This window comes from Pyrus communis, chromosome 14, assembly GCF_041283825.1.
Source record: "Pyrus communis isolate YQ-2024b chromosome 14, ASM4128382v1, whole genome shotgun sequence".
NCBI classification, from domain to species: Eukaryota; Viridiplantae; Streptophyta; class Magnoliopsida; order Rosales; family Rosaceae; genus Pyrus; species Pyrus communis.
In genome coordinates this window covers 9,733,545-9,877,723 of record NC_142578.1, presented here as the reverse complement: position 1 = coordinate 9,877,723, position 144,179 = coordinate 9,733,545, and the positions used below count along the sequence as shown (strand labels likewise).

General features: G+C 37.5%; 9 protein-coding genes and 2 pseudogenes across 23 annotated transcripts; 8 read left to right on the top strand and 3 right to left on the bottom strand.

Annotated features, from left to right (window-relative positions):
* Nucleotides 1–10,756: 10,756 nt before the first annotated feature.
* LOC137713297 (BTB/POZ domain-containing protein POB1) lies at nucleotides 10,757–16,152 on the bottom strand. Its single transcript, XM_088684745.1, is given in 6 exon segments — nucleotides 10,757–11,569; nucleotides 11,571–11,762; nucleotides 12,098–12,353; nucleotides 12,491–12,554; nucleotides 12,682–12,752; nucleotides 15,363–16,152. Coding segments are annotated over 6 exon segments (1,356 nt in total). The 5' UTR covers nucleotides 15,517–16,152; the 3' UTR covers nucleotides 10,757–10,950.
* Nucleotides 16,153–19,957: 3,805 nt separating this feature from the next.
* On the top strand, nucleotides 19,958–21,055 carry LOC137712257 (uncharacterized). Its single transcript, XM_068451364.2, has one exon. It carries the CDS (start codon nucleotides 20,054–20,056, stop codon nucleotides 20,948–20,950), a length of 897 nt encoding a protein of 298 aa, XP_068307465.2. The 5' UTR covers nucleotides 19,958–20,053; the 3' UTR covers nucleotides 20,951–21,055.
* A 13,331-nt stretch (nucleotides 21,056–34,386) lies between these two features.
* LOC137712615 (6-phosphogluconate dehydrogenase, decarboxylating 3, chloroplastic) lies at nucleotides 34,387–36,257 on the bottom strand. Its single transcript, XM_068451721.2, has one exon. The coding sequence runs from the start codon at nucleotides 36,036–36,038 to the stop codon at nucleotides 34,551–34,553; it is 1,488 nt and encodes a 495-aa protein (XP_068307822.2). The 5' UTR covers nucleotides 36,039–36,257; the 3' UTR covers nucleotides 34,387–34,550.
* Nucleotides 36,258–50,198: 13,941 nt separating this feature from the next.
* On the bottom strand, nucleotides 50,199–52,721 carry LOC137712530 (V-type proton ATPase subunit E). Its single transcript, XM_068451606.2, has 6 exons — nucleotides 52,452–52,721; nucleotides 52,196–52,296; nucleotides 51,421–51,577; nucleotides 50,938–51,134; nucleotides 50,647–50,746; nucleotides 50,199–50,501 (listed from the first exon to the last, which is right to left on the bottom strand). Exons 1-6 carry the CDS (start codon nucleotides 52,551–52,553, stop codon nucleotides 50,466–50,468), a joined length of 693 nt encoding a protein of 230 aa, XP_068307707.1. The 5' UTR covers nucleotides 52,554–52,721; the 3' UTR covers nucleotides 50,199–50,465.
* Nucleotides 52,722–56,463: 3,742 nt separating this feature from the next.
* On the top strand, nucleotides 56,464–57,127 carry LOC148691202 (uncharacterized; annotated as a pseudogene).
* Nucleotides 57,128–59,534: 2,407 nt separating this feature from the next.
* Nucleotides 59,535–63,936, top strand: LOC137713664 (hydroxyproline O-galactosyltransferase HPGT1-like). Its single transcript, XM_068452993.2, has 12 exons — nucleotides 59,535–59,813; nucleotides 59,938–60,001; nucleotides 60,179–60,228; nucleotides 60,317–60,510; nucleotides 60,697–60,760; nucleotides 60,838–60,910; nucleotides 61,367–61,490; nucleotides 61,976–62,063; nucleotides 62,168–62,218; nucleotides 62,822–62,893; nucleotides 63,002–63,114; nucleotides 63,494–63,936. Exons 1-12 carry the CDS (start codon nucleotides 59,701–59,703, stop codon nucleotides 63,514–63,516), a joined length of 1,029 nt encoding a protein of 342 aa, XP_068309094.2. The 5' UTR covers nucleotides 59,535–59,700; the 3' UTR covers nucleotides 63,517–63,936.
* Nucleotides 63,937–64,273: 337 nt separating this feature from the next.
* LOC137713247 (common plant regulatory factor 1) lies at nucleotides 64,274–68,221 on the top strand. 8 transcript variants are annotated; one of them, XM_068452536.2, is made up of 7 exons: nucleotides 64,274–64,706; nucleotides 65,383–65,525; nucleotides 65,650–65,701; nucleotides 65,834–65,885; nucleotides 66,174–66,379; nucleotides 66,785–66,988; nucleotides 67,649–68,221. In XM_068452536.2, the coding sequence occupies exons 2-7, from the start codon at nucleotides 65,410–65,412 to the stop codon at nucleotides 67,874–67,876; spliced, it is 858 nt and encodes a 285-aa protein (XP_068308637.2). In that variant the 5' UTR covers nucleotides 64,274–64,706; nucleotides 65,383–65,409; the 3' UTR covers nucleotides 67,877–68,221. The 8 variants fall into 8 exon arrangements, with proteins under 8 accessions (XP_068308637.2, XP_068308634.2, XP_068308635.2 ...); XM_068452533.2 differs by having other exon boundaries at nucleotides 64,285–64,706; nucleotides 65,340–65,525; nucleotides 67,649–68,016; XM_068452534.2 differs by having other exon boundaries at nucleotides 64,558–64,786; nucleotides 65,368–65,525.
* A 3,354-nt stretch (nucleotides 68,222–71,575) lies between these two features.
* Nucleotides 71,576–74,171, top strand: LOC137713972 (putative glucose-6-phosphate 1-epimerase). The gene is made up of 7 exons (XM_068453332.2): nucleotides 71,576–71,774; nucleotides 72,610–72,684; nucleotides 72,780–72,997; nucleotides 73,097–73,231; nucleotides 73,315–73,417; nucleotides 73,505–73,604; nucleotides 73,699–74,171. The coding sequence occupies exons 1-7, from the start codon at nucleotides 71,682–71,684 to the stop codon at nucleotides 73,866–73,868; spliced, it is 894 nt and encodes a 297-aa protein (XP_068309433.2). The 5' UTR covers nucleotides 71,576–71,681; the 3' UTR covers nucleotides 73,869–74,171.
* A 6,245-nt stretch (nucleotides 74,172–80,416) lies between these two features.
* Nucleotides 80,417–84,561, top strand: LOC137713399 (putative inactive receptor kinase At4g23740). Of its 7 annotated transcripts, none has more exons than XM_068452691.2 (4): nucleotides 80,498–80,769; nucleotides 80,884–80,975; nucleotides 81,419–82,710; nucleotides 83,652–84,561. In XM_068452691.2, the coding sequence occupies exons 2-4, from the start codon at nucleotides 80,959–80,961 to the stop codon at nucleotides 84,305–84,307; spliced, it is 1,965 nt and encodes a 654-aa protein (XP_068308792.2). In that variant the 5' UTR covers nucleotides 80,498–80,769; nucleotides 80,884–80,958; the 3' UTR covers nucleotides 84,308–84,561. The 7 variants fall into 7 exon arrangements, with proteins under 7 accessions (XP_088540362.1, XP_068308792.2, XP_068308793.2 ...); XM_068452690.2 differs by having other exon boundaries at nucleotides 80,541–80,769; nucleotides 81,392–82,710; XM_088684235.1 differs by having other exon boundaries at nucleotides 80,542–80,769; nucleotides 81,425–82,710.
* A 4,006-nt stretch (nucleotides 84,562–88,567) lies between these two features.
* LOC137712460 (ubiquitin-conjugating enzyme E2 10) lies at nucleotides 88,568–92,361 on the top strand. Its single transcript, XM_068451529.2, has 5 exons — nucleotides 88,568–88,706; nucleotides 88,819–88,891; nucleotides 90,538–90,665; nucleotides 91,361–91,465; nucleotides 92,016–92,361. Exons 2-5 carry the CDS (start codon nucleotides 88,822–88,824, stop codon nucleotides 92,157–92,159), a joined length of 447 nt encoding a protein of 148 aa, XP_068307630.1. The 5' UTR covers nucleotides 88,568–88,706; nucleotides 88,819–88,821; the 3' UTR covers nucleotides 92,160–92,361.
* Nucleotides 92,362–127,056: 34,695 nt separating this feature from the next.
* LOC137713708 (ethylene-responsive transcription factor CRF2 pseudogene) lies at nucleotides 127,057–128,951 on the top strand (annotated as a pseudogene). Its single transcript, XR_015955482.1, has one exon. The product of XR_015955482.1 is annotated as an ethylene-responsive transcription factor CRF2 pseudogene (transcript).
* Nucleotides 128,952–144,179: the final 15,228 nt, after the last annotated feature.

The following is a 144,179-nucleotide window of genomic DNA, read 5'->3' as shown; positions in this document are numbered from 1 at the left end:
CTTAGTCCAAAAGGATTCAAACCTGAATAGACATTTTCCTTTGACAACCCAAGGTTCATTGTTGATAAGAATTGGGCAGTGATCATAACCAAAGTTGAATCATGTGTGATAGTGATGTTCAGCCAACATTCTTGCCACAAAACATTGATCATGCCACTATTAAGTCGCTCCTCCACTAGTTGGCCATTCCTCATTCCCCTCCAAGTAAACTTGGAACCATTAAACCCCAAATCCATCAACCCAGTCCCATTTATAAATTTCTATAGGAAGCGGTGCCGGTTTAGCATCACTTCTCCTCCCCCGAATTTTTCTTGATTCCAAAAGAACTCGTTAAAATCCCCACTACAGGAGCAGGGCATGCAACATGTTCCAAGAGTACTCTCCATCCATTTCCAGAAGTCTTCCTTTCAATTGATAGAGGGTGTTGTAAGCCTATGTTGCTATAAACCATCATTGGGATCCTTGTTCACATACGTGAGAATTAATAATGGACTTTGAAGAAAAAAAGAACTTCCAAAGAGCTATTCCATTGGAGACTAAGTCCCCCTGCAGTTCCCACTAAGGGTACATCAAAACTTTCACTATAACCCATCTTCCGATGAACTCCCTTGGTTATATGATTTTTCATTTTAGTTTCAGAAAGAAAAATCATAGAGGGCCTATGTTTCTTATGAGCCCATGTAGGGCTCGAACCACCGTGTCCGACCCAAGACCACATCAATTCCAAAAAGGTGAATTTTCACAATTTGGTAGCTGTTTGAGGCCAGACATCACTGCCTAGAGATGAACATCCAATTTCCTTGCTTGCATTTCCTTTCGCTCTGCATTTGCTATTTCATCAGGATAATCCCAAAGTTCGTGTTGGGTGATAGAGACCTTCTGCTGGTTCTCCTCAGAGAATATAATATGTTCACCTTCCAGGCATCTTTCCCTTAAGCTTTGCCTTTGGAATCTCTTATTTTCCCCACGGCGTCGTGTTGAGTTACCTTATCCCTTTTTTTTTTTTTTTTGAGAAGATTGAGACACACGTTCATCCTTGATGTTCGATCCCCTTTTCAACTTTATCTCTTCACCAATATCCTGAGGAAAATAAGATGGATTACTCCCCGGATTCTATTGCACCTCTTTGTTAACCATTATGACAATGGGCATAAGGCTTAGATTTGTGGAACTCCCTTTTATTTCACTTTCAGGCATCATTTCATCAGAATTGTTTGAAAATGACTTGTTATAACCCTTCATCGATTTGAACTCTTTCCCATCGCAAGTCTTAGGTATGACCACATCCTAGGCATTTACTACTTCATCTGTTTCTTCTATCATTGCTGAGCCCGTTTAGGCTTTATTTTGTTGAAGCCCAATGAGATGCACATATTGGCCTTCCACAAGCCCATTACCTACAAACACATGATGGGTTAAGTGGGTGCTAGTCTCACCCAAAATCCATTGAAGAGCGTCACCATCATGATTCCTCTTTCTGTTCACAGCAAGGAACCTTCTTATTGCATTGCTCCTTGTAATGTGAACTTGATTGGACTGTTAAGTCCCACTGAATGCACACCCAGACTTCCACCTTTCCCCAAGCGTCTACTCCTCTAGCCTTTGCGAACCAGCCCTTCTGACCTTCTTATTAGCCTTGCAGGTATTCCCTTCCTCGGGGGAGCATAACCGGCCTGGGAGTGTTATACACATCACAAACTGCTACAATTCTTGTCCATTCCCCATATCCAGTTGCACCTCCTCTTTTGGGCCAAATAAGCAATCTTAGTTCACATATACAATCATACCACAACAGTAGCAAAAATCTTGCAACCTCTCGTAACGAAACTCGATCCAAGATTCTTTGTTGTCCGACCTTGGGGAAGGGTGAGAGGGTGGGGGAGCACATCTGCAGGGAGGGTGAAAAAGACAGGGTAGATGGAACGGATATACACTATTGTTTTAGGAAATATTATAATTTTTTTTTAGAAATACTAGAAGTTTGTAGGAAATATTAATTAAAATTTTTTATACATAGGAAAGATTAGAAATTTTTAGGAAATTAAATTTTTTTTTGATATATTAGAAGTTTTTAGGAAATATAAGAATTTTTCATATATTATAAATTTGTACAAAATATTAGAAATTTTTAATAAATATTGAAATTTTTAGAAATTGATTGCAATTTTTTCCATATATCCCAAGATTGTGAAGTATCCCCATAAGGGGAGAAGGAAGAATGAAGTAGGGGTGGGCATAAAAACCGCCAAACCGCAAAACCGCATCGAACCGTAAGAAAAAAAACCGAAAAAAACCGTGTTGACCGGAAAAGTCAACTTTGAATGAAAAACCGAACCGAACCGTTCAAACTGGTTCCGATTCCGGTTTCGAATGACCAAGAACCGGCCGAACCGAACCGAACAGTTTTATTAATAATAAATAAATAAATTATATATACACACACATGTCATGGTATAATAGGTTGAAAAATAGGTTGAAAAATTGTGTACAGGAGCTGCTGCTTCTTGCTTGCTCTCTGAAGTCTGAAAACTTGCAATTTGTTTCATTATTTTTTTGTTTGTTGACTGATTGACTAGTGCATATATATTTTAGTTGTCTCTTTTTGTTGACTTGGTGCCACTACCAAAGACATTTGCATTAAAAAAGATGTGTTGTATGCAACTCTATGTAATCAGTTTTAGAAGATGTATTTGAATGCATAATGATTTGGTGTTCAAATAATTTATTATTAGGAACCGTAAACCGGCAAGAACCGAAGCGGAACCGGTGTAGACCGAACCGTAATGTTCTAGTCATAAATTTAAGTGGAACCGCACCGAATCGAACCGCTAATATATTTCGGTTCCGGTTCCAATTTAAGGGTGGAACCGCACCGACCCGCACCATGCCCACCCCTAGAATGAAGGTTGAATACAATCCAGAACATATGTGCGCACATCCTAAAGTCCATATGCAGTTGTATCACATAATGTGAGCCGTCATTCGCACTAGGTGTCCCATGACAACCTCTAAATGGAAGAGTATCTCCACCGAGGTAAAGGAGGCAATAAAGGCAGCGCTTATGGTAAATGTGTTTTGTTTTTAAAATTTTATTATTTTTAATAATTTTACTTATTCAAGTTAATTACTTATTTAATTAGTGTACTTTTATAATAAATGAAATTTGTATTTTGTCTATTTCTAAATGACTTTGAGAACGATCTAGAAGTGTTGGATATGTCTGACAACAAAACTCGGCTGTGGAATCAGTGTTTCAAGGAGTGGAAGTACAAGTTGCGCATGCACTACAGGACTTTAGAAACTCATGAAGAAGCTCTGAACAATTCACCCCATGGTTTTGAGCATAGGATGAACGAGTAGCTAGCTCTGCAGTTATTTTTAGAATTTATAATTTTTAGAGATGGATGCCTTCCAGAGTCCTGAGATTAAATTTTTTTTTTTTTTTCATTTTAATATAATTGTACAAACATTTTAGTTTTAATAATAAAATGAAATTTTTTTGTATTGTGATATCTTATGGGATTAATATAATAAAAATTAGTTAATTAAAATTAAACATAATTTAATATAATTTATAGTATTTTTGTATTTAAAAAGGTTTGCGATGAAGTATGTCGTCAGGAAAGCCTTTTACATTTTTAAATTTATTTTTGTTTATACATCTTACCTGACGAAATTTTAGTTGGGTTAAATATATTATATTTATTATTTTTTTGGTAACTTAAAACTTTGCTAGATGAAATATTTTAGTCAGGCATGTAAGGTTCGTCAAGCAAAGTAGGACAATGCAATTTTGCTTGACGAAAGGATTGTCGAAACATCTGTTGGGCAAAGTACTATTGGCTAACGGCTTCTATTTTGTCGGCAAAATTTCGTGCAATGAACATTGCTCGACGAATTTTTGTTGAACAAAACCTAAGGCAACGAAATGTCAGTTTGCACAACTAAATTTATTTGCCTAAAAACTGTCTTAGTGTATGTACCTGTAGCTCCAATATAGACTTCGTTGATCAAGGACGGAGCCAAGAATTACTATTAGTGGGGTGACTTCAAGCTATAAAATCAAGCTAAAACAATCAACAAAACAAGCTCCACCGCTGCCCATCGAATCAGGGACTGTGCCGCCCGCCAATGCGGTCACCTTCTCTAAAGCTGGGCGGTCCAAGTAGCCCCACCGGATCCCTCTTTTTTGATTCCGCCAGAGGAAGTGTCCCAAGACGCTCTTTGGGGCGCACTTGAGGATACGGCGCGAAGCCTAATGTAATCGTGCGCCTACCGGGCGATGGATCGCGCCTTGCAGCGCTTTTATTATGAGCAAAACGAGCTCGCTACGCTTCTCGCGGGCATGCTTCCTTAACAGGGCATTGTCGCGAATGCGGAAGACGTCTGGCGCGCTGTCTCTGCTCTCACCTATGATATATACGAGAATTTTGAGGGGCGCCAAAAAAGAATGAGGGCGCTAAAAAACTCATTGATTAATCGTCCGGAAGGCAACGCGTGGCGAGACTTTATTCAGCATCTTCGGGAGCTCGGCGTCTCCGTAAATGCCGACGATGGCCCGAGGTAGAGCACTCAATAGGCTAGGGTGAGCTGAGGGGGGACAATGTAAGTTAGCGAAGCGTTGTAGTAGCGCCGAAGCCCTATGTTCTATAATGCTGAGCCAAGGACGCTCCGCCTTATCTATAGAAGCAGTCAACTGAGTTCTGAACGAATTAGCTCCTTGGTAATGGCTTAATCTATAGATAGAAAGCCCTATGATGGGAAACTACCACGTTAGGTTTGGAGAGAGATGGGACCGATTATATAATAGGGGGAGCAGATGCAAGCTTTTTCTTTCAATAGCTGGCCAAATGACTACAGGATCATCGGTCTACTCTACCTCAATTCACCATTTTGAACCTTATACAGAAGGTTTTTCCATACCAGCTTCTTCTACCTATACCTATATCTAGAATATTTGTTCAATTATTTACCAAACAATACATTTACAATTGTATTGAGGCATTTTCATGTTGTATATGGTGATGCAATGAACCCATATCCTAACTCCTAAGCATTATCCATATTAGATATATTAAATGGTAGAAACACTACATATATGATAGTTAAGACATGTTAAATTTTTTCATAAACTTGAGTTCGTTCTAATTGTATAGAAAGTTGTAAATTATAAGAGTTAAAGAGCAATTATATTAGAATTGATCGAAAATTGACCTTTCAAGATTTTCTTCAAAGTGCATTCATTAAGGACGGATGCCTCAAGTAGGGCTTGCATGGTTCCATCCATTGTTGATTGTGCATCATCATGTATGGTTGTCGTTGTCATCATTATGTAAGTCAAGCACACTACTATCTTCACGCGCTCATATTTTCATCATCGTTATAGTCGTCATCATGATGTAAGTCAAGCACATCATTTTTATCATTTTCGTTGTCTACATCATGATTTAAGTCGAACGCGTTACTCTAATCATCATCATCATCGTCGTCATCATCATCATGATGTAAGTTAAGCACATCATTTTTATCAATTTCGTTGTCTACATCATGATTTAAGTCGAATGCGCTACTATAATCATCATCATCATCGTCGTCATCATCATCATGATGTAAGTCAAGGTTCTAATAAAATGTAGCGAACCAAATCTTTTTAGATAGTAGACAATATTGATGTCTTTCTACAAATGTTGCCGGCGAGGCTTCAATTCATGAAAATGTCACATCATAGGCTCATTATCATTAAAAGCAAAACCATACCTCTAAATGTAAACAACCAAGCTATCACTCAATCATTAATCTCACATTTTGTTATGCAGTGGTGTTTTGACAATATTCATAGCAGAAAACGCTTATTTACTGAAGTGGTTGCAACCCGTGACACAAAAACCAATATAAGAAAATTATACACTAACTTGTAGTTTTCACACCTCCCGGTCTTCACCAATTCCTTTGAAAGATCACTAATTCCTTCAATGATGGAAACTCACTATGCATCTTTATATCATGAATATAATTGTTAAGTTGAATTGGAAGATTCATGAGGTCCACACGATCAAAATCTTGAAGATAAAATTGGCCGAAATGAATTATTTTTTGTTCCGCAAAAAAATCAAAATTATTCACAGGACTTAAACATGCCATATAAAGAAGCAACTCAATGCTTACCTCATTGAAGTGATCGTTCATTTTTTTTAGTTGCATATCAAAGACTTGAAAATAAAAGTCCATAGGACAGTAATGGAAGTTTGTGAGTCTTGAAGCTTTACGCTTTGATATTCCGATAAGAAATGTAAATCCTCCCTGTGAGGAACAATATTTTCCTCACAACACTTTTGTGCATAATGAAACAAGTTCTCAAAGTCATCATTTTTCGAAAATTGTAGTATTTGCTTGCATACTTCCACTAACATCACCGTATTCAAAATATCTTGATTTCTCTTTAGTAATGCTTATGATAACTCATTTGTAATTTCTAATATAAGTCTCATAAAAAAAAGGTGAAACGCAAAATCAAAACTTTGTATTTTTTTTAATAACTTATTTGTTTCACTTAGATTATCTTGGTTGCAATCACCTTTAATCCACCTGCACTACAGGTTAAAACATAACAATAATGCTAATTACAGTACCATAATGTGAGTTCCAACGTATACCACAATGACGTATAAGACTATTATCTTAATCGTTTCCCTGTTTCAAGAGCACCAATATCAAGAGTCTTCTTAATTTTTTTGTTGTTTCTCTCTAAATGCATCACGGTGCTTACACGAGAATTCAATAATATTAACCAAATTGCTTGCAGTTATGAAGAAAGTGGCAGCATCCTCATTTCCCATTGCTACGGCTATAAAAGCTAGTTGAAGTTCGTGTGCAAAACAATGAACATAAAATGTTTAAGGATATTTGCTCAAAATATTTGTTTTAAGACCATTTAGCTCACCTCTCATAGTACTAATTCCATCATAGCCTTGTCCTCGTAACTTGGACATACTCAAATTTATTGTAGCAAACAATCTCTCAATGACCTCTTCAAGTTTGATATTAGTTGTATATGAGACACATTAAAGACCCAAAAACCTTTCAATTACTTCTCTTTTGTTCATATAACGAATACCAATGTTGTTCTTGAGTTGAAACAACACGTGATTCATCAACCAAAACAGAAAAAACCGTATCGTCCATACCTTTAATGATTGTATCAATAGTTCCAAAAGGCATAAGCTTGTACAAGATTTTTTGAAATTGGAAGAAATACACTTGAGATATTTAGGAGCATTCGCAAGCGCAACATTCATAACTTTCTCATCATGATTGACAAGAAATTGCATAAGCTCCATTTAATTACCCTTATTGCTTGATTTCAATGACTCATCATGGGCACAAATAGGAAGACATTGTGGCAACAATTATCTAGTGCAATCAAGTGCGTCACTAAAAAAAATGTGATTAATGAAAGCTTCATTGGTTTGCTTGATCACAAAGGTTTCAATATGTTGCTTTTGTGTCACCAAATCTCTACCTTGTTGTGAAGATTTACTATGAAGACTTCTAACACCTTCCTCATGAAGATTTACTATGAAGACTTCAACCATCTCAGTGATGACATCCTTACCAGCATTTCCCACTTTATCAAAATCACATTTGAAAAGATAGCAATAAACGCAAAATGCAGCATCATTTGTTATACTTTATTTCAACCACCCAAAATTATCAAACCAACGGGTGATAAATCATCGATTGTCCTTCCCTATAATTTTTCTTGGCATTTTTTATGGGTTTTACGTTGACAATGATCCTTTTGTAGATAGTATCTGTGAATTTTTTTCGCAATAATTAGTCTCATAATCAATCATTTGAGGTCTAAGTCTAGGATTTGCATGAAGATTAACCAATATTTCATCTAATTCAGTTACATCACTTTGTTGTTCAATACCCGGAATATTTGAAGGAGGACTACCGGGAATATTCTGAGAAGGAATACCCGAAATATTTGAAGGAGGATTTAAGCACTGTTTCTTAGAGTATCGTTCCATTATGTAACTGTATAATGAAAAAAGGTCTTAAGACTTTTAATCCTAGAGACTACTATGACTAATAACTAAGTAAAACAACAATTCAATTGATCAATAATAAAAATCATATAAAAAAAATTAAGGAAAACTAATAAAAAGGGCTTGAAAACATTGAGTTTTAATGATAAGGACAAAATAAAAAGTAAAATGAATAGTACCATGACTTTTTAGTGTAAAAATGTAGTTTTTCGTTAAAGTGAACAGTACCGGGAGCTTTTCGTTAAAGTTCCCTATAAATTATTCAATAATCACCAATTCAATTAAATCAACAATCAACAATTCAATTCATTAATAATCAATAACCTTATTACACTGTAAGTCTATATAATTAAACAAAATTTCATATTACATTATCATAGTGGTTTAATTTAAAAAATTAGGATTTACCTCAAAATTGGTTGTGCCCAGTGGTGGGTGGTCAGGTGAAGATTTCTCTGGAGAAGGATCCTCGGACCTCAACACAGCTTCCCAAGGGATTGGCACTTTAGAGGTGTAGTCGGGCTCTTGCTTGTTGATGTGCTACAAGAAGAGGACAAAGTTAGTTATGAAAGGTGCCTTTGTGGGGCCTTAAGTGTAGGCCTTAAGACTTGCAATCAAAACTAACTTAGTGCTAGGCGTGCCATTGCTATCTCATTTAGCAAATGTAGAACAAAAGTGTGCTTAGTCAATTACTTGCACCCCAAATTACTCGGACTTCTTATTATCAAAGGATTGTCATGGATGGGTTAAGTCTACATTAAGTTCTTTTTCTTGCCTTGCAAACAAGGAATTTTAGTTCATAGTCTTGTATGTTCAAAAGAAGGGAGTCTAGATCCCCTTAAGTCATTTACTTGGTTCTCGATTGATTTTAATGATAACGTATCCATTAAATGAACCAGATTTAGATGCAAATGAGACTCTTAAAGTAGGAAACCTAATGGAAATAACTTGAATACATGTTGGAGAATGCATCAAGTAATAGATCTACAAATCCAGAAAACAAACAAAGAGTTTCAGGCAAGATTTCACCTTGTCTGTCAAGGTTGAACTTCTTGCAGTCACTTCTCTTTGTGTTAACAAGGGTTATATGCTAAAAAGGGATGGATGGTAAACACGTTTACACAAGGGAATCAAAACTACGATGGTTGAAGGTAGCAGAGCTTTAAACTAGAGAAATATGGGCTTTCTAAGGAAATCTAGACAAGAGATAGCTTGTCGCTAAAAAGATTTGAGATTTGGGCTGATTACAGCTTTTGGATGCAAATCTAGCTTGAGAGCAGAGTTTGTATGTTTGTTTGTTTGATTGGTCGAGTGTCCTTGTCTCTGGGGCCTCTTCCTCCTTTTATAGGCAAATTAGCACGACTGCTGTGACTTTGCTCTTGCCCAAAAGCATCTGAAGGGTAGTGAGTCATCAGCTTTTTACTTGTAATGCCACTAGAAAGTGTTCTTTGGCTAGTAGTAAGTTAGTCTCCATCACTTGTCACTTTAATGGTAAGCACGTGGTTTGCTTTTTGGCTGAGAAGGCTTCAATTTGCTTCTGGGCTTGGTGCTGGGCTTCGGGGAAATCTCCTTTAATTAGGTATTATTGGGCTTCTCTTCCTCTACGTTCAATGTTCAAATATTAACCCAAACTGTGGGGATTGGCGGCTGACGGCGGCGTGGAAGGCGATGACTCGTGGAGGAGGGTGAAGGTTGCTGGCTGCTGCTTGGATAGAGCTTGGACCAATGGCAGAAGGTTCTACCTTCTTTTTGTCTGGAGTCTGTCTCCAATTCGATCGTGGTTATAAGAAACGAGTGGTCCCTCTTATGCTATATATATACATGTATATATAAATGAAATGACGTCGTATCAACTTTCTTTCTTTTTTTTTTTTTTTTTTTTTTTTTTTTTTTGTTTTGGTCCGAGTCTTTGAAAAAAAAAAAAAAAAAAAAAAAAAACAAGAAACCCATCATAGCGTAGGATGCGCATCAGGGTCAGTTGTTGCAGGTTTTCCAAAGGATCAGAGGGGCAGCTAATCGCTCATAGTATTGATTTCCTATGACAAGAGATGCGGCCGCACCTCCTTACGTCTATGTAGCTTATCTGGTCCACTATTGTCTATTGTCTTTTCCTTCGTGGTCGCCATCATCATCATCATCATCTTCATCATGATGGTGTCATTTGCTTTCGTGTTTATCGTAATGGTTGATTTCATTATGGGCACAACAACTATGCCGCTTCTTATTCTTCTTTTTAGCCATCCTATCATCCCACTTTTTTCTACCTCTAATTTTTCCGTTACCACCTCGTTTATTATTCCCATAACGATCAACCTCATCATCGTCGTCATGCAAGTCAAGAGCATTGGCATCACTTACACCGACTTCCTCCTCTTTCGGCAGATCGAACGCCACAATTTTTTCGGTGGTCGTTGCCACTTTTGCTACTCTTACCAAGAACCATGTTACTGGACCTTTTACTAAGATTTGGAGCTCCCAAATGGAGGCGTTCACTTTCTTGAACTTGTTAATCTCCGAGATTTGTGGGTTGGACCGACGCAGTGTTCCGCCACCGCATCCAATTCTTTATGACCTTTGGAGAGTGAACTAAAAAATTGACGGTTCAGATCATTGTATACATTCTAGGATGAGAAGGGCTAGTTTCTGTTTTCCAAATGACATAACTAATCAAATGAAAAGAGCAGATAATAATAACAGAAACTATATTTCCCGAACCATACATATTTTTCATTTCTTTGGGATAAACAGTTCAAACACATGAGGCAACTCGACCGGGGATCGATTAAACGAGTATCCAGTCACTGGTGCCGAAATGTACCTAACGCCTTCCAGACATCTAAACTACTGTTAGACAAGCATTTACTTAAAAGCTTCTTCCAAAACCATTCCTACAAAGGACTCATTGCCTGATGGTGAGCTCAGCATTGAGATGGAGTACGGAATTGATGAAAAAGATGCTGTCATCGGCCATGAATGCCGTCCAGGGTACGCCAAGCAAGTTTCGATACCCAACAGCCTTGCCTCCGGTGAAAGTGTAATTTCCTTTGAATTTAGACAAAAACTCCTCTCCGGGCTTTGATCTTGCTGAGAACTCATAGTCAACTGTAAAACTAGCCGATCCCTTCTCTTGCATCCCCAAAAACAGCCCAAAGCAACGAAATAAGCTTTTTTGGTCCATGTTACAATGGGCTGACAAGAAAAATCCCTGCCCACCAAGGAAAAAAGCGTGTGAGTACACCCGGCCTGCTGGGAACAAACGTCCACGCTCTTCGCGCTTTAGGTCCAGGAACACACTACACTGTAGACGGGGTTCTACAAATTCCACCGGCTTGGCTGGCCGGTACTTGTAAGACCGATCCACAAAGCAACGAAGGGCAGCATTGGCATCCGCTGCAGCTAGGGTGCGCTGCCTGTGCGGTGTCTCAGACTTAAAAAACAAAGCCTCCAGCACTATCTTTGTTGCAAGTCCAGGATCAAAGTCACTGCAGGTTAGGACCTTCTTAAGCTTTCGGCAAGACGTGTGGAAAACGAATGAGCCGACCAAGGTGTTGGCCAAGGACTTTGCGTCGTTCTTCTCGTTTTGGGTAATGGGTCCGAGACCATTTTAGCACAAAATCATAAATACTATCCTCTGACGCCACCTGGAGATCATTACTAGACAGTACAGCCTCAGTACCGGCCAGGGGCAAGCTCAACACCTCATCCTGGAACCTGGTCATATATTTGACAATTCAAGAATTATACTCTAGAATATGCAATTTACATTATAAAGATAACATACATAAATCACTTAACATTGACTGATTAAATCAAGCGAAACGGAAGGAAAATGCTTTCCAAGAATTCAGACCATCTAAGTAAATATCAATATTGGAAAACAGGGAAGAAAAGGTGGTTACAAGTTGAGGAAATAAAAAGCTCCACCAACTTATTTAAAGAAACATTACACAAACAAGAGAGCCTTCACAAACAGGTGGAAACTGACGAGGATCATAAGACTTTAAAACTTCAGTAAAAGAAACTAGTGTTTTATAAAAGAATCTCACTTGGTTATCTCTTTATAGTGTCCAGCAAGAAACTGCTTTGCTGCATCTGCCATCAAAATACCAGATGGAAGATCCAAATATAGCAAAGCAGACTCGTGGGTCATTGGCAACTTGAGTAATGACCTACTGCAATATCTCATGCAAGATGCCACCTCAAATTTGTCGGCAACCTTGAACACGTCCAACAAAGCAGGTGTCATCGCAGATAAGGTGTTACAATATATGAAATTAAGAACTTCCATAAGGGGCGCTTCTTCTGCAGTTGTATTAAAGAAAGAAAGCGTATTTACTATTAGAGAAGGCTAAGATGTAGCATAATTACAGTTCCCAATTTCCTTATAAGGATGGTCCAATATTTTCAACTAGCTGATAATATAATACAGGAGAAAATACCAGATTCATGAATTCTTAGAGATACTTGGCGTTGCTCTGACTCTCTCATCCCATTTGAAAACAACTAGCGAAGCAAAATTAGAACAAGTGAGCAAGTGTAGACAGCCACCGAGCAAAAGCGGCAATCACCACGACAGGATCCCCACCTTATAGAAAAATGGACTCTTTGCTGCCAAGATTGGAGAACTGACCTGTAAGGTTCTAACCTTAACAACCGTATGACAGTCCAGGTTCCACGAAAAGTCGTCTGCTACAAAATTTTCTAGTAAATTGTCAAAATCCTACCATAATCAGTTAACAAATGTGACGGCGACCAAGAAATAACACAAGCCACATACGTAATCCAAATGCAATAATTGCGTGCTATTTGACATTGAATAAAGTAGAATTGCATGTCTTCTAAAAAAGGTAGATTTGCATGTAAAATCACTACAGCAGTCTAGGAAGCAAATGATACGAGAATTATACGCACACAAATTAAACCCTATTTATGACAATTGTAGTAATGATGTAAGTAGGGATCGTTCTAACCGGGGATTAACTAGGGGTGCTAAACACTTGACTCAAATAAATAAAACTAACTTTTAAAACACTTAACTCACTTAACAAAAACTCAAAACAAGTCCACAAGATTCCAAATACTTAAAAACACAAAATAAGATAGATTGTAATAAATAAGACTAAACAAAATATGGGGGGGAAATGAGGTTTTGACGAAATTAAACTAAAATGCACAGATTGCAATTAAGGGCAGAATGTAGATATGAACGTGATGAAAATATGGATGAATGCTAGCTAGAAGGTTCTTCTTCACACATGTCACACTTGCATACAAGATGATTTTCGGTTGGTCTTTCAATAAATTATGAAACTCAACACCCCGGGTTAATTAGGTCCGCTTAAATTAACCGTCAAGTTCTCCTTAAGTTAATGAATTGGATGGGTTTGCGCAACGCAATTTACAACATTCTCCAAAAGTCCTTTACGTGAAAAGCACAATAAAGATACAATCAAAGATCATTAAGCATCATGAAAACTATAAGTGTTGACGAGGCCTTCGTTACTATGATGAGCATGAAACTAGTGCCAAGAATTCACTTAACGTAATTATTTATAAGCAACCTCCACTACTTGTGAATATAAGTTCATAACTATTAGGTGAAACTCACTTATATTCTAGCGTCATATTCATGCATGAAAATTAAGCGTGCACTCTCAATAAACATACATAAATAAGTTATCAATCAAACGGTTAAACAAATTGAATCCACAACTTATGAAATTCCAACCAAAGGTAATCAATTCATATTGCAAGCATAAACATGGTTTCGAATCACCCCCTAGCTAAAGGGGGTTTAGTTCCTCGTACGTACAAGACAAAGAGAATTGAAATTAAACATTGAAATCAAATGAAAAGAAACACCTAAACATTCCAACAACTCAAACTTGAATTGTATGAACGTTTAGGCCCTCTTCTCTTCCTCTTTGTTGCGGTACAACGTCTAAGGATAGGTTTTGGGGTGGTATTTGAATGGATGGAATGGATGTGTGATGGTATGAAATGTATATGAATGGATGGAATGGTTGAATTTCTGGAATGGTGGATGGGGAGTAAGGCACGGCACAAAGTGATTGGAATGGTGTCTCTCTTGCTTGTGGCTGAATGAATGGATTTTATAGGGAGAGAATGGATGGAAGAGCATGTGAATGACAGCTAGGAGGTTGGTGGAAAGCTGGAAATGGGATGGGAGTGCACGGCATAGTGGTAGGAATGGGTGAATGTGCATGTGGCTGATTTATTTGAAGATGCATGTGGATTAAAGGGGGAATGCATGTGGAATGGCTGGAATGAACATGAAATGCACGGCTAGGTTGGTTGAGTGATTTCTCGGTGAGGGGATGCACGGGTTGATGAATGGGAAAAGTTGCTGAATGATGAAAGGGGAAATATGACAGCTAGGTTGGTTGATGGCTGCCATGGAGGTGTGGAATGATGATGGGAGAGCATGTGAATGAATTGTGTGGCTGCAATGATGAAGTGGACAACCTGGAAATGCAAGGTGAATGTGCACGGCAAAGGGAGTGAATGATTGAGTGTGCATGTGGCTGATTTAAGAAGAGTGAATGCATGTATGGTTGATATGTGTGTGAAAGTGGCTGAATGAATATGTAAATGAAAAATGAAACAATGAAAAGGCCCTTGGGTTAGAAAATAGGTGCGGCTGAGATGGTTTCATAGATCAATGGGAGGCTACGGATTAAAGGGATTTTTGTGGCTGAGATGGTTTGATGAATGAGTGGATGGGGAATGGGAGTGAGGAATGGTGGAGAGGCTGCGAGGTTGTAGTTTAGGGTTTATGAGTGATTGGCTTATTAGAATCTAGGGTGAATGGTGTGTACGGTTTTTGGGAGAGAATGTGTGTTGGATGCACGACAAGGTGTTAGAATGGGCTAGGCCATTTGTTTTATGTCCTAAAGTGCATACAAGGCCTTCAATTTCGTCCAACACTTTGGCTCCAAGCATAAGCTATCCATCCTTAGCCCAAAAGTGCTCCAAAAGGCTCCAAAATGCACTTCTTTGCTCCTTTAGCCCTTAGAACCTGAAAACATACGAAAATAACTTAAAAGACTTAAAGAACTAAGAAATAACAACGTAAATGCACAAGAACAAGCCAACTAAGTTGCCTAAATATGCTCCTATCAGCAAACAAACTTTATGCTCTGTATATCTTAGGAGTGTTTGCTTAGTTTTGAACTTTTTATTAAAGAAAAAAAGGTTCATACAATTATTCCAGTTCTGGCAGATTGGAGAGTACATACTAACAACAGAGACCAAAAGAATGTATTACTCCCACGGTGGAAGGAAACTCACTCACTGCCCCAGCTTCGTCGTCCTGATTTTCAAATACCACATTATCCTCTGCATCTGGCATGTCACAATTTAAGACCTGCCCCACACGGTGCACAGGAATGTCCTCAACTAAGAGCAAAAGAGCAATTACACTCCAAATCAGTAACATGCACATTCACATTGAATCTAAGGACTAAACTATGCTTTTTTGCAATAACTTAAAAACTCAAATAATCACGATAGGTGTCCTGATGCACGCATACGATTAGAAAATCAGAAATTTAAAGGCATACAACAGGGGTAAAAAGGAAAGAAGAAACCTAGAAATAAAAAAGGAATACTTGTTAAACAGAGGCAACTGTAGAAAGCCATTACACCACCAACTTATCATTATGTATTAACAAATACGTTACTGCCAAACCCCTATAATTAGGTAGCACCAATTCCATAACTGGTTTTAGGCATTCAAACTATTACTCCTTTCTTCAGCAAGATCATCCTCTTAACAAAAATTAGGGTAAAGGACAAAATACTACCTCAATTATTGGTGTCACGACACTTTCATACCTCATATTTTAAAATTGACAATGTCATACCTCATCTTATGAATTTGTGCCAATATCAGACCTCCGTCAGTTTTTCTGTTAAATGCTGACGTGGCCAGAAACGGGACCCATTTTTTATTTAAAAAAAATTAAATATTTAAAAAAAAATTAAATATTAAAAAATTATAAATAAAAAAAAAACAATAAACAATAAACCAAAAAAAACCATCAACCCGTGTCCCCCTTCCCAAAAACCCAAATCCCCTTCTTTGAGTTCTCCATCACCCAACCCTCTCTCTCGCCTCTCTCTCTCTCTTCTCTCTCCCTACAACTTGCATCCCTAAAATCGCAAAACCCAGAAACTATTCCCACCAGAGTCATCACTGCCGGCGAGCTCTCAATCCTCTGAGCCGACGATTGCTGATTAACCCCAGACCTTTCCCCGCCACTCCCGCTGGCGTTGGAGCTCTCATTCTGGCACCACAGGTGCTTCTGGTTCCCCCACTTCAAATACCACGGCAAGTTGAAATTGTGCAGAGGCTTCGCCCTCTCATAACCCATCGCCATGGACTTCACCTCCACTCTCTCCTCCTCATCCGACCCGCCTATATACACCATTTATTGGAAACTCTGACCAAAGAGAGCCACTCTTAGATCACAGCTCTCTCTATGTTTTTCGCGCCTTCTCTGATTTTCTCGGAAAATCTCGAAATTTTCTGGGAAAAACGGAGAGTTTTTCTATTGGGATTGTTGTTGTTGTTATTGGATTTTTTTTTTTTTTTTTCCTCTCGCAAATCGCCGGAGGGGCAGACTCCGGGGTCGAGGAGGATAAGGGAATGTTGTTGTGGAGGTTGTGGCTAGAGTTAGGGTTTGGGGGCGATTGGGGGTCGTGGCTGTCATCGCTGGAATCAACGATAGAGGTAGGGTTGTCGTCGGTGCGATCGGAGAGGAAGGTTGGGGGGGCCGGGTGAGAAGGATTTCTGGGTTTTGGGATTTTAGGGATGCAGGTTGCAGGGAGAGAGAAGAGATAGAGGCGAGAGAGAGAGAGTGAGGAGAGAGAGGGTTGGGTGGGAGAGAACTCAGATAAGGGGATTTGGGTTTTTGGGGAGAGGGACATGGGTTGATGGATTTTTTTTTTTTTGTTTTTTTTTTTTTTTAATTTTTAATATTTAATTAATTTTTTAATAAAAAAATGGGTCCCGTCTCTGGCCACGTCAACATTTAACAGAAAAAAGTAACTGAAAATTTGACAGAGGTCTAACATTGGCACAAATTCGTAAGATAAGGTATGACATTATCAATTTTAAAAAAAATGAAGTATGAAAGTGTCGTGACATCAATAGTTGTGGTAGTTTTTTGCACTTTACCCCAAATATTAACTTGTTAACAATCATGAATCCAACAAAAAACAATCACGAAAAAACAAAGCGGTATAATGTAACAATCTTTAACCAATAAAGCATTGCAAAACTCATGCTATTAGACACGAGTCACATCACCCATCCTAAGACCATCTTCAATGGTTGGGTTAAAAGTCAAATTTTTTTAGCCCGAAAAATTTAGCTTTTAGCCCAAAAACAGCTTTTCTACTCCAACCATTCTACCTTAAAATTTTAACCTGGGATTATTAAGGAATGAATTTGGGCTATTTTTTTGTTAAATTAATTTTTTTTTAAATAAATATGTAGACTATCGTAAATTAATTTTATGAACATTTTAATCTAAAAAAATTTAAATTCCAATAAATATTGGGTAGAATCCACCTCGATTTCTGAGCCAAATTTCCCGGAGAGGGAAATTTGCATTGGCACACACTACCCATCAACTAGACTCGAAATTTTTTCGGAAAGAAAACGCTAAAGACCAAATGTCTCCTTCAATTTCCAATTTTCTTCACAGATACCAAACAAACCTAACTCCATCCAAACCACCATCAACCAAGCACCGAAAAAATTCAAAATTTGAAGGGCAAAATTAAACACATACCATTGTCTCTCTTAATCTCCGCCCTCTGTCGCTTTCTGTTACGCGCCCAACAGGAGATGGCAGAGCATTCGACGACTTCCAATTTGCCCTCCGACGAATAGGTTACGATTCGATCAACATAACCTGATTGGAAAAATTTATATCGTTAAATGCGAAGGCGAAGTCTTGGACCTTGTTGTCGGAGCCGACCGACTCGCCGGCGAGCCCACTCGGTGATGCGTCCGAGTTCGTAACAATCCGAGGACGGGAGAGATTGACGTTCGCTTTCCTCATGTTGCACTGCAAAACCCTTCCCCCAATGTGTAAACAAGTTGTAATTTTTTTGAAAACAATATTGATGAATAGATAAGTAGAAGATCATACTTAAAACTCTTTTTTGTGTTTTAATGTAAAAAATAAATTAAAACTTGGGTTGTTTAATTAATTTATTATAATTAATGCATAGACGGTTTATAATGCTTTTATTAATACGGTTCATTTGTTTTCAAGCAATTTGATGACTAAACAATCTTATTTTTAATTGATTTTTTTGTAGAATCGATCTTTATAAGATAATTTATAATTTGAACGTTCTAAATATAAACATGGAGTTCTATAAATTGACAACGAACAATTTTGAGAAATTTTAAGTATGAGTTTTTACTCATCTTAAAATAACTAAACGTTGTTCTTTTTTTAAATTAAACTAATGTCCAACAAACATAAATAAATAAATTTGAAAAGCAAAATACAAAAAAGCACTTCAAAATTCTAAATATGCACTTACAAAATAAAATTTACTACTACGATCTAGTGTTTAGTAAGCTTTCAAGGTGACTCGATCAGATTAGATAGGTGCGGTTGGGTTTAGAAAAATCACTCAAATGTGTGGTGGCACATACTTACATTTTATTTCTAAAATCAACAATAGTTATGATATCAGGCTAGCGCCTTTTAAAACTATGTTCACCCTATAGACTTGAACATGTTTGTCTTCTACTCAACCCTATAGACTTATGCCTCTCTTCACTCCTTTTTATCTTCCTCCTTGTTCTTTCTCCTTTACTAATCTATCAAATCCTTAACCTCCATTCCCTTCGATTTTCTTAGACCTTATATCACCCAGTCTAATTTCTCAAGAGAATTGCTTTATATACTCTTTTTTCACCTCCTGTTCATTTCTGTTCTTTTAGTCACTAGATTAAATAAATCAAGAAGACCAAGGTCCAAAATTAAGAAGAGATGTATAAAAAGTAAAAAAAAAATTGCACATAAATTATTTTCTTTCTCAAATGTTTCAAGTAAGGCACTTGTCATATTGTTATATGTTTTACCGTTCTATTTTTGGTTAGGTTGCATGTTATTTGGATTTTGCTTATAAAAATGTTATTTGAGCTTTGTCTTTTTGGGTTTGGTTCTACCTATTTTGTTGGCCCAATCTTTTTTTGTGTTGTGTTTTGTAGGCCCAATGAGGAGGGCTTGTGGATTTGGGTTTGGTACTTCTGTCCATTTCTAACAAATTTTATCATTTATAGTCACGATACAGTTTCTTATTTTTTCGTGTATTTATTTATCGTGTTTTAATTCTAAACCATATAGTCTAAGAAGAAAAAAAAAGAGGTTAGGATGCCAAATAAAGTCTTGTGTAATCAAATGCATTACAAAATTAGTACAAAGTCAAACTATGAACATAACAATCAAGTATGAGGTCCAATCCATCATTCCATAGCTTTTATTGTTTGCCTAAATCATTACCCCCTAGCAGAAATCAGCCTAAATCACCACCATTTTAGCATAGGAGAGCAATCAACGCATGTCGTTTATGCTTAATAAGTGCTCCTCCCACCAGCATTCAATTGACCTAGATTTTCTTTCTTCTTTCCAAATAATCCACATTCAATTAGTTCTCAAAAGCACTTAACTTGGATTGGATTCTCCTCTGTGAACTGCCACGGTATCTTTGTTGTTCAATCTGACAAAAGTCAAAGAGAAACGTTTGGTGAAAGATGTTGAAAAAAGCCCTTCCCCTCTGGGACCACTTAAGCATGCTGACTCTTTTGCAGAAAACACATAATCATACACTCACAAAAGCACTTTCTCCAAAAGCCAAATTCTAATTAAGAATCCCTTCAAGTAGCACAACTCCTGATAGAAAGAAGGCTAAAACATATTTTCAGCTGCATTGTTTAGAGAATCCGAAAAATGAGCACAAATTCAATTTGCTTTTGCTTCTTCACATTTTTACTTTTTTCATGTGTGCGCTGCTTGAGCAACTCTACTACTGAGTCTTTGGATGTGTTTAGTAGAGATTTGGCCTTCAAGGCACTTGCAGAGCGCAGGGCTCGCACCGGCGTTCTGTACAAGGCTGTCCTCCCCGCTAACCTATCCGGCATGGAAGTCTCCGTAGTGAGGCTCCTAACCCGGCGGTTGTGGAATAGAGGTGCTACTAATTTCAGCTGCTTCAAAATTCCATCAAGGACCGTGCCAATGCCTCATGTGAAGAGACTGGCTTTTGTGCATCAAAATTTGGGCAACTGGTCATCTCACTACTACCCTCTCCCAGGTTACTCACTAGTCTCTTCTGTTGTTGGTTTTGCGGTTTATGATGCTTCGAATACAAGCTCGAAAAGCACCACAAAGCTCGGCCTCAACACGATGGGGAAACCTATACTGGTTCAGTTTCCGAATCTCACATTGGACAGAAGAACAAGCGCAGCGGCAAAATGTGCATCATTTTCTGACAATGGGACGGTTTCCCTCAGCGAAATGAGATCACCTGGTGTGTGTTACACCACAGAGCAAGGTCATTTTTTGATCGTTGTTCCGTCCAAGAGAAAAGGAAGTATGGAGCATTTGTGGGTTATAGGGTTCGTGCTTGGATTTCCTCTGATAGTTGTGGCGGGTTATGTTGGGATTGTATTGTTGAAGCGTCTAAGGACAAAGAAGATTGAAACAATGGAGAAACAAGCTGAAGAGGATTTGGTTCTCGAAAACAGATGGGTTTACGGTAGTAAAATGCCTTCTGCTGCATTTACAAGAACAATGCCAGCTCTTGAGAATGGTTATCCATGCCGCGGTTCATCGGATCACTTCGTCTGAAGGTAAATCAGAAGGTACTTGTTTGAACAAAGGCAATAAGTATTGAATGGAATTGTAAATTTGGATGATTGGCATGAAAAAATAAGCATTAAGATTTGATCTCCATTATCTCTGCTTGACATATTCCAGAAAGTGTAGTTTCACCTTCACATCTTTCTCGTCCAGTTTACGAATGATTGCACTTATTTCCGAATATTAGTGAGATACCTAATGCGGCGTGTTGAGTGGCGTGCACCGTCCAATAATATGACGTGTGTTACAGAATCTGAATCATAAATAAACTTGCAAGGCGTCCATACGTGGGAGGGGCACTCCTTTCCCAAGTTTTTCTCGAAGCGTTACAGTATACGCAATAACACATTCATCCCTCTCCTCTTCTCCCTCTGCATCAACCCTTCCATTTCAGTTTCCACCTCACTCTCCATCTCCATGCACAATAACATGTCCATCCCCCTCCCTTTCTTCGTCTCAATCAGCCCTTCCAACTCAATATCCAACATCGTCTCCCTCTCCAGCTCCCACTTTCTTTTCATCTCCCTCTTTCTCACCGTCTCCCTCTCCCTCTCCTTGAGCAAATACATCTCCATATCATATAGAGTGGTCTCCGTTCTCCTCCTCTCCCATCTCGTTCTCCCACTCCATCTCCTTTTCCCACTCTTTCCTTGTCCTGCCATTCTCCTCCAACCGAACGGAAAGGGATGCCCTCCGAGGAAGAGAAATAATCCGAGTATCATTATCATCTTCAGCATCTCCATGATCATGACTGACTTCTGGAATAAGTTGAATCAAATTTGTCGTTGGAAAATGTTTACTAGAGGCCCAACATTTGATTATATCACTTGCCGGTTTGCAATTGGTTTTGAAATCATCACATATCAACTTTAGTGAGTTAGAACGATCTGTCCGGCTACCCTCGAATTGACTCAAAAACTCTGCTTCTGGTGCAACCTCAATTGCAACAGATGAAGGGCATTCCAGAAACAGTGCACGATTTTTGAACATCTTTCTGAATCTTTTTACCTCAACAATTTCTTGTTTGAATCATCATATCATACTCGAAAGCATACCACTCATCACGATAACCTTCAGCTACCAAATAGACCTTCCCATAGGAAGCTTCAACCAAGTAAAAATTGCACAGTTCATAGTTCGTCCGGTTAGTTGGGATGGTAGAGCAATCCAAGACTTGGAGTTCAACATTAAAGGAACTCAGTAAGCAGGTGCATGAACTTCTCGAAGGGAGTATACAAAAAAAAAAAAAAAAAAAAAAAAAAAGGCGCTCAGGACATGAACATGATTAGATCTTTTGGAAAAGACAAACAACACAATCACCATCAGAAGTAGTTGGAGCAGCCGTGAATGTGGCTACATGTTCTACGATTCTGTTGTTCAGCTCCAATTCTCCGAAGGAGAAGATGGTTGGATAATCTTGTTCCGGAAAGGTTTATAGAAAATGAATGTTGTCGAACTGCCATACTTTACTTTTACCTTTTTTTGAGAGAAGCAACCAACCATATTTTGAAGCGCGAACTTTTGTTTCCACGAATAACTCTCTTACTTCTTCTCTGATGATGTTCCCAACCGAGTAAGTGCGTTTATCCACAAGATAAGAGAGCGCCAATATGCTGAACATTTCTCTCTTGTGCTTGAAGCAACCATGGTTCATTACCCATGGCATATGGTTTTCAAGACGACCTTGAACTACCCCATCAAGAAAATCTTGCTCCCACGTCTTGCATACCACACCATCCTCGTACTTATATACCCAATCAAAGTATTCAAATATTTATTATATACCCAATCCATAATTATATCACACCCTGGTGTGCAATTGGTTTTGAAATCATCTAGTAGAAAAGCATCAAATCTTCTACGTAGAAAGCGAGATGTAATTACCCGGCTCTCTGCAAATTGACGCCCAAACTCTACTTCTTGTGGGACCTCTGGTGCAACAGATGAAGCGCGCTCCAGAAATACTGCTCCATTTTTTAACATCTCTTTGAAGCTTTCGATCTGAACCCATTTCTTGTTTGAACCGTTATACTCAAAAGCATGCCAACTATCATGTGTTTCTTCAGTTATCAAATAGACTTTTCCATAGAAAACTTCAACCAAGTAAAACTCGCATGATCTGTTGCTCATATTGTTGATGGCGATGGTGGAGCAATCCATCATGTCCCAGACTTGGAGTGCAACATTGATTGAAAGCACCTATTAGGGAGCTCCAATGGAAAATACAAAACAAAGTTCCATCAATATAGGCCAACTCCCTTGCTTCCTCGTCAATAGGATCACTTGTATGAATCTCATTCGATGTTCTATCCCTGGTGTTATCGGAGCTTAGGATATGAACATCAATGAGTCTTCTGACCAGGACAAAAATAACACATTCGCCATTGTAGTAGTTGGAGCAGCGGTGAATGTGGCTACATGTCTGGGTTTTGTACCTCAGTTCCAAAGGAGAAGACTGATAATCTTGTTCCGAAAAGGATTATTGAACCAGAATATATATATGAACTACCATATTGATCTACATCTACTTTCACCTTTCTTGAGAGACGCAACCAACCATATTTCAAGGCCCAAACTTTCGCGTTCATGAACAACTTTCTTGCATCTCCTCTGATGTTGTTTCCGACTGAGTACATTCGTGTATTCAAAAGATCAGAGGGCTCCATTACGCTGAAAAGTTCTCCCTTGTGCTTGAAGCAACCATGGTTCATTAGCCATGGCGCATGGCTCTCTGGTCGACCCTGAACTAATTCATCAAGAAAAGCTTGCTGCCAAGTCTTGCATACTGCACCAAACTGAAAGATCAGACCATGAATTGTTTTCCATGTTTTGTGATCATGTCAGTTGTGGAGCGATTTATATATTAATTGAAGGAAGATTTGTGAAAAACAAGTTCATTTGAGCAACATCAACAACATGCAATTAACAATTAAAAGGCGGAATCATGTTTATATGCACTCAAAAACAAAACTTAACCCATGAACTTCAAAGCCTAGTAGATAGGTGAACCAAGACTCAACTCAAAACAAAGTGAGTTGAGAAATCAATACCTTTGTAGATTCCTCTTTGCATAAGCAAAGGCTAATCACTCAAAGAGAGGGCCTTCATTCCTTGCATCTTCGATCCATGGATTTGGATGGATGAAAAAGGTTTCTCCAAGTTCCCAAAATTGAGAACCTTTAAGTCTCCACACCAAGGCATATTGTAGAAGAAATGAGTGACCTAGAGGAAGTAAGATTGCTAGCTTTTCCCCTCTAGATTGGCCGGCCTCTTTGAGAGCAAAGGGAGGTTTGTGTTCTCATCTTTACTCCTAAGAAAACCCTAAGGATGAAATGGCTATAAAGATGTCTTTATACCACCTCACAATGGAGTGGCAAACTTGCAATTAAGCCAAGTTCACTACCCTCCTCTAAATGGCCGGCCTAAGGGGATTTATTGAGCTATTTGGGCCTTTGTGAATCATTATTCATTAAGTTGTCATACAACTTAAGTCAATGGACTTGACGTTCGAAGCCCATTGGGCCTTAAGGTCCAAAACTATCCCGAGGTCTTTAACGAACTTATTCATTTGATTAATTAACATATTAGTTAATCCTTGCCATAAATAATTAAACCATTTAATTATTCTTACTCATCTCCGTTGAATCTTCAATCTCTACCTTACATGGTGTACGATCCATTAGGTTCCTTTTAGCGAGGCAGTGGGCGATTCAAACTCTTTCAAATCGATTGTGAATTGAAACTTATTTTCAATTCTCCCGTTAGTGATAATACACTTTTAGGGCTTCCACAAACCATGGTTGACGCCTAGCAGCATGTCATGGTTACCCAAGCTAATCAGAAGAGGTAGAGAACCTATTCAGTTTTAGGATTACAAATGCAATACGGTCTTTCTCTAATACAATACTCTTAACCACATTGTTTGGTTTGATAGTTTATTCATGTCTACTATCCAATGTGAGTCTTGTGCTTATATGATTACCTTGAATGTGATTTGGAACACATTCCTAAATCTCATTCATACTTTGGCCAAAGATTCTTAATCCTATCATAGAGTATTCTCCCTCAAACAGTTTGAAGGTTAGAGATCCCTTGTTGCGCATTCACTTGCCTCCATGGCTAAGTGGCTTAACCCCAACGATGCCGTGGACACCCTCCTGATGGAGTGACTTTGACATAATCAAAGATTAAGGACCTAACCACAAGACAACTGTGATGCCTCAGGTCAAAAGACTAATTTGCATTATCCCAACCATGAGTTCTCATGTGACATGAATATGAGAACTCTTCGTTGATCGTGTTCAGTGAACTCATTCTCTATTGAGCACCTACGTACTTGTTTTGATGTCACACACACCAATGACTCGAGACTAGTCACTCTCCCTGAGAGAAGACATAGCACGTACTGATCTTAACGGACTGTCAATGCCCAATTGACAATCCTATGATCAGGAACGTTTAGGATGTGTCAACGAAAGAATGGTCTCATGAATCTAACTTCTTTAGATCGCATTCTTCCAATCACATATTCCTTGGACTTATCGTTTAAGCATACAACATTTATATGAGACGGCTCAAACAATAATCTTTGCCCTTTACATTTAAACTACATTAGTTTAACTTTGTGAAATGTCCGTAAAGTATCATCATATGATTGGTTTTAGGGCACATTTCCAACAATCTCCCACTTGCACTAGAGCCAATCAGCTTGGTTATCAGTGATGATACCTCTTCTGTAATTCATTTCATAAATGGCTGAGTAGTAGGCCTAAACAAGATGGATATCTATATGTTATCCATAGAAGCAACCTTGATAATAACGACGTCACCATTATTCATGATTCCTAATCATGTGGTTCAGTCTCTCATTTGAGTTCGGACCTTGATGAGACCTTGATTCCCTGGCTTGAGCTATCGCCCCATTAGTGTCATACACTTTCTGGTTGGAACCGAATAGAGAGTTCATAAATGAACTTTCCCATCCAAACAACATTGTTGTAAACTTCTATATGGCAATATATTTTGCATTCATAATGGAACACACTAAAGTCATTACTTTAATGTTTCCATCCAAATATCCTTTTAGTCATAATAAAGAGATATCTGTTTATCTCTTCATTCATAATGAAGAAATATCCAATGATGGATTAGATTCATAATCTAATACATTTACGCTTCCATTACGTTACTCTAATTCTTTCTCAATTATTGAGTAATATATCCTTTAGTATTTCTCAAATACTTAAGGACTCACTTGACAGTTGCCATGGTTCTGATCCTGGGCTTGCACTGATATTGTCTTGTACCTTTCTAGGTACATCTTATATCAATGTTTTTCATACAATATGAAATACATAAATCACCTTTCTGCTTATGCATAAAGGATTCTATTTACGCATTATTTCTTTGGGAGTCAAAGGGTACATTCCCTTTGAGAAGAATAACTTCCTAGTCTCACTAGAATTGTCATTCTAATTGAAATTTATCATCAAATGAGAAACTTCCTAGCATCTCTTGTCTATTTTAGGGATTGATATAATCCAATTATATCTTGAAATATATCATTATAGATTTCCATTCCATTATATAGACTATATCTCTCATATACATTCTATCGTTATAGAATAACCTTAACGAAGAAGTACTCTTTTCATTTCCAAAAATTAATATATCATATATTTATTTAAATTTAGGAATACGATTAACTCCCACTAATCTTTTGTAAACCTAGTAAACAAAAGATTCATTTACATCTTTATGAGAAATCAAACAATTGATCTTTTCTCATAAGACGCTTATAGCTCCCACTAGCTTGCTAAGATCCATGATGGATGGATCTCTACAACTAACCTGTCTTGTGATTTATAGTTTTAGACATATATTATCAAGACTATCTTAATAATGGTTTCGGAAACCCATATTATGTCCAAACATTAAATCACCATTTAGTTTAGCTAGCAATCTTCGAATTAATTGAAACCAAGACTACGTCAAAGATGGTTTCTTCAAAGTCAACCATTCTCTTTGAGTGTAGTCACCTTAAGCTACCAATTAGCTGTGAAGGTTTCATTATTTCGGGTCAAATGGTACTTTACCATTTCCTTGAGTATATATCGTATATACACTCAATGTAGTCATAAGGATTTTTATTCTTATTTTCTTTCGAATTAAGAGGTGCAACTCTATGACATAGTCATAAAGTTCAAACCATTCAACTGAGACGGTTTATAAATCTTTCTGGACTTCCTTGGAGCTTGTGGTATAGGAACTAGGTTGTCTTAGAAGTATATATCACATATATATGGGGTAATTGATAATGTCCAACGAATTAAATCTTATTCATGTTCATTCTTCTCCTAATGGAGAAATTCATTATCTTACGATGCTACTTTCCTTGATATTTTTCAAGGAAATTAATCTAAAGTGTTACTTTTTCATTGGATTAAATCTAAGGAGGCTCATCTACTTACATTTATTGAATTCTTTGAAACCTTTTGCAAAGTATTCGGACTTGTGTTTATTCAAAATAAACTATAGTCCAACCGAGAGTGATCTTCGGTGAATGTCATACAACATGAGTAGTATTATGTTGTGGACAAGTGCCACTAACATCTAAGTGAATTAACCTCAACAACTTTGTGATTCTTTCTTCTTTCCAAAAGAATAAAGATTCGAACATTTCGCCTCTATACAATTTTAACAAGAAGGTACTGGATCCGGATCTAACGATCCAAAGGATCCATCTATGACCAACTCGTAACTTATGTTTTAGAGGTATCACAACTCAGTTGGGATTAGTCACTACCTTGCAACCTTTTGGGTTTTAAGCATCATCGTATTCTAAACAGTTAAACTACCACATCATCTCTACTATAGAGACAACCAATTAAATTACAATAATCTAATTATTGATTAATAAAGAACAATGTTTTGTCAAACAAAACATTTATCCATCTCTACTATAGTGACGGATTTAAGTTCCTTAAAATTGGAATGTAAAGACAATCTTTAGTATTTTCCAATTTCTTTGGTAGTTCATATGAGGAAGTAAGTACAATCCGCTTTCGCAGAGATCTATATTTTATTCATTTTCCGAATGTGAAGTACTTTCTCTTCTCTCATTAATCTTCTACTTTTTATTAGCACACTTTTACAACAATTGTAAAACATAGTTACTAATACGGAATCAAGCATTCAAGTAGAAGAACCAACTGTTTTGAACTATTTCAAGAACATATTACAACACCTTCGAAAGGTGTGTTCTTGACACTTGCAAGACATTTCTTGCAAATACCCCTTCCAATGTCCATCCTTTCATAAAGAAAGTTTGTTCCCTTGGAGTTATTTTGCCTTCTTCATTTGACTTCTCCTTTGACTACAATAGTCATGGTCCCTAAACTCCCACTATCTCTCTTGAAACTTATTTCAATTGTGTTATACAAATCAAACAATTTGAAGAGTGTGTGGTTATTGTTCACTATATAGTTTACAATAAACTTAGTGAACCATTAGGATAGGGACACAAAGGTGAAGTCCTTGCCTAATTTCCGTCTCGTTAAGTGGTTTAACACTTCAACACTCAATGATTCAAAATCATCATAAGTCCATGTTGATGGACTATGTTTTGTCAACCAACTATTATGTTCTAAACATAATTACAAACTTTCAAGAGTTGTTCAAGGCAACTATCATTTCTTCATACAACAATTTGTAAGTGAAGAATCATGGCACATAAAGCGTCCATGCCCTTGTGCTTACTTCAAAAGTTCCTTGTTTATGTAACAAAGAAACAAGCACTAAAGTTTGTATTGATTAAGGGTTGTTCAAAGCAACTCTTATTTCTTCATACAACAATTTGTATTTGAAGAATTATGACATTAAAAGTGTTGTCCTTCTCATGTTAGACTTATCTAACATATTCTTCCAATGATACATTATCAATAGGAAGATTGTGAGGATGAGACTACTTAGTTACATCTACAAGCCATTAAAGACAATCTATGGGATTGTAGAACTAAGTCCGGAAATTAAAGCATTCGGCTTTTCTTTGTCAAGTTTTGGATAGCGTTTGCAAATATATTGGTAAACAAATACATAACGAATATAAATTGATTGATTTTAAGCCATTTGATTCGGGTCTTTAAATCAAATAGCACCACCCACTATTTTTGGCAAATTCCATATCCCTCATCGGAATTCGAGAGTTTTGTTGAACTCTTAGCGGGGTATGGGAGACTCACCATTACCAAGCCCACCTCAGAATTATATCATGTTGGTTAGCAAAAATAATGATAAGAGAATAACACTTTAGTCATTTACAACTATTGTAATTACCCATCTAGTTTGGCCTCTAGAGAATGAATGCCTCAGAATTATATCATGTTGGCACCATTGCACTTAGTTAAGTTATTCACCATGCTTAGTTTATGTAGAGGTTCAAGCATAACCTCAGAATTATATCATGTTGGTCATACTCGTTGTCTACACTCACCTCATCATATGTTTATGGACTCCTCCTGGATATAAGCACATACTTTGAACTTCCCCATTATAGGGTGAAGCCGGTGTACAAGTCACAAACGATTGGAGCCCACCATGGTGGAAGGCCTACGAAGAAATGTTCAAAGCAACTCTCGCTTATCAACTTAATAATGGTTTGGTTGAGGGTTTTAGGTCTCATCACATAAATATACATTTTAATCCAATTAAAACATTTTGGTCCTATTACAACTATTGGTCCATATGATTGATTTAGTAGTATATAATACTCCCACTATGCTTTTAAAACGGTTTTTAAAGCAAGACTATATGGTACTACTAACATAAGATTTGCATTCATTGATGGACTATATAGTTGCCTTAGGGCCTTAGGATGACTATGAACCTTTGATTCGATTCAACACGAGCCTAGTGTTGAATCTCGGTTTAGGGATGGTGATTGATTTTAGTTACGCGTTTAATCACATTAAGGCGTGTTGTCTTATTGGGCGTTGGACCCAACTACTCCAATTTCATGCATATCGAATAAAACAAGAAAGGAGTACTTCAAAGTAAATAAGAGCTTACGCTCTTATACAACAATTGATCAAATCAAATTACTTTAAAGTAAAGAAGAGCTTATGCTCTTTTACAACAATTGATCATATCAAATTACAACCAAAATTTAATCTACACATTCCCATGGTTCAAACAAATTTGAAACGGCCTTTCACATAGCTCAATTATAGTAGGCTTAGGTTCATAATCACCCTTTCTTTAATTAATTAACGCTTTAACTAATTAAACTTGAATGCAACATTTTCATTTAGTTTTTGTATCCATAGAATTGATTTAAATGGAGCTAAATGAAATGAAAATCCAATTCTCATTTAAAGAGACAAAACAATTTTGTTCTCTACCTAATTTGGGCCAAAATGCTATGACCTCAACTTGTTTGGGCCATAGTGCAATTAACCTCAACTTTTGGGCTATTTTGCAAAAACTTAAACTTTTGGGGTCACTTTGTAAAAACACAAAAGTCCACTACTTCATGTAATTACAACTAGAACCCAAAAGATTCCACAAAAGCTAAAACTTCATTAAAGGAGCAAAACAATTTGTCCTTTTAGTGATTTTGGAACTTTACGTAAAAACGTAAACTTTTGGGTCAAAGTACAAATACACAAAAATATCAAAACTTTATGTAATTGCATAAAAGCCCCACAAGGACCCTAATTGAGTAGGGTGGCCGGTTTTGAAGCAAAGTAATAAAAAAAATTTCAAAGTTTTTGTAAGTGGGATGTGTGAAATGGAATAAATCATTACACACCTACCCACTAAAATTTCTTTAATTTTTCAAAATAAATATCTAATATATTTAAACATAAGAAATATTTCAAAACAAAAACTTTATGAAATAAATCAAAACTTTGAATCAAAACACCAAACCTTTTGTTCTTGGCAAGAACATATCAACAACAATGAAGAACATTCATGAAAAACCCATAAGAGCTCCATGAACATTCTTCACCCAAAAACATCCCAAAACCACTCAAACTTAAGGGAAATAACATACAACCATACTAGGGTATATAGGGGTTCCAAAAGTCACTTTAAAACACTTTTAACAAGTCAAACAAGAACCCAAAAATCCACCCTTTGGATTTGGCCGAATTTCCCCAAAACCATGGCACCAAAATTTAGCTCCAAAATTCATGCTCATATGAACTACATCTACAACATTTGAGATGACAAATTTTCTAACAAAATTTACATTCAAAGAAGCAAGAATAAAGCTTGTAACAATTACAACATTCAAATCACAAACTATGAACAACAAAACCTAAAAGGATTCACCAACTACTAGACTTAGGCTCTTGATACCACTTGAAGGAAGATTTGTGAAAAACAAGTTCATTTGAGCAACATCAACAACATGCAATTAACAATTAAAAGGCGGAATCATGTTTATATGCACTTAAAAACAAAACTTAACCCATGAACTCCAAAGCCTAGTAGATAGGTGAACCAAGACTCAACTCAAAACAAAGTGAGTTGAGAAATCAATACCTTTGTAGATTTCTCTTTGCATAAGCAAAGACTAATCACCCAAAGAGAGGGCCTTCATTCCTTGCATCTTAGATCCATGGATTTGGATGGATGAAAAAGGTTTCTCCAAGTTCCCAAAATTGAGAACCTCTAAGTCTCCACACCAAGGCATATTGTAGAAGAAATGAGTGACCTAGAGGAAGTAAGATTGCTAGCTTTTCCCCTCTAGATTGGCCGGCCTCTTTGAGAGCAAAGGGAGGTTTGTGTTCTCATCTTTACTCCTAAGAAAACCCTAAGGATGAAATGGCTATAAAGATGTCTTTATACCACCTCACAATGGAGTGGCAAACTTGCAATTAAGCCAAGTTCACTACCCTCCTCTAAATGGCCGGCCTAAGGGGATTTATTGGGCTATTTGGGCCTTTGTGAATCATTATTCATTAAGTTGTCATACAACTTAAGTCAATGGACTTGACATTCGAAGCCCATTGGGCCTTAAGGTCCAAAACTATCCCGAGGTCTTTAACGAACTTATTCGTTTGATTAATTAACATATTAATTAATCCTTGCCATAAATAATTAAACCATTTAATTATTCTTACTCATCTCCGTTGAATCTTCAATCTCTACCTTACACGGTGTACGATCCATTAGGTTCCTTTTAGCGAGGCAGTGGGCGATTCAAACTCTTTCAAATCGATTGTGAATTGAAACTTATTTTCAATTCTCCCGTTAGTGATAATACACTTTTAGGGCTTCCACAAACCATGGTTGACGCCTAGCAGCATGTCATGGTTACCCAAGCTAATCAGAAGAGGTGGAAAACCTATTCAGTTTTAGGATTACAAATGCAATACGGTCTTTCTCTAATACAATACTCTTGACCACATTGTTTGGTTTGATAGTTTATTCATGTCTACTATCCAATGTGAGTCTTGTGCTTATATGATTACCTTGAATGTGATTTGGAACACATTCCTAAATCTCATTCATACTTTGGCCAAAGATTCTTAATCCTATTATAGAGTATTCTCCCTCAAACAGTTTGAAGGTTAGAGATCCCTTGTTGCGCATTCATTTGCCTCCATGGCTAAGTGGCTTAACCCCAACGATGTCGTGGACACCCTCTTGATGGAGTGACTTTGACATAATCAAAGATTAAGGACCTAACCACAAGACAACTGTGATGCCTCAGGTCAAAAGACTAATTTGCATTATCCCAACCATGAGTTCTCATGTGACATGAATATGAGAACTCTTCGTTGATCGTGTTCGGTGAACTCATTCTCTATTGAGCACCTACGTACTTGTCTTGATGTCACACACACCAATGACTCGAGACTAGTCACTCTCCCTGAGAGAAGACATAGCACGTACTGATCTTAACGGACTGTCAATGCCCAATTGACAATCCTATGATCAGGAACGTTTAGGATGTGTCAACGAAAGAATGGTCTCATGAATCTAACTTCTTTAGATCGCATTCTTCCAATCACATATTCCTTGGACTTATCGTTTAAGCATATAACATTTATATGAGACGGCTCAAACAATAATCTTTGCCCTTTACATTTAAACTACATTAGTTTAACTTTGTGAAATGTCCGTAAAGTATCATCATATGATTGGTTTTAGGGCACATTTCCAACATTAATTCCCTTCGCCTTTGATTTAGGCCTTCGATTTAGGGGTAGAGTCGGCGGCTTCTTATCTGTTCAGAACTCTCCGTGATACCCGGTTTCGTTTTCTGCCCAAAGAGAAAATCCACAGCGCAAAATCTTTTAGCTGTTTTACTCGTCCGTAGTCGGATTTAAGAATTGGATTGGGAAGGAATCATCTGAACTCCCATTCAAGTTGTTTACTAAAATTTTCTAGAAGCGGAACAAGAGCCAATGATATTGACTGTATAAAGTTCTTTACTAATTCAACTGAATCAGAATTTCAAATCAGTATGATTACCAGAAGATTAAATTGTAGCAATAGTCCCTTAATTTTAACTCAATTGGAGCAATGGTTCCTCAACTAAAAATCCATTATTATTGGTCCCTTAACTCATCAAAATGTGTAGCTATGGTCTCTTAACTAAAAATCAATTACCATTGGTTCCTAAACTAAAAACCAATTACCATTGGTCCCTCAACTTTAATCCAACCGATGAAATAGTCCCTCAACTTTAACTCAATTGAAGTAATGATCTCTCAAACTTTAACTCAATTGTAGCAATGGTCTTTCCAACATAACTCATTTTGACAAAATTTTGATGAAGTTGACGAAAATGACCATGGCTACACGTTTTGATGAGTTGAGGAACCCTAATTGTAGCAATGATCCTTCCAATGTAACTTATTTTGATAAAATTCTGATGAAGTTAACGAAAATGACCATAGCTATACATTTTAATGAGTTAAGGGACCAATGGTAATGAATTTTAGCTGAGGAACCATTACTCTAATTTGATTAAAGTTGAGGAACCATTGCTACAATTTACTCTTACTAGAATACCCTTGTTCTGCAAGATTCAATATCTGACTACAATCATGGAGGGCACTATAACAAGAGGAGTCCAGCACTCCTTTGAATAAATAGAGGGTCAAGAAGAAGAGGAGTTGAAAAAGTATAAAAAGAGAGTGTCAAAATCACTAAGCATGTCGTGGGTAAGTTGGAAATTTTGAGGTGCCATTTTTTTTACTAACGTAAGCCTTCGACTAGGTCAATACTTAACTATCATCTGACTAGAGAAATAGTTAGCTCTAATCTACCAGTTGCAAGTTCAAGCAGCATGATTGCCATATACATAAGAAAGTGAAAGCTTCTTATCTTATAAACCTAAAAGTGCTCTCCATTTATCGAATAAAAACACGACAATACGTGAACAATGGAGGCAAATCATAAACTCATTGAACTCAAAAAAGGCATATGCAGCAGTTCTTATTAATCAAGGGTAAAGCAATGATCGCTATGCCTAAGCAAAGAAGCCTCCAACCCTAAGAGACATACACCATTCAAATTTGATTATCAAAACAACCACCATCTAATCCAAATCAAACTAGCAAACAACACCTCAATTGAGTGCGCCGACGCCAGAACCGCTCTTCTGAGCTAGCTTCGTCCACTCGGTGTGAAAGGCCCCGGGGCGATCCACCCTCTCATAGGTATGAGCCCCAAACAAGTCCCTCTGAGCCTGAACAAGGTTGGCCGGAAGCCTACCCCGCCGATAAGTGTCAAAATATGACAAACTGGCACACATTCCGGGAGTGCTAATCCCGGCTGCCACTGCCAACCCAACAACCCTCCTCCACGCAGCCTGCCTCTGGACCATTTCTTTAGCAAAATCGGGATCAACAATCAAGTTTGGCAAACTCTGATTTCTCTGGTAAGCATTCTTGATCCGATCCAAGAACACCGCTCTGATAATACAACCGCCTTTCCAAATACGAGCCAACTCCCCCAAATTCAAATTCCAACCCTTCTCCACACTCTTGGCCCTCAACAAGTTCATCCCTTGAGCATAACTGCATATCTTCGAAGCGTACAATGCCTGCCTCACATCATCAATCAACCGCTTCTTATCAATGCCGCTCGTCACGCTGCCAATCTCCTCCTTAAACCCTGCCAGCTTCAGAGCCTCCTCGGCCTTCTCTCTCTCCTCCTTCAACCCACTTAAGTACCTGCAGTCCAAGGAAGCAGCAATGGTGGGCGCAGCTACTGACAGCTCCGCCGCCTGCTGGACCGTCCATTTCCCGGTCCCCTTCATCCCCGTCTTGTCGAGCAGCTTATCCACCAAAAACCCATCCGCCAAATCATCCTTAACCCTAAAAATGTCGGCCGTAATCTCAATCAGGAAGCTCTCCAGCTCTCCCCTGTTCCACTCTGAAAAAATCTCCCCTAACTCCTCATTCGTCAGCCCTCCGACGTTCTTCAGAACGTCGTACGCCTCCGAAATCAGCTGCATGTCGCCGTATTCGATTCCGTTGTGGACCATCTTGACGAAATTACCAGAACCCCCTTCGCCGATGTAGGTGACGCAGGGACCATCCTCCACTTGGGCGGCGACCTTGCGGAGGATGTCCTGGACGTTCGTGTATGCCTGGTGGGACCCGCCGGGCATGAGGCTGGGCCCGTGGCGCGCCCCCTCCTCACCGCCGGAGACTCCCATCCCGAGGTACAGAAGCCCCCTACCGTTGGCCTCGGCGATTCGGCGCTCGGTATTCTCGTACCACTCGTTGCCGCCGTCGATGATGGCGTCGCCGGGCTCCATATGGGCGGAGAGGGCGGCTATGGTCTGGTCAACCGGAGCTCCAGCTTTGACGAGGATAATAACAGATCTGGGCCGTTCGATGGAGAGCACAAAATCACGAGGGTTGTACTGCCCAAACAAAGGGAGGTTCCCCTCGTTGTGGGCCCGGTCTACGGTCTCGTCGACCTTGGAGGTGGTGCGGTTGTAGACGGAGATCGGAAACCCTTTCTCGGCGATGTTGAGGGCGAGGTTTTGCCCCATGACGGCGAGGCCTGCCAGGCCTATGCGCGACAGAGCTGGTGAAGCTTCCATGGCTGTTCTAGAGAGGGAATGGAATGAGAGAGAGAGAGAGAGAGAGAGAGAGAGAGGGTTGGTGAATGGGGGGGAGAGAGATATAATAAGGGGATAATTGGGTTGGGGTTATTTTGGCGACGGACTCGTCGAGGGAGTGAAGGGACACCAGCGAGAGGGGGTGCCGTAAGACGTTGATGACTACGAGGTTGGTGTACGAAACGCAACGTTTGTGTTTGCTCAACAAACATGAGAAGTCGTCTACTTGTTTTTGCTGATTTTTTTTTTTTTTATTTTTTTAATCTTAGTAATTTAACCCTTGCAGTGAGAGTGAGAATTCAAATTCCCCTCTCTTTTTACTTTTTTATTTTTTTTATTTTTTTTATTTTTTTTATGGAGAAGAAATTTATTAACATTTCTAATACAACTATTTCTCATACAATCAAAATCAAAAGCCTCTATAGCTGAATCAGAAGACAATAACCCCAACAATGAGGGTTGGCAACAATAAAACCCATATAAGCTAATGTGTCCGCCACGAAATTAGTCTTCCTATGAATATGCTTCCAACTAATATGGTGAAACCCAGAAGCCAACCATTAGATATTCTTTATGATAGGTTTAAGATGTCAAGGGGCATCCAAACATCTTGCAACACCTGGATGACTAGCTTAGAATCACCTTCCATCGTCAGCTTCTTCACACCTTTGCGCCTGGCAAACAAAAGTCCTTCCTTTAAAGCAACGACCTCTGCAACTGAAATGGTGGCGCCATCAAGGTTCAACGCCCCATCACCCATAAGTTGCCCTTCCTCATTTCTAAGAACAAAAGCAATTGCATAACGATCCAAACTAGCTGACCCATCAAAATTTCATTCCTCATAACTATGAGGAGGAGGATGCCAGTAAATGGGGTGTTGGTGGCAAGGGTCACCTTGAGATATCTTCTTACAATTAACATTAAAAAAGGATAAGCCTATACTTGCTTAGGGCAATGGAGATACTCCTAGCTAAACTAGGAATCATACTTCTAAAAACTTTATTATTTCTATCATTCTACATTTGCCAACAATTCAAAAGAACTTTACTAAGATCACTCAAATCATTGCACTTAGCATTGTCAATTAATTCTATCCAATCTAACACATTATTAAACTGAGTCAAATTATTCTTCCAAGGACTTACTAGAGAAAGGTTCCATATTTCTTTAGCATGCTCGCAATTAAGAAAATGTGATTTTGAGTCTCATCCTCATTGCCACACATGGGGCACAGTTGGTTAATATTTTGAATGAATTACTCAATCTCATCCTAATATGAAGTTTTTTCATGAGTAAGAAGTCAAGCAAAGATATTTACCTTAGGAGGTATCATTAACTTCCATATCTTCTAAAGGAGCTTCTGCCTTTTAACTTCTTGGTTATTGTTACTCTCAATCCAAGTCGCGACTTAATTGAGAACTCACCAGTAGAGGAGTGTTCCCACATGAAATTATCACTTTTGATTTTGAAGGGAAATAGACACCATACAAAATTTTCTCACATCATCCATGTCCAATGACACGCCTCAATCTCGATGTTTGAGGGATAGTGGGATGGCCACGTGCTGGCTGACACTCGAGGGTGATGTAAGCCATTTAATGAATGCATATGCTGAAAACATGTGAAACGTGCATATAAATTTCACGCATAACTACGTAATGTAATATTGAAATATAACCTTAACAAAATAATATAATAATATTCAGCTGTCAATAAAATGATAGTGATAATGCATGACATGTTTAGAGCATACATCTAATTTAGAATACAAGCGGAAGGTGTACAGAAAGTGCTATTACAAGTGATGTCAAAAGCAGAGAAAAGGGAATGCCTCATAGTTTGGATCATATGCCTCGTTCCTATGTCCTAAGGGGGCACAAAACAAACATGAGTGAACCAAGTTGATATATAAGTAGTACAAACATAGTTATTCGACAACGTACTAACCCCCAAAGTTCATGAAAACTCATCTAGCATAATATGTAATAGGTTTTCCGAAAACCCTAGCATGCCATAAAACTTCATAAAACATATATTATATGCAGTGTGCTTAGTGGTGGTATCAAAATCGCCCGAAGGCTCTCCTTCACGTGCCCATAGGCAGGACATACGCCCGTATGCAGAACATATGTTTGTAGGCAAAACATGCGCCTCTAGGCAGAACATACGCCCGTAAGCAGAACAGTGACCACTAGATAAGTACAAAAACATTATTTATAATCTTTCCAACATAAGTACATATATCCCAACAGAGCTCAGTAGCTCAAACATCATATCTCAAAACATCTTTATAGTATGTAGTCATCCATCATATATACTAAAAAGAACATGTAATCGATAAAGCATGGTATTCCAAAATATTCTCAGTAAATCATGATATCTCATAAAAAGTAAAATCTATTTTACTCATAAAACGTTTCATAAAACGTAACCATTAAATCATGCTTTTCATGTATGCATTTCTAATAGAAAAATTATGCATTTTGGAAGGGGTCCACTCACAGATACTCCGTCATCAAAGAGTCGTGCGAAATAGGAAAGACGGAAACGCTGCTAACAAACACACCTAAGCACATAAAGGGTCTAATTAATAAAACTCTGCCATAACGATTGAATTTTGGAAAATGGACGTCAAAAACAGATTAAGGATGTCAAAAAATATAAGGGGGGACCTTGGGTACCCCCACGCGCTGCCGCAAGGTGGTGGCCCCGATAGCCACATGTCGAGATGGGTCGTTGTAAAGTTTGCCGGTGCTACCGTGATCGTTGTTGTGGATGAAGGCGAAGGCGCATGTGCTCCATGTGCTGGCACATGCAGCCCCTCATGCGCGCCCACGATCAGGCCCACGTGCCATTCACGAGTGGCCTGGGTTCTAGGGTCCGATTGGGTCTGAACCGAATCCAGGTCGAGTTTGGGCTTGGTTCCTAGGCTTGGGTTCAACTAGTTGAAGGCCCAAGTTTGCACAGCCCAAAGGCCTAGGTTCAAAGAGTATGGGCCTAGAGTTTGGCCTTAAAGGTTTTGGGCTTGTAACCCGGCCCAAGGGATTGGATTTGAGTTGGGCTCAGTGGGCCGAAGGCCTTGGGTTTTGGGTTAAAGGGTTTGGGCCTGGTAGCTCGGCCCAAGACTTTGGGTTTGGGTTGGGTTTCGATCCGGGTCTTAGGATTTTGGGTCAGGTCTGACCCAGTTTCGACAAACGAGAAGACCAGAGCTTCCCGAGCTCCGATCGACTCCATTACTTAACCCTAAGGTGCGATCTAACTACTAAATTGAAGTTTATGATGAAAGGAAGAGATTCATACCTAAGACACGTCGTGTGGTGGCCGGAGCTGGCCGGAGTTTGGCTCAAAAGCCAAGGGACTTGTCGAAGAAGCTTCATGGGTTCTTTGTGCTTCACAGAGGAGAAGAAATAGAGAGTAAACTCAACACGGTGGGCATGATGTGCTGTTGTTTGTCTCGATTTGGGTGTGTGGGTGTGTCTGCAGATCGGGGAAAGGGGATTGGGGCGAGAGAAATAGAGTGAGTTGAGAGAGAGCTCAGGTAGAGGGAAGAGATATAGAGAAAAAGGGAAAGTGATAAGAGAGAGAAAATGTTATAATAATGCAAAAGAATACAAAATATCCCAAAAAGGGAAATGGGGGAATCTGGGTAGGGTGAGGGGATAAGAGGGTAAAATGGTAATTTCATAAAACCCTTAATATGAAAATACACAAAATTTGGGACGGGGTTTCACATCCAACACTTGGGAGAGACGAACTTTATCCTAACTCTTATTATCAATAAAATCACTCACTTTAGCCTCACAATTTGTGCTTTTCCGTTGATTTTCAGGAATTACCTGAAAACAATGGATAAGGAAAAACCAAATGACAAGTCCAAAATATCCCAAAATCCCTTTATAGGTCAAAGAGTGATTCTGCTTGACTTCGCAACTAAAAAAATCATCACTGGTTAAGTACTTTTAACAATCTACACCCACCAATTGTTTTCCCCCTTTAAAACTTTCCATCCTAACTTAGGCAAACATGGATTATTGAAATGATCCATTCTTCTGACGTCTTGCCCCTCTGATCCTTAGAAGTACACACCTTTTTCGAAGCCATAGGTCTTAACTTCCTATCTCTGCCCCAGAAGAAGTCCATACACTTCTTGTTTACGTTCTTAGTTACTCAAGTAGGACATTTAAAGCAAGACATGATATGGTTCGACATACCAGTTAAGTTGGACGTAATGAGGGTTAGTTTTTTTGCCTTAGAGGGAGTATTAGCCTTCCACCCAACAAGCTTTTGCTTAACTCTTTTGATTAATTCACATTCATTCACTGGGTCTTTCCGAAATACGATATTATGAATGCTTAGATATTTACCGATGGTTGTTTATGTTGAATATGTAAAACATTCACGATAGCACTGCTAGTTTGAGCATTAGTATTTTTTGAAAAATAAAGTGAGGATTTGTGGAATATTACTTGTTGACCCGAAGCTTTGACAAACATATTAAGAACTTGTAGAACATTCCTAGCACCTTTTGTAGTTGCCCTTGAAAATAACAAACAATCATCTGTAAACACTTGATTTGATATTCTAAATCCACCACGAGATGACAGAAACCAACATGTGATTCATGGGTAGTGGCCATTTCATTGAAATGTCTAATCAACGGTTCCATGCAAAGTATGAAAATACAAGGCAATGAGGGATCCCCTTGCCTAATTCCCTTCTTAAGGTAAAAGTAACCATGAGTAGAACCACTTATCAAAACTGAGAAGGAAGTTGAAATAATGCATTCCATAATTAAGTTCACCCATCTTTCTGTAAAACAAATCTAAGAAGCACATACATGATATACTCCCAATTACGATAATCATATACTTTTTCTAAATCTAGCTTGATTCCCATTGCTCCAGTCTTTGTGAGCAATCAAAATATTATCATGAATAGAACACCATGGAGCAAATGCCCCTTGATTTCTAGATATGTAGTGGTCGAGAAAGGGCTTTAACCTTTTAATAATGATTTTTGTGATTATTTTATAGCTCACTTTGCAAAGACTAATTGGTCTATACTTGCTTACCACCTCAGGATTTTCTACTTTTTCGGATAAGGGCAATGTTGGTATGATTAATAAGCCTCAAGCCAATACTATTTTTAAAGAAGTCCTTAACCATTGCACTCACCGAATCTTTGATTTTATCCCAATACTCATGATAAAAACTTACACCAATTGCATTCGAACCTGGTGCTTTTAGTGCACCAATGCTTTTAACTACATCCCATATTTCAATATCCTTAACAGGCTTGAGTAAAAGTTCATTGTGATGGTTGTCAATACAAGGATTAATAATATGTGCAATATAAGAGATATCCGCGAGAGCTAGGGTGCTATCACAACAAAAACCGCAGTTTAAAGTCCTACACAAAAACATGTTCCAAACCCTTAGCCTCATTCCACCAAAATCCAAACTATCCTTAATCTTTTAATTTCATTTCTCTTATTCTTTTTTTTTTTTTTTTTGAACAGTTGCCACCGTGTGGAAATACCTTGTGTTCTTATCACCTAATTGCAACCAATTTACTCTAGCTTTCTGTGTCCACATGATTTCTTCTTGTCTTAGAATTGAATTAAGTTCCTCACTAAGCTTTATTTCTAACTCTATCTCTGAATCAACATGTTGATTATTCATGATGGTTTCTTGCACCTCAGCAAGGTCCCCAAGAATTTTTTCCTTAAACTCTTTTAAATTACAAAAAGTTTTATTCCAACCCTTAACCAGGTACTTGTGACCAAAATAAATAAATAAATTTTAAAAATCAAGTACTTCAAAGTCCCAACACATGTCATAAAAGTGTCAATAAGACCAAAGACTCAATTGCATCGCCAGAATTCTTAACAAAATCCTTAAAATTAGGATGAAGAAGCCACATAGCTTCAAATCTAAAGGGATTATTATTTTTATAACAATTTTTTAAGGTGTAAGTTAAGAGAAGAGGTCTATGGTCCGACCCATAAATTGGGTAGTTAATAGTTATGCAGGTTATATTCTAGGTTCTCATTTAACCAATACGAATTAGCTATAGCCCTATCAAATCTCTTAAATATTCTATTGTTATCAGCTTGGTCGTTGCACTAAGTAAAAGGGACACCATAAACATTTAGAGATTTCCTTTGTTTAAAAAATTGATGAACGTTGTCATATACGACGTCGTAGATTGGCAACCACCTTTCTTCTCAATTATGTCCACTATATTATTGGAAGCACTCATTAAGCATCACGGTTTATCTTTTGGACCTAGTATAAGGATATCCTCCAATAATTCCAACTGTAATTGTTTTTAAAGAAAAGCATGCACAAATGTAAAAAACTAATCCAGTTGTTAATTTCTAAACAAGGAAACAGAAAATCAAATCCAGGGAATTAGAATTGTTAGCATAGGCACCCTTTTCTTGTAACCTGGTTTCGCTAAAATATGTTCTATGACCGTCAATTTAACACGGTATCAGAGCAGGTGTAGTGAGTAGTTTTAAAATAAGTCGCATTTAAGCACAAGGGCACCATCTATACATTATTACACTGCCAAAAATATACTTAAAACTGGTAAATGTAAACTAGAGTTGGGCGCGGTGCAGTTAACCAAACAGTACTGGCCAGAACCAGAAACGGAACCGCTCCTCTCGGGGGAGAAGGCTCAAACAACGACGCCTAACCACTCAGAAGTTGAGCCGATCATGGTCGGTTTAATTCTGGTTCGGTTTGGTTTTTGAACCGTAATTGATAACCTTGAAGCTAAAGCCAAAACTAGTTGTCTTGAAAAAGAAAATTTTTGCTCACTTAACCACTTGAACTAGGGGAAATCCAATGTGTGCGCCTTACATTCACACAAAAATGCATACATTGGATGCTATATATGCATTGTTTGCCCATTCCTAGCAGCTTAAGCTTTTGGAATGCAGCGATGGTCTCGTCAATATGGTACAGTAGACATTTTTCCGTCAAAGGAGGCCCTCAGTTCAAAATCTGCAATCCCCAATCCCCAATTTTTTGGGTTTGCAAGGTGTTATGGGACGAGGAAAATGTCTAGCATTCGAAACCCTCGATGCTAAAACAGTAAAGCCTTGAATACTTTGTTTTGAGTTTCAGGATTTGAACTTTTGAGTTATGAAGTTTTTGTTGCTCCTAATCCGAGGATTTATTTTGTCATTGGTTAATAGGAGTGACATTGGGCTTAAAAGACAATTTTCAGGATAAAAAATAAATGCTCTTGGGCATGTTCTCTAAATGCTGCAAGCAGATACTTCTGCAATCTCAGCTCCTTGATCATACAAACTTATAACAAAGTCACATATTAAGAATTTAAAGTCGAATTCCAATGGTGCAAACAAGGCGATACTTTCTTCGGAAATAATACCTTTCCTTATTAGTCGTCTGAGTGGATGCCGGCAATGGCAGTGCGAGACCAGTATTCTTTGACTAGCTGCCCAAACAATGAGCCCTCATTCTTCATCAGCTTCATTGGCTCATCATACTCTACTATTCTCCCTGTGAACGTAAATTTTGCTAATTAACGACTAAATCAACATAAATAAGTGTTTTGTAACTTAATGCAATGCTTACCATCACTAATAGCAAGCACTTTAGTGCAGTCCATCACGGTTGGTATCCTATGAGCCACGGTTATTACAGTGCAGTTAACAAATTCTGTTCTTATAGTTTTCTGCAGAATAGAGTCTGCTGCATTGTCCATTGACGCAGTAGCTTCATCAAGGACTAGTATCCGGCTCCTCTTCAACAAAGCGCATCCCAAACAAAATAGTTGTCGCTGTCCCATGCTCCTGTTTGTTCCATCTTGTACAACTGCAATCCAGGTCGTTAGTTTTTCACATCAGGTCCCTTGGTCTTGCTCCTTCCTTTGAGCTCAAAAATACTTAGCACCTCAGCTTCCCCGGCAACCTTGGTTTCATAAGTTCCAGGGGCTTTGTCTACTATAAAATTGCCAATGTCTTCCAGGAGGTGATATATAACACTATGCAGCATTATCTAAGCCATCGAAAACAGAATAAATCAATCTTTCAAGCTTTACATGCTAACGAAAATAAAAGTTCAACTCCAATTGCGCACGCCCAAAATTCGAGTGTCGTATCCTAATCCTATAGACTGTTTGAAAAAGTGCATCTCTTCCAATGATTTAAAAAAAGCGAGAGTAACATACTTACAAAATGGCGATAATCATAAAAGGAGAGGCTAGTACCCTTATATTGGCTCGAGTTGCAGCCAAACTGAGGGAAGTGGGTGGAGTCTTTATATTAAATCCAATAATGCATGCACCACAGGCTTGTGCTATGTCCAAATCAGAGAGATAAAGGCCCAACACCAACATGCACTACATTCACAAAGACCTGGCGAATAATTGAAGAAATATCAAGAACAACGAGTAGCAAGATTAGTTAGGACACAGAGAATCATAGAAAACAATACAAAAACATCTTTAAATGCATCATTTGGTTAAGGTTTCGCCATCCAAAGAGCAGTTTAGAGAGTGAAATATTTCAGCAAGAAAAATGATATTTTTTTTTTTTAAATAACAGTATCAAAAGATGATTACTGCACATAGCATTGCATGGAAAACCTACAAAACATCTTTAATCAAATCAACAATCAATTGTTAAGAAAAATGACCATTATGCTCTAGTGGCACACCTGAGGACTATTTAAATTCGCTAATGCATCTGTAACAGCTTGGACGGTGCCCTGCACATCTGCTTTTACTATTATTGGCAACTCCACCCGCTTGGGTTCCTCCTTTTTTGGCTCATCTCCAGACACTTCTGCGTTTTTTACTTTTAACATTTCTTCCCCATTCCTCAAATCCATCTCAGCTTTAATCTTCCTAAGTCTATCTCTCTCAAATTTCTTTTTCCTCCCTGCAGTAAGCATTCTAGATCGCTCCTCAGATTCCACAACAATGATATCATCTCCCGCCCTTGGAAGTCCTTTCAACCCTTCAATCTCAACTGGCATTGCAGGTCTTGCCTTCTACGCCAACTTCCCCGCCGTGTCCCTAATAGCCCTTATTCTGCCCCATTCTGATCCCACAACTACATACTGCCCGGATTCTAAAGTCCCTGCTTTCATTATTGCTGTAACTGCTGGACCCTTTCCTTTATCAAGCCTTGCCTCCACCACATAAGCTTGAGCAGGCCCATCAACTCGAGATTTGAGATCCATAATCTCAGCTTGGAGAAGCAAAGCCTCCTCCAAGTTATCTAATCCAGTCTTCTTTAACACTGAAACCTGCACAACCTGAACATCTCCACCCATCTCCTCCAGCAGCAAACCCTCAGAAGCAAGCTGGAGTTTTATTCTTTCCGGGTTAGCAGCCGGTTTATCACATTTATTAATTGCAACCACAATCGGTACATTAGCTGCCTTTGCATGAGCCATGGCTTCAAGAGTTTGAGGCATCACCCCATCATCAGCAGCTACAACTAGCACAACTATATCTGTGACAGCAGCCCCTCTTGCCCGCATCGCACTAAATGCTGCACGACCAGGGGTGTCAAGAAATGTAATTGATGCTCCTGATGTCATGCCAACAACGAAAGCACCTAGATGTTGAGTAATTCCTCCAGCTTCCTTGGCAGCCACAGATGTTTGACGTAGAGCATCTAGAAGCGAGGTTTTCCCATGGTCAACGTGACCCATGACAGTTACAACTGGTGGCCGAGGTACAATTTCTGTACCCTCATTGGAGTGCAGCCTCCTAACGTTGATCCCAACTTCTTACAAATTAATCCACAACTCATTCAAGTTTTTAAAGTGGCCAATATGCAGAATATCATAATAATTATACATGTCATTCAAGGAAAACAATGCTAAAGAGCAGCAAGTAGAAAGTTCTGAGTTACTATATGAAATATAGTGCCCAACTATGGGTATTGTGATTGGTGTTCCGAACTGTAAGAGCGGATTGCATCCTTCCCAATAATGATTTTTAGTAAAACATATAACAAACCATCCCTTCAAATAACATGCCCTCCCTCCCCAAACTTCCAAGAAGTGAAAATGGCTTTGGAAGCAAATTTTCTCATTTAAGCATATTTCAGACTTCGAGATTTTCCAAAACACACATTTTATATGTTGACTTCGATTCTAAGCACGTATACATTTTCTTATGGTGAGAATCGAAAACTAAAATTTGTTAACAATAAAATTGGATACTAATCAAGAATAATATTTCATTTCAGTGGCAATAAGGGAAGTACCATTGCAATCAGCTCCGAAACGTCAATGCTGAGAGGATCAAACTCTGTGTCAACCTTTTCCCCGAACTTTGTAAGAATACTTTGCAGAGTCGGTATTGACTCACCAGTACGCTTTGCAAGTTTAACAACTGTCATGCCTTAAAAAATCTCAATCTTATCTGGCATAGATTTGGTAGTTCTCTGTGGTTTAGGAGGCACATATGGAGCTTCAACAGGAGGGTGTGCCTTATGGCCCCTCTTTTTGAACTTCCCTTTCTTTGGAGTTTTTAAACGAAATGAGTCTTCATTTCCTTTTCTAGCAAACGGTTCTGGGCTTGCATGATAGCATCTAACCGCAAAATTTTCCACCACAAAGGTTGAAATTAGAAAATGTACATCAAGGGCTCAAACTGAAATGTGAAAAAAGAATTCTAACTAACACTTCAACATTGGATATGCCCAACCCTTAGGACTCAATGAACAAGCAACCAAAAAGAAACAGAAAGATCAACTTACCGTATTAGGGAATCTTTTGTCAAGCCTTCACAACAATCAAGCTTCGTTGACATAAATCTAAATGAGGGATCTGCAATTAAGAAATGAGCAATGATGAAATATAATGTAAGTATCTAAACGAGATAAAAAAATAAATACTTCTTTCTGGTAGTTTCTTTGATTCAATTCAAAACATGCAACTACGATCTGGTAAAATTATGTTTAGTTAAAAATAATAGAAACAACAAGCAATCAAAAGCGGCAGTAATTACAAAACTGAGTTGTATTCGGTATCAGAAATTTATTAGGTATACTGAATTCCAAGGGTAAATACGAAAACAAACTGGATAAAGATTAAGGCTCTTTTGAGATATGAAGTCCAAATTATCACACAAAAAGTTTTTCCTCGTGAAGTATCGGATTACCTGGTACGCATCTGCTAGCAGCAGACACTGATTTTATTACATCCTCAACAGTAGACACAGATGTAAATCCCACTGCATGTCTTCGTAGTCTTGCAGTTAAATCCGTAGTTAGACTGGCACATAACCCCTGCAACAAGAAATTCAGACAAAACGTTTTAAATGCCAATGGTATAGATGATACATATATACAATACAAAAATATAATACCAAGTTTTATAATGCTTAACCAAGAATGAGTGAAAGGATTATAAGACAACCGAAGGCAGGGGTGAACCAAAATATAAAGGGCGCAGGGGCAGTTAGAAGATCACCTTATAGGAACTACAAATCATATTAGACAAATAAAACTGATTCGGCCAAAAGATAATGGGCTCGTTTGGAAGTTCTTTTAAAATGACTGAAAACACTTTTGGTGAAAATATTTTGAAACCAACACTTAGTAAAAATCCAAGTGAATCCTGAAAAACACATATATGGTGGTGCTTATTCCAAAAAGCACTTAAAGTGCTTTTGGAACCGAAAATTAATTTCACCAAAAGCACTTTCAGTCATTTTAAAAGCACTTCCAAATGAGCCTATAATAAAGGTACTTGTGCACTTCTGTGTCTGTTCCAGGATAAATGAACACTTACCCTTTTGCCAAGCTCTCTCCACGCCATTCATAAGTGTTTCGGTCAAAAACAAAAAAAAAGTATTCCGAAGCTTCAAACTCTGCACAGTTGGACAAAGACAACCACAGGAAACAGTGATTAGCTAGAGTGATGCTCTGTTTGGTTGCTTAGAAAGTAGAAGAAAATAACCAAAATTTAATGTAATTAAGAACTACCAAGTACACAAATATGCATTAATTGGCTAAAAAATAGAAACCCAGATTGCCCATCCACCAAAGTCACCTCAGAATTCACAACAAAATATCAAGAGTTAAAAAAAAATTCCATAAAATTTCAATTTTTTTTTTTTTCTGAAGAACAACCGACGAACTAAAAAAAGAAATGGGTTTTTTCGAAATCTAAATCAATCCCAACAAATAAACACGAATGGCAGAGGAAAAATCATTGAATTCCTTTCACATCGAGGGGTGGAAGATGAATATCTATGAGTGCACAGAATGAATAGAGTCGAATAAGAAGCAAAACAATGTTGGTGTTTGGAAAGCTTGTGCTTACGGTTCTTCCGGACAACCTGCAGGTTCAGTTTCTCGGCGTCGAGCTGTTGAAGGCGGTGAACCTTCTTCGTTCGCGCCGGTTGCTCCTTTCAGCTAGAGATCAGAGGCACTGAGGACTAGAGAGAGAGAGAGAGAGAGAGAGAGAGAGAGAGAGGATTTGTGAATAGCATGGAGGTTCCATTTTTTCAGCCCGAAATGTTTTGGATAAAGCCTCTATGAGTTGGATTGGGCTAAATTTCAGTGGAGAATTAGGACCCATCTAATCAGGGCTGATGTTGGGCTTGGAGGGTTGCTAGTCGCTGTACCGTTTTCTTGGTACGTCGTGCCTTTCTTAAAAACGTATGCGGTGAGTGAACTCCACTTCTGTTTAGTCTTTTAACTTTTGAAGGGCGCGGTTTATTTTGGTTTAATTTTAGTCTCAAGTTACATAGTGAACGAATGTAACATCATAGTTCAAATTGATTCGGTTTAGGTCTCAAACCAGAAGCAAAATTGAACCAAATGGGAGAGATTGAGTTTCAAGAAATAGTGAATGGTCTTATTAATACACAAATGTATAACTCCTCAGGAATTTCAATTGAGTTTATATTCATCACTGTAGGAATTGGGTTCAAGCTTTTCCCAGCCCCTTCTTATTAATGGATTCTTGACGTATACACATGAGTGCAGTTCGTTTGATAAATTCCTACCTCTCTCTCTCTAAGATGTTTGGATTTTTCAAAACTCCATGGACATGCAGAAGAGAAATGCCATCCTCACTTGAACCAAGACATAACTATTACTTGTTCACATAAGGGAACAACAAATCTTTTTATGATAAAGAGATTCATTTTACAAGTTCGTTATTACGTTCCTACAAAGGATTCAGTGTTGATATTTCCCCTTGTTTAGGCATATAACTTTTTAAGCAGAATATACACCCGCAATTGACGAGCCTACTATAGCACGTCTTTTACTCCAACGAAATTCCATGTAGACAGTTACTAGACCAAACCAATCCTACGAACACACATTGACCAAAAGGACCCTGCGAGACCATTAGTTGCTCGCCCCCATGACCGAGCCAAGTGAGCCATTGGGTATCCCACAAGTTGGCAATGATCAAGCTTCGACCCAAAAATTCAGCTATTTTTCATATTTTTAATTTAAAAGTTAAGATTCTACTGTAAAACTAATTGACAATAAAAAAAAAATTCAATTCATAATAAGCATATACAAAAGTTTATAACTTGCTAATATGAAACATTTCTTATCCTCACAAAAAACGAACAATTTGTAACCAAACCAAATCAAACCAAAATGATTGATTTGGTCTAACTGGGTTGAACCGTTGGAGCACTTTTCAACCAAACCCCCAAGAAAAGACACGAGTAAAATTTCCAGCAATGATGTAAATTGAGTGGTGCATTCGTGGAGCTAATAAACCTCAACAAAAGGGAAGCTCCGGTGATAGGGGACTAAATTTTCTTCACCTGAATTTGATGTGGACATCTTTATCGTTATTATCGTATCTAATATGTGTCAAACAATAATTAAAATTATAGAAAAAGTACACTTATTTTAAATGTAGAAGATTGATCTCCCGTAACAGTAATACAAGTGAGGGGAACATGATGAGCTTAGAAATCAAATCCACATTGATTTATGATAATATCGACAAAATAGTATAACAAGGCAACATTCTTGTCGTTTTACAGGTAATTACCCAAAAAGACATACGACAACTAATGCAGAACAGATATGGTTCACGTGACAGCTCACGTGATCTCCCATTCATCTTCACCAGACTAATTAGACAATTTAAAGTTTAAACCCCAATATAATAGTCTAATAAGCTGCAAACTTTTATTAATACCATCCCACTACTAGCATGAATGAGTAGATCTGCAAATATGTCCCAGACGATATGAACACCAAATCAAATAACAGCTAAAGATATCTTTACCCACATATAAAGAACTAGAAAATCAGACATACGCAAACGATTAATCGGACAACGGATCCGTTGGTCGATGACCGGTATTTTAATCTCAAGGCCACATAGCTTGGGGTACAAAATAAAAACACAATACAATTCATCATCCCATTTATGCAGCAACCTGACCGAAGAGCTTTCTGCGGATCTGCGATAACAAGAATTAGAAGCTGAGTTAATAGCGGCCTCAGCCGAATATCACAGTATGATTATAAGGTGGCTTAAATACATAAACCGGCATGAATGGTGTGACATTGCATAAAAACAAAACCGATACTTTGCAAGGAAAATACCTCTGGAAGTTTTTTACGGAATACAACGTCCAATCGTGCATCAAGCGTGTTCTCACAAACAATCTTCCCATCTCGAGAAGCCAGTACTACACCTCCAGAACTGAACAACCAATAAACTATTATCAGCAAGTTCGACCATTCACTTTCTCTAAATAAAGAAGAGAACTGTTTGATAAGCTAAACATTAGCAAGGCTGACTAAATCCGGCAGCTAGAAAGCCATGGAGTACAAAACTCATGGATTTCCAAACTGGATGATGTTAGGTTTAATTATAAGACTACGGGAACATACCAGGAAGAAACATGGGGATTATGATGGGTAGGAGCAGGTGGAAGAAAGACAGTAGTGTCCACTATAATCTCTGGTGAATGAACTTTTGCTTTGCCTGCATATTCCTCTCCCGCTGATTCCCGTACAGCCTCCACCAGATGTAGGTCATCTTTCCGACAACGCAACAAAACAGCAGGCTCTTTGAGCCTGAGCAAACTCTGCAACACAAAATCATTATTTTCAGTAAGCCAATGGTAATAATTAATTTATCCATGAAAGTATGGATAAAGTTCAAGTCAACTAGAAAGTAGAGACCATTCAGGAGCTCAGTAATTGAATTCACTAATTTGTTATAGCAATCTGTTCTTGATGAAGGATATGAAATCATGACCCTGAATAATACATTAAATTCAAGCCATTTCCACTAGAAGATAGTTATGTAGGTTCACATAAAAACCCGGGAGGCAGGTGAACCTTGTCAACTACATAAGAAGTATAACAAACCTGAACGATGAGATCTTTCAGAAGCTTTTTGTACGCATGGTGATCTTGGCTCACATTCAGAAGATCCTTGGATGCTGCCTCCTTCATGGAGTTAACCACGTCATCTTGAGCCTGAAGTACTTTAATACGAGAAGCATTGAGTTGCATCGAGTATTCACTGCAACAACCCATGAAACACACAGTTACTTACCCACATATGTGGCATTTGTGCAGAGCCAAGGGACACAAAAACAAAAGGAAAGCCTTCCCAAAAACCCAAATTGAACCCCGCAAAAACAGAACTCATTTTGTTTACAATAAGATTTGAACCTCGTTCTACCCCCATCCCCCACCTAGTTCAATACCCTTTGAGCTAAAGCTATGACTTCAAAAGTCTGGTTTTTCGAAATCCTAATACAACATGGACACAATTTTCAGGATCATCAAAATTCAGCAATCATTTCATATACATCCAACTCCTCCTGACAATAAGATCTCTCAGAATAATCAACTCATTTTCAAGTTTCAACCTAATTTCTAACCAAATCCCTCGATTTTCATCGAAATCCATAAAATCGACGAAAGCAACTATCTTCGCCACTTCCCAACTATCGAATTCACTACCGCATTCCACATGTTAACTACTTCCAAAGCCGAATTCAACCTAACAGTGACTAACATTCATAACCAAACAGCAGAAAGCGCATTCGTTTCATCAATAAAAACATTAAACAATGAGATAAATTTACCAATTGAGATAATATACACAGAATTAGAAAGATTCAAGAAATCATACATCTTCTTTCGGACGTCGACTTGCTTCTCCTTCTTCTCATACTCTTGCCTGATCTTCTTCTTCTCCGCCTCGACGAGTTGCAACTTCTCAATGTTGAATTCCTACAGAACCCCCCAAATAAACAATCGAATTACGCATATACACACAGAAATTGACTGCCAATGAATTGGATCGAGATTAAGATCGATTTCAGGGTTGCAGAAAGGTAAGAAATTGGGGGAAAATGCGGAAATTGAAGGATGATTGGGAGACGTACTTCCTCAGCAGATACGGAGATCTCGTTGGCCTTCTCCTCAGCTTCTTGGCGGATGAACCTCACCATCTGCTGGATCTGCTTGGAGACATCTGCGTCGTTCATCTTCGCTGATCGGTGAATCGGATCGGAGAAGATCGACGGCTCTCTTCGCGCGCAGAGCCAAGTTACAGTGAGGGTTTTCGCGGTCGTAAATCGGAGATGAGAGAAACTGCAAGGCTGAGAGAGTAACCGGTTTTATACACGCATCATCAATCAATCAGAGTATACTGTGTGGATTTCTTTCTTTATTATTATTTTAATTTTGGTTTTTCTACATTGTTTTATCCTTTTATTTTTACTTTTTAGCATTTTTTTTTATTTTAAATCTAATGAAAGTGGTTTGAAAACTTTAAATTTTAACGATAAATACAAAATAAAGGGTAAAATAAATAGTATCAAGATTAATTTTTTAAGGTAAAAATGTGATTTTACGTTAAATAAACAGTATCTTTTCATTAAAATTCCTTTTTTTCTTCTTATTTTTACTTTTTACTTCTGCATTTGAAATCTAGGTTTGATTTTATACCCTCTGTATGAAAAGGAAAAAAAATGTCATTGAGGACATTGTTAAATGGGAGGAAAAGTATTTTCTACAAAAATAATTTCAAACATGTCGTAATTTCACAAGAAGGAGAAAATAACGATATCATAATTCATCAAAATAAGTTAAAGAAACTGAAGAATTGCAGTACGTCGTGAACTTGATCTAATGAGCATTAACACCATATTGTTGGAGAGCAAATTGCATGAAGGACCAATACAACATTGATACTATCTCTTCATTTGCATTTTACTACTCATACAACCATAAAAAGTCTTAGTATCAGTATGGAGGAATCATTAATTATATATTACATTTTGTTGTGGCCTATTTTCTCTTATATGTATGGCAAAGATGAGAGAGAATTGAGGAATTTATGGGATGCATATTTCCCTTTGTCTGTGATTTATAGTAAATCATAAGGTGAGAGAAACTTGCTCTACAAGTAATACAAATTCTACCATGGGTCTATAGGGAGAGAAAAGTGAGAACTTGCATCAAGTCAAAACTAAACATCATAAGACGCAAGTAGGACACACAAAGGTATGACCAGCCCATGATGGGTACCTCGTTAAAACCTAGTCAGGTAGTAAAACTCTAAAGGGAAATATGCTCCTAATCGCAGAAAAAAAAAAAAGAAAAAAAAAAGTACATTAGGATTAAGTGAGTATACTTATAGATACTCCCCTGAATTTGACAAACTTTCAAATGAGAGCTACAACATTGCAAATTAGATAATACGCATGCTAATTCCTTGAACAATCTTCTAGAAGGTAGACTTCAGCAATGACTTCGTTAAGAGGTTAACCAGGTTGTCTGGGGAACAGATTTGCTTAACTTCAATCTTCTAATGCTTTGCTGATGTGATGTAAACGCAATATGCTTGGTGTTGACTTTGTTTATTTATCATGTCTTGGTATGGTGGCATTATCTTCATAGATTGTCGTTGGGACTCAACGATGGATGAAAAACCACAAATACTTCGAATATCCACAACAAGAGCTCTCAACCATGTTTCTCATGTGTAGCGTAGTGAGGTGCAGTGAGTCTTGGAACGATTCAAAGATTTCGCAACTAAGATCTATTTTGTGGATCTCCAAGATATTGCAGTATCCCTAATGGTAAAGATATAACTATTTAGGGACATGCCTTTGTGTGGGTTTGATACGTAACCTACTCAGCATAACAAATAAGGTAAGCATTATTTTGAGGATTAGGGGTTGAATCCCCTAGTGTGTCAACCTCCGTGCTTCGTGGCAAAGCAGACTTGCAAAAATGCCTAACCTTTCCTCACATCCGAGAAAGCACTCCCAACAACATTGCCTGCTCAAAAATCGAAGAGGCACCGTTCTCTGAATCTCGAGAACCAGATCCCCAACAAGATTGCTTGCTCAAAAATCGAAGAGGCACCGCTATTCGAATCTCGAGAACCAGATCCCCAACAGGATTGTTTGTTTCGAAAATCAATAAAGCACCGTTATCCGAACCTTGAGAGCCGAATTTTAATGGATAAAAATTTTCGACGCTTTTCACACGTAACATCAGCTTTCCAGGTAACGTGGACCACTTTGTCAAAGATCTCTGACAAAGTTAAGACACGTGAACCTTGCAGCTCCCACTACATTGCTATGACCGAGAAAGGTAAAGGAACATTATTACTAATTACTGTTGGAAGAATTCCTATATATGTCCACCTTCATCCTCAACAGACAGGCAAACCTGCAAAAATGCTCAACCATTCCTCACATCCAAAACGGCATTCCCAATATAGCCTTTCGAAATACTCTGTTTTCTTCGCCCTCAATAATACATCTGCCAACCTGCCACATCAAAGCAAGAATATCTCATATCATCAGGATTGAAAGTAAGAGTACCCCATATCATGCTTTTTTCCTGTCTTTTCCTTTGCCTTTGCTTTTACTTGCAGAACAAAGAGAAAGAATGCAATCAGTCGGAACCTGAAATCAAACTTTCGATCTGGAACTGATTGCCCGAAACCTTTGACTAGCTGCTTACATAGCATTGCTCTTGAGTACTCATCCTCAACTGTTGTCAAGGTCACGAATTCCTTCGGCAAGTGCCGCAGAACAGTCGATATGATGGCAGCCTTTTACACTAGAGCTGCCAAGCATGGATGAGTTGTTAAGAAGTGATGCAGTTAAGACCATTCAAATGCAAAGGTTGTGCACCACTTCTGCTATGCAAAAGATTGAAGCAGAAAGTTTAATGATGAGCTAGAACAAATCACTACAGCATGACGCCCTTCCTTTAGAACCGCACAATCTAGACGGATAAGTCTAAGTCAAATCCAAGCTTGGCATCATTGCTCTAATTGAAAAGATTGAGAAGCTTCAATAGCCTTTTGCTAGCACCGTCGCCGAAGAACAAAGCCTCGCCATACCACATCCACTACTTTGTCAACAACAGAAGTATCATATATAATCAGGATCGAATGTACCCTAGATTTGACGGACTTATTTTGACCTGCAAATTCTTGAGTCGACTCGCTCGTTTGGAAGAAACCGGAAAACCCTACAGCCCAGTTCAAGAATAAGCCTGTGGAAAGTCAACAAGTACAACAACACGTGCCAATTCATCCGTTACTTTTTCAAAAGCAAAAATATCTCATATCATCTTTTCTCCATGTCTTTTTCTTTGTGCGGTTTACAAAACAAGGAGAAGGAGAACAATTAGCCAAAACCCGAAATAAAACTTCTGATCTAAAACTGATTGCTAGGAACTTTGATTGCTTACCTTGTCTGTTACCTCTTTCGGCAGATCTTATTGCTCAAAGACTTGGGGGACTCGCACTTGACCTAGCCCAAAACTACAAGTAAGCTTCAAATGAAAATGATACATTACCTTGTGCGTTAACATCAGCTAAAGATACCATTCCTGGATGGAGGAAAAGTACTTCCAGAGAAGAAGCCGCATCTACTTATGAGGCGGAGGCAAGTGAAAATTATATCACGCTTTGGTACTTAGAAGTTTCGTGATTACTCAATGGCTTGGATCTTGCAAGTCCCCAACCGAGGAGCTTTCCTCACTCGAAAACTTAGGGGAACACTGTTTGTACCATACTTGACCAATCCCGAAACTATTAAGCACTGGTCAACTATATACTGTCAAGGACCCACAAGAGTTTCCCTCTAACCAGGAGGCCAATCACAACGCAACGTGTGTCGATATTAGAGGCCAATCACAACACAACACGTGTCAAAGTCAGAGGCCAATCACAGCACGACACGTGTCAATGTCAGAACAAAGCTAGAAACTCTCTTCTATAAAAGGGGATGATTCTCCCACAATAATCCCTAATGTCATTTGTACTAAATCAGTCACTAGATCCCACTAAAGGAGAGCTTGAACCTATGTATTTGTGTAAACCCTTCACAATAATGAGAACTCCTCTACTCCGTGAACGTAGCCATTATGGGTGAACCACGTACGTCTTATGTTTGCTTCCCTATCTCTGTCCATTTACCTACGTATCTACACTCGTGACCAGAGCAATCTGGTGAAGGTCACAAACTTGACACTTTCTATTGTACCAAAGTCCTCACTGATTTTGTGCATCAACAAGATTATGCAAAAGATCGTGTTGTGTGTTCAAATGCTAGTAATGCTAATGACAATGAAGAAGAAGTTAGACTTGAAGATGTTAATGTCAATGTCAATCAAAATGAGGGCGAGGATGAAAGTGGAGATGATGTTGATACTTTTTTCTCAATACTGAAAACCCAACAACAAAGGAATGTAGAAGTAATACATCCAACAGTGGTGGCAAGAGGGCAAGAGTTAGGATGAAATGGCTAAGCAATTTTCTGTTATGGCTAAAGCTATAGGTGATGTGGGACCTAAGCTTAATGGTCTAGTCCATGCACTTTCAACCGACATAAATTTGACTGAAATGCAACAAAAACTTTATGGTAGGTTGAGCAAAATGAAGTTTTTAGCTCCCAATGAATTGTTTCAAGTCACCAACTTCTTGGCTAAAGAACATGACCTTCTAAGGGTCTTTTTCAACATGCCCGACAAAAGGAAGAGTGTATAGGGCACTACTCTATTGCAGACTTAGATGCATAATGGCATCTAAGTGATAGTCCAAAGATTTGTGAATGCTAGTTTTTTTTCTATGACATGCTTGCTACCATGATGGCATATTTGGAAAGATTGTGAATGTTTTATAAATCTAATGACTGATTAGATGATACCATGATGATTAGGAATAACTACTTTTGTTGATAATATGATGTTTAGGCAGGTTAAGAATATTTTGTTGTTAATATGATGTTTAGGCAGGTTATGAATATTTTGTTGATAATATGATGTTTTGACATGGTATGACTATTTTTTTTAGGTTACTTAAGATGGTTAGGCAAATGTACTTTGATGTAAAATATGACTTTAATGAAATTATTGGTAGTTTCCTACTCTTTAGTGTGTCTATGAAATAAAAGAGCAATTTTAGTTTTTTTTTTTTTTTTTTTTTTTTACTATTATACATTATATCAAAATTATTAAAAAAGCATATAAAATAATTGACTTGAGACGAGCATTTTAGTAATCATACTAGTTTAAAGAATACAAGTTGGACATATGATGTGGAATAGTGTATTGGGTGTGTTGTGCGGTTGTCGTATATCACTAAAGTTCAAGGGAAACTTTTATAGGACGGCAATAAAGTTGGCAATGTTTTATGGTAGAGAATGATGGGCTGTGAAGTATCAACACACACACACACACAAAATGAGTGCTGCAAAGATGATAATGCTTCGTTTGATGTGTGGGAAAAATGACAAGATTAAGAATGAGGATATTCGAGACAAATTAAGAGTAGTTGAAATTGAAAGTAAGATGAGAGAGAATAGATTAAGGTGGTTTGGACATGTGAAACGAAGACCTACATATGCTCCAGTTATAAGATGCGAGTATGAGACAGATGTCCAGGACCAAAAGGGTAGAGGAAGATATAGGAAGACTTGGAAAAAGGCTCCAAGAAAATATTTGGACTACTTGGATCTAACAGAAGACACAGCACAAAACCGAGCGCAATGACATTCTAGGATTCATATAGTCGACCTCACGTAATGGGATAGGGCTTTGTTATTGTTGTATACTAGCTTATATTCCGATTCTGTCGAATTAGTAAACAGCTTTATAGAATTGGTGTCATTTCTATTCCAATTTTAGAACATTTAAGTAAACAATTTCAACAGAAATCCGATTCTGACTTCTCCTCATTTCAACTCATTCTCAATTCAATTTCTCCTCAATCAAATTCCTCATGTGATTACAAGTATGAGCGGTAAGGTTCACCTTTCCTACAGAGGCGGATATAACAAGAATATTTCATATTTGATAACTAGTAAAAAAGAAAAAAAAATTAAATCTCATTTTATTTAAGGGAAATTTTATGAAAAGGGTTTGGGCTAAGTTTATTTTAACAAAAAAACTATGCTATAACTTTATTTAATAAAAAAGAATTAAATATTAATGAAAACCTCTTAAATTTTAATAAAAATGACAGAAAAACTTAAATTTTAATATCAAAAAGAAAAGAAAAAAAAATCTGACGCGTGGGACCCGTGCGTCCATTACAAACACTTGTTTATGAAATTGAACACTATTTATGAAACTGAATGGTACTGCACTATTTAGTGGTCCTGTTTCATAATAGTGTCTAGTTCTTGGTCCACTTTCATAAATAGTGTCTAATTCTTGGTCATTTTCATAAATAGTTGCTAGTTATTGCGTCCAGTTTCATAAATAGTGTATAGTAATTGATTCAGTTTCATAAATAGCGTCTATTTCTAGGTCCAGTTTCATAAATAGTGCCTAGTTATTGGTCCACCTTCGTAAGTTTTGAAACTTAGACATTTTTGGTCCTGTAAAAGCATCCATTGCACCAAAAACGATGAACCCATAAGTGATCTTTTAGATCAAAATCTTGAGAAGATTATGTTCTCAGTAATTATATTTAAAATGTTGTTTTCAATTACCAAATTAAAAGGCAAGCTCTGTGAGCTTAGAGTTTTATCGCTGCCTTTCAATGAACTTGGTGGCGAAATTCCGAAGGAAATTTGTGTGTTGGAGAAGCTTGAAGTGCTTGATCTTGAGGGGAATTTGTGGAACGGAAATTTGCCAAGCCGGTTTTCGGGCTTGAGGACGTTGAGAGTTTTGAATCGTGGGTTTAATAGAATTGGTGGGGACATTCTTTTTTAGCTTTCCAAATGTGTGGATTTGGAGGTGGTGAACTTGGTAGGTAATGATGTTGGTAGTTTTGCAAAGTTGCAGGGGCTTTATTTGGCTCAAAATAGGTTAAACGGTGAGTTTTTTTTTTTTTTTTTTTTTTTAATTTTAATTTTTATCATTAAATAAAATTAGTAAATAATTTTTAATTAAAATATAAAAATTTGAAGTTTTTTTTTATTTAATCGCCCTCGCAAACACGTGGGGACAGTTTATTTAATTAATTGCAACAATCCCGTTACTTCGGAGAGCACAATCGGTTACGTCGATGTCTCCTTCTTCTTTCTTCAGTTGAGAGGATCAGTTTGTTTCAGACTTGATCGAGCTCCGAAACCCCTACTCAGATCTGGCTCCCCACCGCTCACCGGAATTCACTCGAGCTCCGCGTCTCTCCTGTTTTTGCCGCACAAGAAAAATATGCATTGCCGGCCGTCTCACAGCCGGCTATCTGGCTCGGCTTTTCACTCTCGGATTTCAGCTCTCTTGCTCACCATGGTCTCCACCATGGCCGCCATCTACGTCGCCGGCCGGTGAGTTTTCAAATTTCCAATTTTGTTATTTGAATTTCGAGCTGTTCATATTTTCCATTTTTATGGAAAAGTTTTTATCTTTTTGAATATGATGAATGTTTGATGAGTTGTGGTGTGTTGATAGACTGTGGCAGGATGCTGCCGATAGGGTTTATTTGATTCGGGAGATTGATAGAAGAAATGGTCGGGTAATTTTTTACCTTTTCGTTTTTTTTTTTTTATTTTTAAAATTTTGTTTTTGTCTAAGTTTTACCTTCCAATTTCAGTTCAAATGCGTAACTCAACAGTAATGTGCATTAAATTCTGTATATATGTATCGAAGAGATTACGAATTAGGCAGATAATCGTCAACTTTTTACTTTCAGGGTCAATCTGCTGTATCCGTAGACGATACACTTAAAATTATAGCTTGCAGGTGATTGATCAAAGCTATTCTTTAAAAGGTGTCATTTTCGAATTTTATGTTATTGTCTTTGCTGTTATGAATGATGGTTGTTTTCTAGGGAGCAAAAGAAGCAGTTGTCCGCCCTTGAGATGCAACTGACTACGGCAAGACAGGAAGGTTTCGTCTCAAAGAGCTTGTCAAAAAATGAGGGGTCTCAATCTAAGAAGAAGCTTTTAGCTGTTATAGGAATTATTACAACATTTGACCGCAAGAAAAATAGGGAGGCAATTCGTAAGGCGTGGATGCCTAGAGGTACTTTGTGCAAATTTCGTCGTTCTTTTCTTTTATCCTCAATGCAATTTTATGCAAATAAATGATCCATGTTAGTGGTACAGTCTTTTGCACTCCTATCAATTTTCTAGTCATAAATGTTTTGGTTTGCGATGGTGGACCAAACTTCTTCTAGCAGTTATAGCAATTTTATGTATATATGTGCAGGTGAAGCTCTAAAAAGATTGGCAGATGAAAAGGGCATCGTTGTGCGATTTGTGATTGGAAGAAGGTCTGTATATCAATGACTTAGAATGATGACAAGGAATTGTCTACAGTTCTGTTCAGTTAAGTATGTGTATCTTGCAGCCCAAATCGTGGAGACAGTTTGGACAAGCAAATAGACAAAGAAAATGAGCGGACCAACGACTTCATTATTCTTGTATGTTAACCATTTGAACAAATCTGTTTTACATATATTTGGTGGGATCTTTTAGTTGGGTGAAATTTCGTATTGTCAAGAACTTTTTTTCATTACTAGTACGCACATGTGATTCTATTTGGATTCCTTAAGAAGTCCTGTGAAAAATTCAAGGTGCTGTTCGAGGCTTTGAGCTAGTTGGTATGTAGAATAGAGACTAAGTGATGGCTAGTTAGAGTATGACTAACTGATGGCTGGTTTGTAGGTATGAACTAGCCAATGTAACGTTGAATTTAGTTTGAGGAAAGCTCCCTGTGCATTCCGTATTTTTATTTCTTTTATCATGCTCATGGACCTTAACAAAAATTTGTGGACATCCCTCATGGTTGATTCATGTCATCATATGTGGGATAGCTGAAATTGCTACGGGCAGATACGTTTATGACACATTGTTTAAATTGTTCTTTTACTTTACAGGATGATCAAGTGGAGGCATCTGAGGAGCGGCCAAAAAAGACAAAATCATTCTATATTCATGCAGTAGAGAACTGGGATGCTGAGTTTTATGTTAAGGTCAATGATGATGTTTATGTTAATATTGGTAGGTAGTTGTAATATAATTCTTTCTAGTAAACAAGAAGATAGTTAATCCTCGTGATACTTTCTGTTATACCTGCGTTAAATTAAATTCTGGTAATTAATTTGGATAAAAATAGTTACTAGTTAAAAACCTGTGCTTATGATCGAAGAAAACCAAAGAAACTGCCAGATGAGAGCATAGTTATATGGTTATTTAGTCATGATCTCAAGTGAAGTGTTCATTTGTATCTCGGAAATCAAAGCTGCATTACATATAATTACAATTTAGGAATTTGATTCTTTTTGCCATTGTTTTACCAATAGAACCTTTGTGAAAAATGCTGAAATTGTTTGTCTAACTTCAGAGTAGCTTAGATTTGGACACCACAGGGTATAATTGAAAAATAAGGATAGTAATGGTTGGCTGTTAACCGTGTCAGAAAAGTTTATGCCCCTAAACAACTTATTTGAAGTGCATACTAATATTTGGCCTTTATTATGACTCAGATGTCCTGGGAGCAACTCTAACTGCTTATTTAGATAAGCCTCGTGTCTATATTGGGTGCATGAAATCAGGCGAAGTCTTCTCTGAACCGTGAGTGCAGAAAACATGCTTTATATGATGGAAACTTTGAAACTATGAGTTATTTTAGATTCGATATAACTATTTTATTGGTTTGTGTTGTCTCAATTACACAGAACACGCAAGTGGTTTGAGCCAGACTGGTGGAAATTTGGCGATGCAAAATCGTAAGCACGAATTTTTTTTCTTTTCTTCTACCTTTAAGATAGATTTCTTAATCCATGTTGTTGCTCTCTCTCTCTCTCTCTCTCGCCATGGTGGAAATTTAGGCAAATTTATGGCGGGAGGTTGATCATTAGTTCTTTATATGGAAAAAGTATCTTTGAAAATGTTCATTTAGTGAGATAAGTAAAAGGCTCTTTTCGACTGAAGTGACCTGTTAGAGCAGCCCAACGAAATGTTATCCTAAAAAAACAAAAATGTGAGAAACGATGATAACTGATTTTTTCTACAGTGCCTTGGTAATTTCTCCATATAGACTGTTCTACGTGATATTGGATTGCCTAATGATGCTGGGAGGGTGGTCGTTAGTTCTTTGTAGGGAACAACGTGTGTCTGAAAATGTTTGTTAGTTAGGTAAGTAGAAGGAAAAGGTGTAAAGTTGATTATTTAGTTTTCTCTGTATGTCCTTTATATAAAGGATTCTCATCTGAACGATCATGGTAGGCGTTAGGCTGTTCAAGTATTGAAGCAATTCATAATAGCATTTGAATTTGCTGCTTAAATTCCCAGGTTCTACTATGTAATATTTCACTTGGCTTCTGATGCAGGTACTTTAGACATGCTTCTGGTGAATTGTACGCCATTTCTAGAGCCTTGGCTCAATTTATATCAATAAACAGGTACTTCCGCCGCCTCTTTATCTTTTCTTCTTTCATGTTTCAATAGTATCGTGTAGCATGCTGACAACTTTGGGAGGATTTAATTTATAGCTTTCTGTCGGTTTGCAGGTCTATTCTTCGTGCTTATGCTCATGATGATGTTAGTGCTGGGTCATGGTTTATTGGGCTTGATGTGAAGCACATTGATGAACGGAAATTTTGCTGCTCCTCTTGGATGCCAGGTCTGTCGATCTTTTCTGTCGAGTACATATACAAATCACTATGAACATAATGAAACTTTTCCCAATAATATCTGGATTTCTCTTGAAAAGACTGCTGAAGTATAACTACTGTCTTAATATCAAGGCAAGAAATCATCTTGCTGCGGTTTACTTGCTTCTCAACCATTTTTTCTTCGAAAATGCTTGTTGAAAAGGGGAAACAAAATTTTTAATAATTAGAAAAACACAACCAAGGACAAATAGAGGAAGAGTGACAGGGTCTTTAGATGCTGAAAGCCATTCAATATGATTCTCCGTCTCCACTGCGGTAATTTTCACAGAAGGATATATTTGAATCTGATGATTCTCGTTACTAATCCATGTGCATCTTTCATTTCAGGAGGAATGTGTACAGCCGTGTAATCTAAAGTACCGCACACCTATTGATACAACCAATACATTATGAAAGGGAAGTCCCTTCATTTTCAGCAGTACACAATCATTTATTCTGCCCAAATTGATTCGAGCAGCCTTGAGCTAGGAGGTTAGATTAGATTCAGTTCTATATGCTGCTGGTCGAGGTTCTCTGGGAGGCTCCGGATCCTGTTAGTTTTCGCCCTCGCAGTTACTGAAAGTCCGGTGTCACTCTAAGTAGTCTTTTTCGTCATACCTGTATCAGTACCGTACGAGTTCATCCTTGAATTTCTCTAATCTTACTTCTGTACCTAGGAACCATTGATGGAGAAATACAATTTTCTTTTGGTTGTTGATTATATACAAATTGGAACTCATGGTGTAGCATTGGTTCCATACTTTCAGTGATTATTTCTTCAATTACTGCCAGTTAGGGTTTGATACCTAAGACGAAATTAACTGGTTAAGGTTGGACGTTAACTTCATAAGAACCCGCAAATTAACCGGTTATAATTTCTCGACATAATATTTGCATTAACACGTCATTCTGGCCACCTTATCTACCTCAGATCAACCTTATTTATTTTTTTATTAAAAACTTACGAGCCTTCGACTTATTAAATCTCAAGTTGTAGGCAATCTTTTTTACCATTTAAAAAAAAGAATTTGACAAAAAAAAAATAAAAATCAATTAAAATCTGAAAACAAAAATTAATCAAAAAAATGGTGCAATCAAAAGGACTATGATTTATGGCGGGGCACACAGACTAATGCAGCATTGAACAGAAAAAGCCATCCTTGCCGGATTCTCTATATGAGGATCTAAGAATCCTCTAATCACATTCGTCGTGATTCGAAGGATCTTGATCCTCGCAAAGAGAATCCGACTAGCATCAACTCTCCAGCAAAAGTGGCATGAAGTTTGACTTAGACGTTGCTCTGGCAATCAGTTCTTAACACGTGTACGGCTCAGAACAATAGTGCCACATCCATCATCTGGGCCAATCCTATTAACCCAGTTCACGACAAGACCGGCCGGTGTTCGCTACCATAGAAGGCAAAAATTCCCCATCTAAAATTTCCAGCGAGGAAAGTAAAACGCGGGAAAATTGAGCAGCTAGGGTTCGGGTTTTTTGGGGCTCCTTCAACATTACTACTTTGATTTCAGTTCCCCCTTCTGTAGATTTCGGAAGATTCAGGTCTATTGCAATTTCCTCTTATGTTTTGGGGTGTGTGTGTATGTTGAAGCTTTCTGGATCCTTGAATTTTACAGATGCAGGTAAGGGGAAAATTTTAAATTTCAAAATTAATTGGAGAAGATGACAATTTTTAATAGTTTTAATTAACAAAGGGGGAATTAGTTGGTGTGCAAGTGATCCGATTTTATCATTTAGAAATTGTGTGACAATCTTGGGAACGGTAAAAGTAGAAACTAATGGGCATATGGATGATGAATTACTGAGATAGAAAGGTATAATTTTGTGTGTGTTGCATGTGCTGATTGAAATGTTGATGATGAAGCTTCTTTTTTTTGGGTGAAAATTATAAAGCTTCCTTTTTTGGTGGAAATGATAATGCTTTCGTTTTTTTTTTTTTTTTTTTTCTTGTGCGTTAGATTTTGAAATTTTTCGTTCGGTAATTCAAAATCTGATTGGTTCGGCTGAAGTGTGCGAAATTTTTGAATTGTTGATATAGTAATTCGAAATCTGGATTTTTCCTTGTCCCAGTTGTAAAAGAAAGAAATAGGATGGTCATTAAATTTAATCTAACAATATATTTTGTTTTGTTGTACATTCTTAACGTGAGATAGTCGCCGGTGTTTTGATATGCAGCCGTGAATAGTAACCTGACCTGTGACAGCTTCTTCAAGCACAGGGAAGGCCTTCTAAAACATTGGACAACATGGACCAAGATGTAACAAAGAAGTTAAAGGGATCGGATGGAACTGCAGTGCCAGTTGGATATGACAATCCCAAGGAGGGTGATAACGGGAACCTAGTCCTTGAGGCATCAAAGAGGTAATTTCTTTCCTTATTCTTTTATCTTTCACATTACGAACCAGGCAGCAGCGTCAAGTTATTAACTCTCTGATGTTGTCACTGGCTTTAACCAAACTAAATTTGATCTTATGACTACGTGCAGTTTGGAACAAAATATTGATGGTTTGACTGATGGAAATGATGGTGGCACTAACGTAAGTGTTTTTTTTTTTTTTTTTGTTATGTCTGCCCGTATCTGAGATGGGTTTCCTCTTTTTATTTGATGATTAGATGATATTTATGCATGAAGATAAATTTTTAAAGTAATCTTGGACTTCATCTATCAGGCAAACCACCTCACTCAGAGGAAAAATGGGTCCGACAGCATGCAATCTGCTGGTAAGAGTGAGCACTCCTCTTTATTGTTTACTTTCATAGTAATGCGAGACTTTTTTCAATCAGGATTTCTGAGTTTAATTTTGTGGGAGGAACATTTTGGTGGCCTGTTTTTGCTGTCCATCCCTCTTCTGTTGATTTTGTATAGAAAAAGGGGATGGTTTAATATGGCCTGGATTTACGTTAATGAAGGAGAAATGCTGTGATGGTCCTAAATTTGGACATGCTACCTTAACCAGTTGCTTCATACTATTACTGACCGATTTCTTTTCCTAACTATCTGAACGACAGAAAATGATGTGAAAGTCCATGCTCAGGTCAGTCCGACAACTGAAGAGGAAGCGAAAGAGATTTCTACAAATGTTTCTGGTTATGCACCTCCTGCTGCTGGTTTTGTGGGAGTATCTCTTGGTTCACCATATGAGAAAATAGGAGTTAGCACAGCCTTTGTCGCTCCGTCTGCTGGTGCTCAGTTGCCTTTTCGTACTTCAGTTCTGGTATGGAAATGTTTACCTTATTGATTTTGGTACTAATTATTTGCTTGCAAGCTTATCCTTTCCATTTCAGTTTGAATTGAAGTTAGATAACTGTTAAAAGAATGCGGACTTTGATACTTCTCTGTTTCTTTGTTTTGAACAACACTCAGTTACTGGTTTGATTGAAATCATGGGATTGATGAAAGATTACGGATTTGGATTTTCCTCAAATTTTGTGAGCCAGAGTTTGCTGTGAAACAAAGCCATCTTAAGACTCTGCAGGGTGGTTATTTACTGAAACATTGTTCTATTCATGACTTTTGAGGAATATTGAGTTCAGACTCATCTTGGTTGAAACGAATTCTAAGATAACTCTTAGATGTAGTCTGCTATTCACACTATTGATTCACATGTTGGTTTCCTCAGGATGAAAGGCAGATGAAACGAGAGAAAAGGAAACAAGCTAACAGAGAATCTGCAAGGAGATCTAGGTTAAGGAAGCAGGCTGAATATGAGGAACTGGTGAAGACATGTGAATCCTTAAACGAAGAGAAAGTTGCTCTTCAATCCAAAATGGAAGAATTGAAAGGGGATTCAGAGACACTGAGGCTTGAAAATGCCGCATTAAGGGTACTACTCAATGTTCTCATAGAATTTATTGAGCTGTGGGCCTGTTCTCGGTTATTTTTTACGTGTACCAAGTTGTCTCTTTCTTTTTTCTCTTTGGTCTTTTTTAATAACCGGATTCTCAAAGATCAACCATACTAATAGTACATCGAAGGATTAAGTTTCTAGGTTGTTTTCCTGCAAAAGTTTGGAGGTTGACTCATGAGTCAGTAGCATGTCCGAGCCCAAGGCTGGGTTCATGGTGCTGGGCTTTGAGTTAGTTGGAGATTTTGCATATTCATGTGCACCGCAAATAGTTACCCAACTAGTGGAACTCTAAGCATATTTTACCCAAAAAACCATAGGCATTTGAACAACTATGTCCGTATTGTTTTGATTTCTTATATCCACCATATACTTAGAGTAAACAAGCCATCCCCACATTGAATTATCATGCGTTGTTGCTTTTGGTTGCCAAAAATTGACCAAGTGTAGGAATTTACCAATTGAGTGAGGGGTGTGGTGTCGGAATGGGTTTTGATCAGATATGTTGTAGCATGTGCTACTGAGTTAAGTTGAACCTGAAAAATTGAGGAAAACTGATTTGATCATCCTAGTTTGTTTCAACCTAAGATATATTTACATTTACTTGCAGCTCGATCTCAAATGAGTTTTGTCTTGTAGGAGAAGCTGAAAAATGCTCAGGCGGTGATGCAAGGAGGGATTGTTTCAGTTAAGATTGAAGTAGACTTGGACCTGCCAAATGATGCCAGAAATATACTGAGCAATTTGGGTTCTGTAAGCAGGAATGATGAGCTGGATCGCGAGAAACATGAAAGTTCCATGTCTGAAACCAAGTTCCATCAGCTGATGGAATCAAACGCTAGGACTGATGCTGTTGCTGCTAGATGATAAGGAAGCTGGTGTTGTCTGCAGCCTCACATCACACTTGGTGGACTGATAGACCTCATTAACTTAACTTTCGGTTTACAACCAGCAGGTGGAATACAGGAAATTCCGAGTGGAAGAGGGTCAGAAAAAGAACTTGCTAATTTATGGTTCCTTTAGCATTCAACTCTCCTTTGTGCTATGATGTATTAGATTCGAGATTGCCGTGGCGATTTTGGGAGTAATTTAGGGTAGGCTAAAAGTGTGTTTCCATATGAACATGAACATTCCAAAGGATAGGTCTCTGAAAGTGACTTGTAATTGTTACTGCAGAATTCTTGTTAGATTGACAGATTCTTCTCTTTAAAATTGGTTTATTACTTTGATCCTTCTACTAGAAATTCGACCATGTCCATGAGATTCAAATTGTTTCGACCTTCGAGTGAAAATGTTAAATCTAGGGATTGATTATCGGCGTAAAAAAAAAAAAAAAAAAAAAAAAAAAAGGAAAAAAGGTCATTATGAACTCCTCGCTCTTATTTGTCACTGGGTAGGAGTGCATTATGATTATTTTTGGAATGTTAATAACATTTCCCTTAATCGACTTATACCTTGTATAGGAATTCACAAGTAGGCTTTTTAAAATTTTTAAAGCCTTATCACATGATTACATTATATAGCGGTATCCATTATCCGCACTTTATCAGGGAAAATTCTGAGTTCAAATATCATGTAAAGTGTCATTTTAAGTTCTAAAGTTAAACGCGCCACTTAGTACTACGGTTTAGTAGTATTCCTCTTCACTGGTAAGTGAAAGGTCTTAGGTTCGATTCTCGTCAAATGTGCATTTGAACCTTATTGCTAGTCTATTGTGGGGTTCAGCCACCCCACTCTCCTTAGTGTAGATAATATCATTTGTTTAAAAAATTATAAGTTAAACGCTGCAAATACAATCCTTTTGTTTGTTCTTCAAAGATAAAGATTATAATTGGTCGTTGAAAAAGTGCAAATCAAAAGGGGTTTTCAAGGGGAATTTTCATAATTTTTAGTGTTGGGACATTGCACCTAGAGCGTATCCATGATGTTGAATTTCAACCCCAAATCACCGTCCTTCCTTCCCAGTGCCCTTCAATTCAAAGCTCAATAGTGAATCAAAGTTCTGGAAAAGAAGGAAAATTATGGGTCATTTGGTAAAGAGTTTGGACTACGTCCACTTCTGCAACTTTCTATGGATTTATGAATTCGACCTGTTTTTGGGCCTCCCCTTTGTGGGGTTCAGTTTGAAGTTTCTATCGAGTATGTTTCCTGTCATGATCCCTCATGAAAGAGTCAAACTTACACAACATTTGATGTACATATGGTTATGTGCTTAGGTGATGTGTTTCCAGACACAAATTTATACAGGCCCAATTGGATTAATGTTCTATGTGATAATAGGGTAGTCGGAAAATTACTACTATGGTAGAAGAAAGAGTAGAATTTAATAACCTTTATAGTGAAATCTGTTAGAATTTAGCACGTGATCTGCACATATGAGCCTAAATTTTTCTTTCTATTTGTTTTTACCCATTATTCAGATAAAAAAAAAAAGTAAAAAGATAAAATAAAGCCCCTTCATCGTTCCCTCTCAATTTGAAACAATGAAATGCGATGTGGGCGTTCATCGTTTGAAATCCAATTGGAAACTGAAATCGTCGATTAAAATCAAAGAAATTTGGTTCGTGTTTCAATAGCCACACCCACATCAATGATTAGGAGAAGAGTGGAAGGGGACGTCGCCCCATAATTCTAAGATATTGATGCAAATCTTGAGATCTTTAGGGCCTGTATTAATTGTTGTTGTGTCAAAATGTAAAATAAATAAAATTAGATATGATGAGTTATGAATCAAGGAAAATGTAATTTATGTAATCTATCATTATACACGAATTACAAATCATGTCTTACATATCTCGGACAAACTAATCCTACCCTTCAAGCTTAATTCCATCCAAACCACAAAATGGGCCCTTAATTAGGTAACGTTTTCTATGACTTTTACAGGTATAGTCTTAAAAAAAATATAATAATAATAATTTCCTTTTCTCCAGTTGGTTTTCTCCTCAATTGGTTCTGCTTGAAAAGAACCCCTTCCACGGCAGGGAAGGCGTGTAAATACCTTAGGGATACTGAATGGATTTTTTTTCCTTCTTCGTGTTGGCCGTTAGGTATAGAGACTGGAATTAGAATGATTAAGTATTAAAAATAAATTTAACCTTACATGTGAGCCTCACGTGCTAATAATTAATAAAAAGTTGACAAAAATTTAATTTTGAGCCTAAAACCTAACACAATTCACCATAGGAGTTTAAATTCTAATATTTTTTTTACCAAATAAGTTATCTTCCGACTCCTCTATCACCACATAAACTGTTAATTCAATTAAGCTATTTATATATTATCATTTATTAGTACTAAATCACAAAATATGTGTTTCAAGCACAAATATGTTTACAATCCGTGTCGTGACAGAATCTCTCCTCAAATATATTCGTAATAAGTACGTACTACTTATCCATCAAAATTATTCTGTATCATATTTTGGTTTGTGTTGTGGCTTTACACAATAAACTGTTTGAATTTGCATTGTTGGCAAGATGAGACGCTAATCCATCTCAAGGATAACATTCTTTATTCACTTTTCAAGATTTGAAGAAAAAAGTTGCTTCAATCATATCTTTTCATCATCAATTTTCCTAGGCAACGTCCAATGCAGACAATCTGCCTGGTTCACCTCAAATTACGCAGAGTTTATTGCATAAATTATTAAATTTTGGCAATAAAATATAAAGCATGTATTCCATTAAAATTTGACATAATGCATCATATCATCAGATTAATACATATGTTATCTTTTAACTAAATGTTCCGTCATTTAATATTATCACATAAAAGGAACAGTTGCATGCAAGTTTTTCTCGACAATCAGGCAATTGACAAAGTCAAAAACTTCATACCTCCCACTTTGTTCTCTATTTTACTTTTAAAAATGGGTTAGTTAATTCAGTTAAAATGGTTGGCATGTTCATACTTGTCCATATCACGTGTAGAAACCAGCAAAGACTAAATCATGGTTGGCTGGTTGCCAAATTTCCCATGTCGTACACGCACATGTAAATACACATGAACACCAATATTTTAGAAAAGTAAGTAAAATATAATTGTCAATTTTTAAAAGTCTGCATGCAAGCGGTACTAATTTATTCTTAATCGCGATCAGTAACCCTCCAAGGACATACCCAAGGACTTTGATCTCTTGTATACGATCTGACGTTTTAATATTTCCTCATCAGGAGCGCCCAAACGTTAATCTAGCTATTCTGTTGTGTTGTATAGATAAATTCATATTTCCGTCCATATAAAGGTGTTTTGACCTCATTTCTTCTTATGTCATAGCTTCCAGTTTTTCTTCCTACTTGTCAGACAATTGTTCCTATCATGAATGCTTTTTGTTTTTGGTTTGAAACCGGGATTGTGAGGGAATTTTAAGACAGTTTGGTCTCATTTTTTGGGTAATTAGTTATCCAGTTTTTCTTCACAAAATTTGGACCCGTTCAAAAAGTGAGAGTTGGGTTGGTAGCTGGGAATTTGGTTTGAGTTCACAAGAAAATATAGGTTTTGTCACAAGAAAGGTTCATGTGAAAGTTGAGTTTCTCAACTGCTTGATTGAATGAGCAGCTGACTATTTCTTTTCGTACAGATTTGAAGCTGTTTTCTAGAGAGAGAGAGAGAGAGAGAGAGTCATCTGTGGTCTTGTTTATTCAATTGGTGTTCTTGCTGTGTTCTTGAAATGAATGATTCTGGATCAGCAGTTGAAGTTTCGAAAGACAAGAATGGAATCGATCAAGTTCATCTTCAGAACCCGCGAGGAGCCTCAGTTCAGGTTAGATTTCTTTTACCAACATCGATATTGTCCTCAACTTAACCATTGGTTTAGTCTATTAGTAGCAAAACCATTATATATATGTGTGTGTGTGTGTATAACTTCATTTTAATCCTTGGCAAAAATGACTTTTAGATTAAATCCATGAGTAAGATCAAAATCTAATTTTAGTCCCTTGATACATTAATAACCTTATTGATTAATTATATTTTTATTTTTTAATTATTTCTCTTTTTCTTTCAAATTTTTAATGTATTAATTTTATTTCATTATAATTTTCATTTTCATTTCATTTATCGTAATATATTTTGTTGTAAACATTTAGATAAACAAATTTTTGTTATACAATATATTTTGATGCACATTGTCTTCTTCATTTAGGTACATTAAATTCATTATAATACATTTCAGTGCATACATCTAGTTACACACATTTTGGTACCTACATTTCGATACAAACATTTAGTTACATTAATTCAATATAATACATTTCGGTACTAACATTTCGGTGCATACATATGGTAAAAAAAAAAAAAAAATGTATGTTAATAAATTTAAATATTTAATGGGAGACATTAAATAAAATGCACATTAATTATTTTGAATCAATGACACATCAAGGGATTATAATCAATATGTAATCTAACACCAGGTTTATTTTAAATATCAATCTTCTTGAAGGATTAAAGTTAAAAAAATCCATATATATAAATAAAATAAGTTGTATTTTATTTAGTCAAGTTTCCGACGTAGGACTTGGTATACTTCAACAGGCCTAAAATTGCTGATTTATAGTTTACATGCATTCTGATGTTGTTGTGCAAACACAATCCAGGTGAGCTTGCACGGAGGCCAGGTTCTGTCATGGAAAACCGAACGCAACGAAGAATTGTTATTCATTAGTAGCAAGGTGAAGAAGTTATTCATTTGTTATTCATGAACAATCGGGAAAATGTACACTGATTTCCTATGTTAGCTAATATATTTTCTGTTTCGTCTATGAAGGCGATTTTTAAGCCGCCAAAAGCAGTCCGAGGAGGAATTCCAATCTGTTTTCCGCAGGTTGGGACCGGATCGTTGGACCATAACGGGTTTGCCAGGAATAGGATTTGGGCCATTGACAATGATCCTCCACCTCTACGTCCGAATGATTCGAATGGAAAAGCCTACGTCGACTTGCTGCTCAAACCATCCGACGATGACATGAAGATTTGGCCACATAGGTAGCACATATAGCAGCATGAATTCTGAAAAAGTAGCATACTAATGCTTTGTGTACAAATATTAGTTTCTAACATGATGATTTGCAACATGTTTTTCAGTTTCGAGTTTCGCCTTAGGGTGTCACTGGCAGCAGAAGGGCATCTAACGCTTATATCGCGCATCAGGAACATCAACTACAAGCCTTTTAGCTTTGCGTTTGCTTATCATACGTACTTCTCCATTTCGGATATCAGGTACATAATGTTTAATTAAGCATAATCTAACTAAAGACTAATTGAAGTTCCGAGATTTAAATGAATATAATTTGGACTGACAGTGAAGTGAGGATTGAGGGATTGGAGACTCTAGACTATCTAGACAACCTGTGTCAAAAGGAGCGGTTTACAGAACAAGGCGATGCCTTAACATTCGAATCTGAGGTAATTGTGTTTTCCCAAAACCTTCTCAACTTGTCAGTGGATCCAAAACGCTCTTTCTAATGAAGTGAAGTTCATTTTTTGTGGCAGGTAGACCGCGCTTATCTCAAGTCTTCGGATGTGATAGCAGTTTTCGATCATGAAAAGAAGAAGACATTCACCGTGCGAAAGGAGGGACTTCCAGATGTTGGTGAGAATCATGTTCTATTTGGATTAGTGTAAACTTTGACATTTTACTTGGTGACAAATTAAAATCTTGTGTTCTTGAACTTTACATGTGCTAGTTGTATGGAATCCATGGGAGAAGAAGTCCAAAGCGATGGTGGATCTTGGAGACGAAGAATACAAACAAATGTTGTGTGTTAACGGAGCATCAATCGAGAAGCCGATCACCTTGAAGCCTGGCGAGGAATGGACCGGTCGATTGGAGCTCTCTCTTGTCCCTTCCAGTTAAATAAAGAGGCTGGCAGTGACTTGCAGGCGAAGAAATAAACCTAGTACCAATATTAATTAGGGTCGAAAAATTCGACAATGTTTGCAATAAACTATCATTAAGAACATGATCATTAGCTTTAATTTTGGTTTATGTTTCTTAATCGATTTCGTTCGACGGAGGCGGAGATTTCTTTTTGCTTCACCCCATTGTAGTTGTAACCTTAAGAATGTATATGGTTCATCTCAATTTAGTCGTGAAAATTTGTAATTTATACACTGCATATTACAATTTGTAGAGGGAAAAATAAGAGAGAGTTAATCATGTTTTTTGGTGGAATATAATCTTTAAGTTTCTAAATTATTTTTTCATTATGACAGAAACACGAGTGGTACATACGAGTGGTACACCACGTGTTTTTATATAAATGGTGAGAAATTTTATTTTTTGAGTTAGTAAATTTTTTACACACATATCCTATTATCTATATAATGACTTGTAGTGTTCACACAAAATTTATTGATGCAAGACCACAAAGAAGAAAAAAAGATGCAACAAGTATGAAAAAAGAGCGCACATTTATATCAGAGCCTAGTTTCGATCTAGGGACCTGTGGGTTATGGGCCCACCACGCTTCCGCTGCGCCACTCTGATTTGTTGTTAATATTTTAATATTAAATATATAAGAACGACACGTAGAAGCGTATATAATTTCACTCATCAATCATCACTGTGACGACGCCTTATGGCCCACATATTCTAAAGTAATACATTACTAAATCCTTAAACCAAAATTCCGATCTTTGTTTCTATTTGTTTTACAGTTTGCTCAATTTTATTAGAAGCTCATAAGCTATAGAGATTTGGTTTGAACTCACTGTCTACGAGAGTTGAATTTAATACCTGTTCTCATTTACAAATAAAAAAAACCATTAAGTGACATTAACCAAGCTTAATTTTGAAATTAAGAACAAATTTTTTTCTTTTCTTGCTGAATTTATTAGTTATATTATGAACACGTTTATATAATTTGAAATATAAAAAAAATATTATGAATACGTTTTTCACCAAGAGGGATTAAATGATTTTTTATTTTATTTTATTTATTTTTGCGTGAATAAACTTTCAAAAGTCAAGATGATGAATCCGTCCACCGTCGTTGAGCTTGACTGACCAAAGACAATTGCAGCTTTGGTCTAAATAAAGCAGCCGTGCATGCTTGCTGACACCACAGCCCATATTCTTCGATCCAGGGACTTGAGTGATGGCCCACCACACTTTCACACGTGGATAGCCATTCACATTAGTAAAGTCGTATGCACACGAGTTTGAATTTTTTTATTTTTAACATTGTACAAACGAGTTTGAATTTGTTTTTTTTTTTTTTTTCTAGTTTAAAGTAGAATATTCTTGTATGAAAAAAAAAATCAATTTTTTTGTTAGAAAGTTCACCCTGACATATTATATCGTACATAGCTTTAAAAGGATCGTCATATAGAAAGAAGACGACACTTATGCAAATAAAGCATAAGTAAAAGTTCTTCCTTGCAGCGATTACAAATATTAAATAACCAAAAACAAAACCTCCACAGGAAAAAAAACCTCTTCTATGACATTAATATGCATATATTCATCCTTTGATTCAAAGTTTCATACCCATTTATCTCTCACTAATGTAAAAAGAGAGACATACATAAAGGGATATGAAACAAAGGATGTGTAAGTTTTTCCTTTTGGATAAGGGAGAAAAGAAGCGAAATTTCATAGTATAATTACTCCTACTACACGTCAATATATAGTATATATTAGTTTTTAAGTGGGTCAAATATGATTCACTCGTTAAATTCTCTTGTATTCTTCAACCTATCCGGCTGTCAAAATTTAACAATGCATGTCATACATTGATGTACTGTAAAATTTTACTGCACATCAGTTCATAGTATATATTGTATTTTAAGTGACTTAGATTCATTCATTAAATTATCTAGTATTCTTGAGCCCATCTAACTGTTAAATTTGACGATGTATATAATGCATTGATGCACTGAAGAATTTTTGTGTACAATAGCATGTCGTATGAACACCAATTGGGTTGCACTACTATGTTTGAAGGGAAATAGTGAGTTACTCAATGGGACCATGTGCAGAAACATGTTCAATATTTCCATGAATTATAACGACCATGATGTGTTAGTTCAAGGTTTAGGAGGAACAATGAAAGCGATTTTGTTCACCCAACAACTTATTGGGCTACTCACAAAACAATGAAAAAACAAGTTGGCATTGGCCCTCAATGAAGATAGAATCATCAAATCCTTCAAGGAAGATAAACGAGTTTGCTGCACCCGTTGCATGAAACATGTGTCTCACGTTTATTATATTTTGTTCAGGCAACGAGTGCAAGGCGTAAATTGGGGCGTTTATAAATTAAGTTTAGTTTGGCTTAGTAAGAAAATTGTGGAGCTCAAGGGTCTCAATTAAATGAGGGCTATTGTATTATTCCTTATCTTTTTTTTTTTTTCCCTTTCTTTTTTCACAAGGGGGACAACATGTGGCAAACCATGGTTATCCACATTTTTCAGACCTGAAGAGGCTATGGGGAATTCCACCCTATCGCTGGCCACAATCAAGCAGACTCACCAATTCAAAATATCGAACATGGGACCGGCCAATGTATATGAAGCCAGATTAAGCAAATCAAAATGATAAACATGTATTAGACAGCTCCACATGATCTGTATTTGCATGCTCCCCTCCCATGCACAAATTCCCTTTCACCTCTAATTCACATGCAATTTCAACTCTGCAAAAAGTATGCAATCTAAATAAAAGCACATATATGCAGGGGCAGATACTAACTGCCTAATTTATTCTACAAACTTCCAATTGCAACATGCCTTCAATTTGGATTTAATTATTGGATACTTTCTAGAAAACGTGTAACTTTTTAATGTATTCGATACTCTGTATGTCACATGATGTTAATTATTTATTTAAATTATAACACGTTAATAATATACTCTTGATGTGAGGCATATCAATTTTATTATTTATTCTTATTAATAACACATATAATTGTAGTCACTATGCATGTGTTCTCAATAAAAAATTAAATTCTTAAAATACGACTTGTAGAAAAGATTGAGAGAAGTTGTAAGGTTCTAAAATAACACATATAATTGTAGTACTATGCATGTGTTCTCAATGAAAAATTAAATTCTTAAAATACGACTTGTAGAAAAGATTGAGAGAAGTTGTTGACATGTGTCACTAAAGTTCTAAAGGACGTTAAGCGCTAGTTGGGCGGCAGATTGAGACCTAGCGCATAGGTGGCAAGGCGGGGCTGTAACATCCCACATCGCCCAGGGGAGTGGATTCTATAAGCCTTATATGTATATTCTCATCTTTACCTAGCACGAGGCATTTTGGGAGCTCACTGGCTTCGGAGTTCATCATTGTAACATCCCACATCGTCCAGGGGAGCGGATCATGTAAGCCTTTTATGTATATTCCCATTTCTACCTAGCACAAGGTCATGGGAGCTCACTGGCTTCGAAGTTCATCGGAACTCTGAAGTTAAGCTAGTTCGCACTAGAGCAATCCCAGGATGGGTGACCCATTGGGGAAGTTCTCGTGTGAATTCCCAGAAACAAAATCGTGAGGGCATGGTCGGGGCCCAAAGCGGACAATATTGTGTTACGGTGGAGTCGAGCCCGGAATGTGGTGAGGGCCTGGGCCGGGATGTGACAGGGGCCTAGACAGATTTAAGTAATATATGTATAAATAAGCTTATACTTAAAAAATACATAATTTCATGAAAATATGAGGAACAAACATATATTGCGTGTTCATTTAAGTATTCAACAAGTCTCTTACAATTTATTGAAAAAAATAAAATGCAAAATGAAAATGACCTATTATCTATCTACGAAGCTCATAGTCAGGCACGGGATGAGATGATCCACATGTGGTCTGCTATTGTGAGAGTCAGGATTTAGGTGGGTCTAGATGGGTTTGGTGGGTGCTTAGGCGGGTTTGAATGAGCTCGATGGGCACCTAGGTGGTCTAGGTGGGCCCTAAGCATCTACACGCTATTTCTTAATTTTCAAATATCTAATGATTAGCTGCCTATCGTCTAGATGGTGCTAGGCATAAATTTTTAGAACAGTGAGAATCACAATCCGAATAATTCATCTACTGATGACCCCACATCAAAGCTTTCTTTACCAACCAGCAGCAAGGACAACAATGGCCAAATAATGATGTTAAGAATTTGTGATGAAAAATAAAAGGTGGTCCAGAATTTGGTTGAAGTCTAGAAGATAATAAAGACCTAGACATGCATTAAGACAAAAGTGGGTGTGTTCTTATAATGAAACAAAAGAATAAGACAGATTAGGGGCAAAAATAATAAAATTATAAAAACAGAGAGGGAAAAAATAAAAAATCAAAGTGGATATATATATCCAATATTAGAAACATTGGCAAAAGTACTATTAATTTGCCTCTTTTTATATAGTTTAAATCAGTTTTACTAAGCTCCGTTCTCTTGATAACTTAATAATAAAAATTAATAAAAAATTATTGTTAAATTGATATCAAGAGTAGAGATTAAAACACTAAAATCACATTAATTAATTCTCCACCTTTGATAACCAAACCAAAACCGGATAACCATGTATTTTTCAATCATCGGGTAACTTCGGAGAACATTTTTATAGTTTTACTTCTTCCAAAGAATATGGACAAGGAAACTGCTATCCACACACCCATTTGTAGGTCTCATACACCGTTGTTAATTTTTTGCTATTAATATCTTTTTTCAATTCATTTGATCCAACTATCGAAAACTGAGAGAGATGTGTAAAAAGTAACAACGGATGGGTGTATAGCATCACCTTAGACCATCTCTAACCGAATGAGGGCCAGAGGGCTCTCTTTGGCCCTATAGCCCTCCAAAAATTAATATTTTAATGAACAGTGTCAGACCATTTTTCTTACCATCTCCAACCAAGGGGTCAGAGGGCCATAGGCCAAACATAGCCTTGTAACAAAAAACCATCTCCAACCGAGGGGGCTAAGGGGCATCAGCAACTAGCCGTTGGATTCAAATTGCTAAACTAGTCCGGGGCTAGCTGGCTGGGTTGGGCTAGCCGATTGGTCATTTTCTCCTTTTTTGGCCCAGTGGGGCCCATGAACCTTTTGGCCTTGTTTTCGGTTGGAGACAATTTTCGTGCCATTTTAGACTATTTTCGGCCATGTGCCCCTCGGACCGGATCTGTTGTAGATGACAATGATGGTTTGGTGACCTAGGTGTAAAAAGTTCAATAATAATAACAATGATCATCATGAAAGGGGCTTACAGTAGCAGGTGATGGAAGCTAGCTGGTTGAAAATGAACATAGTGATTGCATTGACTTTAAACAGCCAATGTTTAAAGCTGAAAATTGTGATAATTGCTGCATAAAATGCTAATTTTAAAAAAATTGTCTTCATAATTATTTGGTATGGGTTCTGCTGCTTTACAGTTCCTAAAGGTTATTATCGCTGAAAGGGATCCGGAGAGGATCATTTTCCATCAAATCCATCAAATTCGGGATCTGTGTCTTTGAAATTTGATCAAACAGCTACAATTATTATAACTTTTAAAGGAGCTTCCTATTTGTAGCCGTTGAATCAAATTGCAATGATCTGGATCACGAACTTGATGGATTTGGTGGAAAGAGATCCGGAGACAATCCCTTTCCATTATCCCCTACTTTGCTCTTTCTTGCTACTTGTGATGTTTAGAATTTTCATAAAAACGTTTATAGAATATAGTTGTCATGATGATAAGTTGTTTGACAAAAATCTCACAATACGGTTAAAATAAATGAATAAGAGATTAAAAAAAAGGTGAACCGAAACAGGACCACAGAACAAGAAAAAAAAAATTATAAATCCGCCACGAAATAGAGCAAATCTAGTAATTCTACAAGCCATTAGACTTGGTTCCCAAATACGTATTATTGGAAAGAAAGATATATTGGTATATATAGTCTTTACTAAAACAAATAGTTTCCAGATAAATGAACAAACAAAAAAACATAGTTACGACTAGAATCTCTAATGCTAGTTTTTAAGAGTCAACACATATCTATGTATATGTATGCTAGTTTTTGGAAAGAGTCAACATATATCCATGTATGCTAGTTTTTATTTTATTTTTATTTTTAAACAAACATTAGTATCTGCATTAAAAAAATGAGAGAATGGGTTATGACTTACAATAGGCTTGGACAATATTGTAATTCAACTTTTGTTTTAAAAAGAATCGAACTTAACACATATTGATTATAAATACCGATAAATAGCACTAGACCGTTGTATTGTGTTGAATCGTGAGTTTGGTATCTGGTGGACGGAAACGCCGTTATTGTGGGCCGGACCGGTTTGGCTCGGATGGTGACGTGTTGACGTCAGGTTCTGACATGTTAACGTGCTCTTTTCGTCCTTGAGCTGTCGTTTGTTAACGATGGGTGGAGAGGGGAAGTTTATGGTTAATCCTGGCCGCTGAGTTTTGTGTCGCTGTGTTAGAGCCCGTAGGATTATGTGACGGCGTTTGGTTAACTTTTTTGACCACGTACACTTACGATCCACTCGCTCCCACCACCGGTCACGTTATAATAACTCCCCACACTCCTCAGCTGCAGCAGCAGCCCCCACTCCCTTCTTCTTCATCGAGAGCTTCTTCAGAGAAACGGGTATTTCCCCAGAGCCCTCCAAAGCCTCGTGAATTCAAATAGCGGCCCCATTCTTCTTAATTTTTTTACTTTTTAACCCCAAAAAATTGAAGAAAGGTAAAATCTTTTACCTCTCTGGCCTTCTCACATGGGATGCTGATTTAGCTTCCGGCACCATCAGTTTGGAGTCATCATCACATGTACGTTTCCACTCCTCTCTCTCTCTCTCACACATTCCTCACAGTAATTTTCTCTCTCCACATTTTTGTTTCTTATTCTAAAGAGTAATTTTACTCTGGATTATTTGGGTTCAGAGGCAGATTTGAACTGGTTTTTCACTTGGGTTCACTCAATAAGCAGAGAACTTTGATGGGTCAGATCTGAAATCAATGGTGTTTATGTGTAGGTACGTTTTGAGCTTCTGGGCGCTTTTGTTTTCCTTCTTTTTTTTTTTTTTTTACACAGTTTCTGGAAACAATGCCCATGTAAATTTTTTTGGGTTTCTGCAATTTTTTCGAAATTTGAACTTTGCAAAGCTCAAAGCAAACAAAGAACAAAGAACAAAAAGAAGCTCGATTTCTGGTAGTACTTGTGCATACTTTGCTTCTTTTTGCACAATAAAATAACTCCCTTTTTTATTATAAAAACACGATATTCAAAGCCTGCAAAAGTTCGTTTCTTTATATCAGAAATTTCTGAGAGTCACCTCTGCTTTTTCTCGACAATGTTCTTGGAATCCGATTTAATTTTCTTTTTGTTCCTTTCGCTTTACATTCTGTCTTTTGTATTTTTAGCTTGTTAATTCCCTCTATATTTTGTCAGAAGCTTGAAAAGATTGAGACTTTGCAGGAACAGCTCGTTTTCTGCTTCAAGGGTTTGGGATTTTGGTGTGAGGGTAGTGAGGGAAATGGCGGGTCATGGCATTTTGTTTTGGATTTTGCTTTTGGGTTTGATTTTCTTGCAAGGAAATGCAAACCCAGTTGAAGATAAGCAGGCGTTGCTCGATTTCGTGAACAATTTCCCTCACTCTCGCCCTCTGAATTGGAACCAGAGCAGTTCTGTGTGTGACCACTGGACTGGAGTGACTTGTAGTGAGGATCAGTCTTATGTCATAGCTGTCCGATTGCCCGGCATTGGATTTACCGGCCAGATACCGGCCAACACGCTTAGCCGCCTCTCGAGGCTGCAGACTTTGAGTCTTAGATCCAATGTGATTAGTGGGGAGTTCCCTTCTGATTTTTCCAATCTGAAGAATTTGTCTTTTCTGTATCTTCAGTTCAACAACTTCTCTGGGCCACTGCCCTTGGACTTCTCGGTTTGGAAGAACCTCACCATTGTTAATTTGTCTAACAATCACTTCAATGGGAGCATTCCTTTTTCGCTCTCCAACTTGACTCAGCTTTCGGGATTGAATCTAGCAAACAACTCGCTTTCGGGTGAAATCCCTGATCTTGGACTACATAAATTGCAGCAGCTTAACTTATGTAACAACAAGCTGAATGGTAGTGTCCCTGAGTCTCTTCAGAGGTTTCCAAGGTCGGTGTTTGTTGGTAACAACGTTTCTTTTGCAAGTTTTCCACCTGAGCTTCCCCCAGTTCTTCCGCCCACCCCTAAACCATATCTGAAATCTAAGAATGGTGGGAAGCTTGGTGAGACAGCACTGTTGGGAATTATAGTTGCTGGTGCTGTTTTAGGCATTGTAGCATTTGCATTTCTGATACTTGTTTTCTGCTCAAGAAGAAAGAAAGAAGATAGGCTTTCTGGAAAATTGTCCAAGGGGGAAATGTCACCGGAAAAGGTGATCTCACGGAGTCAAGATGCAAATAATAAACTGGTATTCTTTGAGGGCTGCCACTACGCATTTGATCTGGAGGACTTATTGAGGGCTTCAGCTGAGGTGCTTGGGAAGGGGACATTTGGTACAGCATATAAGGCTATACTAGAAGATGCAACCAGTGTGGTGGTGAAGAGGTTGAAGGATGTAAATGTTGGAAAGCGGGACTTTGAGCAACATATGGAGGTTGTCGGCAATATGAGGCATGAAAATGTGGTTGAATTGAAGGCGTATTATTATTCCAAAGATGAGAAGCTGATGGTATATGATTACTACAATCAAGGGAGCATCTCTGCGTTGTTGCACGGTACGTTACTGTCTTCCATATATTATAGTTGATACATGTTAGCCTGGTCACGCTGATAATCTTTCTGTTGAAAAGAGTTGAATGTAAATGGCTGATTGTTTACCTCTTTCTTTCGAAGTTAATACCCTTGATATCCCGTACGTTATAAGCATTATCCTTCTATTAGTACTCTGCTGTATCTAAAATTGGTGGAACAACTTGTATTGTATTTGATCATTATAATCTGTTGGACCTGTACTACTAGGTATGTGAAGGATGCCATTTGGAACAAGCCCGAAACATACAGGAATACTATGAGTCTTAGCTTCAATTCACTGTTTTAAAATGGTTTTAGGTCGTCAAATATTTGAACGTGCCATGGTTAACTCCTTTGCTGTGTAAGGCTTCTACGATTACTGTGGCTTACAATTTTTTAACGCTTGAATTTTGAGGGTTAGGAGCTAATCTTGTTTTAATCAATAAAACAATAAAGACCAGTGATAATTGGTGCATCAAAATACTACATGGTAGGTACCAACCGTGTGTCAAGAGAAAGTAGCTTCATAAGAGTCTGTGAGTGGGTTCACTGATGTTATAAACCTTTGTAAGGCTTCAACATTTCTTTGAACAAGGAATGTAAGTTTTCAAACTAGGATAATCCATGGTTACTCAATATGAAGTGATATTTTGGACAATGGGGAGTAAATATCTGTCTGAATAGCTTGTTTGTGTAAAAGGTCCTCTGGTTCTTACATTCAAGACTTCTTTGTTTGTAATCCATGTGGTGCGCTGGAAGTGTTCATTCCCTCAAGGCAGAGACATGCAAATATTGTATTTTACACATCATGCTTGACAATATTTGGTTGGTGGCATGCTTGGCATTCTTACTCCGTTGTCTATGCTGCACGCTTCATCCCTTGTAGTGGCTAATATATATCATGCAATATTCTTTCCATTTTCAGGTAGAAGAGGAGAGGACAGAAATCCTTTAGATTGGGACACCCGACTGAGAATAGCAATTGGAGCCGCAAGGGGAATTGCTCATATTCATACAGCGAATGGTGGGAAGCTTGTCCATGGAAACGTCAAAGCCTCAAACATCTTTGTAAACACGCAACAGTATGGTTGTGTTTCTGATGTTGGTCTGGCAACTATAATGAGCTCACTGGCTCCACCAATCTCCCGTGCTGCTGGTTACCGAGCTCCAGAAGTGACGGACACCAGGAAGTCAGGACAACCTGCTGATGTCTACAGCTTTGGGGTTGTCTTACTGGAACTCCTCACTGGAAAATCCCCAATCCATACAACTGCTGGTGATGAGATTGTCCATTTGGTCAGGTGGGTTCATTCAGTTGTCCGAGAGGAGTGGACAGCGGAAGTGTTTGACATAGAGCTGATGAGGTATCTAAATATAGAGGAGGAAATGGTGGAGATGTTGCAGATAGCCATGTCTTGTGTTGTAAGGATGCCTGATCAACGACCTAAGATGCTGGATGTAGTGAAGATGATAGAAAGTGTCCGTCAGGCAGATAATGACAATCGACCATCTTCTGGAAACAGATCCGAGAGCTCAACACCACCTCCGGTGGTTGGAGCAGAAAATCCAACTTCGCAATGAACGAGCGCCACTTGCCATTTTCCCCATCCGGTGTATTTTTATTTCATCTCAAAATGTTGTTTTGGTCCGGTTAGTGAACAAATTTGTGGTTACTTTTTTTATTTTATTTGTCAAGTTGATCCAATTTAGATAGAAATCTAGGTCATTGTCAATGTATTAGTGGCTGGCTGTTGATTCTCACAATGGCATTTCAAATGTGCTTTGTTTAGTTTGGACATTTATTTGGTCAATCTGCACAAAGTTTTCACTTTTCAGAGCTGCAAGTTAAGTTTGATGCTAATTGCTGCATGGCCAAAGTTCATCAGAATGTGAAAAATATTGGAGGGAAAACTCAAAATTTCAAAGTAAGTTGTACGAAAATTCTAAAGTGGTGGTGGGGAAAAGCACTGTCTCTCTGTTCTCAAACCAGAAAATGGGAAACATTATATTGACCAAAAAACAAAAACAGAGGAAAATGGAAGGGTACTCTTCAAGAGTCAACAGTCCATGTTATGGAAGAAGGAATACATTTCGAAAAAGTACACAACTGTGTACCAAGTTTAGTCCAAGACTCCATTAGAGCATCTTCACTAGTTGGTCAACTTTTCACCGCAGAACCCACTTGTTTGATGTTGACGTCACCCATTTCTAGCGGGGGCTCAAGGTCGGGCATATGTTGTTCGAGCTTTTGGACGGGCTTCATATGGCCCACCACTTGCCCTCTTCTTCTTAGACTACTAGAGGTGGTCATGGAATTGAAGGGCATGTTTTGTGCCCTTACCCTTGCCTTCCACCAACTGGTGGATATGCTCTTAGTTATGAGAATGTTTACCTTTCTTTTTGGTGTGCCTTGACCTCAGTGGAGGATGACTTCCATGATCCTAAACATTACTCAGCATGTAATCATACTATGGAAGTTGCTCTCACTTTAACGGTTAAATGCACATTAACAAGAAATCAAAATGTGTTATGTTATTCAATAATACCTTTGCATTAATGCTTTCCCAAGTGAGAAGATCAGAGAATTAACAACAGGGAGCCAATAGCCAAGGTGACACACTCCGATCCGGCATGTTCACTTGGACTCTGAATTGAGTTATGTTGGCTAACACCAGGAAGGTGATGAAGCCATAAAATGTGGTGATTTATGTTGCAGAGAAGAAGAGAGATACGGAGAGAGAGAGAGAGAGAGAGTGTGTGTGTGTGTGTGAGAAATCCTTTGATTGGCCGAGAGAGAAGGAAGGAAAGTGATCGGATGGTAAGTATGGTCTATCTTAAAGGAACTGGATTTAAAGGGGTGTGTGTGTGTGTGTGTGTGTGTGAAATCCTTTGATTGGCCGAGAGAGAAGGAAGGAAAGTGATCGGATGGTAAGTATGGTCTACCTTAAAGGAACTAGATTTAAAGGGGATATGTCCACAATTGGACAATTCTAGAAGTTAAAATAAATCTACCTCACCTGTTCTAAAAATAGTGTCTACCGACACTAGGTAACACACACTTGTACATTTTTACTAGTTGTTAACGAACTTTAAATGAGCATAGTTTCTTCGTTACAAATCTGATTCAGGCCTAATTCACGCTCATGCGTACATAATATCAAGTACTAATTATTTACGATAATAGGAAAAACAAACTAAATGTGAAGCATCAAACGTCCACGTTGGATTCTACTTTTGCCAAAAGGGCATATTCATCATTTTACAAACTCGCGAAGGAAATTACATAGAAAATTAGAGACGGGTTGTCACAACCTACCCCCTTAAGAAAATTTCGTCTCCGAAATTTCTACATTACTGAGGATTATAATCAAAGAACAAACATGGATAAAGAGCTCGCATGCGTTCCTCCATCTCCCAGGTAGCTTCCTCAACTGAGTGGCTTCTCCACAAGACTTTCACCAGTCGAACGGTTTTGTTTATGAGAACTTTTTCTTTCCAATCAAGAATCGTCACTAGAACCTTATCATAAGTCAAGTTTGGGTTAATCTCCAACGGCTGGGGATAAATCACATGTGACAGATCAAAGATGTATCTCTATAGCATGGACACGTGTTGGTACCTAATTTGATTCTATGGTGGCAAGCTAAGTCGGTGCGTAATTCTAATACAATCTGATGGGCAGGGACATAGTTATTTTCTCTTACCATTATTTGCAACCTCTCGCTACAATAGTAGCTTCCGAATTACTAAATCCCCAACAATAAAGATTCACTCAGTAGCGTGTTTCTCGGGGTTGAAGAATTGATAGTCTTGGCTAAACTTCAATGCAAGAGTGGTTCTCATGTACAATATGCCCATCTCAGAAATGATATGAAGTGTTGTAAGGTAGACATGTACCCAAGGTTGACTAGAATGCCTTCCAGTACAAGGAAGTGAGAATGGAATCAAAGTTAAAGTAGATGCTGACCGAAAGTTTAGAAAGTCTGATAAATTTAGGAATGAAAATTCTTACCAATATCTTAACTGTGGCATATGAAAATCAGGTGCTCATGAATATATGCTAACACACGAGTCCATATAGAAAAATTCTGATATGAACAGGACTGGGTGTAATGAAAATATACGCTCTAGTACTACAACCACATAAAGACTAATGCTAAGTGAATCACATACGAGTCCCAGTTGCCTATTGCAACCTAAGACAAGACTGGCTTGGGGTGAGTACTACACCGGTGCAAGCATGCATGATAAGCAGCTAATGTGTATATATATGAACATGTCATGACAATTTATAAATCTCAACAATATAATAGTACTTTTAAGATGAAATAAAAACATGGCATGATATGTATGATATTAAATCCAAATGCATTTGTGCAAACCATAAAAATTTATATATAATATAATTAAAAACAAATACTCACTCACACTTTATGTTTTTCGCCCCTCTAGGACTTAGTTAGCTAAATCTTTTGTGGTGAACGAGGGATCCCTGTCGATTCTCACATCCACCCAAATAAATGTAGGAGTTTGTTTCCTACTGTGTAATAATTATCTTACTTAGGTTTGACTGTTCTACTTATGTCCCACTGTCATCTATGCTTTGACTACTTGTGTAATATGGTTCTTCCCACAACTGTGCCCTCTCTTTATTAGCTTTAATAAATTCGAACTTCGGTTTAAATTTATTCTATTTTTTACACGTTACTTACACTTTTGGCTACGTCACCTTCGGATGTCTGCCAGTATGCCTCGATTTCGGTCGGAGTGTGTCAAAGGGCATGAAATTCTCCCTATGTACAAAGTTTATATTCCAACTCTATTTACAGATCATGTGACTATAAATTAAGACTTTTTTTATTAGTATTTTTTTAATTTTTTAATTTTTTATCTATTACTTTGACATCTTTATCAAAGAAAAAATAAAAATAATTTGTTGTATGCTCGTATATTGTCGTGTGTGTAGCGAGTGTATTTAACTTTAAAGAATATAAGTATTATATTCAATACTAACTTTTCTAACCCTTTTTTCACCCAAGGAGTAACAAGTACACTGTAAATATTAAACATATTTACATATTAATCTTTTTGTAAATAAAGCAATCATACATGCTTACAATCACTTATAAATGTTCCCATTTGAAATAAAGATGGATGAGCAAACACACGACTCTAAAACCGATTAAATTTGAGAGAAAATATGAAACCAATATAACCGTGACTTACGATTCTGGAAAAATTATAAAGACAAAAGAAATGACTAGTTCTCTTTTTTTTTTTTTTTTTTTTTTTTTTTTTTTTCAACAAACGATAGGAATAACTAGTTAGAATAGAGCTCAAGACTTCACTACAATGACTTTTTTTTTTAAAACAAAAATGATAAGATTAAAAATTTTGAAACACAAAATTATTGTTTTCCATTATTCAACGTTTTATAACAATTACACTGAAAAACTTACGAATAATAAAGCTAAGTAATGCATGAAAGGTAAAATGACACAAGTGCCCTTTCCTTGGTTTAATATATAAATTGATTTTGGGCTGGTTGCTTCTGCTGTGCTGTGAAAATAAGCAACTGTGAAATAAAGCAACAAAGTGTTTGGTAAACTTTTTTGTAAAAGTGCTTTTGAAAAAAAAAAAAAACAGTAGTATAGTGTTTGGTAAACTTTTACGTGAAACTGATGTGAAAAAAAAGCGGGTTTTTCAAAGCTGGGTTTTGCAGCTTCTTGTTTTTGGATTTTTTCATCCAAAACTGTGATAAAAAGCTGAAGCTGAATATTTAGCAAACACAAAAAGACTTCTAACTTTTTTTTATACCAATTTATTTTTTTCAGAATCACATCAGTATTAAATCAAGCCTTTGAATGATGGTTTAAAGAGCTACCCACCTTCCAATAAAAACTCATAAGACCTTAAAACTTAAATCCAAAAATACATAAAATCAAAATCAATAAAAAGCAGGAGGGTCTCTGAGGTCAAGGTAACCCCCTGTCTCTCCTCTCTCTCTATTTGCAGAAATTAAATTTGGGGTTTTTTGATCCGAGATGATTTGATCATCTAGGGTTTGTTTGTTTGAATTTTTGTTTGTGAAGGTGATGGCGTCGAAACGGATCCTGAAGGAGCTCAAGGACCTCCAGAAAGATCCTCCTACTTCATGCAGCGCTGGTACTTCCACTTTCGAACCCGATCTGATTCCTTTTGATGTTGCTTTTGATTTTTTGCAAGGTGATAAAGTCTCAATTTTGTGTTTTGGGTAGGTTTTGGCTATGAGCACCATCTGATTTGTGCTTCGATTGATGCTTGTTTTTGAAATTTTGTTTGATTTAACTCAAACCAGTAAATCTGTGCAAATAGCAGCAGTCTTTCACAGACCTGTGATCGTTTTATCTCATGCCGAATTTTGTATTTGTCGAAAATCGAATGAAATTGTATTTGTTTTCGGAAATATGGTACCTGAATTGCATGGTTAAGAACGTTTGGAGAATATAGAAGAAGGTATAGGATACTGAAGATGCTATTGTGTGGTAGTTGTTACTTGTTACCCATATACCCATTTCCCTGCCCTACCTGCTATATAAAGAATTGGGCAATAGATGACCCGTCTAGCATCTTGGTTATAAATTGATGATTTCCAATTTAACAAGGTCATAAATCTGTAGCGGTGGTTTGTGAGGACCCACTTAACATCCAAAAGGGAAACCTTTACAATTTTTGGGTGATCCTTATACTGAGTAACTATTTCAGCATCACTCGTCTTGCAAGTCCACCGAGGTGTTAAAGCAATTTTTGGGTGGGATTTTTGTTACTCTTATGCTTGTCTTTGGTCTCAGGGTGCCAGGGGCTGAGTTGTGAGACATCAATGTTGTTAGAAAGCCTAAAGAAAGTGGGAGGTTAGGGCACTCAAAGAAGTTGGCTGGTAATTTGAAGTTGGAATTGTGTTGAGTATTTGTTTTGGGGTTTCTTATGGAGTTAAGTATTACTTTGGTAGAGCAGTTATGGCATGGTTCCTTGGTAGGCGATTGAGTCTTGTCTTGGGGTTTCTCGAGTATTGTTTTGGGGTTTTTTGTTTGGCACTTTATCACTAGATTCTCTGAAATGACGGTACTCTGAAAATGAAGTGTAAACTGCTTTATCTTTCTTCTCTTAGTAAATTTCCCCTTTGTGACAATGTCTACTGCATGTATTGAATTATAGATATTTCTTCCCTTCTTTGAGCTGGATATGTGCTATAAATAGAATAGACCTAAACCTACCCACCCTAACAATTGGTTTAGGTTGAGAATGGGCATTAGGTATACAGGAAACTATTAGTTAATCCCGGATATGACTTACCCTAAACTACCCCATTTCTACTTAAGTGCTATTATTCAACGGAATGGACTATAAACGCATATTCTTTTACTGGTTTACTTTGAAGATAGACATTAACGTCTTACATATGGCTTATATTATAAATGATATTTGAGTTTTGAATGACTCAATTGTGTTGGATTGTTTCATCATTTGTATGAACATCATTTTTGTCATTGTCGTCATTATCATCCCACCCCGTGGTTTTAATCCACTTAATGGCTGCAAGAGTTCATTGTTTTGAGAGAATATGGACTAAGCTTCTCTCATTTATAGCCACAGCAGTCTATCTACCGTGATCACTGAAACTATGTGCAAGTGAATGGCAACTTTTCCCTTTTTTTTTTTTTTTTTTTTTTTTTTTGGTTGAAAATTTACTGAAACTATTCGATAAAGAACTCTAATGACTTTGTTATTTACAGATTCAATTTGATTACCTTTGCTCTTATGTATATATTTAGGCCCAGTTGCAGAAGACATGTTTCACTGGCAGGCAACAATAATGGGTCCTGCTGACAGTCCTTATGCAGGTGGAGTGTTTCTTGTCACTATCCATTTTCCTCCAGACTATCCTTTCAAGCCACCCAAGGTACTTGCTGGCTTTCGATTAATTTCACATCAAATTGGTGTGCTGTTGCATGATAGTTCTTTTCTTTATTGCTTTGCTGTTTTCATTCTCCTTTCAGCTTCCATGGGATCATAGTATCTAGGTGTCCAATAGAGAGGTACATCATCTGGTGTAAAAAAAATCTGGAAACATGTCAATCCTATTCTTATACTACCTTGAGTACACACATATGATAACCAATTCAATTTAGGCTCATGCCTTGGAAATATGACCACCATCTGTGCCACTATGCCTTGGTTGATTCTTATTGTTCCAACAATAATCAATTGATGCCTGACGCCAAATGTATTTTTCATATCCCGAATTGAGAATTATTTCTTTTCTAGCATATCAAGTAATGAAGTAAATGGTCTCCTGCATTGCAGCGGTAACCAGTTTGTGTTACTACTTACTTTTCAGTAAGTGGGACTCGACATGGTTCACATGTGGTGCTCCTTTGTTAAAATATGATGTAAGCTAATTAGCAAAAGGGCCTAATCTGACAGACCGTTTAAGTTGTATTGTATATCTGCTTCATTTTCAAAGTTCCATGTGGTAATATGCACACTAACCAAAATCTATGCATGAGGATTAGGAATCAAAATTGTAACAAATGACTAAGAAATTGTGAACTGTGCATATTGGTTATTTTCATGTTACTGTTATGTTTTGTGCAGGTTGCATTCAGGACAAAGGTCTTTCACCCTAATATCAACAGCAACGGTAGCATTTGCCTTGACATATTGAAAGAACAGTGGAGCCCTGCCCTGACCATATCCAAGGTAAATGCTTAATACCCGGAATGCTTTCTTCACAAATTTGATTGTTCTACAGAAACTAGTGATGAAACTTGGGTTTTTCTCATATGATCCTATGCCATAATTTTGGCAGACTCCGTTATTATTGCATGGCCCCTTATGATTTATACTTTTTGGTTTTTGATTTGCAATTGTAATTTCTGAAGTTTTACAAATTAAAATTTGCATGAAACATTAGAGCTCTATGAGAAACAAACAGCACAAGTCCTTTATTGGCCTTGTGACAAATAGTCACTTATGCTAACTGTACCAAGAAATTTCCAAAGTGAATTACTCATTGATATTGGGGACCCGTTGTCTTTTTGAACTATTTTGATGCGATACGCTGTGGCTTGTGAATGGTTATGATGTTATGCACGGAACAGGAAACAGGAAACAAAGTTCGATCAGATGTGCCATACACTTTGAAACTGGTTTTGCTGGAAATTTTTGATAACTGGCTATTATATTTGATGCAACGCTTTATCCTTCATGTTACTGAAGCACATGCACTGGTTTCACTTTTATTTTGCAGGTGTTGCTTTCGATCTGTTCATTGTTGACAGACCCAAACCCTGATGACCCCTTGGTGCCAGAGATTGCCCATATGTACAAGACTGACAAGAACAAGTACGAGACCACCGCTAGGAGCTGGACTCAGAAGTATGCTATGGGTTAGTCTGAGTGCTGCTAGGACTGCGTGACTGAGGGCTACTTTCCCTGTGGCATTATGATCATCTGATCAGATGTATGAATGAATGTGTGATCGATATGTTCTTCACATAAGCGGACCAAAAGGGAGAGTTTTCTGCCCTCGGAACACTATTGCTTTTGAATTGTTAATTTGTTATGCAAAAGTTTTTATGAGACTTTGAAACCAATTTCTCTCGTGTCGCCCTCTAACAAAGTGCTGTTCAAATTGAACTATTTTTAGCTACTCCTTGAAACTAGTCGTTTTGCTGTTTGCAAATTACATGTTGACGCATGCAGAATCAACTCCTTGGAAGCACAACAATAGTTTTATCATTGTGTGAAATTGTGATTGGTAGGTAAGCGGGAGTTATGCTAGTGTTTTTGTACCCCCATGAGGAAGACTGGAGCTGAACGGACGTCACATGCCGACGCCAGGTCCGGCTGAACCACCCAGATCAGGTTCTTTCATCAAGCAACGCAGCCTAGCCTAACACGATGCGATTTGAAACCTCCAAAAAGAAGAAAACCTCCTCGGACTTCTTTATCAGCATCGAACATGGATGTGTACTGTGTAAGAGTGGTTCATTTTCTAGAAGGCTTCAAATGGGTTGGCCCAAATAACTATTTCAAACAAGTGTGGCTCTTCCAAGTACCGGGTGTTCAAGACTGAAATCTCCTTTCACTTATTTTATGACATGTGAAGTACCTGCTCGAATATCTGGCACTTTGAAAAAATCTCGTTCTTAAGGGATTTGGTGGGGTTTTTGTCTAAATGACATTGGGGGATTCAATTGGGATTGTGAGGGATTTTAATTCTTTTAATGAATGTAGGGGTATTCAATCACGATTTTAAGTGATTCTTTGAAATTCAAACTGTATTCAATTAGGATTTTAAGATAGCTTATAAAATTCTTATAAATTCATATGTATTCAATTGGAATTTTAAAGAAATTTATAACATTTCAGATATATTCAATTAGAAATTGATTTTAAAGAATTTGAAAAAGTTGAGGAATTAGAGGGAATTTGAGAGATTTTGTAGTATATTTTAAGCATCCACAAATCTCATTTATTCCTATGAGGTTTTGAGGGAATTTAATCAAAATTTTACATAGAATCTCTAAAAATCAATTAAACTTTTTAAAATCCATTAAAATCTCTCATTTTCCCAAATTGAATACACCCTCCTTAAAGGGTGTGTTGATCTAATAAAAGGAGACCTAGATATCCCAACAGTCAAATTTATTTTTTGGGAATAATATGGATGTTATGAGCAATTTTTGTTTTTTGATTACCAAAAAATTAACCTCTTGTTGTGGTCTATTTTATATGACAAGGAGAGAGAGGGCCGGTGGCAAAAAGGAGAGAGAGAGATGTGTTTGTATAATTGTAGGGGAATGTGTGTGTGTTGTTATCCCTACTACATTATGCCTTTATTTATAGTAGTAAAGGACAGAAGATATTCCTTCTTCTCCAAGGAATACAAGATACAATTGGAAAGGATAACTAGAATCAAATCTAATCTATGATTTACACAATCATACTTAAACGAGGAATGTTTACAACACTCCCCCTTGAGTGTGTTAATACTCATGGTAGATTTAGCATCATGCAGAAGTTGAGGAAATCGACTCATTGACACTGATTCTAAGGAACAACGCTTATTCTCAATAAGGTAGGAAATTGCATAAGTAATGAGTCTCACTAAAAAACCCTAAGGCTATGGCAAAAACCCGAGTAGGGACAAAATCCATAGTCTAAGGAAAAATGCGTGAGAAATGTAAAGTCAAAAGAAACGTCTACGGGACGTCATCATGGATATGACCAGCCCAAGGTGGGTGCCTCGTTAAAACCTAGTTAGGTAGCAAAAACACAGTGGGAAAAATGCTCCTAATCGTAGGGGAAAAGAGTACATTAAGATTAAGCAAGTATCTACAAGATACTCTCCCTAAGTTTGACATAATTCCAAGGAGAAATAGCAAAGTTACGCATACCAATTCCATGAACAAGCTTTTGAAACGTCGTATTCGGCAGTGATTTGGTGAAGAGGTCTGCCATATTGTCTTGTGAACGGATTTGCGTGACTTCAATCTTTTGATGCTCTTGTTGTTGATGTGAAAAGAAAAACTTTGGCACAATTTGCTTGGTGTTGTCTCCTTTGATGTAACCCTTCATAAGTTGTTCGATGCAAGCTGCATTGTCTTCAAAGATCGTCGTCAGGACATCAACGGCGAGATAAAGATCACAGGAGCTTCGAATATGGCCTACTACTGCTCTCAACCAAAAACTTTCCTGAGTTGCTTCATGTAAGGTGAGAATTTCAGCATGGTTAGACGAAGTGCCAACTAAGGTCTGTTTAGTTGACCTCCAAGAGATTGCGGTGCCTTTAACGGTAAAGACATAACCCGTTTGAGAACGCACCTTGTGCGGATCAGATAAGTATCTTGCATCGGTATAACCAACATGGCGAGAATCGACTCGAGGAACATATGGTACGGCACCATTCGAGGATTCGTAGGGATAGAACAAGCCCAAATCCGTAGTACCCTTAAGGTAATGAAATATGTCTTTCACACCAGTCCAGTGTATGCGTGTTGGTGCATTACTAAATCTTGCCAAAAGATTAACAACGAAAGAGATGTCGACTCTAGTGCATTGAGCTAAGTACAATAAATACCCTATCTCACTTAGATAAGGAACTTCAGGTTCCAAAATCTCTTCATCATCCTCTTTCGGATGGAAGAGATCTCGTTTTGCATCTAGCGAACGAACGACCATAGGAGTACTCGAAGGCTTCGCTTTATCCTCATTAAAGCGACACAATACCTTCTGGGTGTAGTTCGATTGATGTACTAAGATTCCATTCGAACAATGCTTTTATCTTGAGATCGACACAGTATCGAGTCTTACTTAGATCTTTCATCTTAAATTCAGACTTTAGGTGCACGGCAGTTCTCGCGAGCTTTTTAGGAGTTCCGATAAGATTCATGTTATCGACATATACTGCAACAATCGCAAATTCAGAATGTGACTTCTTAATGAACACACAAGGGCATAGTTCATTGTTCACATATCCCTGACTAGTCAAATACTCACATATCCCTGACTAGTCAAATACTTACTCAGACGGTTATACCACATTCTTCCGGATTGTTTCAAACCATAGAGTGAACGCCACAGTCGAATTGAGAGCATGTTCAGAGGTTTGGAAATATTTGAACCAATGAATGTAAGTTCTTCGGGAACTTTCATGTAAATTTTCGTATCAAGATCCCCATAGAGATACGCAGTTACTACGTCAATTAGCTGCACATCTAGTTTTTCAAAAACTACCAAACTGATAAGGATCGAAAAGTAATCACATCCATAACGGGTGAATAAGTTTCGTCACAGTCAATCCCGAGGCGTTGTGAGAAGCCTTGTGCAATAAGACGAGCTTTGTAACGCACAACTTCGTTCTTCTTATTACGCTTCTGAACGAAAACCCACTTATAGCCAACGGGCTTCACATGTGAAGGAGTATGAGCTACAGGTCCAAACACCTTACGTTTCGCAAGCGAATCGAGTTCAACTTGGATTGCTTGTTTCCAGTTTGGCCAATCAGTTCTATGTCAACATTCATCAATGGAATGCGGTTCAATGTCATCGCTCAACATGATTTATGTAGCTATTACAAATGCTAATGCATCGTCGACAATCATCTCATTTCTACGCCATACATCATCTAAGCTAGCATGATAGATCGAAATCTCACGATTCTTGGGATAAGGATTTGTCTCTTCAAGGATGGTTCCATAATCTAGAATTTCCTCATGAGTTGGGTAGAATGAGTAAGCGATAGTCGGATTCACGGTAGGCTCTTCAGGACCTTGTGCTGTGGTTTTCCTCTTCCAAGGCTGTGAATCCTTTGAACCAAGGGGTCTGCCACACTTTTGTGATGGGGCATATGATTGGTTAGCCGCTAATGTATGTGGATCACCAAGATTGGCGTCCCGGGCTTCTAAGAGAGCAGTCTGTCGTACATTTGGTGTATCCATCTTTGCAGGCTTATTCGCAGCTGGAATGTGTGATCTTATCATGCGCACTAAATCGGTGAAAACATCTAGCATGCTCTGGAGATCTAATATGCGTTGCATTTCAGTTTCAAACTGAGCGGTGCGGGGATATAAATGAGACAAAGTAGGAGTCATCCAAGATAATTCGCGTCGTTCTTCAGGAACGGTGACGTTCTTATCTCCCCCTAACGACAGGAAGACTGTCTCATAGAAGTGACAATCTATGAAACGAACGGTAAACAAATTGCTTGTCAAAGGTTCTAAGTAACGAATAATCGAAGGAGAATCATATCCAACATAGATTCCCATCTTTGCTGAGGCCTCATTTTTATACGTAAGGGCGGTGAGATCGGCACATATACCTCCCAACCAAATACGCGCAGATGCCATATGTTGGGTTCGTATCCGGTAACTAACTGAAGGGCACTAAATGGTTGTGTCGCAACAGGCCTAAGGTGGACCAACTTTGCTACGTGCAATATTGCATGGCCCTAAGCAGCAATCGGGAGCTTGGTACATATGACCAACGATCGAGCAATCATTTGTAAGTGCTTAATGAAAGCCTCTGCCAGGCCGTTCTGGGTGTGAACATGGGGTGCATGATGTTCAACTTCAACCCCAACCGACATGCAATAGTCATCAAAAGTTTTTAGATGTGAATTCTCCAGCATTATCCAATCGAATAGATTTGATTGGATAATTAGGGTGGTGAGCCATGAGCTTGATAACTAAGCCAATAGTTTGGAGAATGCAGCGTTCCTTGTGGACAACAAGCACACGTGTGACCAACGTGTGGAAGTGTTAACCAAAACCATAAAGTATCTAAATGGTCCGCAAGGAGGGTGAATCGGTCCACAAATGTCCCCCTGAATCCGTTGTAGAAAAATGGGAAGATTTGAACGAATCTTGTCATAAGAAGGCTTAGTAATAAGATTTCCTATTGAACATGTTTGACATGAAATTCCTTGGATCGAACCTAAACTTCGGGTTAGTGGATGCTTGTGTGAAGATTAAGGATACGGCGCATTGCTATTTGTCCAGGATGTCCCGAATGATCATGCCAAAGTGTAATTTCGTGCACGGTCCCAGTAGTAGGGCCGGCCACATAGTGGCATTCAATAGGGCGTATGGTCGTAGTATACAGACCACTCGGGGTACGCTTCATCTTCTCTAGAATACGCTTCTGGCCATATTCGTAGGAAGTTATGCATAGAAATTCAACTTCGTTTTCTACGTGGGTTTCAGCATGGTAATTGTTATCTCTAATGTCCTTGAAACTCAACAACGTTCTTCTAGAATGTGGAGAAATAGATGCGTTTGCGTAAAACGATGTGCGTGGTTGCACTATTTACCAGACAACTAACTTTCCCACTAGTCATACCTATAATGAAAAATTAATTTTGAATTGGTCACATTTATAAAGTTTTGAAAACAAATGTCAATTCAAAATAATTTCATTTATTCAAGGATGGTAATTAATTAAAACTTAATATCCAAAAACAAATCACCAACAAATAATCCAAACATAAAAGGAAAATTGTTCAAAAATCAACCAAAAACAAAGAGGGGTTCGGCCACTAGGTGGAATTCGGCCCCAATTGTCTTATTTCAACTAAAAATAAGTCTATGTCTAAGATTCTAATCTTCCATAGGAGTGGTATCCTTCTGAAAATCAAAAACCTCCATCTTTGTAGTCTCTGGTTCGTCCACTTGCATGAAGTTTGATTCAAACTTCTTACGATGAGAATGATATTCATCTACAACCTTCTTGGGAGCTCGGCAAACATGGGACTAATGGTCTTTTGAACCACAGCGATAACGCATGTCTGTATCCATGGTTTTAGGTGCTTTGCCCTTATTCTTGAAGTTCGGGGCCTTGGGGGTGAGGTTTGGGCCCTTTTGGGCTTTGTTTCCTCCCTTAGATGGGCCTTGACTTTGTTGACCTTGGTGGGATTGCTTTTGGCCACCCCTACCACGACTCTTTTGGGGTTTTGGGCGTTGGTTGGTGCTATAATGTGTTTCAAGCACATTAGTTGCCCCAGTAGGTCGAGCTTGATGATTCTTCTTCAACAACTAGTTCTGCTTTTCAGCGAGAAGTAAAACAGAGATCAAATCTGAGAACTTAGTGAATTCTGAGCTCTATATTGTTGTTGCAGGACAATATTAGAAGCAGAGAAGGTCGAATAGGTCTTTTCCAGGAGATCCTCTTCAGTCAAAGTTTCATTGCAAAACTTGAGAAGTGATCGGATTCGACAAACTTCAAAATTATATTCATTCATAGACTTAAAGTCTTGGAAGCACAAGTGCTGCCAGTCGTGTCTTGCTTCAGGCAAGAATATGTCCTTTTGGTGATCAAACGATCAGTTAAAGAAACCCATAATGCACGTGGATTCTCCTCAGCAAGATATTTAGTTTACAGAGCATCATGAATATGTCAACATGCTTGTCTGTTGCTTCTTCAATAGCAGGACTTAAGTTCTTTGCAGTGAGGTGGAGTTTCACATCTTGGACCCATTTGAGGTAGTTCATTCCAGAGACCTTCAAGGCGGTATAGTCGAGTTTGTTCCAATTCGACATGTTCCTATCACAAAATAGATGGACAAGATGTGGTTAGTGTAATGGAGAAAAATCAATCTGTTCACGTAGGAGTACAACATACAGGTTCTAATAGACATGATTTCGTTTAATCTTGCATGAAAAACTTTGGGTTTTCATGGGTGATGTTTTTAAATGAATAACTTTAGGTTTTCAAACAAGGCATGTATGTAAGAAACTTTAGGTTTCAAAATAATTATGAACTTCAGGTTTATATATTCCTGCAGGCAAACACAAATATATTAGGCAAATAAAACTCGGAGCCCAAAAGAAAAAAATAAGCTCACGGGTGGCTTAAAAAAAAAATTTGTTCGTGCTACCTAGGCCCAAAAATTGGGCTAGTGGTCTCGAGTGTAGGCTGCAGGCCTACGGGGAAAGGCGCCAATGGTATGGGCTGCTGCAGGCAAGCCCAAAAGCCAATTTTTTTTATTTTTATTTTTTATGCGGGCTGAGAAATGGAGCCTAATAGGGCTAGGGTCATACATCCCAGCCATGTTGGATGTGCGCTGCCGAGGAAAAACGCAGGGTTTGGTAGACGGCGCTGCGTCAGGCGGTCGGCGTTGGGACAATGATGCTTGGGACGAATCCGTGGGTCATCAAAAACCTCAAATATGAACGGAGATTTGAAAAAAAATTTTGACATTTGTTGTAAAACTCTAGAATTTCGAATCGGGTTTTTCAAAGAAAATTGATGAGATTCAATTGAATCTCAGTCAATTGATGTCGAGGACAAGCTTTAGGCCGTTAAACATGGTGACCGGAGGTGTGAGGATGGGCTGCAGGCCATCCTGTGATGGTGGAGACGTCGTGGTGGGCGTCGGGGTGTGCTGGGTTTCAACCTAGAGCCTATGGCTCCGGCTTGGTGACTCGATGTAGGCTGCAGGCTTGGTGAAGGAATGGGTTGGGCCATCGCAGGCTGCTGGCCTGGTGGCTTGCAGCCTTCCATTTTTTTTTTTTCCCTTGTTCTTTTCAATCCAATTATATGCGTATAAATAATCTAATGTAATTCATGTATAATTTAATTGATGCATATATATTACGAGGCATACACAATTTATGTAGAATCTAAAATTCGTAAAACGTAAAGTTGGGTCATGCATCATAGTGAATGTTCATGCTATCAGGGCTGCAAAAATATCGAGATAAAAGCTGTTGTTTTGAAAGAACCTGATTGCATGATGATATGGATGAACTGGTTTGATGCAAAAATATTCTTCAACGTCACATTCCTAAGCGCATCGGTAGGTGTGTACTAATAACGTGTTGTGGTCACATTCCTACGGCTCCCACCATTTGTATAATGACACTTGATGTACCATTTTGTGTACCGATTATATTGAAAAATCTCTTCTCCATGAGTTACGACTTACAGCAATCAATTGAGTTGTGTTCCAATAAAAGTACGAACTCGTAATGAAGATTAGTTGCTTGAGTTGTGTTCCTGAAATTGGTAAAGCATGCATGCTTTTCATTGTATTTGGATGGTATGATTGGGTGGGCAGGCCACTAGGGGTGGGCATAAAAACCGCCAAACCGCAAAACCGCATCGAACCGTAAGAAAAAAAACCGAAAAAAACCGTGTTGACCGGAAAAGTCAACTTTGAGTGAAAAACCGAATCGAACCGTTCAAACCGGTTCCGGTTCCGGTTTCGAATGACCAAGAACCGGCCGAACCGAACCGAACCGTTTTATTAATAATAAATAAATAAATTATATATACACACACATGTCATGGTATAATAGGTTGAAAAATAGGTTGAAAAATAGGTTGAAAAATTGTGTACAGGAGCTGCTGCTTCTTGCTTGCTCTTTGAAGTCTGAAAACTTGCAATTTGTTTCATCATTTTTTTGTTTGTTGACTGATTGACCAGTGCATATGTATTTTAGTTGTCTCTTTTTGTTGACTTGGTGCCACTACCAAAGACATTTGCATTAAAAAAGATGTGTTGTATGCAACTTTATGTAATCAGTTTTAGAAGATGTATTTGAATGCATAATGATTTGTTGTTCAAATAATTTATTATTAGGAACCGTAAACCGGCAAGAACCGAATCGGAACCGGTGTAGACCGAACCGTAAGGTTCTAGTCATAAATTTAAGTGGAACCGCACCGAATCGAACCGTTAATATATTTCGGTTCCGGTTCCAATTTAGGGGTGGAACCGCATCGAACCGCACCGTGCCCATCCCTACAGGCCACTTCCATTTTTGTGGCCTTTTCAACTTCAAGCAACTATTTGAGTTTTGAGGTCCCCTCTATTTCGTTGATCCTGCAAAATCTTATGAAAAATGACACTAGCTGATCATGTGCCACTGCCAGCCAAACCAAAACCCTAGTGAGATTGTGCAAAGTAACTAGGAAAGTGACTTGCAGATGCAACGTCAATAATGACAAAATCCAGAATTTTAATATTTGATGGTCCTAATATAAAACAAGTTGATGATGATTTTTGCTGGTAATATTGTCCCTTTCTACATGTCAATTAATCGAAATTAAAAACCATATCAATTGATGATGCTAAATAAATAAATAAATATATGTAAACTAACCTAACACATGATCCAAACAATATCAAAAACCCATAACAGTTAACAATAACTATAACCTAGGATGAATATAGAAAAACTTACTTAAATTTAGAAATTTGGGGATTAAGTGGTGGGGAAAAGAAGTGAACTATGTGGTGGTCGTGGAGAGTAGACATGTGGTTGGCGTGAAAAGGAGATTGGTGGTGGCATGGGGATTCGTTGGATGGGGATAGCCAATTAGGGAATTGGGAAAAGTGAAGTCGGAGGTCTGGGTTGAGGAAATAGTTGTTCGAACCTCTCTTACTTCCAAAAAAAAAGACCTCTTTCTTTTTTTTGAATAAAAAAGGGTGAGGCTCTCACATTGCTTAATAAGAAGGTTGAGTTTTATTTTTTTATTTTTAAATGACTTGACTCAAAACAATGTCGTTTTGGCTAAGTGATTAAAAAGAGCAGTTTTCTTCTCCTGATTTGCAGAACCTGCAATGCAGTCATCATTACAATTCTCCTCCCTCACATGGCCAGACATGGGTGGTCCTCGTAAGCCTTCACAACTACTTATCCGGGCTTTCGGGTGGTTTTAAGACCACTTAGGTCCCTTAATAGATCTCCCCATGACTGTCCATAGTATTCCAGTATAATATAATGCAATATTATTTGTGAATTTATCTGCACGTGACATTGCATTATAAATCAAAATGTCATATGATGGAAAATTCATTCCGTAACTAGAGTGGTAAGATTAGAAAATTACCCAATAACTAGAGTGGTAAGATTAAAAAATTACCCAAATTTAAAATCTAGTTAAGTGATGCATCAGCCATTTTTAGCGGCGAGTATGAAATCAAGTGGGTGAATCAAACATCACTCGAATTCAAATTGTGTAAATATTTTCTGCTCATAAACTGCAACACGTTGCATGTCAGTTTTGCACACAAAATGACAATTCTGCCTTTGGGGAAAATATAGGCCTACAATCCCTTCGAGACAGTCCTCCAGGACCTACAACCCTACAACTTTGTCTTTTAACTGTAGTCGTTTTCCCATATTTAACCAATTTGAACAGAGATTAAATTTTTTTGCACTCAAAATGTTTGTGACTTGTCATTGTTTGACGCATATGACCATTATGATAAGAAAATTAAAAAAAGTTAAATTTATAAATACGTATCAGTTAAATATCATGACCTCAAAAGGAAAACACTCATTTTAAGCGTATAAGATTTGAAATACGTGGAGTTAACAATAAAAAAGGGAATTATTATTAGTACTTCAAAAATCTCATTTTATATTTTAAACTTTTTATATTAAAAAAGAAAAATACATTTGTAAAAAGTATAGAACAAAAATTTTGAAATACCAATACACTTCTCATAAAAAATCCAAATCATTTTAGAGAGACATGCCATACAAAAGGCCTAGAGCCTAGGACCATGGGCCTAGAGAGAGAGGGATGCTTTGTTCTTCTCTCACTCTCGCTTTCTATCTCCAATTGCTGTTTTTGGGCCTTTGTTTTCCTCTTTGTGGCGTTGAAAAGCCACCAAAATGCTCCCACATTACATTAGGCCTTCTTTAAAATTTAAAGATAAAAAAATTGAAAAGGAAAGGGATTTGCTTTAAAAAAAAATTATTCGAATTAATTGGTTAAAACTTAAAAGTCAAAACACGGATGTAATTTTCTTCATTTATAAGTAAGAGGTTTTAGATTTGATTATTGTCAAAGACGAAGTTGAAACGTATTATTACTAACCTATTATGAGGTTAAGCTCACTCTCTCCTACTTAGTTTAGACAATATCATTTAAAAAAAAAACATAGAGACAGCTTGAAGAACACTAGAAGCATCCAATGGACCTCAATGGTGGTGATGCTAGTTCTGAACCAATCCTAGGATGACAATCGCATTTTCCTCTTACGTAGATCATGCATTGTTTTGTTTAGGAACACAATAAGAATTATTCGCGTGTATGTAGTCCAATATTTTAAAAAATAATTATTGAGTTCTTACCTATATATGTTTTGGGTCTGAAACACTTTTATTTGATAAATTATTCAAATAATTCCGAACTCTAAAATAATTCCTTCCAGACAACTTAACCTTGTCAACTCTAAATCTTTATATCTTTGTCAAAGAGTGCGGTAGCATTCAAGGAATAAATACGTCTTCTTCATTCAGGATAAATGTACTTACTTACAATTCCCCTCTCTTTAATAATACTTTTACTTATGCTAAAGTGAATTAGCTTCAGTAAACCGTTAATTAAGTGTGCTCATGTCTTTGGCTAATATAAATAAAATTGTGCTCATGTATTTCATTGATCATGTTGTTGAGCCATGTTCTCGAGGATTTCAAGGGGTTGCTGCAACGGATCATCGAAGGTGGTTCTACTCTCAGAGAAATACTAGCAAATTTAACATTTTCTTCTTTTTATATTTTGGTTCTTGTTTGTATCTTTCAATATTGCATAATGATTCCAATCATTTACATTTGATTTTGCCTTTTAAAGATTAATTTGTATCTATCAACGGAACCTCCATTGGCCTTAAAAACTACCAAGTCTACATGGTGCACAGACTGAATAACTGCGAAGTTCAAGAATCGTCTACACCGGGCTCAGTTGCTCCAATTATATTTGTGAAAATATAAGTGTGTCAAATTGGTACTAGACTGTAAGGACACAAATACTCAAAAGAGATGAGTGTTTTTATCGTCAATGTGGTTCAGTCGTTGGAATGGCAAACTCTAAAATGCACTTGTGAGTACCCAATCATAAAATAGGATCGACTTTCATTGTGCCAAACAATGCAACCTGGTAACACCTCACTCCCCGAAAAGCTAATGAGATGACCTTTTCCAATGAGGACTTAGAGATTCCTCGCTAAGAGACTTCAATAAATAGTCAACCAAAGTAGGGGTAGTGTTGTTTCTACAAACTAGAAGGTGCTCCTCGATCACTTGACTCTACAACTCTAGTGCTGTTTCTATAAGCTTTTAAGATGTTGTTGGTTATCAACCACAGAGCTGTTAATACAAACTGAGAGATGTGCTTGACAAAGTTAGGGATGTCAGTGTTTTTCTCAAAGGTTTGGAGGGTTTCGAGTAGAGCGAGAATTTACACAAGGCGTTTGTGTGTTGAGTTTAAGAGAGCTTCAATGTTGCATATCCTCTTTTATTTCTAGGAGTGATTTTCACCTTATGCTGAAGTAAAGTCTTACTCAACCTAGTCTTTCTCAGCATCTCTTGATCCAATAACAACTCATCCATCTCTCGATTTGACTTGCCCACTCCCATCAAACTTTGGATTCTAATCTTAGTCCATTTTATGTATTAAATTTATTCCTAGTTCTGATTAGTTTCGCACATGTAATATTACGAATCTTATCAATGTTCATCCTGATCCCAAACACTTTTACTTGATTCATGACTTAACTAAATCCAATCCTAACTCTTAAAGAATCCAACATTGATTAGGATTCGGCTAACTCACCTTGGGTTGGACTTCATTCCAGAAGGGCTAGAGGTTTTCATTTTGGGCCGAGCCCATAATCACACTTTGCCCACCCAATATTTTGGGCCCAACAACCTCAAAATCATTTAATCATCTAACAGTCATTCAAGAGATAAACAAACCAAGTTATCCAACTAAACTCTAAAATTTTTAACAGCGTTAATTGGACAATTAAGGGGTTTTATTTATTTATTAACATAATTGATCTTAAAGAGTAAACTAGAAAGTAGATTATTTCGATTATAGTGTAACAAAATAGAAAGAGAACGAGCCGAGAATGTAGAACGAGATGGTCCAATAAAAAAGGTGGCTGGCATCCCCTTTAGGCCATCTCCAACATATTTGGCTAGAGAGCCAGAGGGCCGAAAATAGCCCGAAATGACACAAAAAACCGTCTCCAACCGAGGGTTAGGCCAAAAGGCTCGTGGGCCCCACCGGGCCAAAAAAGAGGAATCAGGCCAATCGGCTGGCCCAAAGGAGCCAACCAACTAGCCTCGGGTCGACCCAAATATTTGAAACTAACGGCTAGCTAACGCTAGCTAGCAACGGCTAGCCGTCAGTTACCTTTGGATTATAATTTCTTTTTTTTTTGGCCAAAATTTTTTAAATTTTTTTTAAAACAATTATCATTTTTTTCCTGTAAATACCTAAGCCATTTTACACCATTTCTCACATAATTTTCACCATTCCATACTATCTTACTTCATTCTATTTCATTTCTTCACATTCTATTTTCTTACCTCTTCCAATAATCGTTCCTTCAAATTTTTCAATAATTTTCAAATGACCACATCTGCAATGAAAGGTAGGGCTTGGACTTGAAAAGAAGATGAAGCTCTTTGCAAGGCTTATAGATGGGTCTTGGAAGATAGTGTGAAGGGGAGTTCTCAAACAAGTGAAGGTGTTTGGATTCATACGTCCAAAAGATACTATGAGTTCTACGAAGGCACCACTCCACCTAATACCCAAAACCACGAGAGTTGTTCTTCAAGATGGAAGAAACATCTTCATCCAAGTTTGAATAAATGGTATCAAGCACTGTTAACGACTGCAAGTAGACATGAAAACAGCGTAATTACTACACTGAAGTAAGTTTTTTCACAATTTATTTTAATTATTTAATTATATTACATTTAATTTCATAAATTAATTTCCTTTAATTTTTGTAATTATATTTTCTAATTACGCCAAGCAGAGGAATTGTATATGGAGGACAACTCGAAACCCTTTCAGCATCATGGTTGTTGGGAAATTTGTAAAAGGTGAGTGTTATTTGAAGATCCACCTCAACATAGAGTAGGTCCTATGCCGGTGTTCGGAACTGCATCTTTAGCTGTAGATAGGGATGAAGATGGATCTCTTACCATTCACAAAATAAGGGTAGAAAATCCGTCTCCGGGTGAAGGTTCCATACCTAGGGCTATGGGACGAAACAAGGCCCAAAAATTGAAGGAAAAGGCGAGGCAAAGGATGATACCTTTCAACAGGAAATGGCAGCCTCTTTGCGATTAATGGTGGAGCAAAATGCCATTGCCACAGAAGAAAGGAACCATAGGCATGAAGAACGTGCCAAACAAATACAAGAAGAGATGGATGATAGGAATATGCAAATGAACACTTCGGATTACTCTCCAATGAGTAAGGCCTATTTTGATAGGAAAAAGAGGGAAATTATGGTATGACGACAGTTGTTTACCTCCGACTATCATCCTACAATGACGGATGATGATGATTATAGACTTTAAATTTAAGCTGTAGTTTTTAAATTTAATTTGTAGTTTTTAAATTTAAGTTGTAGTTTAAATTTAAGTTGTAATTTTTAAATTAAAATAATAAATTATGTTTGGCCTTATGGATCTTTGGCCTCTCGGTTGGAGATGGTTTTTTGTCACAAAGCTATGTTTGGCCTATGACCCTCTGGCCTCTTGGTTGGAGATGGTAAGAAATATGGTCTGACACTGTTTATTAAAATATTAATTTCTTGGAGGGCTACAAGGCTAAAATAGGTTATATGGCCCATCCTTCGGCTGGAGATGAACTTAGAATGTTTCGGTTGACTGGTGCTCTAATTCATAAACCGACATTTTTTCCGTCGGTCATGAAGTTAGACAACACCTCGTTATAGATAATCTAAGTGGAGTGCGTATATACCGAATAGAATAGTCTAAGATGAACCTCACTAGCCGGAAACTATGGATGTCAAGAACCGTTGTCTGTGTTGTTAACCCTTGAATTTAATAGGGTTTGGTTCCCAATAAGAACATAAACAAAAAGCCAAATGAAAGCTTAGTTGTATCTTAGTGGCAGAGATCATGTTTTTCCATGTCCAACACCATTGTACTTGTACGATTAGTTAAATCAAATTAAATTTGACCAAATTTATTTATTTATAATCTTTCACACTCACAATATTATTTAATTTCAACATGCACGTGGAAAAGCTTAATGCAGAATAAATTTCAAAACATAAAAACGAAGTTCCGATAAACCAGTCGTGTTTTAGGAGTTGGAAATGACGTCGGCCCCAGAAAATCAGGCCCTTAATCCCTACTTTAATCAGAAATAATAGTGTACTTTTTGAGAGCTAGTTGTCTCTACTGAAGACATGAGTAACTATCACAAGCTGTTGATCCCCACTCAAATATGTAGTGATGCGACCATTGTCGAGCTTGGTCTCCATTTCTTAGCAGTTCCTTAAGTAGACTTACACTAAAGTACGGTTAAACTATTAAGGGATATTATGGGCTCTATCAATCATTTGTTGCTTCGAATCTCATCATTTAATTGGTTAATGTATAATCATCATTTCCTTTCGAATCCCACATATTTATGTGCGTGTGTTTGAGACTGAACAAGTTGAGGTTTTACCATAAAATTAATTAACAATATGAAAAGGTTGCCAACTTTATAAGTATATGCAAAGTCTCTTTTTTTCCGATGTTGGATGCATTCTCAGCAGAGACAACATCAAAAACCAATTAGTATGCTGTATTTCCCTTGTTTTTTCCTCCATGTTACAATAATCGAATATGAGTTTTAAAGGAGATATTATGATAAATTGTTATATATGTAAATTGCAATAGTTCAGTACACTTCCTTGTGCTTGTTTGAACAACCAAGTACACGGAGCATAATTCAAATCACGAGTTGGTTAGAATAGGTTGCCCTGAATGTTTTTTCGTCGTAAGCGCGCATATATGTTGAAGCTATTGATCTATATGTGATATCAATTGTGAGACTCGTGGTCATACACATGAACAAGATTATCGCTAGCATTCATCATCTCCATGCATATATCCTCCATCATTTTCGAGATATTTTTACTCTGACGGTCATATTCCTTAGTAGCATTAGTAATATACAAATTACACCATGGGTAGATGTCAAAATTGATATTTCATAGATGTGATCTATCTTAAGTATAGGTGAATACATATTTATTTTAACATGAATAGATTACAAACGCCACCGTCACCACGAAGTAAAAAAGTTGAGACATTAGTAACCTGATCAGTAGATTAGCTGTGCGATGAGCATGCAATTTCATTGAAATTATGGGATGGTTACTGTGGTACCGAACATTGTCTTGTATAAATCAAATATCAAAATAATCATACACAACTTGCATTTCAAGTCAACAATTTTCCTTATTGCTTCAAATAATAGTTTTGTTAATAAAGGAAGTGTCGGATTAATTAAGAAAATTGGTGTACTAATTTGTGGTCCAAATAAGGTGAAGTTGGTGTGATTTATTAATGTTAATAAGTGAGTCTTCAACCTAAACCGATTGGACCCATTAAATAAGGTTTAAGCATAACATTCCAAGCATGATGTTGTTCTCCAATGTTGGCTATCTCGACCTTTAAACCCTAAAGTTCAGGGTTGAGGAATGTGATAATCCGTCCCTAATTTTACGATTTTATTAATTTTTAAATGAGTGAATTGACGAAAATGCCCTAATTGTCGAGATTGTTGATTTTCGTTGACCATCATTTAGTGACGCGTGCAAGTTACTATTTTACCGTACTCTCGAAATTCTCTACAGGACGTCGCGTAAACGTAATCTGAATCGAAACCGGAGTTACGATAGAGTTTTTATGGAACTACAAATCCGAAAAGTATTTTTGTAAAGATTACTATTTATTATTTTATATATTTCTCATAATTATTATATTATTATTTTAACATTTTTGAGAGAAATGAGGGAAATGAGGGTGAGGGACAGATGAGAGGAGGAAAGAAAAGAGAGATGGGGGGGTGGACGGTTTGCCCAATCAGGAGAGAAAGGAAGGGAAATGATCGGCCAATGAGGAGGAGAGAAGGAAGTGAGGAACGAATCAGAGAAGAGAACAAGGAGGGAATGAGAGAATAAGGGATTGGAGACCCTTTTCTCTTCGACCCGTTTCGGATCGACGACCCGACGGCTGCAATCCAATTCTGGCGATTTTCAGGCGAAATTCATCGAGCTTTCACTTGGAAAGTTGTTCCCGACCTCTCCTCTCCCATTTCCACCAAAGACCCGAGCCACTTTAGCTCCCAATCTCGATGATTAACTCGCCGCGAGTTTAGCGGCGGTGATCCACCAACTCTGGAAGCCTCGCAGTTGGCTACCACCACCGAGGAACTTCATAGGAAACCAGGATCAAGGTCCAAGCCTTTGTGGAGGCGTCGGAGTTCGTAGGACGTCGAATCGAAGGGCACACTTTCTAGGGTTTCTGGCAAGTTCAAAGGAAATTGGAGCTTTTCTCGGCCAAAAATGGACTTGGCCATGAGTATAAAACTTGTTCTACTCGTTGAGATCTTCATTTCTGTAAAATTTAAGATTTTTTTGGAAATAGTTGAATTTTTCGGCTAGTCGGGGCGGCGCATGAGCAGAGACACCACTTGACCTCCCTAGGCTAAAATGGGTGCCCCGATTCCATATTAGACATCTGATTGATGAAATTCCGTTGTTTGGTTATATTTTCGTTAAGGGCTGCCACTTGGTTATTATATGATTCGACAATCCGACCATTGAATCGTCACCAAACTTTAATATGTAATAGTAAATAATATTTAAGGATATTAGGAACTGATGGATCTGGAATCTGACATACGAATCTTCCCGGATGGGTTTTCTAAGTTTGTAAATCTAAACGTCAGCCGCCACATAATGTTAGCGATTGGCGGAGATTCGACCGCTAGATCATTCCGAAACTTTAGGATGTTGTTCTAGATGCTTATTGAAACTCTTGGGAAGTTACAGATCAAAATCCAAGGTGCGGATCTTCCAGATCGAGTTACGTAGGGTTGTGGACCCTATCGTCGACCTTTGACAGACGATTGATTTTTGGTTAATGGGTTACAAATCATTCTAGAACGTCCTTGGGGATGTGTTTTATGTAAGTTACATGTTTTATCAATAAGAATTCTGAGACGTGATTTGATATTTGTTCTAGGCGACGATCGTTCGTGACTCCTCGATATTCGTGCTAAGGAGTTGTAACACGAACTTCAGGTGAGTGGGTATTTTCTTTTATATAGTATATACATATTTGTTAGTTTCCATTTATACCTTGGAACAGAATTTACTACGTATGCCTAGCTTAGACTAATGCTTATAAGAATTAGCGAAATAACAGAAAATTACGAAGTGATCATAAATCCTACGGGATGCACATGTATGCGTATGGTTATTGATGCCATGATTATACCTACGGCTATGAATGGTATTATGTTGATTAGAACTATCTAACCATTATGGCATGACTATATTTATGTTTTATGCTCGTCGTTTGCTGCACCGGTGTTAGTGCTCGCCCAGGGCCAAGGCTAGTATTTCACGTGTATATTCACATCCGCACCACACACTAGCCTTGGATCCAAGTAGGTGTCAGTCTTGTCATACAGGTTGCGATAGGCAACTCCGACTCGTATGTGACCGCAATTAGCTCCAGTCTTCACGTGATTGTAACACTAGAGCATATATCATTATTACACCCAGTTCTGTTCATGTCAGAATAACTCTGCATGAACTTGTGTGTCAACATGTGTCGATAAGCACTTGGTTTGATATGTTTGTTTATGCGGAAGTATACGATTACTAACGTCATGCACTTATTTATGAACTATTGTGCCGTATTGATATCTTAATATTTTACAGGCTATGATGAGTATTTTCATACTATATGTAGTATGTATATCTTGGAAACTATACATGTTTTACGGCAAGGGGTTATAATGTTTTCAAAGGTTTTTATTAAAACTTTATTTTCAGGCTCACTCACCCTTGGTTTTCGCCCCTCCATTTTTTAGTAGCTAAGCTTTATTATCGACGATGATTCTTGGCAAATCTTGGGTAGACAATTACCTTCGATGGTACCATTCTCACCCTATTTTACTGTACTGTACTTATTGTCACGCCTCGATCCTGACATACGTCCTGGATCGACATGTGACGTCACCAAATACTCGTATATCTAACATACTCATCTCCGGGATATGACAAATCACAACTCGATAATCAAATCTCATAGTAATTTTTTCGTATACTTTATAGCTGCATCTAACCTCCTTATTAGACTGCTTACGTACCCTCATTAGGGATCAAGCCATTCGTAGTTCACCATTGCTAAAACTCGACATATAACACAATCTATTTAAGCCAAAATGCATAACATTCCTCAATTAAACATTTGAACTTGACAAGCATGAATTATTTGATTCAAACTACATAACAACCCGCAAGACAGTCAAGGTTTCTATTTCATCCATCATATAAATCATTATGTTTCAACATAATATCGTTATTCATATCATGTAATATATCAAAGAATCAATAAAGCACAATAGTATCCTCTAGTCGCATTGATCACTGATCTAATCATTTTAATAACAATCATATTCAACATCCTTCCACACAATCATCTCAAGTAACCCATTCCATGATATCAAGGAGGCACGATATTAACATCTAATTATGTTAATCAGTCAATCAGATCACATCTCAATGCTCAAAATTAATAAATGACTTCTATATAATTCCCTGCCTGGATTTCAAGTAATAACTTGATAAATCTAATTTATATTCACAAGATTTATTGTGGGTAATTCCCATTCACTCGAATCCAGGGTACAAGTCTAACTTATGGAAATGAGTAAGAGTACGGATTATGGACCATCTCTCAACGGAATCCGAGTGGATACAATTCCGGACCATCATTTAACGGAATTGCGGAAGGCTAACAACCATATATACAACTGCTCAAAGAAATGAGACAAGCACAAGTTACTTAATTTACAAAAGTTCAACCAAGGGAAATAAGGCACAAATACTAAATTTAGAATGAATCAACGAAATGGGAGATAAAACCATATCGAAACAACAAATCCCCATCACCACGGGTTAACGGTCTACGATTAGTCCTCACATTTCATTACAACATGCCAAGCAAACCAATCAAACCATATTTCAATATATACATATCAAATCTCATTTCATAAACTTAAATCAATGTCTCAGTACTGGAAATAACAATTCAATAGAAACATAATCATAAAACCAATTCATATCCACACCGGATCATAATTATGAAAACATGGGTAATTACCAATATCATATATTAAAGTCACCCACATTTTATCATATCATACCATCTATGCACATCAACCACCTTTCAAATATGCAAATCAAATCACATATCACAATCCTCATCAGTACACAAGCCAAATCATGTTTAATAAACATAGGTCTATGGTTAAATATATAAAATCACATTTCAATAGAAATCATATTCATAAGACCAATTCTTATTCACAATTGGTACCAATAAAAGAAATTAAGATAATAAACATATCTCATATATTCACGTCGTTAACAAACCAATATAGGCCCACTAGATTTTCACTAGTCATACCCTAAGTTCCGTATACCATATCTACAATAGCATACTAAAATTTGGTGTCAATTCAAAGATAAGATTGTCAATTGTTAGAATATTCAAGTGATAGACCTTATCGAAAATATACTCAACCAACAACATTTCATAAATCAAATGTTACGTATCGGAAAATTCAACTTTTTCCAAAAATTCTCAAATTTCACAAGAATGAAGATCTCAACAAGTAGAGTAAACTTTATACCTATGGCCAAGGCCAATTTGGCCTGAAAACACCCCAAACTGGCCACGAACCACCGGAAACCCTAAGGTGGGTGTTCTTCAATTCGACTTCCTTGGTGTTCCAACGCCCTTACAACCTGTTGGGTCTTGGTCCTGGGTCTAAGGGGAGTTGACTAAGGGTGGTGGTGAGTGGTGAAACTCAACGGAACGGCGGAATCGCCGTCAAAGCTCCATGGGTCACCCGCACAGTTTTTACACAGTGTTGGACCTAAAAACCCTCAACTTGGGATGGAAATGGAAGATGGGAGATGGTGGAAGAGGTTGCAGGTGATGGATATTTAAATTTTACTTGAAAAAATGGTGGAATTGGCCGAAAACAGCTTCGGGTTGGCGCGGGTAAATGGGTCCACGGGAATGGAGGGGAAATATCCCTTTTCTTTTTCTTTTTCTTTTTCCCTCCCGTTTCCTCTTCCTCCTCTTTGGTTCTTTTTTTTTTTTTTTCCCACTCCTAATCTGATTGGTCCCCCTTCCCTTTAACCTTTAACCCACATGTGGGAATTATATAATTTCCACAATCTATAGTTCACAACTTCAAACGTCCGTAATTATACCGTTATAACTCAGACTCGCAAACGGTTTTCGCCTATGTGTTCGTGGGTTCGAGATCTATTCGAAAACGTTACTTGTGACCTCGAAGGGTCAACAAGTAAATAATAATTTTCCAAACTTCACTCTTCGTAACTAGTTTAATTGAAATCTAATTTCAAATAAATCAATATAAATTCTCAAAAAATAATATAAAATCTCAATAATACAAATATGTAGATTATAACAGTGAAATCCGGAAACGGGATTTCACATTCTTTCCCCCTTAAAAAAGAATTTCGTCCTCGAAATTTCCATTATCAATTCACTATCCGCGAATGCAACAATTCAAGAAAATAGTGATGCACAAACACATTCACATTTCAGCTATAATCATATTGAGTTAACTTAAGTTCGACCACATTGTACCTCAACTCACAAATACAATCATCGTTGTCCCAGTACGACCTCAACACCAATCTTTGCACAATCACAAAGAATGCCACTATTAACAAGAATTCATTAATACTCCTGATTCTGGCAACCAAACCAACCAAATTTGTAATTACAAATTTCCCCATCATTCCATTTATAGTGAATAAAGTCATAACCTCAGCCTATGATTATATTCAAGCTCAAAATAAATAATTAAATCAACGAAAATGATCGTGATTCTCACCCATATACTTAGATTCCTAGCAACATTTATTTGCAGAATAATTATCAGAAATTCTAGCCATACACATTGGCAATACCAATATCAGAAAATTTTTGCCACATTCATCATTAGCAAAACAAATATCATAAATTCCAGCCATAACCTACATTGGCCAAATAAATATTAGAATTTCAAGCCAAACCATCAGAATTGGCAAATCACATATCAAAAATTCCAGCCACACTCATTAGAATTCCAAATCACAATTATTCATCACTATATATTAAACCAATCATAGCCTCGAGTTGTGGTTTCATTCCCGTTCGTAAAATCATCATGACTTTCATAAATATTAAAATTTCCAACCATAATTATCATAGCCGTAAGATTTTTAAAATTTCTAGCCACAAACATCATTGGCAAAACAATGATTTCGTCACCTTTTTCTTTTATCCTGATAAGTGACTAGTAGATTGGAAAAGATTGTAATATATTAGGTCAATACACATTACACATATTTATCACTTCAATAATTTATTCATGTAGCCCCTACTTGGAGCTTCTTCCTGAAAACATTGGGCCTTTGTGCCCACTCATCAATTTCTCATATTCCATGGATCATTTTACCCATTCTAATATTCCTCCACATTCAAGGCCTTTTTTCGCCCAATTTATCATCCACAGGCTTTGTCCGCCCAATTCCACATTTCTCAATGGCACAGGTATAATATGACTTTTCCATCTACTTTTGCAATGACACGATCCTCTTAACGTTCAAAATTTTCATAATGTATAACATAATATTAACCCAATTCAAGATTAATTTGAGACTTCAATCAAACCCTCATCTTTGAAGCTATAACATGAAATACAATATTTTAAAATTTTCCTTCTCCCATTCAATCATACGAACACAACCATTTCACAATCATCCATATCCATGATTTAAATGAAAGGTGTTTTAACTACTATCTGAAGTAATAAGGATGCATGTGAATTTCACTCCACATTTTCTAGGATTAAATAAAAATTAACTGAACCACTTATTCAACGTACTATCAACATTCATCAATAGAAACTCAGCTTCGAAATAAATTAGCACAATATATGAGCTCAAGACGTCGATACCAACCAAAAGTAATGTCACATAAGTAACACAAGGCTTCAAACCAACAAGATCAAACGCTTAAGTAACATCCCGTCAGAGTTACACATTATGTTACTCAAAAACCATTCATACACTAAGGTAAAAGTACAAGGACCTAATACCTAAGCTCTGATACCATTAAAAGATGTCACGCACCGATCCCGACATACATCCCGGATCGACATGCGACGTCACCAAATACTCATATATCTAACATACCCATCTCTGGGATATGGCAAATCACAACTCGAGAATCAAATCTCATAGTAATTTTTTCGTATACTTTATGGCTGCATCTAACCTCCTCGTTAGACTGCCTACGTACCCTCATTAGGGATCAAGCCATTCATAGTTCACCATTGCTAAAACTCGACATATAACACAATCTGTTTAAGCCAAAATGCATAACATTCCTCAATCAAACATTTGAGCTTGACAAGCATGAATTATTTGATTCAAACTACATAACCACCCGCAAGACAGTCAAGGTTTCTATTTCATCCATCATATAAATCATTATGTTTCAACATAAAATCGCTATTCATATCATGTAATATATCAAAGAATCAATAAAGCACAATAGTATCCTCTAGTCGCATTGATCACTGATCTAATCATTTTAATAACAATCATATTCAACATCTTTCCACAATCATCTCCAGTAACCCATTCCATGATATCAAGGAGGCACGATATTCACATTTAATTATGTTAATCAGTCAATCAGATCACATCTCAATGCTCAAAATTAATAAAGGACTTCTATATAATTCCCTGACTGGATTTCAAGTAATAACTTGATAATTCTAAATTATATTCACAAGATTTATTATGGGTAATTCTTATTCACTCGAATCCAGGGTACAAGTCTAACTTATGGAAATGAGCAAGAGTAAGGATTCTGGACCATATCTCAATGGAATCCAAGTGGATACGATTCCGGACCATCCAGGGTACAAGTCTAACTTATGGAAATGAGCAAGAGTAAGGATTCTGGACCATATCTCAATGGAATCCAAGTGGATACGATTCCGGACCATCACTCAACGGAATTGCGGAGTAGGAAGGATTCCGGACCATCTTTCAACAGAATCCTAGTGGATATGATTCCGGACCATCACTCAACGAAATCGCAGGGTAGGAGAGATTCCGGACCATCTCTCAACGGAATTCGAGTGGATACAATTTCGGACCATCACTCAACGGAATCGCGGAAGGCCAACAACTCAAAGAAACGAGACAAGCACAAGTTACTTAATTTACAAAAGTTCAACCAAGGGAAATAAGGCACAAATACTAAATTTAGAACGAATCAACGAAACCGGAGATAAAACCATATCGAAGCAACAAATCCCCATCACCACAGGTTAACGGTCTACCACTAGTCCTCACATTTCATTACAACATGCCAAGCAAACCAATCAAACCATATTTCAATATATACATATCAATTCTCATTTCATAAACTTAAATCAATGTCTCAGTATTAGAAATAACAATTCAATAGAAACATAATCATAAAACAAATTCATATCCACACCGGATCAGATCATAATTATGAAAACATGGGTAATTAACAATATCACAGATATTAAAGTCACCCACATTTTATCATATCATACCCTCTATGCACATCAACCACCTTTCAAATATGCAAGTCAAATCACATATCACAATCCTCATCAGTACACAAGCCAAATCATGTTTAATAAACATAGGTCTATGGCTAAATATATAAAATCACATTTCAATAGAAATCATATTCATAAGAACAATTCTTATTCACAATTGGTACCAATAAAAGAAATTAAGATAATAAACATATCTCATATATTTAAGTCGCTAACAAACCAATATAGGCCCACTAGATTTTCACTAGTAATACCCTAAGGTCCGTAAACCATATCCACAATAGCATACTAAAATTTAGTGTCAATTCAAAGATAAGATCATCAATTGTTAGAATATTCAAGTGACGGACCTTATAAAAAATATACTCAACCAACAGCATTTCATAAATCAAATGTTATATATCGAAAAATTTGACTTTTTTAAAAAATTCTTAAATTTCACAAGAATGAATATCTCAACAAGTAGAGTGAACTTTATACCTGCGGCCAAGGCCAATTTGGCTGGAAAACACCCCAAACTGGCCACGATCCGCCGGAAACCCTAAGGTGGATGTTCTTCAATTCGACTTCCTCGGTGTTCCAACGCCCCTACAACCTGTTGGGTCTTGTTCTTGGGTCCGAGGGGAGTTGACTAAGGGTGGTGGTGGGTGGTGAAACTCATCGGAACGGCGAAATTGCCGTCAAAGCTCCATGGGTCACCTGCACAGTTTTTACACGATTTTGGACCTAAAAACCCTCAACTTGGGGTGGAAATGGAAGATGGGAGATGGTGGAAGAGGTTGCAGGTGATGGATATTTAAATTTTACTTGAAAAAATGGTGGAATTGGCCGAAAACCACTCCGGGTTGGCGCGGGTAAATGGGTCCATGGGAATGGAGGGCAAATATCCCCTTTCTTTTTCTTTTTCCCTCCCGTTTCCTCTTCCTCCTCTTTGGTTCTTTTTTTTTTTCCCCACTCCTAATCTGATTGGTACCCCTTCCCTTTAACCTTTAACCCGCATGTGGGAATTAAATAATTTCCACAATCTATAGTTCACAACTTCAAACGTCCGTAATTATACCGTTATAACCCGAACTCGCAAACGACTTTCGCCTATGCGTTCGTGGGTTCGAGATCTATTCGAAAACGTTACTTGTGACCTCGAAAGGTCAACAAGTAAATAATAATTTTCCAAACTTCACTCTTCGTAACTAGTTTAATTGAAATCTAATTTCAAATAAATCAATATAAATTCTCAAAAAATAATATAAAATCTCAATAATACAAATACGTAGATTATAACAGTGAAATCCGGAAACGGGATTTCATACTTATGCTCTGACATCATGTGTGAAATAGGTTTATTCCTGCTCACATGCGCACTCTTGCTTTTAGGCACTTCTAGGTTTAAATTTATTCACATTTTCCACATCACTACACTTTATGGCTTCATCACCTTCCAGGTGTCGGCCAACATAGCTTGATTTAGAGTCCAAGTGGACATTCCGGGTTGGGGTGTGTCAAGGAATGCTAAAGAGATTCTTCATGGACTCTCTGCCACCTTACTGTTTAACAAATTTTTTATATAATGTAACGGAAAAACCAAATTGATTTGCGACACCTATTTTCAGGAACTATATTGATCGATTTTTAATTTCAGAGTCCATCTTGATGGTGTGGATCAATTTCAGGCGTCAATTGTGATAAAAACTCATTTATGTGCCGCATCATCACTTTACAGAATTTTTATAGAATTATGACGGAAAGACCACATTGATTTGCACCAACCATTTCCAAGGACTACAATGATCAATTTTCAATTTTAGGGACCATTTTTGGAAAAAAAAAAATCCATCAATCAATTCAGTCCTCAATATGGTGTTGCAAATTGATGCCGTCCTTCCGCTTAAATTCCGTTAAAAAAATATGTTAGTATGCTGACGTGAACTAAAAAAACAAAATTAATTTTTTTATTTATCCCTTGCTTCAATTGAATAATATTTTTTTTTTGAAAATAGAAAATAAAAATTTTAAAATGGTAAAAAAACTGGACTCCATCCTTACTCGCTGAGCGTCGTCTCGAGTTTTTCGAAGCACCAGATATTCAAGAGCTACTTCACATATCATAATATAAGTTGAGGAAATAATATATTTTTCTGTGTTAATCTTCACCTATCTTATGACACGTGAAGTACGTGCTTGAATACTAGATACTTAAATTTTCTCCTATGTTTTACCCTCAACCAGTCCTTGTTAGCGGCTGTTAGATTTCAACAGGTATTAATCAAGTTCTTGTTCGTCCCCAAAAAAGGATGCTACGCAATTCAAGGTGGATTTGAATGATATTTCAGCCAAACCTAATTTACCACTCAATCTCTATATATATGTATATATTAGTTGATGCCATGGTTGTTGGCTGGGTGGATTTTTTTGGTTTCTTGAGTCTTCAATCTTTTGGTGGCGGGGTTTGAAGAAAAGTTATTTTTTTATTAAATTGTGAATATTCAATCTATAATTGAAACAAAGATAAAAATATATGCAGATCTACAACATCAATCCGGGTTCAAGCCAAACTGAAAAATTGCAATGAGAATAGCTATCAACAATTGGAGTTGGAATTACATTTGTAAAGCTTGTTGTATTCATCAAGCTTGTCGTAATACACATTCCAAACACACACGGGACACATCCGCTGTCATATCAATTGCAGTGTTTGAAGAAGAAAATGACGATTGTTGTTTGATGTCTGGGTTCGAAGAGGAAGACGATGATTACTTTAAGACCATCTCTACATGAGATGTCAAAAATGCCACATACACATATAACAGTAATAAATGACATACCATTTACTTCAACTGAGATGTCATAAATGACATGGAAAAGAAGGCTAAACTGTTATGAAAAAAGAGGTGTCAAATTTGAAGTTGCCTTCAAATTTGATATTTAAGTATTATTTTATTATTTTTAAACCAGCAACCCAACTTTTATTATTATTTTTGTTTAAAAAGAAAAACATAAATGAAACAATAAATTTTGGCATATTGGGTGGAAGAAAAATATTGACAATATGTCAAATTGTCAAGTCAACCATTAAATTGAAATTTGATGTTTTGAATTTGAAGCCTCATGCTTTAAGTTTTTTGTTTTTCTTCATTTTCTTGTTTTTGAATTTTTGAAACACTCTTCTTAAGAAAAACAAAAAAACAAAAAAAATTCTTTAATCTACATGGAATCATAATATTTGGAGTGGGGGGCCACACAATGTGCCACGTACATTAGTATACTAATAACGTTTTTAACGAAATTCATATAGAAGACGACATTGATTTGCAACACTTAAATTCAGACAAGATATTGATTGATTTTCAACTTCAAATATCGTCTTCATTGAGTGAATTAATTTCATGAACCATTTGTAATAAAAACCCTAATTTTGCAATTTTACCAAAACAAATTTTCTCTTTGGGACTTGGGAGGAAGGGGTGGTGGGGTTGATCCCTCTAATGTTTCATAAACACCATGATTGTCGAATCATAACAATCCAAACTAGACAAGTACATTTATGTATTAGTGCTAATTAATTGACTTGTAAAAGAACATAGGGATACGGTTAATTCACAATAAACCAAAAAACTAATAATTAATTATGGTTAAACCTAATTAATTAATAATCAGTACTCGAAGTTCTCTCTATTTTTTGTGGCTCAAAAAATGGACATCTAGGAGATGATGATGCTGATTGACTTGTATATATCTCTAACATAAGGTTAAGAAACCGCACAAATTGCAAATATAAAAAAAAATGTTTGGAAATATCGTGGTTTGAGAACCTAAAAAACATGAAATATATGATTAGTTATATGGAGCTCAGATACTAAGAACATGAGCTCTCTCTCTCTCTCTCTCTCTCTCATGTATTTGTCGAATTGCATGTAGTCTTTGCTAATTGTTTTTTTTTTTTAATTATTTAATTATTTATTTTATTTTTTTATGTATGGTTTCATACGGCTAGCTCCTAATTAAGCACTCCAAGAAACCCACAATTAATTTATTTTTAATTTATTATTTTTTAAGATTTTTTATGTTGTGAATCCAAATGCACAAATGCCCATTTCTTCTTAAGCATCAATTGGATCTCAAAACACAAGTTTCAATATATCATAGAAGGTGGGCACAAATAAAGCTAATGTGAGTTTTTATTTGTAATTTTATTATAGTTTTTACATGTTCCCTAATCTTCAAGATATTTTAGGTTTTGATGTTTAATTTGGGTACCTTTTAGCATACTTGTAGGATAGGTTTTACTTTCACTTTAATGGTGAACACAATCATAGGAGGTTTAAAAAGACACAAATATGCGAATGGTTTCACTCGTGATCTGAAGATTGTTATTTGATTGATTGTTTCGCTTCTGTATCTTTCAAAAGAAAAAAAGAATTTCTGAAAGCTGTTTCTTGAATTCAAAAGAGAATACTTGGGTTCTCCCAATAACCAAAAATTTCCATTACTCCCTAACTAGTCTATTGCAAGAAAGCTTACTTGTAACCAGCCCTCTTAGCGCACTCATCAATATCCAGGGATGTAAAACATTTTATTGGTCTTTTTTCAGTCAATCTGATCTGCAACATATTTATGACAAAGAACATGATGACAAATGATCTTGCCCTTAATCCAATCTAGAAAGTTTGTTCTTTATAATCGTTACTTTATCTGTTGTATTTGTTCTGACAGATGATTTAGGTGGATTTTTTAGCATAAAGTTTGATAACTAACCACATTTAGTACCACGAAATGATTTTCAGCCTACCTTTTCTTACTCAAACTTAACCAAAAAATCATGCAAAAATTCTAAAATACCCTGGGTTAAAACAACTCGTACGTCCCTTTGCTTGACAGCCAAACGCTCGTTCTCCTCGTCCTCACTGGGACACCCCGCTCAGTCGGCTTGTTGGGCGTCGCCGTCGCTGCAGCTGTGGATGCATTTCGAATCACCTGCGATATCCACCGTTGATGTATCACCAATCGCCAAAACTCGTCTTTTGTCATGGAAACTTTATCATCGTCGTCTTTATTGTTGATGCCCTTAAGCATGACGATCCTGCTGAAACCCTTGAGCGAGATCCACTGGAATCCAATGTTCGCGCAAGACGATGCTGTTATACAGTAGGTGACGATTCTCCTGAAGATTAGGGGAAAAAAGCGGGAAGGGAAATTAGTGTTGTAAATAAAGGGTATTTTAAAACTTTTATATGGATTTTTGATTATATTTGTGAGAATTGTAAAAAATAGACTAAAAATCATTTCATAGTACAAAGTATGACTAGTTCTCAAAATTTCGCTGGCTCTTGACCTTGAGCGTGTATTCTTTTTATGCTCTTAGCATCGTTTTTTTACACCAAAAAAATGCTATGTGACCGATAAAAAATAAGGGATTTTAACGAAAAAACTTCGGTATTGTTCAGTTTAACGAAAAATCATATTTTTACATTAAAAAGTCAAACATGGTATTATTCACTTTACCATTTATTTTGTCCTTATCGTTAAAACTCAAAGTTTTCAAATTTTTTTCATTAGTTTTCCATTAAAAACACGGGAGGTGGTTTTTAATTACCTTTTATAGTTGCTCACACACACTTTTTATTTTGGTCATGAATTATAATATAAAAAAGGCTAACTTGAACATGGGTGTGTAAAAAAATGTAGAATGTGTGTTTATCATTTCCTTAGAGATCCTGTATTGATGATGAATAACCTCGAATGGTCGACTGGGGAACAAATCCTTTGTTTATTTACATGATTTTTTTTTAAAATAAAATAAAAAAGAGGACCAGCTAATGGCCATGTCACGGTAGTCCACTTTTATGGGAGCTAGAAAGACTCACATAGGCATTTCAGCCTTCCTCTACTCACCATCGTGTGATTCACTTGGTTGTATCTTGTATGTGTTTTAGTTTTTATTTAAATTTTGTGTCTATATTGTTGAAACAAAATTTGTGATTGTTTTTTTTTAAGTAGCCAAATTCCCACTTTGTTGCCATACCTTATTTGTACACACACACACATTGCTATTTTGGCCCCTATCCAATTATAAAAAGGGATTTGCACCCACCAATTTTTTTGTTATTTTGTTGATAATTATAAGAATTAATGTTGCCATCCATCATAATCGGAAGTTCGTAGTACATGAATGCAAGCAATAGCAGATGAGACATAATCCAAATTTGGTCATACAACAAAGCGGCAAATTGTTGCAAATTCTCCAACTTTTGGTTCTTAGGTTGCTCCGTCTTATCTTTGAACGCCCGATTGTTATCATGAGATCTAGTTTTAAATTTCTATTGCATTATAAAGACATAACATTACAAACAAATAGCTTACTTATAGTTAAAATTCAACAAGAATACAAACCATCTTTCTCCTAAGTTTTATAAAACAAAGGCTTTTTAGTCAAAATGGTCCCTGAGATTGTCATAACTCTTCACTTTGATCTCTGAGATTTAAAATTGATAGAAGCGGTCCCTGTGATTGTCCATTGTAATCATTTTGATTATTCTGTGAAAAATATCCATTAAATTGAAGAAACTACTAGTTCAAGGGGATGGGTTGATTTGACAAAAATACTCTCAATTTAACGGAGATTACTCACAAGATGACCAAAATGATTGACGGTGAATAATCTTAGGGACCACTTCCATTGACTTTAAATTTCAGGATCAAAGTGGGGAGTTATACTAATTTCAGAAATCATTTTGGATAAAAAGCCTAAAACATATGTCAAAGGATCGAAACAAAACAAGAAAAAAAAAAGAATTATAAGAAAGAAAGACAACAAGTTGCCTAATAAGACAGGCTATTGGAAGGAAACTCTCATAAAACGGGAACTCTCCATACACTCTGCCCCCTATGTTTTTCTTCTTTTGCACAATATTTTATACTAGTGACATGAAAATTAACATTAAACTGTAAAATAACAGATAATTCATAAAAAAAAAATTTATTTTTAAGAGAATCCCTTATTTCTCCTGCTCAAAGTGCTCCTGCAAGGATCAGGATCCTCTCCTGATCCTTGTATGAGGATCCTCATGACCAAGAAGTGTGGACCATTGGATTTTCATCCAACGGCTGCAAACAGGAGGTTCCTTTAAAGTTATAATAACTATAACCATTGAATTTTTATCCAACAGCCCACACTCTTTGATCATAAGGATCCTCATCCTTAGAAGAGAGGATCCTGATCCCTCCTGCAACTACCGCTATTTAGTAAATTAGTTATGGAAATTATTATCAATCAGTATGCGAGCACTCACTATAGTGATCAGAGACCAAATAATTAAATTGGAAAATAAAATATTAATCAGGGCTTTAAATAAAGTCGACAAATGTACGAAAGAAACAAGCAGGACGGCTTTGGTTGTCTGACGCGCTGTTCGAGGACTGGTTAATTAGTTCTCCCGACAGGAGTCACTATTTCAGTCAAGCAACTTAAAAACATGGGCTCCTGGCCCATGCTCCCACCAGCCCACCTTTTGTAATTGCTTAAATCACTTTATTGCCCTTGTCTATAATTTTTACTATTTATGGATGATGTTATCGTTACTATCTTTTTTCACTTTTTCAAGTGCATTCTTTATGGTGTCGGATGACTTTTTCAGAGAGTTAACAACAATCTAATTCTTAAATTAGTCCGGTTAAGTTTGAGGGGAAGGGTGGTTTTCTTTATCAGAAGGTTGGTCTTTTCTAATCGCCTTAACCAGAAAGAAAGTATCATATAATAATAGTTGGAAACCAAACTCTAAGATCTTGGCTCATTATGTGAGTAAGGCTACATTAATAATGCGATGGTCAAACTTTATGTGTAGTTACGCTCGACTATCCTTCATCTCTTACTAGATACTCTTTTTTTTTTCTTCAGTTTTTCCTCTTTATATATTGGTTTGTTAAGTTTCTTCAATAATCATATCGATCTTTACTTCAAAAAGAAAGTATTTTTTTTTATTTTTTATTTTGTCTGCGCACTATTGACAGAAGAGAGAGATCGAATGAATAACCTTACTCTTTGAGCAACAAGCTATTTACATTCTTGTTTTATCAAAGAAAGTCGATTTCAGTCCATATATTTACTATCGTATAAAAAGTGGTACGCCTATCATATTTTGGGAACATATATATGTTTCACCAATGTATTAGTTCACCTCTACTGAGATTAAAAAATTACTGAACAAATATGGTAGATTACAAGTCGAGCTTAACAGGAAACTGTTAATCTTATTCAATATTGTTATTAGAATCATGCACACTATACGTGACCGTATCTAACGAGTCTTTTACCAAAAAGAATTATAAAAAAAAAAAAAAAAAACTAACATTATGAAGGAATTTTATGGCGTACATTTGTCCACCCAAGTAAACTTTCCTAAAAAAAGTAGGAAGAAACATTCAAATTGTAAAAAATTGGATGAGGAAACCATGATTAGCTAGCTAGTATTAGGAGAAGGGTTTCGTCAATCACTTTCTTTATTATTAAACGGGAGAAAATGAGATGCATGCATTTACAACATGCGCAAACAAATTGTCACGAGTCTGACAGCTTTCATCAATATGCAATGCTCCCTCTTTCATCACTTGTTTGTTCTGATCACCTAAATATTGTCATGTTATAAACACTCATCACACTTCACTACTCTACTTGCAAATTAGCTCAATCAATCTTGAACGACTGTAAAACGTAAAAACTCACGTAAATTATATTCTCTTTTCTAAAATGATCTAATAATGGAGATATTTTCTGGAAGATAGTTATATCGTTGCATGATGTTATCAATCTACGTGTTGTAATATGAAAAAAATGACAAAGATGACATGTTACGGACCTAGAATACACCTAGAATATAATAATACGAATTAGATACAAATACAATACGAGTCACGTAAATTAACCATGTAACAGTGACACAATTCACACCAAAATTACTCCTTATAATGACACTACTAATTTTGCTACTTAACATACAAAGAAGCACGATATTGCCTATAAAAACCTCATAATTTTAAGACCATATATGTGGGTAAAATTACCTTTTTAACCCTGCTATTTAATTTGCTCACATTGAAAACCACGCCCCCACTATATTTCCTAATAAAACCATACATATCCGTTTCAAGCATACGAGTGGAGAAAAACACCATCCTTATGATCCACCACCCGCACTGAATTCCCCGACATATGAATTACCTAATTACATTTACTGCCATTTAAAAAAAAAAAAAAAAATTATCTGCTTGTGCAGCAAGTAAACATGTTGCTGTCCGTACACGTCACCGACTCCGGCCAATCGCGCACTGGAACATGTGGTTCCAGCACTTGAAAAAACCTTTTTCCGGCGACTCTGTGAGCCTAGACTTGGGGGAAGGCATGCAGTGGTTAAGGAGATAAAAACAGGCTTATAAAAATGTCCTCGTATTTGAGGTTGCCTGCCACGTGATACTTAGCTGTAAGTTACACACAAAAATAAGGTAAAATTTTCAGATGGTGAAAAATTTACATTTAAAAACCTCTAAGTAAAGCCATATTCTTCTTTTTACTGCTGCAATGACGAAAACACCCCCGACTGGTGAGCTCGGTAACGGAACGTTAATCAGTAATTAATAGCCATTTGATGGGGAGTAATATCACTAATTAATCTAGTTTTAGTCAAAGCAGAACCCCATGTGTCCTGTCACGTGACCCGAATCCCGAATTCCAAGAATAAGTTTTTACTCCAGCTGCTGAGTCAGCTCGGCCCCCACACTTGACCCTTCCACCCTTCCCCTTCTCCCTTTGGATCTCCTCCTCTCAACGGTCCCACTTCTCCACGTGTCACGCACCCCTGCCCGAATTATGCGGCGCCTCGTAAAATATCTGCGAGTCCCGCCGGACTCACTCCCGGCACGTCCCGGTCCCACCCGCCTTCTAATTACATTAATTATGAAAAATAGATTTAATTATTCGGGGGACAGAAAAGGCAAAAAGAAAAAGGAATTGAGATGGCAGTTGAACCGGGTTTAGCGATTACGGCTGTTGGGGGATCCTATAAAGTGGGTAGTTTTGGTATCCAGCGAGACGGTGCTTCCTCTCTCTCACTCTCTCTCTCACTTACTCCACACACTCCCCTCATTTCTCACTACACCCACCGCCGCCGCCGCCGTCACCACTCTCTCTGCTTTTCAGAAACCGATTCCGAAAACATTTATTCCCCTCCCTTTCACCTTTTGCCTTTCGGAGCTTTTCTGAAAATCTCCCATTCTTTTCCCGTACCGTTTGCCGAGAAGGCCTGCCGCTTCCTCCCTCACGCTCTTTCCCTTTTCACTCCTTTTCTTGACGGCGCTTTCCGTGAAATTTCTCGTCGTTTTATGGTACTTTTTGGTAGTTTTCACTCCGTTTCGAGCAGCAGAAGCAGCTTCTCCTTCACGCCTGTTTCCGCTTCTTTTCTCTCACTCTCTGTCTTTATTATTCTCTCCGCCTCGTGTGCTCTGAAAGAATCTCATCTTTTTCCTTCTGCTTCTCCACCTCTATTTTAACCCACCACCGCTGACTCGCTCACCCACTCACTCACTCTCCCGACTCGCTCTCAATGCCACTCAGCTTCTGATTTGTACTCTCCTTTGATTTTCTTCCGAGAGACATGAATCATCCAGCTGTCAAATACACGCAGCATCGGAGCCACACCAAGATGGTGGCAAATTCGGCGGAAACGGCGGAGTTCGAGTTGGTGAGGCCGCGTGTTGTACGGATAACGGTCACCGACGGAAACGCCACCGACTCCTCAAGCGACGACGAGGCCGAGGAGTCCTCGTTTCCTGGTGCTCGCCACCGGGTCAAGAGGTTCGTCAACGAGATTACTATAGAGTCCTGCTCAAACAGGGACACCGACTCTGCAGTTTGGAGGAGTCGGACTACGAGGACCGGGAGGAAGAGGCCGGCTGGAAAATCTAGAGCTCAGGCGAGGGGTCGGAGGGATTTGAAGGCCATTGCTGCTCCGGCAGGGAAGAAGTTCCGTGGCGTGAGACAGAGGCCATGGGGAAAATGGGCGGCGGAGATTAGAGATCCTCTGCGACGTGTACGGCTTTGGTTGGGAACGTTTGACACGGCCGAGGAAGCGGCTGTGGTGTACGACAACGCTGCCATTCAGCTGCGTGGACCCGACGCGCTCACCAACTTCGCTCCTCCTGCGGCGATATCTCTGCCTGACGTTAAGCCGGAAGTTAGCTCGCGCTTTTATTCCGGCGACGAGTCGCACAACCACCTTTGCTCTCCGACTTCCGTGTTACGGTGTCCCTCGCCTTCCAACGAAGAGGGAGAGTCGCCGTGTCCGAAACAAGTTCCGGAAGCCACTGAAGCCCGAAATGTCCGAGAAGACTCTTGCGTTTCGGAGAGCTTGTCGGAGTTTTCGGATTACACGAGTTTCGAAACGTTTATTCCGGACGACATGTTTAACTTCGAAACCTCGATACCTGACTTCTTTGAGGAGACGAGTCTCCGAGATGATGTCGGTATTTTGAAGGAAGAAATGACCGATTTCGGAAACCTGGGCGAGATGTTCGTCGATTCCGTTTGGGATTACGGGTTCGGGTCGTCACCATGGTGCACCGACGACTATTTCAAAGACATCGGCGACTTCTTTAGTTCCGATCCTCTTGTTGCCCTGTGAGACGACAGCGTATTCAATAATGTAGTTTTCCGGTCGTGTATAGCCGGTTTTACGGCAAATTTTGGATCGGCGGGAACGGAAAATCGGAATGTGTTTAATTTAATTTTTAATATTTTTTGTTTTTATCAGTTTTGGTTTGTAATTGATTATTTACTAAGGTGAATGGACGGTGAGTTCAAGTTTTGGCCCCATATTGTGTACGGTGCGTTTGTTCTTTTTCATTACCACGTGCCGGTGGCACGTGACTGACACAGAAGTAAGTCCTTGAAGGTAATATGGATTTTATAATATTTTTTTATTTTGCCTAATTTGCAAACGCATGTGGAGGTGCACCGCACAAGTGCTGGGTTTATTTTAGAAATTTGAATTATCAGAATTTAAAGGTGATTATTTTGAGTTGATAAGATTTGGACCCAATCTAATATAATTCTGACTAGTTTACATAGTTGTAGGTGCAAGTTATACAATACCAATAAATTTGGATTCAGATACTCTTCAACACTTGAAAGTTTATCTCTACATTAGAGAGTGAAAAATGGGCTAATCTCTCATAATGAGTTAGACATAACTTCTAAATAAGAGAACTACAAATGATTTAACTTAGATAATTTACGCATAGCAATTCCTTGGATGAGCTTCTGAAATGTAACCTTGGGCAATGACTTGGTGAAGAGATCGGCCATGTTGTCATGAGAACGGATTTACTTGACTTCAATGTTCTGATGCTGCTGGTGTGAGTAAAAGAACTTCATGTAGGGCGAGAATCTCAGCATGGTTCGACGAAGTCGTAACTAGCGTTTGCTTGGTAGACCTCTAAGATATAGCGCTATCTCCAAAAGTAAAGACAGCCCGTTTGAGAACATGCCCTATGTGGGTCAGACAAATATCCAGCATCTGTGTAACCAACAAGGCGAGAATCAATCCGAGGACCATAGAGGGTAGCAACACTCGGAGATTCGTGGTTATAGAATAAGCCCAAATCCATAGTACCCTTGAGGTAGCAGAAAATGTCTTTAACACCATTCCAGTGCATACGTGTGGGCACATTGTTGTATCTTACCAAAAGATTCACAACGAAGGAGATGTCAGGTCTAGTGCACTGAGCCAAGTATAATAAAGCCCCAATTGCACTTAGGTAAGGAACTTCGGGTTCCAAAATCTCTTCCTCATCCTTCTTTGGATGGAAGGAATCTTGTTTAGCATCTAGAGTCTGAACGACCATGGGTGTACTCGAAGGCTTCGCTTTATCCTCATTAAAAAGTTGGAACACATTTTAGGTGTAGTTCGATTGATGTACTAGGATTCCATCCGTGCAATGCTCGATCTCCAGGCCGAGACGATATCGAGTTTTCCTAAGATCCTTTATCTCAAATTCCGATTTCAATTGTGCAACAATTTCCTCAAGCTCTGCTGGAGTCCCAATGAGGTTCATGTCATCGACATAAACTGCAACGATTGCAAATCCGGAATGTGACTTCTTTATGAACATGCAAGGGCATAATTCATTATTCACATAACCCTGACTTGTCAAATATTCACTCAGACAATTATACCACATCTGCCTGGATTGTTTTAATCCGTAAAGTGACCTCCTCAACCTAATTGAGAGAGTGTTTTGTGGTCTAGAGCTGTTTGAACCAGTTAATGGAAGTCTTTCTGGAACTTTCATATAAATTTCCATATCTAGATCCCCATAGAGATACGCGGTTACCATGTCCATAAGCTACATATCCAGTTTTTCGAAAACTACCAAATTGATTCGGTAGCGAACGTTATAACGTCCATTACGGGGGAATACGTCTCCTTGTAATCAATCTTAGGGCACTAAGAGAAGCCTTGCGCTATGAGGCGTGCTCTGTATCGCATTATTCTTCTTATTACGCTTCCTTACAAAAACCCACTTGTAGCAACGGGCTTCACGAGTGGTGGTGTAGGAACTATAGGTCCAAACACCTTACGTTTCACGAGTGAATCGAGTTCGACTTGAATTGTTTGTTTCTAGTTTGACCAATCGGTTCTATGTTGGCATTCATCGACGGAACGTGGTTCAATGTCATTGTTAAGCATGATGTCAATAGCTACTGAGTACGCGAATGCATCGTTGACAATCATCTTATTCCTATTCCAAACCTCATCCAATACTGCGTAATGGACCGAAATCTCGTGATTCTCAGGAGGCCGGCATGTTTCGTCTGAAGCATCATTGTAATCTAGAATAACCTCATGTATTGGAACAGATGAGTGAGCAATGTTTGGATTCAAACTAAGGTCACTAGTTGGTGTTATTTTCCTCTTCCAGGGTTATGAATCCTTTGAACCAAGGGGTCTGTCATGCTTTAGGGTTGGAGCAAATGATTGGCTAGCCGCCAATGTACCTTGCCACATGGTAGGTGCGACCTCCCCACCTTCGGGGATGGTCTAGCCTTATTAGGTGGGTTATGGACGTACGTGAGGTACATCTATCCTTGCAAGTGCGTTTACAGCGGGTATCTGTGATCTTGTCACCTTAGCTAGATCATTAAAAGCATCCGGCATGCTTTGAGCAATGCTCTGAAGATCTATAATTCGTCGCACCTCAGTTTCAAAATGGGCAGTGCGAGGATCTAAATGAGATAGAGTGGGAGCATACCACGACAATTCGCAGCATTCTACGGGAACGTTAACATGCTTATCTCCCCTTAATGACGGGAAGACTATTTCATCAAAGTAACAATCCGCAAAACGTGCGGTAAAGAGATCTCCTGTCAAGGGTTACAAGTAATGAACAATTAATGGCGAATCATAATTGACATATATTCTTATTTTTCTTTGAGGACCTATTTTGGTACGTAGCGGTGGTGGTATTGGCACATAAATAGGGTACCCAAACACCCGTAAATGTGAGACGTCATGCTCGTATCCAGTGACCAATTGTAACGGTGAATGTGGTTGGGTAGCGGTGGGGCTCAGGCGGACCAACATAGTTGCGTGCAATATTGCATAGGCCCAGGTAGATACCGGCAGTTTGGTTTTCATAACCAAAGTCCGCACTATCAATTGAAGGCACTTTATGAAAGCTTCTACCAGGCCGTTTTGGGTGTGAACATGGGGTACAGGATGTTCCACATTAATCCCTACTGACATGCAATAATCATCAAAAGTCTGTGACGTAAACTCTCCACTGTTATCCAGTCGAATCGACGTAATCGGATAATCAGGGTGGTGAGCCCTTAGTTTAATGATTTGAGCTAGGAGTTTAGCAAACATGGTGTTGCGTGTGGACAACAAGAAAACATGTGACCATCGTGTTGATCCATCAACCAGCACCATAAAGTATCTAAATGGTCTGCAAGTTGGTTGGATAGGTTCATAAATGTCCCATTGAATCCTCTGAAGAAACTTAGGGGGGTCATGAATAATCTTTTTATATGAGGTTGAGTATTCAACTTCCCTAAAGAACACACTTTGCATGGCGGGAGTCCTACATAGAGATGTAACTTATGCCCGTGTGAAGATTTGAGGAAGATTTGAGGATACGGCGCATCAGGTCACGTTTAGGATGTCCCAAACGGTCATGCCAAAGCAACAAAGTGTCATAGAACTTAGGCATAGGGTCAGCCACACTGTGGGCTTTTATGCCGCAAATGGTTGTAAGGTATAACCTACTCAGCAGACATTCCAACTTCTTGTGAATACACTTCTGGCCATATTCGTATGAACTGATACAAAGAAATTCAGAACCATTATTTCAGTGGATTCAATATGATATTGATTATCTCGAATATCTCTAAAACTCAGCAACGTTCTTACGTAACGTGGAGAATAGAGTGCCTCCTTAATGGTTAAAATTGTACCATTAGACAACATGAATACGTGCCTTTCCGTATTCTTCAATCAGGTTAGATGAGCCTGAGAGAGTTGTCAAATGAGCTTTCTTGGGTATTAAGTTAGTAAAATAATGTCGTTCACGCAAGATGGTGTGCGTGGTTGCACTATCTGCCAGATAACTAACTTCCTCACTAGACATACCTAGAAATAAATTGATTGAATTGGTCACATGCATAAATATAAGTCAATTCATTTAATTTAGCAATTCGAGAAAATAATATCCATTCAAATAAAAATCCATAATTCAAAACAAACCAAAACCAAACAAATTATTCCAAATACTTAGAAAAATTGTTCAAAATTAAACCATAGACCTAGAAAAAATAAAAAAGGGGGGGGGGGTAAGGTTGACCACTCCTAGTGGGTTCGACCACTAGTGGTAAACACCCTAAATTCGTCCATAGGCGCTGACACCTCCTGAAAATCCGATATCTTCATTGATGTAGTTGAATCTTCTAGATGATCCACATGTGCAAAGTTAGACTCATGACGGGAATGATACTTGGCAATAGTTTCAGAGGAAGCTCGGCATACACGTGACCAATGATCCATTGACCCACAGCGATAACACATGTACAGCTCAGTAGAAGTAGGCTGAACGGGAGCTTTGCCCTTGTTCTTGAAGTTTGGGACTTTAAGGGCGAGTGGTGGATGCTACTGGGTCATATTTCTTCCATTAGGTGCGGCACTCTGTTGACCTTGGGCCCATGGTGGGGCTTGCCACCTATTGCCATGGCTATGACGGTGCTTTCGTTGTTTATGGCTGCTAGAATTAATCTTATGCGTTTCAGCCGTGGCGTTCGAGCTAATAGGTCGAGCTTGATGATTCTTCATCAAAAACTGGTTCTACTTTTCAGCAAGAAGTAAAACAGAGATCAAATCTAAAAACTTGGTGAATTTCAGTGCCCTATATTGTTGCTGCAAGATAATATTGGTGGCATGGTAGGTTGAACAGGTCTTCTACAAGAGATCTGATTCGGTTAGTTCCACTTTGCAGAATTTCAACAATGAACGGATTCTACAAACTTCAGAGTTGTATTCATTCATGGACTTAAGGTTCTAGAAGCGAAGATGTTGCCAGTCGTGTCTTGCTTTTGGAAAGTATATGTCTTTCTGGTGATGGAAACGATCGGCCAGAGCAAGCCAGAGGGTGCGTGGGTCCTCCTCAGCGAGATACTCAGTGTGCAGTGCATCATGGATGTGTCTTCGAATGAAGATCATTGCAATAGCCTTCTAAGCTTTGTCAACATGTTTGTCGGCGATAGGTGTCTCGATGATGGCTCTAATACCCTTTGCAGTCAAATGGAGCTTCACATCTTGAACCCACTTCAGATAGTTTCTTCCAGAGACTTATAGAGCGGAGAAATCGAGCCTATTCAAGTTCGACATGTCCCTAAAATAGAGGGAAAAACGCGAGTACATATGGTAAGCCATAGACATATATCGTAGAACATGCAGGTTTCATATGGTATGTTTTAAATGAAAACATCAGGTTTCAAAGGCACTAAATTTGAAACTACAGGTTCAATTTAGTTTTATGAACAATTAGTTCATAATGAGAGGTTCCTGCAAGAAACACATAATGCAATATAGTAATTTGAATATAGTGGATTTGAGGTTATTCGGGAACTCAAGTGTGAGATTTTCGTTAGTACGAAAGTATGTGACGGTTGAAAGTATAAAAATAAATTATTGAATCGTTAATGACCAAAAGTGATCTTCAGGTCAATAATTTTGGATTCATTATCAAATTAATGGACTGCATGTCACTTTTAATTAATTCAATAAATTGGGCTATGCGGGGTCGATTGTAGAAGCTAAATAATATTATTGGGTCGAAAATATAGCCCCAATAAATAATTGGGCCCGGGTTGGGTGCCTTGAGTAAAAGGCAAGACCCAAAAGGGGTCTCGGGAGCGGGTTGTAGGCCACAATGGGTGGGAGAAAAAACCTCAGCAGCAGTTGGGTTTCAGTTGGGGCAGAGGGAGATGGCACGGGGCAAGGCCCAGCAAGGTTGCTGGCCTTTGGGTTTGGCGAGGGAAGCCTAGCCGCATAGGCTGGCTTCAGTTTGTTGCAAGCCGTGACATGGGGGCCAAGCAAGCTAGGCTTACGGGCTGTGAACCAAGAAACTAGGGTTACAGGCCCGTGGTTGTGGAACAGCAAGCCCAACAGGGGCTGCGCAGGTAGTCCAAAAACATCAGGGTGATGCCATCCCACGATAATACCAAAAAAACCCAATTTTTCGAACCTAGGGTTTAGGAAACCCATATTTGCTTCTAATTTAATTTTATACATTGACTCACATATTCCACATAACAATTTAATTGTGCAATGAATGAAACAAATATATATATTGACAAATATATGAACATATACAATATATATATATATATATATATATATATCTCGGAAGGAAAATATAAACATAGAGGGGTTCATGCATCATGGGGAATGTTTTCATGCTTCGTGAACATTTCAAATATCTTCTTTTATTTTAAGCATACCTGATTAGCAGAAAACGAATAAGCCTTTGAATTTTGTGGAAGATAGCCTCCTCCTACGATCCGTCAAATACCTCAGCTTCTGATAAGAGCGTGCTGATAATGTGTTGTAAGCGTATTTGATTGAACGATCTAGGGTTTAGAGAGAGAGGGGGCCCGACTATGGTTAGAGAAAAAAGAGAGTGATTTAATTGTGAGGTGTGTTTGATTCACCCCATTGTGCCTTTATTTATAGTAGTAGGATAGGTAAAATCCTTTTCCTTTAGGATTACAACATTTAATAGGTAATCTACTCCTAATAGGAATATAAGATACATTCTTATATTTATTAAGATTTATACAATCACATTCATATTCTAAATATGATTGCAACAGTTTCCAACCAATTCATTTCTATTACACGCGCGCGCGCGCGCGCACACACACACACATATATATATATATATATATATATATATATATATTAGTAACAGCATCTCCAGTATGATATATTAACTTCTGTGACGTTGTGAGGTCAAAGTTGTTTCCTTGAACATTAGCATATATGTCAATAATTATTTGTTTGGCTGGCATTAATTCTACTACGTTAAAATGAAATTTATATAATGATATAGGGGTTGTTTATTGACACTCCAAATTAACATGCTATCCTACTCTCCCAATTTAGAGGTTTTTTTATTTTTTATTTTTAATCTATTGCATTTCGGGTTCAAACTCTCACTCTTTTCTTCTATTAGTGTAAAAAATCATTTGTAAAAGCAAAAAGATTAACATTCTGCACTCATTTTTATACAAATTTCTCTTCAATTTAGTAAATGTGTATGCTAATAACAACTGTGAATAACATATCCAAATTTATATTGTTTAGATTATCACCGCTCCTTAGCTACTTAATTTTCTATATGAACTAGAAGAACACGAATTAGTGGTGTATGGTATTATGTTTCGAATAAGTGAAAAAAAAAAATAGGATTAGGATTCTCTCTATTCTTTTTTTCATTTCCTTCCATCTTCTCCTTTCACATTCTCTGTTTTATCTTTCTGTTTCTATAAAAAATTAATATAAAATATTAACGTGACTTAACTGTAATCGTTCAAATAGGAGTATAGAGAAGGAAAGAGAAAAAAAAAGAGGAGAATCCCACTCCAAAAAAATATCTCATGAGTCTTAACCATGTTGACAGGAGACTTGCCACGTTGTGATGGAATGTAGAAAGTGAAATCCATGCTCATACATAGTGACAGGGTTATGGCTGTTCCGGGTGCGAGGGAGCTTGGGGGCTTTCATTTGCTCAGAGCCACACACGTGGATAGGGTGACCAAATGGGAGAGAGAGAGAGACCAAAAAACAGCAATTTGGATGTACATATTTCTCTGTCAGACAATGAATAAAAATGTTTGATGAAAAAGGGCGAGAATTGTGTTGTGGAAATAAGGCTTGAAAAGATGCCAATTATTGAAGGGTTAGATGACATCTTTATTAGATATTTTATACAACCATGCCTGGATAGGATCGAGATGGACTAATAGTTTTTAGACATATATAGTCATGTTCCTTATGTAATGATTGGGTGGTTTTGCTGCGTTTTTGAAAAGAATAATGTTAGGAAGATTAAAATGTTAAACTAAATGATATAGTTGCTCAAAAATAAAAATTGGGTGTACAAAGAACCACTCTTTATAAAATATCATTGCTTCATAGGTTTACAATTAAAAGAAAAAAGAGATACGCCCAACCACATTAGATTTTTAAGAAGAAAAAAAAAAAAACAAAATTCAATCATGTATACCACAACCACCACCTTATCATGGTCATTAGAACCAACACGTCGATGACCATTGTCACCATCACTGCCATCTCTACCATCATAATCTCCACCACATTCCATGCCACCACCACTCCACAAACAAATGTCACTGTCATATCACCTACCCTCATTGCTAGAACCACCGCTACCATCTTCGCCACCATCACCTCCTGCACCCTTAACCACCATTGCCTTTGGCACTACCTTTCACCACCATGCTATCACCACAATCGCCAACTCTCTACCATCACCTAAACCACCATTGCCACCACCAACACCATCCTTGCTACCATCAATGCAGCTACCATCTCCATGTCATCACTACCATCACCATTGCTACCACATTCATTCTATAAGTATCAATGTACCACCACCACACCCACTACCATTGCCACCAACGTCACCATGCACCACTATTACCACACAATGCCATCTCTAACAATTTAGGGCCCTCGTGTGAATTTAATAAAATGACTCTCATTATTTTCAAAGAAAATAATTTGTTGGATAATATATTCATACAAAATTCAATAATCAACATTCAAACTTAATCGAAATCAGCATCTAACTCTCACTAGTTGAGTGCCTTTATGAAAAAAGAGCATGACTTGTAATGTTACGCACTTTTAGACCCTCATAATGGTACAGGCTGGGAGAGAAGCCACGAAAAGCCCAAGGGAGATTGAGAATCCCAAGGCCCAAGGGACTTAGAAGAAGATACCCCCAAGCGCTATAGTCGACCACCTATGAGCTTAGCCCAACCACGATATGTAAAGAGCTTTCTGACTACCCAGGCACGTGTGTAGGTTGATAGCTTATAGCAACAGTCTCCAGGAACAGGTTTACCCATATGTCAAGTAGGCCACGTGGAAGCCTTTGGTCAGTGGCAGAGAGGCAGAGACCTAGGATGGGACTTAAAGGTAGTCGAAGCAATGTTTGGAGAGGCAGAGTTGGATAACCAAGACTGAGCAGGACACTCAGCCGGCATCACTCTGAGAAAACGCATCATTTCAACTTAATACATGTCACTTCACTGTTGAGTGTTTGGTTGATATGTGGAAATGTGTCAGCATACTAGTTTACATTGCTGTCGCATGAAATGTCAAGTTGGGATACCCAAGGCTGAGGGGTTCATTAAGGGCCTAAATGAAAGGGTGGAAACCTCCAATATTAAGGTTGGACAACTGGAAAAGAGAGAGGGTTCATGTTTTAGCTGAACGATATTTCTAGTCATGAAATCAAAATAATCTGAGCAACACAGTGAATGTAGCCCAGTTTTAAGGGAATGAACCATTTAAACCTTTGAGTCCATTCCATTTTAGCCCATATCCCAAGCCTACGAAGGATCTGGTATTTGAATTTGTTAACCTACAAATTTTGAGCGTTAACACGACTAAAAAGAGAAATACGAAAATACACTTGTGTTTGTGAAAAAGTAATTCACAAGTATTTTTTGTTAATTACTAGAGAATAGTAAAAAATTAATATATTAAGTACAAGCACTACTTAATCAATTGTAATATAGATTGACTGAAAAGAAAAACCCACAATCATATGTATACTAAAATCTTTTCCTACTAGAAATTTTTTGCTGATGTGGAATAGTTTGATAAAAAAATTTGGAAGCCCCTCAGAAATTTTAGGGGCTCTGTCCAATTGCACCTTTTGCACACTCCAACGCCGCTATTGTTACCACAAACACCACCCCCACCACCTTGCTCGTCATTCTCTTAACATTCATAATTGAATAACATTACTACCAAATGCAAATACACTATTCAGTTTTTTTCAATAGAATTTATGTCCGTGCGTCTCTCATATGCATAGACATAGCTATTGGCATCAGAACCCGTTGCATGTTAAGCCTTATTCCTCCGTTTGAACTCTCACTCTGTATCTGTGCTTGTCGATAAGATCTAGTTACAGTGAGTATCAACACCATAGTTTCACTTTGGAATTAACTGCAGACCGAAGTTGTATGAATATCACATGTTGTTTACATGAAACCAATTGATCATTCATTTTATCAAACTAAATGCCAGTTTTGTACGTCTATTGTATTATTGTATGTTGTTAGATTGTGAATCGAAGCACTTAAATTATTGTATCAGGTAAACCTAATGTAACAAAGTGGGGAAAGGTTGAAATCAAATCAATGGTCGGGGTTGAAGATAAGCAATCAAGGGGTCCTTGTGCCTCACCCACTGGAGCAGCAGAAAAATTCACACAATACCAGGCCAACTAGATGGTCCCCAATCCACAAAATCCAAACATCCATTTGCTGATTCCTCAAACAAGTGTCAAATGCCTTATTAAATAGGTTTTGGCAAATTCTGAAGACAAACCTGAGACCTTATAGCCTGCAAACATAGCTAACATGACAAACGTACCCTGACAACCCCAATGTGTCTTTTTCTCTGTTTTTTTGCCGAATCTATTTGTGATTTTTTTCTTTCTGTAGTGAAAATTTCTACAAGGCTCCTTAAACTTTTAGGGTCCCCTACAATCATATACATCATATGAGTATGAGCAACAATCCATTCAAGTTGAAGTCATCTCCAATGGAGAAGGCTAAAGGTCTAAACCCTAAAAAATGATCTGTATTGTTCAAAAACTCATCTCCAACCGTAGCTAGACTATAATTCTATGGAGTCCACCAAACCATTATTTGGCTAAGGGGCATCATGCTGGCGAATTGTAGTTCTCCCTTTTAGCCCTTTTTTGGGAGCATAGCTCCTCATTTGCAATACTTGATTAAAATTCAACTGCTAGATTTGAAAACATCTAACAATAGTTTAATTAAATTAACCAATAAATTTAAAGTATGAACTTAAAACTAATAAATTATCAAGGTGCTATGTTTAGCCCTTTCGGTTGGAGATGGTATATGAGTATGATTTGACAATATTCATTTAAAAATAATTCTGAATGAGGCTACATTTAGCCTTTTCGATTGGCGATGGCCTCAAGTGATCATCAATATCGGGCATGTCATCGATTGGCGATGGCCTCAAGGATGGCATGTGAGCCAATTGCAAGAGTGGTCAGCAAATGCCAAGGGGTTTTTGTGTTCGGAGTGGTAATGTACTCGAGCCATGTGTTTCTCTTTGAAATGGTAGTAATGTGGTTGCAGAACTTGGAGTGGTATTGTAATTTGTACTAGTCCGAGACCCAAGCTACAAGTGCACGGGAGCAATGTACTAATCGCGCATCACCGTGAGAAAGCTTGTGCACACCAAGTTTTCTTTACAGAGATAAAACTTAATATATATAAATCAGACTCCGTCTCAATCCTGTCTAATCTAAACCACCTAATAAGGTCAGGTTTAAGCATGCACTTGCAGCAATTAGAAGATTTCCCGAGTTAAAAGAGAACTAGCTAGGGAACTTCACTCTTCGAGTTCAACGTTGCAAATGTGTACTTCACTTAGGTACACATTAACCTCAAATGAGACCATGTAAATGCATGAACTAACCAACCAAACCAAAACTTCCAATCATGCCACAAAATACAATGCTTATTGCTTACCCATCTACATCATTATCCACCTCAAGTATAAGTACTAGAGAGCACTTATATTTTTATTAAAAGTTTCAATGTGTTTCTAATATAGCCGCTTTTATTAAAAGTGCTTCTGAGCATCAATATTTTTTAAAGAAACAGTTCCAAACGAGATTTTAGTCAAATTCTTTTTAACTGTAAATCACAATCTTAACACATATGCAACGATACGCAACCTTAGTAGTATACAAGTGAATCACGCGCTCTTGTATGTACAAGACATACTTGATATACCAAAACAGTGACATATTTGTTGTAAATAAGTTTTTCTCATCAAATTATTTACAGTGTACAAAAAATTATGAACTATAACGTGTAAAGTTATCTTGTAGCTAGATTTCTCATTCTCACTCATCAAACTACGGTTTACTTACAACAAGTAATCTTTACATGGGGAGCCAAATATTTTCGTTAAGTAATGTTACATTTATCACCTAATTATATTACTCATTTATTCTATTTCTAAAATATAAATAGGATGCACCAACACATGTAGATTCCATCTCTATTTAAAAGATTGTACAAATGAGGGTATAATTAGACCATTTAAAAACCCAATAATGCTAAAAATCCAATAATGCTATTCTTACCATGTTTTTGTACCACAATTATATACCATCTTAGGTGGCGTCTAATATCGACAGCCACATCATCTAAATTAATTAGCATTTAATTGTGTTTTAATTATATACCACCAATAATGCTATCCTTATTTAAGTGTTTTAATTAATAAGAAAATTGAAATTAAATAATGTAACTTGTTCAACTCATCTGCCACATAAAATGATAAAAAAATATGGTATAAAATTATGGTAAGAATAATATTTACGACATATTTTGGGGCACGAGCCTATGTGCCTCTATGTCCGTCAGCCTTTGTTGGGGGTAGGCCCTCTGTTCTCTCAACAAAGGAAGTCACAAGACCCAGGCCGCAACCACGCTTCAAATTTCCCGCACAAAACACCAAAATCTTGTAGATTTACATAGCCCCCCACCTCCCCACATAATCACTCAATCACAGCCTTACACGTCATGTTAGGCTAACGGTTTTCCTTCCATCCTACCTCGAGCAATGCAAGTGACACAACTGGGCCTTTTGCCTTTGGGCCCCATTCTTTGTTCTGGTCCCCACCTCCGTCTCCCAGTCTAGCTCACTCTTCACTGTGTCTCCGCCATCCGATTGCGATTGCGGTCCCACTTGACGTGGCCATGCGTTTTTCGATAAGAGCACCACCAGGCCCACTGATTTGTAGGCTTTTGTTTTTTTTTTTTTCTTACAAGGCCCATTTGAGATTGTGTGGAAGGCACGGGATTAGATTTTGTGTTTTTTGACTTTTCTCAACAGTTTTGGTAGGAGAGTTTCGTTTCTCCGCGTCCATATTTTTGTATGTTACATAATTTTTGTGGCTGTAAATTCTAAACAGATATCCAAGCTATCAAAGAGATTCGAAATCACTAATATTTGTCCCATTCATAACAATTGAGGGATGCGAAGGATTCATGTAATCACAACAATCCCTTACAATCCCTCAAAAAAAAAAAAAAAAAAAAAAATCCCTTACATCCAAAAATATATCTCTCATTTTATTTTTTTATTTTTTTATTTTTTGGGGGTGTTGGGGGGGGGGGGGGTTTGAGAAACATCATGGTTGAGGGTTTGCCATTTATTTTTCAATGTTAAAGTTTGGGGCTTAACTCTTTTATTGTAGTTTGGTGTTGAAAACTAATTAAAAGTGTATTAAGGCATATAGTGTTAGAAGAAACAAAAAATGAAAGTTATGAAATACTTTCTAGTGCTTTCTAGATGAAGCATTTGTTGAATACGTTTTGATGAAGAAGTAAGAATTTTAATGATGATTGTGTTGCATCTCATAAAACTATTTTCAACAAAAACATTTATGAAAGAGTCATTTTTCTGTAGAACTACTCCTTTACTGTCATTCCTAATATTTCTCGAAGTACTCTTAATTTCTTTTTTATGAACGAAGCCGAATGAGATAACTTTTAAACTTGAGGTATTTCTTAACATTGGGAGTTGTGAGTGTGGTGCGTCTTTGTTTTATGTCTGTTTCTGAAACCATCATAAAAGTAAAAAAAATGACACGCATATAACACAAATGGGGTGACTTGAAGCACGTGTGGCTATTGAACTTCACATATGGGCCAACCTGTGTTAATGCCACGAAAAAGTTGGAGTTCCACCATAAAATCAATTGCAATATGAGGAGTAGCCTAACATTTTATAAGCCCTTAAAAGGTTTTTCCTTTCATTGTTACAGTACTCTTTACCTTTACATCCTTAGACAAGAAACAACCCTAAACCGTGAGTTCAGTTCACCAAGCAAATAAAAACCCAAATAAGCTAGAAGCTTGTACTTTTGTCACCTTTTTGAGTCTGATCCTCTAGTATTTAGTTGGGTAAGCGACGAACTAACAAAACGCATCCAAATACTTTTAAGTAAAACTTTAACATGCTTATAAAAAAAAATAAAAAAACTAATTGCATAAAAAATAAACAGACGTACTTTTTTATAACCACCCCAAACTTTTATGGTCGCCATCACTTAGGGTTAAAAACACATCTATAAGTAATTTTACTTTCTTTCCAATGAACAGGAAATAAATATTCAAAATTGAGATAGCTTTCAACGTCACGAAGAAAACTACAATTTTGACCAATAGCTGGGTATTATTATTTTAGGTATAGAAATGAAGGAAAAAGGACTAAGGTTAGAGAGTGACCATGCATAAAATTATGAAACCACTATTATTTGAGGTTGTCCCCAAATCTAAATATCTAGCTAGCTGCTGGCTTCCCTTTTCCAAAAAATCAAATTCGTACAACGATATTTGCAGTTAGAGTAAATGCAGAAATTAAAATTTTCAGACCAAAAGTGTGTATTATCATGCAATGTGGGTGGAAAATTAGGCAGGTAGTGTTGTAAGATTATGAGTATGAAATATAAGTTGGAACCAGTCGTATTGTTTAAGATTGATATGGAAAAGTCTTCGTCGAAGCTGTTAAACTATCCTCAATTATTTGGGATAGCATAATTGAGAGAAGTTCCAGTTGGTTTTGGAAAAGGACTCGGTATTGGAACTTTGTAAGGTCTCAGAATTCTGATAGTTTGTATAGTTTTGAGTCCTAGTCCGGTTCTGATAGGGAATGGACAGAGGAGTGCTATATATATCTCAAACCCCTGCTCTTGCGATTTTGTCAGCTTGTTGTGTTCTAAGTCCTATTGATTAGAAGATATTTTCTTATCATTAAAGAGGAGAAGGTTTTGAGCACAAAGGCCTGCAATGGCTTCTTCATCAGGATCAAATAATGCAGGTACGTGTCAAAAGCTTTCTTTGTTCTTAAGTGTGTTTAATAAGAAATTTATATTGATTGTGATTCAATTGGATGAATTCTTGTTCTTGGATAAGTTGCTGTGATGTTATTCTTACAAGTGTCAAATGGGAGCCAAGTTGAGGAACAACCCGACAGCAAGAGTGATGAAACAGAGTATTGAGTGAGATTTCCTCCGTGGGTCTCCACTCTGGATTCGAATACATTTGGATTTTGGAGTACATTGAGATCTCAAATGAGCTTTAGTGGATGGATGGATGATATTTATTGTAACATCATTCAACTCATTTGTGAGAGCAACTTGTATGACACGAGTACACTATCACAATGGCGTTTCATGCTAATGATATAAGGACATGTGATGAGAATAGACTTTTTATTATTGGTACGAAATGGCACTGTAGCAGTGTGCTTATACCATACAAGTCATTCTCCACTCCAACCAG

What these genes read in the sequence shown, in the direction of transcription:
- LOC137713664 (XM_068452993.2), top strand. Translation starts at nt 59,701, where the DNA reads ATGCATTGCCGGCCGTCTCACAGCCGGCTATCTGGCTCGGCTTTTCAC. An exon ending in GGCGAAGTCTTCTCTGAACC is followed by an intron (nt 62,064 to 62,167) that starts GTGAGTGCAGAA and finishes TCAATTACACAG; the next exon opens with AACACGCAAGTGGTTTGAGC. An exon ending in CTGCTCCTCTTGGATGCCAG is followed by an intron (nt 63,115 to 63,493) that starts GTCTGTCGATCT and finishes CTTTCATTTCAG; the next exon opens with GAGGAATGTGTACAGCCGTG.
- LOC137712460 (XM_068451529.2), top strand. Translation starts at nt 88,822, where the DNA reads ATGGCGTCGAAACGGATCCTGAAGGAGCTCAAGGACCTCCAGAAAGAT. An exon ending in ATCCTTTCAAGCCACCCAAG is followed by an intron (nt 90,666 to 91,360) that starts GTACTTGCTGGC and finishes TGTTTTGTGCAG; the next exon opens with GTTGCATTCAGGACAAAGGT. An exon ending in CTGCCCTGACCATATCCAAG is followed by an intron (nt 91,466 to 92,015) that starts GTAAATGCTTAA and finishes TTTATTTTGCAG; the next exon opens with GTGTTGCTTTCGATCTGTTC.
- LOC137713247 (XM_068452534.2), top strand. An exon ending in GAAATGATGGTGGCACTAAC is followed by an intron (nt 65,702 to 65,833) that starts GTAAGTGTTTTT and finishes TTCATCTATCAG; the next exon opens with GCAAACCACCTCACTCAGAG. An exon ending in CGACAGCATGCAATCTGCTG is followed by an intron (nt 65,886 to 66,173) that starts GTAAGAGTGAGC and finishes TCTGAACGACAG; the next exon opens with AAAATGATGTGAAAGTCCAT.
- LOC137712257 (XM_068451364.2), top strand. Translation starts at nt 20,054, where the DNA reads ATGAGCACAAATTCAATTTGCTTTTGCTTCTTCACATTTTTACTTTTT.
- LOC137713972 (XM_068453332.2), top strand. Translation starts at nt 71,682, where the DNA reads ATGAATGATTCTGGATCAGCAGTTGAAGTTTCGAAAGACAAGAATGGA. An exon ending in TGTTATTCATTAGTAGCAAG is followed by an intron (nt 72,685 to 72,779) that starts GTGAAGAAGTTA and finishes TCGTCTATGAAG; the next exon opens with GCGATTTTTAAGCCGCCAAA. An exon ending in CCTTAACATTCGAATCTGAG is followed by an intron (nt 73,418 to 73,504) that starts GTAATTGTGTTT and finishes TTTTTGTGGCAG; the next exon opens with GTAGACCGCGCTTATCTCAA.
- LOC137713399 (XM_068452690.2), top strand. An exon ending in CATCTCTGCGTTGTTGCACG is followed by an intron (nt 82,711 to 83,651) that starts GTACGTTACTGT and finishes TTCCATTTTCAG; the next exon opens with GTAGAAGAGGAGAGGACAGA.
- LOC137712615 (XM_068451721.2), bottom strand. Translation starts at nt 36,038, where the DNA reads ATGGAAGCTTCACCAGCTCTGTCGCGCATAGGCCTGGCAGGCCTCGCC.
- LOC137712530 (XM_068451606.2), bottom strand. Translation starts at nt 52,553, where the DNA reads ATGAACGACGCAGATGTCTCCAAGCAGATCCAGCAGATGGTGAGGTTC. An exon ending in GTCGACGTCCGAAAGAAGAT is followed by an intron (nt 51,578 to 52,195) that starts GTATGATTTCTT and finishes GGGTTGTTGCAG; the next exon opens with TGAATACTCGATGCAACTCA. An exon ending in AATCCCCATGTTTCTTCCTG is followed by an intron (nt 50,747 to 50,937) that starts GTATGTTCCCGT and finishes TTGGTTGTTCAG; the next exon opens with TTCTGGAGGTGTAGTACTGG.